General features: G+C 43.4%; 2 protein-coding genes across 3 annotated transcripts; one reads left to right on the top strand and one right to left on the bottom strand.

Annotated features, from left to right (window-relative positions):
* The first annotated feature begins 13695 nt into the window (after window positions 1-13695).
* Window positions 13696-43804, top strand: LOC127232675 (NADPH-dependent 3-keto-steroid reductase HSD3B3). The gene is made up of 4 exons (XM_051198860.1): window positions 13696-13737; window positions 34277-34483; window positions 40729-40893; window positions 42978-43804. Exons 2-4 carry the CDS (start codon window positions 34339-34341, stop codon window positions 43787-43789), a joined length of 1122 nt encoding a protein of 373 aa, XP_051054817.1. The 5' UTR covers window positions 13696-13737; window positions 34277-34338; the 3' UTR covers window positions 43790-43804.
* Window positions 43805-52122: 8318 nt separating this feature from the next.
* On the bottom strand, window positions 52123-89016 carry Znf697 (zinc finger protein 697). Of its 2 annotated transcripts, none has more exons than XM_051199099.1 (3): window positions 88806-89016; window positions 55722-55966; window positions 52123-53596 (listed from the first exon to the last, which is right to left on the bottom strand). In XM_051199099.1, the coding sequence occupies exons 1-3, from the start codon at window positions 88988-88990 to the stop codon at window positions 52164-52166; spliced, it is 1863 nt and encodes a 620-aa protein (XP_051055056.1). In that variant the 5' UTR covers window positions 88991-89016; the 3' UTR covers window positions 52123-52163. The 2 variants fall into 2 exon arrangements, with proteins under 2 accessions (XP_051055056.1, XP_051055058.1); XM_051199101.1 differs by having other exon boundaries at window positions 55722-56002; window positions 88806-88953.
* Between the last annotated feature and the right edge of the window lie 28421 nt (window positions 89017-117437).

The following is a 117437-nucleotide window of genomic DNA, read 5'->3' as shown; positions in this document are numbered from 1 at the left end:
CTTCAGTTTAGGGGCATCTAGGTTGCTTCCAGGTTCTTGCTATTACAAATAATGCTGCTATGAACATAGTTGAACAGATGTCTTTGTTGCATGGATGTGGATCATTTGGGTATATGCCTAAGAGTGGGATTGCTGGGTCCTGTGTTAGACTGATTCCCATTTTCCTGAGGAACCGCCATACTGATCTCCAAAATGGCTGAACAAGTTTGCACTGACACCAGCAGTGGAGGAGTGTTCCCCTTTCCCATATCCTCCTCAGCATAAGGTGTCATTGGTGTTTCTAATTTTAGCCATTCTGGCAGGAGTAAGATGGTATCTCAGAATTGTTGTGATTTGCATTTCCGTGATGGCTAAGGATGTTGAATACTTTCTTAAGTGTCTTTCAGCCATTTTGCATTCCTCTATTGAGAATTCTCTATTCACTATCCCACTTTTTAATTAGGTTATTTGCTGTTTTATGACTAATTTCATTGTATATTTGGGAGATCAGCCCTCTATCAGATGTGGGGTTGGTGAAGATCTTTTCCCAGTCTGTGGGCTGCCTTTTGGTCTTCTCAGCTGTGTCCTTTGCCTTACAGAAGCTTCTCAGTTTGAGGAGGTCTCATTTAATAATTGTCGATCTCAGTGTGTCTGTGCTACTGGTGTTATGTTCAAGAAGCAGTCTCCTATACCAATTTGTTCAAGGGTACCTCCTACTTTCTCTTCTAAGAGGTTCAGTGTGACTGGATGTATGTTGAGGTCTTTGATCCATTTGGACTTGAGTTTTGTGCATGGCGAGAGACATGGGTCTATCTGCAGTCTTCTACACACCATCATCCAGTTATGCCAGCACCATTTGTTGAAGATGCTTTCCTTCTTCCATTGTATGATTTTAGCTGTTTTGTCAAAAATCATGTGTTTGTAGGTGTGTGGGTTAATAACAGGATCTTTTTATTCGATTCCATTGGTCTACCTGTCTATTTTTGTGCCAATACCAACCTGTTTTCAGGAATATAGCTCTATAGTAGACTTTGAAGTCAGGGATGGTGGTGCCTCCTGAAGTTCCTTTATTGCACAGGGTGGTTGTGGCTATCCTGGATCTTTTGTTTTTCCATATAAAGTTGATTATTATCTTTTCAAGGTCAGTGAAGAATTGTGCTGGGATTTTGATGGGAATTGCATTGAATCTGTAGATTGCTTTTGGCAAGATTGCCATTTTTACTATGTTCATCCTATTTATCCAAGAGCAAGGGAGATCTTTCCATTTTCTGGTATATTTTTTAATTTCTTTCTTAAAGACTCAAAGTTCTTGTTATATAGGTCTTTCACTTTTTTGGTGTTACCACAAGACAGTTTATGTTGTTTGTGGCTATTGTAAAGGGTGATGTTTCTCTGATTTCTTTCTCAGCCCCTTTATCGTCTGTATATAGTATAGCTACTGATACTTTTGTTAATTAATCTTGTACCTGCTAACTTGCTGAAGGTGTTTATCAGCTATTTGAGTTCCCTGGTAGAGATTTTCAGGTCACTTATGTAAACTATCACATCATCTACAAATAGTGACAGTTTGACTTCTTCATTTCCAATTTGTATCTCCTGGATCTCCTTTTGTTGTCTTATTTCTTTAGCTAGAACTTTAAGTACAATATTGAAGCAATATGGAGAGAGTGGACAGCCTTGTCTTGTTCCTGATTTTATAGGAATCTCCTTAAGCTTCTCTCCATTCAGTTTGATGTTGGCTGTTGGTTTACTGTATATTGCTTTTATTATGTTTAGGTATGTTCCTGTTATCCCTGATTTCTCCAAGACCTTTATCATGAAAGTGTATTGGATTTTGTGAAAGGTGTTTTCAGCATCTAGTGAGATGATCATGTGGGTTTTCTTTTTCAGTTTGTTTATATGGTGGATCACATTGAAAGATTTTTATATGTTGAACCATCCCTGCAACCCAGGGATGAAGCCTACTTTGGTCATTGTGAATGACTTCTGTGATGTGTTCTTGGATTTGATTTGCCAGTATTTTATTGAGTATTTTAGCATTAATGTTCTTGAGGGATATTGATCTGTAGTTCTCTTTCTTAGTTGTGTCTTTGTGTGGCTTAGGTACTAAGGTAATTGTAAGAATAAGAATTACTAAGGTAATTGTAAGAATTTGGTAATGAACCTTCTGTTTCTATTGTGTGGAACAACTTGAGGAGTGATAATAGCTCTTCTTTGAAGCCATCTGGCCCTGGGATTTTTTTTTTTTTTTTTTTTTTTTTTTTTTTTTTTTTGAGAGGCTTTTGATGACTGCTTGTATTTCATTAGTAGTTATAGGTCTATTTAAGTTGCTTATCTGCTCTTGATTTAATTTTGGTAAGTGGTAGCCATCCAGAAATTTGTCCATTTTTTTTTTTTAATTTTGTGGAGTAAAAGTTTTCAAAGAATGACCTGAAAATTCTCTGGATTTCCTCAGTATCCATTTTATTTCTGATTTTGTTGATTTACATGTTCTCTCTCTGCTTTTTGGTTTGTTTGGATAAAGGTTTGTTTATCTTGTTGATTTTCTGGGAAAACCAACTCTTTGTAACATTGATTCTTTGTATTGTTTTCCCGGTTTCTACTTTATTGATTTCAGCCCTCAAATTGATTATTTCCTGGCACCTACTCTTCCAGGGTGAGTTTGCTTCTTTTTGTTATTCTACTTTATTGATTTTCAGCCCTCAAATTGATTATTTCAGTTGTGCTGTTATTCTACTTTATTGATTTCAGCCCTCAAATTGATTATTTCCTGGTACCTACTCTCCCAGAGTGAGTTTGCTTCTTTTTGTTCTAGAGCTTTCAGTTGCGCTGTTAATTCTCTAACATGACTATCCTCTGTTTTCTTCTTATGGGCACTTAGTGCAATGAACTTTCCTCGTAGCACTGCTTTCAAAGTGTCCCATAAGTTTGGGTACATTGTATCTTCATTCTCATTACATTCTAGGAAATCTAAATTTCTTTCTTTATTTCTTCCTTGACCCAGGAATGGTGCAATTGCACATTGTTCAGTTTCCATGAGTTTGTAGGGTTTCTGCAATTAGTGTTGTTGTTGAATTCCAACTTTAAAGCATGGAGGTCTGATAAGATATTCCAATTTTTTTTTAATCTGTTGAGGTTTGTTATGTTGCCTAGTATGTGGTCGATTGTAGAGAATGTTCCATATGGAGCTGAGAGGAAGGTATATTCTTTTTATTTGGATGGAATGTTCTATAAATGTCTGTTAAACCCAATTGGTACATAACTTCTGTTAGTTCTTTTGTTTCCTTGTTAAGTTTCCATCTGGTGGTCCTGTCTAGTGGTGAGAGTGAGGTCCAACCTATATATTTTTAAAATGTCTTAACTTCAAAATTTAAGTCAACAGATGTATTACTTTGGGGAAGAGGTTGTGATTTTATTTCCATAGGAGATGGGAAGCTGGTTAAAGAAAATCAGGTTCATTGGGAACTACTCCCTGCAGACATTAAATAAATAAATAAATAAACAAATAAATAAACATAAAAGAACTACCAGACACAAAACATATATTTTACCTGTTCAAACATAAAAAAAAATCATTTTCACTGACTTATGCTTACCACATAGTCCACACTTGTATGTTACCTTTAAAAGTTTATGCATTTTTAGAACAAAAGAACCAGACACCTATAAAAACTGATGGCCAATGTTATCCAGCATCCAGAACATCTCCAAGGCTGCTGACTGAGATGGTCTAGACTCATAGACTACTCCAGCTTGGACTTTATTATCCTGATTTTCTCAAGGTTCCTTCAAAAATGTCAGCACCCCCAAACAACAGGAAATAGTTTAGAGAACTATGCCCACATTCACAACAAACAGATTATGAAAGTTTAAAGTCAAAGGTCTCTCTCTGAAAGAAAAGGGGAGGATGTAGTAATGATAAGATAAAATGATAGATAATTGAATCTACTTTTAAACTAAAAGAACAACTACTAGTCATAAATATTTTACATTGGTGTGGATTTTGGTTTACTGATAACATCTAAAGTTAATTTTGTTATACTGTATGTATATTTCCACTCTTGTTTGGAATATTATGCATATACATTCAAACATATAATGTAGGCCAATCATCCCCTGCTCACTCACCAGTGACAACCTAACCCACTGTCTCTGACTGTACCTGAAAAAACAGGTGTCTGAGATCTCAGCTGGAGAGTCCTGCTCTTTAGGCCCTAGCCCCACCCCTCCGCTACCCAAGGCATCCCCGGCAACCAGGCAGCAGCACCTTCTCTGGCCAAACATCCCCCACTGCTGTTTCAGCAACCATCTGACCACAAGCCACACCTGTACCTGAGTAGACAGTGGCCACCAGAGCAAAAGGCACCCTGAGGAAGAGACACCAACTGCACCTGGATGAAGAGCAGCCACCAGAGCTTCAGGCCCCACCTGTACTGAGTGGAGGCAGAGATGGGTAGACCGCAGTGTAAGAATACATCCAACAACACAAAGATTAATATGGCACCACCTGAAAATAGTGGTCCTAAGTCAGCAAGACCTGAACAACCCAACACAGACAAAGCAGAAGGAAACAACCTTAAAAATAACTTTATTAAGATGACAGACAGTCAACAAAACCAAACGCCAGCCTACAGAAGGGGAAAAGATCTTCACCAACACCACATCTGACAGAGGGCTGATCTCCAAAATATACAAAGAACTCAGGAAACTAGTCACCAAAACACCAAAAAATCCAATGAAAAGGTGGGGTACAGAACTGAATAGAGAAGTCTCAATAAATGAATCTAAAATGTCTGAAAGTCACTTAAGAAATTAGCCATTAGGGGAATGCAACCAAAAACAACGCTGAGATACCACCTTACACCTGTCAGAATGGCTAAAATCAAAAACACCAGTGACAGTTTATGCTAAAGAGGATGTGGAGAAAGGGGAACACTCCTCCATTGCTGGTAGGAATTCAAACTTGTACTGTCACTATGGAAATCAGTATAGCAGTTCTCAGGAAAATAGGAATCAATCTACCTCAAAAACCAGCAATTCCACTCTTAGGCATATACCCAGAGGATGTACATTCATACCACAAGTATATCTATTCAACTATGTTCATAGCAGCACTGTTTGTAATAGCCAGAACCAGGAAGCAACCTAGATGCCCCACAACCAAAGAATGGATAAAGAAAATGTGGTACATTTACACAATGGAGAACTACTCAGCAAAAAACAAAACAAAAAAAATGGTATCTTGACATTCACAGACAGCTATCCTAATAACTAACAAAATAGACTTCAAACTAAAATCAATCAAAAGAAATGGAGAATGGCATTTTATATTTATCACAGAGAAAATACATCAAGATGAAGTCTCAGTTTAAACATCTATGCACCCAAAACAAGGGCACCCACATTTGTAAGAGAAGCATTACTAAAGCTTAAATCATACATCATACCCCACACACTAATAGTGGGAGACTCCAAGACCCCACTCTTACCACTAGACAGATCTGCCAGACAGAAACTTGACAGAGAAAAAAGGGACTCAAATGAACTTAACAGACATCTATAGAACATTCCACCCAAACACAAAAGAATATCCCTTCTTCTCAGTGCCGCATTGACTACATACTCTAAAATTGACTATATACTCAGTTACAAAACAAATCTCAATAGATACCAAAAAAATGGAATAACCCCTGTATCTTATTGGATCACCATGTCTTAAAGTTAGAATTCAACAACAACACTAATTGCAGAAAGACTACGAACTCATGAAAATTGAACAATGCTCGACTGAATCATCACTAGATCAAGGAAGAAGTAAGAAAGAAATTAAAGACTTCCTAGAATTCAACAAAAATGAAAGCACTACATACCCAAATTTACGGGACACTATGAAAGCAGTGCTAAAAGGAAAGTTCATAGCACTAAATGCCTACATAAAGATAGTGGAGAAATCTCCCACTAGCAATTTAACACCTGAAAGCTCTAGAACCAACAGAAGCAAACTCACCCAGGAGGAGTAGAGGACAGGAAATAATCAAACTGAGGGCTGAAATCAATAAAATAGAAACAAAGAGAACAATACAAGGAATCAATGAAGCAAAAATTTGGTTCTTTGAGAAAATCAACAAGATAGACAAACCCTTATCCAAAATAACCAAAAGACAGAGAGAATATCCAAATTATCAAAATCGGAAATGAAAGCGGAGACATCACAAAGACATTGAAGAAATCAAGAGATTCATGAGGTCATACTTCAAAAACCTGTACTCCACTGTGATGATATTTTGTTTATGATCAGAGTGCAGAGCTAAGCCACTACTTAACTATATACATAGTTAAGAGCTAATCCACTAGTTAGCCACAAACACACTACACCACTAGTTAGTCACACACCTAAGCCACTAGTTAACCATAAAGGACAGGCAATTGTGGTCATAACTTTAATACCAGCACTTGGGAGACAGAGGCCAATGGAGCTCTGCGACTTCAAGGCCATGCTGGGCTACATGAGAGTGAATCAGTCTAAAAGAGGAACAGAGCTCACACCTTTAATCCCAGCACTAGGGAGGAATATAAAGTAAACCTAGTATGCCGAATAAATTCCAGGACAGATAAGAGTTACACAATGAAACCTTTGGTTTCAACAGGAAATAAAAAGCTGTGGATTCCTTCCAGACTAATGTGGTTTGATCAAGCCAGACCCCCTGAAACAGAGTACCTGGTGATCCTACATTCAAAACAGCTTGGACAAAGCAGCCTTGAAGACTACAACCAGAATTTCTGCAACTTCTTAGGATCCCCATGACAGTGTCCCCTATCAGCAGGAAGTAGTTTGGAAAGAACGATGCCCAAATTCCCAAATATTGTTTATAAATGTTTGTTTTCATTTAAGTGGACTTGGTTACAAATGGTTAAGGATCACAACCAATATCTTTTTAAAGGTAAAAAGGGAATTATGGTATAGATATGCATAGTTTGTTTTGGAATGGATTTTCATTTATTGATACAATTTAAGGTCAATTTTGTCATATGTATATTTCTCCTCTTGTTTATATAGCTCATTTAGAAATGTAATGTATAATGTAGTACAGATTATAGATAATTACCTATGATAGTCAAAGCTTAGAGTTAAGTTAGTTAGGTTTTCAAGATACACAGAGATGTATTTGAGATAGATAGAAATTCTTCAAACCTTTCAAAGACCTACAGAATATGGCATTTAAAATGGTTTAGGGTTTTTCTTGACAATGAGACATAATTGCTCCTGGAAACACCACCTGCTTCAGAAAGGAAGATGGACATTGAAGAAACGCTTTATGAAGTTTACTTCCAATATGGCAAGACTAGCCATTTGGACAAAATACTGCTCTTGTCTGGACTGTTTGACTTTATGCTATATAAACTGGACATGCAGGACCCACAGAAAAGTGACTGTTGATTCAAGATGGACATTGCTACAGAATTCCTGCTTCATGGAAGAGTCTGCCAGACAGTTTGCAGGACACAGAGAAAAGTGACGGACAAACTGCCAATACAAGAAGACAGTTTAAAGCTTCCTGCTTTGCTAAAGAGTCTGCCAGACACAGTATGGCCTATGGGCTGAAGATGGAAGATTACAAAAGAACTTTGGGTGACCAGGCAGTGAGTTGTCTTTGTCATTTCTAGAGTATATACTATCCTTCTGTGGTCTTTGATGGAGTTGAAGACAGATAGTTATGGTTATAGTTTTCCTTAGTTAAACTTAAAGATAAGTTACATATAAGACTTTAGACTCACAAAGATAGGATAGATGATGAAATATTTTCTTAAATCTTGCTAAATGTTAATGGACTAAATATTGTTAACTATGATTCTTATTTGATAACTGTTGTGTTATATATTTTGCTATGTTAAGGTTAAAACCCTTCTTTTTTATTTTAGACAGAAAAGAGGAGATGATGGGAGATGTCATTCTGTATATGTTTCTCATACTGGTTAATGAATAAAGCACTGTTGGCCAATAGGAAAGGAAGATAGGAGGGACTAGGAGACAAGGAGGAAAAGGAAGTAGGAAGGAGGAGCGAAGATGGAGAGTCTGCAGAGAGCTGGACGCCAGCCACCTCCCCGGTAAGAGAAGGCCATGTGAAAATACATAGATCAGCAGAAATGGGTTAATACTTAAGACAGAGCTAGCCAATAAGAAACTAGTACCTGGCCAACAGTATAATATCAAATACAGAGTCTCTGTGTGTTATTTGGGGCTGGCGCGGCGGCGGGACAAGACCAGCAGCGGCAGGCGGAAAAAACGTACTCGTTACAGGACAAGACAGGACCATGAAGTCTGAGGTTTGGTGAAGAGCAGTGCAGTCTGGAGATGCAATTTATTAAGAGAATCACCCTTTTATTCTGAGAATTGGTAGAGATGAGAACTCTCTCATGTCTGGCTGCTTTGCCTGTCTGATCTTCAGGTAAGCTTTCTTAGATCATAAACAAAATATCAGCACACTCCATAAAATTGGAAAATTTAAAGAAGAGGACAATAATGTGGATAGGTAACACAATACAAAATCAAGACCAGATAAATAATTTAAACAGGCCCTAACGAAATAGAAGCAGTCATCAAAAGTCTTCCCAGGGCCCAAAAGCCCAGGGCCAGATGGTTTCAGTGCAGAATTCTGCCAGAATTATTCCACACAATAGAAACAAAAGGAACATTGCCACACTCTTTTTACAAGGGTGCAGTTATCCTGATACCCAAACCACATAAATACACAACTGAGAAAGAGAATTACAGACCAATGTCCCTCATGAATATTGACACAAAAATACTCAATAAAATAATGGCAAACTGAATCCAAGAACACATAAAAAACAAAGACAAAAACATCCACAATGACCTAGGATGAGGATTCATCCTCATCCCAGAGATGCAGAGATGGTTCAACACACGAAAATCCATCAATGTAATCAACCATATAAACAAACTGAAAGAAAAGGCACATGATCATCTCACTAGATGCTGAAAAAGTCTTCAACAAAATTCAATTCAACACCCCTTCGTGATAAAGGTCTTAGAGAGAAAAGGAATGCAAACAGAATACCTAAACATAATAAAGGCAATATACAACAAGCCAACAGCCAACATCAAATCAAATGAAGAGGAATTCAAAATGATCCCACTAAAATCAGGAGCAACATGAGACATTCCCCCCCCCCTTTTTTTTTTTTTTTTTTTTTTTTTTGCTAGAGCGGTAAGACAACAAAGGGAGATCTCAAGGGGATACACATTAGAAGAGAAGAAGTCAAACTTTTCACTATTTGCAGATAATAATATAGTATACATAAGCAACCCCAAGAATTCTACCAGAGAACTCATACGGCTGATAAACATCTTCAGTAATGTGGCAGGATACAAGATTAAATAAAGAAAATTCAATAGCCCTCCTATATAGAAATTACAAATGGACTGAGAAAGAAATCAGAGAAACATATAACCCTTTACAATAGCCACAAGTAACATAAAATATCTTGGGATAACTCTAGCCAAACAAAGGAAAGACCTGTATGCCAAGAACTTTAAGTTTTTGAGAAAAGAAATCTAAAAAGATATCAGAAAATGAAAAGATCCCTCATGCTCTTGGATCAGTAGGATTGACATAGTAAAAATGGCAATCTTACCAAGAGCAATCTACAGATTCAACACAATCCCCATCAAAATCCCAGCACAATTCTTCACAGAACTAGAAAGAACAATACTCAACTTCATATGAAAAAAAAAATCAGGATATCCAAAACAATCCTGTACAATCAATAAGGGAACTTCAGGCACATAACCATCCCTGACTTCAAGCTCTACTATAGAGCTACAGTAACAAACAAACAAATAGCTTTGTATTGGCATAAAAACAGACATGTGGATCAATCAATGGAAACCAATTAAAGACCCTGATACTAATCCACACACCTATGAACACCTGATTTTTTTGGCCAAGAAGCCAAACTTGTACAATGGAAGAAGGATATCAACATATAGAATAATACAAATAGATCCGTACCTATCCCCATGCACAAAACTCAAGTCCAAGTGAATCAAAAACCTTAACATAAATTCAGGTACACTGAACCTGATAGAAGAGAAAGTGGGAAGTACCTTTGAACACATTGGCATAAGGGACCACTTCCTAAATATAATACCAGTAGCATAGACTCTGAGAACAACAATGAATAAATGGGACCTCCTGAAACTGAGAAGTTTCTATAAAGCAAAGAACACAGCCAATAAGATGAAATGACTCCCTACACAATGGAAAAAGATCTTTACCAACCCTACACCTGACAGAAGACTGATCTCCAAATATGTTTTAAATTATGTTTCTAAAAACTCAAGAAACTAGACACAAAAATGCCAAATAATCCAATTTTTTAAAAACTGGGGTACAGATATAAACAGATAATTCTCCACAGAAGAAACTCAAATGGCAGAAAGAGATTTAAGGAATTGCTCAACATCCTTAGTCACCAGGGAAATGCAACTCAACATTACTCTGAGGTACATCTTACTCCTGTCAGAATGGCTAAGATCAAAACCACTGATGACTAGAGAGGATATGGAGTCAGGGGAATGCTCCTCCATTGCTCGTGAGAACTCAAACTTGTACAGCCACTTTGGAAATCAGCATGGTTGTCTCTCAGAAAATTGGGAATCTGTCTACCTCAAGACGCAGAAATACCACTTTTGAGCATATATCCAAAGGATGCACACTCACATCACAAGGACATTTGCTCAACTATGTTCATAGCAGCATTATTTCTAATAGCCAGAACCTGGAAACAACCTAGATGCCCCTCAACCAAAGAATGGATAAAGAAAATGTGATGCGTTTACACAATGGAGTATTACTCAGGGGAAAAAAATAACAAAAACATTCTGAAATTTGCAGGCAAATGGATTGAACTAGAATAAAACCATCTTGGATGAGGTAATCCAGACCCAGAAAGATAAGCATGGTATGTATTTACTCATAGGTGTATATAACCAGGCAGGCTACAATCCACAACCCCAGGGAAGGCAGGTAAAAAGGGGGACCCTAAGAAGGACACATATAGAGGGTCCCAGGAAGGAAAAATAGTTAAGATCTCCTGGGTATACTGGAGGAAGGGTAACAGGAAGGGCATGGAGGATGGAAAAGTGAGGGATCAAGAAGATCCAGTTGGGGGAGGGAAGGAAGTGAGCAATGGAAATGTTATCTTGATAGAGGCAGCCTTCATGGGGTTAGGGAGAAACCCAGTGCTAGGGAAATTCCCAGGAATTCACAAGGATGATCCCAGCTAAGACTCCTAGCAATAATGGAGAGGGTGCCTGAATGGGCCTTCTCCTTTAACAGATTAGTGACTGCCTTAATTGTCATCATAGAAATTACATCCACTAACTGAAGGAAGCCGAGGCACTGACCCACAGATTAGTAATTAGTAATCTATAATAGTGGTATGTCTTCAAGGCCATGCACAGATATATTTAGATAGATAAATGATCTTCAAATATTTCAAAGACCTACAGAATATGGCATTTAATATGTTTAAGAAACTAAAGTTTTTCATGAGAGTGAGACACATTTGCTCCTGACAGCAATCTACTTCAAAAGAAGATGATGGACATCAAAGAACCTCTATGTGGACTTTTTCTTCATGGCAAAAACTAACCATTTGAGCAAAAAATTGCCCTTTCTCAATTACTGACAGTATACTGTCCAAAGTAGATAGGCAAAACAAAAAAGAAAACAACTGACGAACTTTGCCAAGACAAGATAGGATAATTATTCAAAATTCCTGCTTCTCAGAAATGTCTGTCAGATATACCAGGATTGTAGGCCAGGGTTGGATGCCCCAACATTACAGAAGAACCTAGGGTGACTGTCCAGGCATCCATACATCCCTGTCATTAAATAACATTTTACCCTTCTGGGATTTTTAATGGAGTTAAAGACTAAATAGTTAAACTTATAGTTTTCCTTAGTTTTGATAAAAGGTAAATCAGCTATAAAACTTTAGAGTCAAAGAAGACAAGATAGATAGTAGAGTATTTTCTCTAATTTTGCCAAATACAAATGAACTGGAAATTTTAACTGTAATTCTTATTTGATGCTACGTTAAAGTTAAAACCTTCCTTTTTAATTAAAAAAAAGGAAAATTATGTAGAACATTCTTTGTACGCTATAAGTATGTATTGCTCTCATTATTAATAAAAAGCTGAATGGCTGATAGCAGGGCAGGAAAAGGTTGAGCAAGATAAGACTGGACAAGATGTCCTGGCACAGAAAGAATGATGGGAAGTGTAAGGGGTACGGTTTTTCCGCCTGCCGCCTCCCAGTCTGTCTTCAGCAATAAGACCTTACCATCAGCCTTGGAAATAGTTGGGTAATTTAGAGGTTACCCCTACTTTCTTATCTATACCTAACCTCTGTGGTTATATGGATCATAGCCTGCTTGTCAAAGACTTAACAGCTAACATATAAAGTGTAAACAAATGCATACCATATTTGTCTTTGGGGGTCTGGGTTACCTCACTCAGAATGATTTTTTTCTAGTTCCATCCATTTACCTGCAAACATTTTTTTTCCCTAAGTTGAGTGGGAATGAATCTGGGAGAAGTTAAGAGGAAGGAGTTGCAAGTGAAATTATATGAAATTTCAAAGAATCAATAAAATATTTTTAAAAGAGTTGAATTCAAATTGCATGTGTGACATAACATAACAAATTAAGATTATCTGCCCATAAAATTGTTAAACTGTAAGAGTTTTGCTTATTGCGATGAATCAGGCAAACTTCATTGTTGTTTGGATTTCATGAAATGTTTTCTCACACATTGATTTCTCTTAACAAAATATGAGAATTACAAGATGTCAGATTTTGAGCCAGCTAAGATAAAGGAACTCCCAAATAAACATGAACAGTGAACTCTTTTTGCAATCAGAGAAAGGCAGAAGAAAAAAACCACAGAGAGCCAAAAAGCTTCACATGTTAGCCCTTTATTAAGTTTTGAATACAAAAGGCATCTGCTCCATCTTTCTACCCATTGGAAACCGAAGGTCAGGCCTCAAAGCTTTAATCAACCCATTACATTCCCAGTTCACTTGTCAAGTTCCCAACTCAGCAATGGCCAGATATACTCTTTCTCTAACTCTTTATTTTCCCCTTTCTCTTTTTATTACCAAAATGCCTTCAAAACCATAAATATTATGTTGTTGATTTAGACCCCTACATCAATTATGCCCTGTATAGAAAAAATGGTCTATTATTCTTTAAGTATTGACCATGTGGTTTTTATTGACTATATAGCTAGCAAAAGTAAAATTACAAATAAGAAGTAGCAGGTAGAGACAAACAGCAAATAGACAAAGAAACATCATCAAATCAGGGGCTTACCCTACCCAGAAGATATGACTAGAGTAGCCCAAGTGGAAGAGAAAGCAAATGTAATCTTAAATAAGGCCCTTAAGACAGTGGTAGAAATGACTAGGAAGGCCCTGATGAAACAGTCATGCTGAAACTCCACAGTGCTAGTGGCCTTTTATGAGAATGGTTCCTTAGGCTCACATGCTTGAATCCTTGGTCCCCATTGGACAGGATTATGAGTTATGGCTTTGTTGGAGGAGGTGTCTCAGAGTGTGGACTTTGAAGCTTCCAAAGACAGCTGTTACTCTGCTTCCTGCTTCCTGTTCAAGAAAGGAGCTCTTTGCTGTGCCTGCTGCTATCCAGATATCCAACCCCTGGAAACAAAACGTAAGTCCAATAAAATGCTTTCTTTTATGAGTTGTAGTGGTAGTGATGTCTTGCAATAGCAATACAAAGTAGCTAATACAGTGCCTTACAAGAAGGTTTCAGTTACAGGACTGAGCTTCCTGTCTGTTTGCTATTCCCAAAGTAGGTATCTTTATACCATGAGAAAGACAATAACTTCTGTTGGCAATGGTTGTTCTGGAGGGCTCAACGTCTTGAATACCTTTAACTGTTTCCTGTTATCCTTTCTCCTCATCACAGGGGTGGGAGAAGGGGGAGTCTGTCTGAGGAAAGGCTCTTGTAGGAGGTTTGAGATGAAAACTTGAGTCTGAAACTGGAGGACTTGTGCTCTCAGATTTGGCTCCCAGTATGTGTAAATAGTACGTATCAATTTACGAACAGATGTAACAGATACGTCTTCTGCAAACACATTATTCTCAACTCCTTACTCACTATACAAAATTTCTCACTTCACCGCCCCCATTTATTCCATAGCATTGCACTATCACTATATATATATATATAAGTTGAGTATCAGTTCATTTCTGTGTTGAGGGGATATGTCATATTTTACCTCTGTTTCATCAGCATCTGACCAAGTAGGCAACTCTGAGTGAATAAACAAAAAAATAAGGTACAACATACACAGATGTTTATCAAATAGCTGGCTCAAGGAGGGAAGATGGAGAAAGAGGCAGAACGGTTTGAATATAAATATAAATGCAATTTAAAGTGTTGCTTAGCATGAGTGAATTGTATAATTATGAAGAGAATCAGCAAACAGAAGTCTGCAGTCAAAAATTAATCCTTATACTATATATGAGAGAAATGGGGAGAGTCAAGCATATGGGAGAATGGAAAGATGGAAACTGACTCCTTCACTGATTTTTGGGACTCTACCCCTCATACTGGGTCACCTCACCCAGCCTTAATACACAGAGGGGTGCTTAGTCTTACTGCAACTCAATATGCCACGTTTTGCTGGTGTTTCTGGGATACCTGCCTTTCCCTAAACAGAAACAGAGGCGGAGTGGATTGAGGAGGGTGGTAACAGAAGGGACTGGGGAAAGGGACAGGGAGGAGAGGAGGAAAGAGAAATTGTGGCTGGGATGTAAAATGAATAAATAAAGTTTTTTTAAAAAAGGAAAGAGCAGTAAGGGAGAGAAACACCCTTCGCCATCAACTGAAAACACAGCATCTACATCAAGGTTCCTCCGGGACTAGTCCATCTGGCAGCTCATCCCACTCTGTGTAAAGTTCTTTCTCAGCCACTTCCCTTGCCTCAGGTTATCCTTCCTGGGAAATCTCCAGTCTACCAGAGAGAGTTGCATACTGGTTCAGGGCACTTCTCACTGTTGATTGTGGTTGTGCCCCCCTGGTCTCTCTAGACCCCAGTAAAATAGCTGAGAGCCTTGCTCCAAAAACTTGCTCTAGTATCTAAATTGGGGCCAAAATTAGTATTGCATGAACTTACAGAAGAGAAGAATGAAAGAAGACAATATCCATAAAGAAAGACTCTTGGCCTCCATGTCCAGTATGTTCAACTGGCTTGGCTAGCGCTATCCCTATGGCCTTACTATTTGTGGCATCCATGCCCTCACTCTCTCCAACTGTCTCTATTTGTTGGCTGTGCGTCTCCTTTACAGGTGTTCCTGGCACCTCTAACATTGTGGGGTCTATACTGCAGCCTATGCATCATCATTATAGCCTCACCATCAGCCTCTCAGAGGCTCCCTAAAGGGAATCTAACCCTATGATGCATTACTCTGAGTTCACAGGCTTTCTTTCAAATCTAGGTAAAAAGCCTCCATGATTCCAGAACTCCTTGCATTATCTGTACCTGAAAAACTAGCCTTGTGTAAATGTTGCCAGGTTCTGTTGAAAATTGAAGCAGTAGTTGGATCCTCTTGGACTTCTCTTGTCTGACAATCAAATGCATTGCTCAATTTCCCTCAGACTTCAGAAAATTTCCTCACCTGAAAAGTGAAACTTTAGGCTCTAAGGATGGTATTCATGTTCTATCTCTCCCAGATTTGTGCAGCTCACCTTCCTGTAACACAGCCCCACATTCGAGTATTTTCTGGTGTGAAGGCACAGAATCAGTGGAATGACATGGCTTTCCAGGCCTCCAAACACCTATCTGTGATGGCCATGTGACCTCTCTAAGGACTGGAAAGCCAAGAGCTTGGGGCCAGCCCTTTCCCGTGTATCAGTGGTCTTCACTAGAGGGTGAATATTGACATCAACAGGACTGCCTGGCATTCCTGAATTGATTTCTAGGTGTTTCCCAAATGATCGTGGCTTTGAAACTCATTAGCAGTCACTGAACATCACATTGGGGACACAGACACTGGAAAAGTCAGGGCCTTGATAAAGACCACAGTCTGTTGATATAAATCTCCACCCTGCCCACTTCCTAGATACTACCTCCTCCCTCTTTGGTCCTTAGAGGTTGACAATGACACGTTTAAAGCCCTGAGCTTTCACTGATTTAAAATGGTAACCAATGGATAACATATGAAGAAAACCTTGGAACCAGCCAAGGACTTGTTTCTGGCCCCTTTTCACGCTACCCTCCCCTGGGTCAAATATCAAAAGCCAGATTCACAGCTTGTGAAATCGCTCACTGTAGAGGCTTTGGGCCAATGATTGGCAGGGAACACATCAGCCTTGACCTTCATCCTTATACAGCATTGGATCGCTGTGCCTTGCATCTGGCTACACCATATATTTATGGAGTGAGCTCTCCTCTGGGGCTAAAGGAGGCAAAGATCCACACTGTGAGATAGCTCTCTCATGGCTAGTCATCTGTTTGGGACATCATGGAATCTTGTGAAGATCTATAATCTCCCATGTTGTTCAGATAGCTTGTCCTGTGATGTGGAATGTGTTATGAATAAAGTTACAGCAGCAAACTACCTGCAATGATCTCATGGTCTCCAGTCCTAGACAGTATGTATCCTTTCACCTAGAAAATCCTGGGAATGTCTGGTGTCTTCCAGATGTGGTGGGTTTAAAGGTCTAGAGCAGTCCATACCTGAATGGACTATTACCCTAAGCATTGCTGTGTCTTGGTAAACACAGTCATCTTTGTATACACAAGGAATTCATTGCTACCCCCTCTCAACAGTGTCCAAGACAAGTAATTTCTTGCTGCTTATGACAAGCATGGCACCAGAAGTAGGCAGAGTGAGTAAACCCCACCTATATCCCCCCCCAGGGCCTCTACAAAGAGAAACACGTGGGAGTGTACTCTGAGTCAGAAGTACTGACCTTGAAAGTGCAGGCTGGCTGCAGTGAACCAAAATCTCTAAGTTCCTGGAGCCTCTGAGGAGAAAGCCACAGTGCCTGGCACTAGGCTATCCACCCTGAGATTGGCAGCCTATGAGTCTTCTGCCACCAGGGCAAAGGGAATGGAAGCATCTAGAATACCAAGGGAAGCCAAGGAGTAGTGATGCGGAGACTCTGTTCTAGGTAGTGAGCTGAGTGGGGGATAAAGGTCAGACAGGAAGGGGATGGACAGAAGGGTAGGGAAAATCAAGCCAAGTGACTGCACAGATTATACTTACGACCTCCCCATTTGGAGATCATATGTGAAAGAAAGCCCATAGTCAATGCAAGGGAAACCCTATAATGTATGTTCACTTTTCCCATTTCCCTAGGAATATATGGAGCTTAAAGTTTATATGTCATGCTCAAGAAATTAACTAACTGACCCTAAGGAATCCCTCATCCCTGTTTGCCAAAATAACTGCCCAGGCTACTTTTATAAGATTGCACATATTTGGTACAGAGCAATGGCTCAATGGGTAAAGGTGCCTGTTGTCAGGCCCGGTAACCTGAATTCTGACCCTGGGACAGGAAAGGTGGAAGGAGAGGGCAGACTCTCAGAAGTTTTCTTCTGCTCTCCGCACATACTTCATTATACACATGTATGCGCGCACGAATGCTGCACATGCTCAAGCACGTGCACACAGAGATACATTCACAACTTTAAAAAGTATAGGTACTGTGTTTCACTGCATCAAGTCAAAAGGGAATGAAAAACACATCCACAAAGACTTCTCCAAAGTTAAAAATGTGTCTGCACTCAACTAATGAAACCCAAGAATTTCAAATTCAGTTCATATGCTTCCTTTCACCTGTGTGGCAGAAGCCTATTTTATCAGCACATTTAGTCAGGGAAATTCTACAGGGTGCAGATTCCCTCCTGATTTATGTGCTTGTCTTATTGCTATGACAAAACACCTGACAAGGAGCAACTTAAGGGAGGAAGGGTGTAGTCAGGCATATAGTTCCAGAAGACACATCCCATCCTTGTAGGCAAGGCATGGCCACAAGAGGAGGAGGCCAGCTAGTCACATTACTCCTTTAGTCCGGAAGGAGAGAGTGAGCAGGGAGTAGCAATGGACTCTAACATCTCTTCCTCCATCAAAGCTTCCTAGATCTCCCACAGCTTTCACAAACAGCACAACCAGCTGTGGACCAACAGTTTAAACAAAGGCACCAACAGGGTACATTTCCTGTTCAAACCACAACAGCCTCCATCCTGCCCATGGACTGATAAGGCATCCTGTGGTTCAAGATGCATGTGTTCCTATGTCCAAAGTCCACAGTGTCAACACTAGAAACAATGTTCCAAAGTCCAGAGCTAAAATAGTCTCTTGACTGTAAACACCTTCGAGAGAGAGAGAGAGAGAGAGAAAGAGAGAGAGAGGAGAGAGAGAGAGAGAGAGGTCACTTTCTTCAAAACAAAAATAAGCATTCTCTTTGGGAAAGAAGAATGGAGCATCACCAGAGCCAAGCAAGACCAAATCCAAGCAAGGCAAGCATGGGAGTCATGCAGTTCTATATCTGACTCTAGACAGGTATGAGACTGCCTGTGCTCCAAATGGGCTCGCTTCCCTTAGGAAACACCTGCGCTCTTTTCTCAATTTAGGCTTATTTGTGAACACCAGGTTTGATTTAATGTTCTGAGAAAATGACTGCTGAGCCAATCAATACCTGGTCTTGATGATGCTTCAAGACAAAAGTCTCCAAAGGAGAACGACACTTAGGGAGTGGGATGTGGTGGTTGGAGAAGACCCCACATTCTTGGGCAATTCCATACTTGGCTGGCGACACTATTTGGAGAGCAGCATGTCACTAGAAAAGGTCTTTGAGAGTTCACAGACCATGCCATTCCCCCATCTGCTCTCTCTATTTCCTGGCTACAGCTAAAGACATGAGCTCTCAGCTGCTTCCCCTGTTGCCAGGCCTGCCAGCTGCCACACGTCCCCACCGTGATGGTGATACACCCTCATCCCTTAGGAACCATAACCTAAATAATCCCTTCCTCCTATAAATTGCCTTGGTCATTGTGTTTTATCACGGCCATAGAAAAAATAATTAATAGAGAAGTTGGAAGATTTGGAGACATCTAAGCCCTTTCATATAAGACATGGAGCTACTTATAGGACTTGGGGTTTGTACTGCGGGGTTAGGTCTGATTTAGTCCAGCATTGCCTCACTGTGCCCCTATTATTTACTCAAGCAGCTACATAGGAGAGGAGTTTCTTGGAAAGAAAAAAAAATATTGTATCATTAAGGGGATAAATTATTTCTCCTGTCTCCTTTGCATATCCTCAGGTAGAATTGTTTTCCTTGGATAGCAGATTTTTAGCCAAATGACTAACGGTCCAGCCAGACTAAGAACGAAGACAATGTTCAAATATTTGATACATATCAGAATGCCATTTCTCCACACAGGGCTGGAGGTATTCCAGTCTTTTAACTGGAGACCTAAGGAGTGCCAAAGATAACCTTTCAAGTGTTGTCAGGGATACAAGTGGTGGAGTCCAAAGTCAACTATTAGGGATGGTCCATTGTCAACGGTCTCTAAAGCTGCTAATCTTTGATTAACTGCTTAATATATTTCCCTCAAGGGACCATATAGAAACCTGCTACTAAAGAAACTTTCTAAAATATATACACATATGAAAGAAATATAGATGTAGTCGCCAAATAATGGTGGATACAATGCTCCAACTAGACACTTGCGACACCAAATGAAACCTCTAGTTCTAGGAATGGGTTATAACTAGTTGAGTTGTTGGCCAACAGAACCTGATGGGTACCCCCAAACATTTCAGGCTATAGCCAAGCCTTGTTTGTTGCTCTCCACAAACTAATGGTAAGGCCTTATTATTGAAAGCAATTGCTTACATATCTCACTGAACACAGGGGCTGAGCTGGTACCTATTTTCTGGCTCCACCAATGCTGACACTAGCATTCATGGTGCCAAAGGTACTGTGCCTGCCACCACAGAAGAAAGGTAATCATCAACCCAGCTACAAACCCTACCTATGATGGTAGCCTGCCTGTGAGACATTCTGGTGCAATAGCAGAGCCAGTGATCAAGGTGTAACCAACCACTCTCTGGTTGGATTCAAGGCTCATTTCACGAAATGGAACCCACGCCTGACCCTGTTAGTGCCACCAAGAACCTGACACTGGGTAGACCATGGGAGTAGGGGAAAATCAAACACTATTGTTCTGCTAAGGAAACATCAATAAAATGACAGCCCATGACATTCTGACCCATAGATCAGTGTCTCACTCAACATTATCAGAGAAGTGCCTTCTGCAGTAAGAAGGCGCTTACACAGAGAACCACAGCTAGGCAGTGTTCATGGAGTGAGAGACATTGGAGCACTCAGTCCTAAAGGTGATTTCTTCATCAAACCCTCCCCTCGGCGCTTGGGGAGCTATGTGGAAGAGGAGGCAGAAAGATCGTCAAAGCCAGAGGTGATGGATTCCTCCAAGGAAGTGGTTTTCTCCAGACCCAGCAGGACCAATGCACGCATAAAGTCACGTGCTGTGGCAGCACACACAAGAGCTGCACAGGTTCAAGCCAGATGGGGCTCAGCACTGAGATCGGAAGGGTTTGCACTCCTAACCAAGAAGCTATCTGCAATTGGTACCCATTTGAAAAGGAAAAATCAGTCCTCTCCAGTGTTTAAAACCACACTCCAGCTCCAGGGTATTTGACATGCTCTGCTGGCTTCTGTGGCCCTGTACACACACGATACAAAGACATACACTCAGACAAGACACTTCTTTTAAAAATTAATAGAAAGGACAGAAGGAAGGCATAGGTCATTAATAAGTGCACCTTTCTCTGTGTCTGTGAAGTTCTTTCCAGGAATCATTGACAGACCAGAAAAGACTAACAGTGCTGACCTGTGGTTGGGGTCACATAGTAAACAAAATGGAGAGAAAGGTGGACTGGATGCTAAGTGGAGCTGAGAATTCAGTAATCTGTCTGGTTAAACTTTGTCTGCAGCCGCAACTCTTCCACCCAAGAATAAATCTGTGTAGTGAGGACAAAGAGCACCTCTAAGACCCTTGGTCTCCAGGGAGGCTGTCCACATCAGGAGGGGTCACACAGAAACTTTGGAAAGTTGGAAGTATGTGGTGCAAAACTTGTTTTATTTGCCTGGAGAATAGGATTTTCCCAACTGCCTCTGTGTGTACTAACAGCATTCCCCGGGTGAGACTGCTGCTATGCCCTCCTCCACAGGCCATGGGGCACTGACTTAGGATTTGTATTGCTGTGAAGAGACACCATGACCATGGCAATTCTTGTGAAGGAAAACATTTAATTGGGGCTGGCTTACAGTTTCAAATATTCAGTCCATTATCATCATGATGAGGAGCATGACAGTGTGCTGGCAAACCTGGTGCTGGAGGTGAGAATGCTAATTCTTGCAGGCAACAGGAAGTCTACTGAGATACTGGGTGACATCCTGAGCGTAGGAAACCTCAAAGCCCTCCCCCCACAGTGACACACTTCCTATAACAAGGCTCCTAATGGTGTTATTCCCTTTGGCGGCTATTTTCTTTCAAGCCACGACAGGGACTGACTCATGATGACCAGGATATTGATGAGCACATGGCACATATTCTGTTCAGGGATACTCCATGCAACTTCACTGATACAAAAACCAAATGAAGGAGGACTTTACTGTCTTAGCTTCCTGTATGGGTCTTAACATGCAGAAAATAACATGAAATTAGAGGAGAATAAGGAGAAACAGAGGGAAAAGACACATGACTCATTCTAGGAATTTAGGGGAAAATGTAAGTATAAAGTAAAGTAGGTGAAGAACATGCTAAGGCAAGGGAAGTGAGAAAAGTTAGTAAATGGTTTCTCAGGCCATTATTTTTTAAAAAATACATACATACATACATACATACATACATACATACATACATACAGTCTGTGTGTTGGTATATGAACATGTAAGTGCAGGTACAGGCAGAGATCAGAGGTGGATAATGGGTCCCCTGAAACTGGAGTTATAAGATGTTGTAAATACCTGATGTGGGTGCTGGGAATCGAATTTGGATCCTCTTAGAGAGCAGCAAATGCTCTTACCCACTGAACCATTCCTACTATCATAGCCTGAAAGGAACAATACTAGGTCTTTGGAAATACCCCCAACTACCAGTGGCAGGAGGAAGTACCAATTTTTGAAAGTCTGATCAGAGTTAAGAACATTTATGTAAACTACAGGTAAGGAACATGCTCTAAGCTGAATACATATTAGAGTGAAAGGCGAATGCAAAATTTGGTGATATACTACTCTTTGAGAGATTGTGAAAGCCTATTGATAAAGTCTCAGGAAGCTTTAGTTGGAAAGGGGGATAATCTGGTCTTAGTACTTGTTACATTGGGGAGAGTCTGAATTGAAAGAGGTATAAGATATTTATGAAATTTTCTCCTGGGCATCTAATTTGGAAATTTCAGCAAGCACTCAGGTAGACAGTGGGTTTTCCAAGGTGTTTGGCCTTCAAGTCTCAGTTTTATTTATCTCATTCTCCTCCATCTTCTGACCTTTCTGTAAATGTATAAAATCCCATCCCTTATGACTTCTCAATGGAGACTCTAAAAATCTGAAGGTCCTGGATTGATGTTCTACAGACTCTAAGAGACCACAGATGCTAGCCTAGACTACTATATTAAAAACATTTCCACAATAGATGGGAAAAAATAAATCTGTGTAGTGTGGACAAAGAACACCTCTAAGACCCTTGGTCTCCAAGGAAGCTGCCCACATGAGGAAGGGTCACACACAGAAAATTTGGAATGTATGAAGTGTGTATCCTGTGTAAAAGTTGTTTTATTTACCTGGTGAAGAAGAACTGCCCAACTGTCCCTATGTGTGCTAATGGCATATCCCAGGAGAGACTGCTGCTATGCCATGGGGGACTGGCTTGTGTTGACCAGGACATTGACCAGCGCATAATAAATCTTCTGGTGAGGGACACCCTATGCATCTTCAATGATGTAAAAAAACCAAATGAAGAATGCAGAATTTACTGTCTTCTATTCCTGTATGGGTCCTAAAGTGTTGATAATAACATGGAATTAAGAAGAGAATAAGGAGAAACTGTTGTGGGATTTTGATCCATTTATTCATTTGGGGCACTCTTTTCTGCTACATGATAACTTATAAGGTGAGGGAGAAGGGTTGCTCGCTCTTGCTCATGTGCTGTCTTGGGTGGTCAGAGCAGAGCAGGTGGCTTGCTCTTTACCCCTGGAGAGAACAATCAGACGAAGACAACTGAAACAGCGGAGCATCTGATCTATCCTTGAGCACCTTTACCAGCCTCTGAGGGACTCATATTATAAGAAACATAGGGGGAAGTCATGTGACTCCAGGAAGTTAGGAAAAAATGTAAGGATATTAAAACATACAGTAGGTAAAGAATATGTCAAGGCAAGGGATGTGAGAAAAGTACAAAGAAAAAGTGTTTCTCAAGCCATTCATTTTAAAAATATCTAATATGTATGTATCATATGTGTCTGTGTGGGGGTATGTGAACATGTAAGTGCAGGTACAGGCAGAGATCAGAGGTGGATAGTGGGGCCCCTGGAACTGGAGTTACAAAGGGTTGTGAACCCTCTGATGTGGGTGCTGGGAATTTAACTTGGGTCCTCCTATGGAGCAGCAAATGCTCTTACCCATGAGCCATTTCTACCGTTGTAGCCTGAAAATACCCCCAAATACCAGTGGTAGGAGGAAGTACCAATTTTAAAAAGTCTGACCAGAGTTAAGAATGTAAACTACAGGTAAGGAACATGCTCTAAGCTGAATACATATTAGAGTGAAAGGCGAATGCAAAACAGGAAAATTGGTGATATGCTAGCCTTTGAGAGATTGTGAAAGCAAAACCTATTGATAAAGTTTCAAGGAAGCTTTAGTTGGAAAGGGGTTAATCTGGCCTTAGTATTTACCACTTTGGGAAGGGTCTGCATTGAAAGAAGTATAAGATATTTATGAAATTTCCTTCTGGGCTTGTAATATGGAAGTTTCAGCAAGCACTCAGGTTTATAGTGGGTTTTCCAAAGTGTTCGGCCTTCAACTCTTGGCTCTGTTTATCTCATTCTGTAAATGTATAAAATCCAATCATTTTAGTCTCTTGTCAAGAACATTGCTATGGATGGACCTAAATCCAGGAAGGAGAAAGACAGGCCTCTTCCCGCCCCCATCTCCAGTCCACCACACAGATATATCCCTCCAAACTGTGTTCCCTCAACTCATTGCTTTATCCTAGCCCCCAACTCCATCACCATGTTCTGGGTACCAGCCAGCCAAGCCTGCTGGAGAAGCATTGGGACAACAAAGCAGGTAAACCAAATTCAGATCTTCACTTTCCATCCTCTCCTCCATATCCAATCCCCCATTTCATCCCCTGCTCTTTTGCAGGTTACCTGTGTTGGCCTGTCCTCATGCTCTGCCCCCATTCTCAGGTGACTAAGCAGATCCTGACAAAAGATCCTCATTCCTACATCCTGTGGACTACCACAGCACCCAACTCATAGCTCATCCCCACTCCTAAGTGTCTGATCTCAATACCTAGGAACACATTTTACAGGGACTTTCCAGTGGCCACACCTACCAGGATCCCAGAGGAACAGGCAACACACAGCTATCACTCCTAAAAGCCAGAGAGGGCAACAGAGACTATGGAACAAAACACGCCCAACAAAGACAAGACGAGATACCAGCATATAAAATTCCAACTGCCCCAAATGCAGATATCCAGACACCAGTGCAAAAACACAATCTATAACAGCCAGGACAAAATGTCTCCACTAAAGCTCAGCAACCCTGATTATTGTGATATACCTGAAGCATAAGGAAAAAAAGAGACCTTAAAATACCCTTTATGAATATGACAGGGGTCTTTAAAGAAAAAATGAATAAACCCCTTAAAGAAGTCAATGAAAACACAAACAGTAGAAAGAAGTAGGCAAAAAAGTCCAAGAGCTGAAAATGGAAATAGAGTCAACTTTGTTTTTTTTTTTTTATATTTATTTGATATAACCAAGTCCATTTAAATGAAAACAAACATTTATAGACAATATTTGGGAATTTGGGCGTCATTCTTTCCAAACTACTTCCTGCTGGTAAGGGGCGCTGTCATGGGGGATTCTAAGAAGATGCAGAAATCCTGGCTGTAGTCTGTAAGGCTGCTTTGTCCAGCTGTTTTGAATATAGAATCACCTGGTACTCTGTTTCAGGCAGTCTGGCTTGATCAAACAACATTAGTCTGGAAGGAATCCACAGCTTTCATTTTCTGTGGAAACAAAAATAGAAATCTTTTTCCCCAGTAACTTGTCCTTGAACTTAAATTTTGGAGTCAAAGCATATTTTTTATTTAATTTATTATTTTACATGTGGATCCCAATTCCCTCTCCCTCCCGACCTTCCACCTTCCCTCCCTCCCTCCCTCCCTCCTTCCTTCCCTTTTACCCTCTCTGCCCTCTCACATGCACTCTAACCACCCTCCCCTCCCATCCCCCCACCCCAATTCCATATGTAGGGGAATTCCATCCAGTTGGGGTCATGTAGATCTGACAGGTCATTTGAAGTAGGGACTAGGGCTTCTCTCCTGTCTCTAGATTAAGGCAGTTATCCCTCCATGGGGGATGTGTTCGCAAAGTCCTTTTATGCACCAGGGATATACACCCTGGCTCCATTGTCTGAGGTCCCTTAGATTGCTCAGTCCTTCTGGCTGAGACCCATATTCAGGGGGGCCTGAGTCAGTCCCCTGCTGGCTTCCCAGCTATCAGTCTGGTGGCCCTTTAGCTCCTCCTTGTTCAGGTAAGCTGTCTCTATGTGTTTCTGCCTCCTGGTCTTGTCCTCTCCCTCTGCATCTGGATTCTACTTAGACTCAGTGTTTATGTATGGGTGTTTGCTCCTGTTTCCAACAGACATTAGTTGAGGGCTCCATGGATAAGTTAGTTGTTGATCTCACTCTCCGGGAAGGGCATTTATTTATGGTAGCCTTTCCACGGAAGCTCAAATTGTTAGTTGGCAGCAGTCTTGTAGTTCTCTAGACCTTTCTTTGTGTTCAATTTTATCTTCAAACGCTCTTGTATGTTCTCTCTCTCTCTCTCTCTCTCTCTCTCTCTCTCTCTCTCTCTCTCTCTCTCTCCTGTCTTCTATTCCTAACTGGGCTCAATCTTCCTGGTCGCACATGTTTTCCTTTCCTCCTCGTTTTCTCCTACTTCTCTCTCCATTCGCTTCCCCCCCACCACTTCCTCTGCTCTGGGGGATTTGTCCCTTCTCGGTTCTGTGAGGGACTTTATATGAATCTCTTAGAACACATCTTGTATCCTAGTTCCTCTGGTGGTGTGAATTATAGGCTGGTGATCCTTTGCTCTAGGTCTAAAATCCATATATGAATGAGTACATACTATGTTCCTCTTTTTGTGACTGGGTTACCTCTTTCAGGATGGTTTCTTCAAGTGCCATCCACTTGCCTGCGAATTTCAAGATACCATTATTTTTTTTCTGCAGAGTAGTATTCCATTGTGTAGATGTGCCACATCTTCATTAACCATTCTTCAATTGAGGGGCATCTAGGTTGCTTCCAGGTTCTTGCTATTACAAATAGTGCTGCTAAGAACATAGTTGAACAGATGTCTTTGTTGCATGGATGTGGATCATTTGGGTATATGCCTAAGAGGGGATTGCCAGGTCCTGTGGTAAACTAATTCCCATTTTCCTGAGGAACCACCATACTGATCTCCAAAATGGATGTATGAGTTTGCACTCCCACCAGCAGTGGAGGAATGTTCCCATTTCTCCACATCCTCTCCAACATGAGTCATCATTGGTGTTTCTAATTTTAGCCATTCTGGCAGGAGTAAGATGGTATCTCAAAGTTGTTTTGATTTGTATTTCCCTGATAGCTAAGGATGTGGAGCACTTTCTTAAGTGTCTTTCAGCCTTTTTGATTTCCTCTATTGAGAATTCTTTCTTCAGTCCTGTACCCCATTTTTTAATAGGGTTATTTGGTGTTTTGTTGACTAGTTTCTTGAGTTCTTTGTATAGTTTGGAGGTCAGCCCTTTGTCGGGTATAGGATTAGTGAAAATCTTTTCCCAGTCTGTGGGCTGCCGTTTGGTCTTGTCCACTGTGTCCGTTGCCTTACAGAAGCTTCTAAGTTTGAAGAGGTCCCATTTATTAATTGTTTCTCTCAGTGTCTGTGCTCCTGGAGTTATGTTCAGGAAGCGGACTCCTATACCAATTTGTTCAAGGGTACCTCCTACTTTCTCTTCTGAGAGGTTCAATGTGGCTGAATTGATGTTGAGGTCTTTGATCCATTTGGACTTGAGTTTTGTGCATGGCGAGAGACATGGGTCTATCTGCAGTCTTCTACACACCATCATCCAGTTATGCCAGCACCATTTGTTGAAGGTGCTGTCCTTGCCCCATTGTACAATTTTAGCTGTTTTGTCGAAAATCAGGTGTTCATAGGTGTGTGGGTTAATGTCAGGATTTTCAATTCGATTCCATTGGTCTACCTGTCTATTTTTGTGCCAATACCAGGCTGTTTTCAGAACTGTAGCTCTGTAGTAGAGCTTAAAGTCAGGAATGGTGATTCCTCCTGAAGTTGTTTTATTGTATAGGGTTGTTTCGGCTATCCTGGGTCTTTTGTTTTTCCATATAAAGTTGATTATTATCCTTTCAAGGTCAGTGAAGAATTGTGGTAGGATTTTAATGGGGATTGCATTGAATCTATAGATTACTTTTTGCCATTTTTAACTATGTTTATCCTGCCTATCCAAGAGCATGGGAAATCTTTCCATTTTCTGGTATCTTCTTTAATTTCTTTCTTTAGAGCTCTAAAATCAGGAACAAGACAAGGCTGCCCTCTCTCTCCATATCTCTTCAATATCGTACTAGAAGTTCTAGCTAATGCTATAAGACAACAAAAGGAGATCAAGGGGATCAAAATTGGAAAGGAAGAAGTCAAACTGTCTCTATTCGCAGATGATATGATAGTTTACATAAGCGACCCAATAAACTCTACCAGGGAACTCCTACAGCTGATAAACACCTTCAGCAAACTAGCAGGGTACAAGATAAACTCAAAAAAATAAGTAGCCCTACTTTTTTCAGACGACAAAGAGACAAAGAAGGAAATCAGAGAAACATCACCCTTTACAATAGCCACAAGCAACATAAAGTATCTTGGTGTAACACTTTCCAAACAAGTAAAAGACCTATATGATAGAGTCAACTTTGAAAAAGTAAGAATGAAAGGAAGGGAGGGAGGCAGGGAGGGAGGCAGGGAGGGAAGGAAAGAGGGGGGAGATGTGAAGGGAGAGAGGGAGGAAAGGAGGAAGGGAAGAAAGGAGGGAGGGAATGAAAAATTCAAGCTGAGGGAAATGAAAAATTTAGTAGCTCAAACAGGAACCTCAGAGGCAAGCTCCACTAACAGAATATAAGAGATGGAAAAGAGAATTTCAAAATTGAAGACAACATAGAAAAATTTAATACCTTGGTCAAAGAAAATGTTAAATCTAAAAATCACCTGACACAAAATATCCAGGAAATCTGGGACACTATGAAAAGAGCAAATCTAAGAATAATGGGAATAGATGAAGAAGAAGAAGAATCCAGATCAAAGGCATGGAAAACATTTTCAACAAAGTCACAGAAGAAAATTTTCGTAACCTAAAGAAAAAGATGCCTATGAAGATACAAGAAGTGTACAGCACACCAAATAGACTGGACCAGAAAAGAAAGTCCTATTGGCACAAAATAATCAAAACACTAAACATATAGAACAAAGAAGAAATATTAAAAGCTGTAAGGTAAAAAGACCAAGTAGCATATAAATACAAACCTATTGGATGATACCTGACTTCTAAATAAAGACTATAGAAGTGTGATGAGCCTGGAAAGATGTCCCACAGATTCTAAGAGACCATATATACTAGCCCATACTATCATAGACAGCAAAACTTTCAATCACCATAGATGGAGAAAACAAGATATTACATAATAAAACAATATTTATGCAGTATCTACTATAAATCCAGCCCTACAGGATGTGCTAGAAGGAAAACTCAAACCCAAGGTGTTTAACTATAGCCATGAAAACACAAAGATTAAATAATCTCAGACCACACACACAGAGAGAGACAGACACACACCACCACAACAAAATAATATAAATCAACAAACACTGCTCATTGATATCTCTCAATAAAGAGACAGAGACTAATACAATAGATGTGAAAACAGGATCCATTATTCTTCTGATCCAAGAAACACACCTCAACATCAAGGATAGACATTACTTCAGGATAAAAGGACAGAAAAAAATATTCCAAGAAAATGGACCTAAGAGCCAGATATTGGAGGCTCACACCTTTAGTCCCAGCACTTGAGAGGCACTCTGTGAGTTTGAGGCCAGCCTGGTCTAAAGAGCTAGTTCCAGGACAGGCTCCAAAGCAATACAAAGAAACCCTGTCTCAAAAAACTAAAAGAAAAAAAAATAAACAAAAAGAAAATGGACCTAAGAAGCAAGCTGGTATAGCCATTTTAATATCTGACAAAATAGACTTGAAACTAAAACTAATCAGAAGATATAAGGAAGAATACTACATACTCATCAAAGAAAAAATCGACCAGGAGGATATTATAATTCCTAACATCTAAGCAGATGGTCACCCAAGTTCAAAATAAACACTACTATAGCTTACATCACATATTGACTCTCACACACTGATAGGGAGACTTTAATAACCCACTCTCACCAACAGACAAATCATCCAGGCAGGAAAAAAACAAAAAAACAGAGAAATGCTCAGTAACTGATGTTATAAACCAAATGGATCTAACAGATATTTACAGAATATTTCATCCAAACACAAAAAGAGTATACATTTTCCTCAGTACCACATGGAACCTCCTTCAAAATTGTCCACCTACTTAAACAAAACCAAGTCTCGACAGATACAAAAAAAAAGAATAGAAAAAAGAAAAAAGAAAATTCTTGAACTGACACCTTGCCTCCTAGATAGGCTAGATAGACCATCACATAGTAAAACTGGATAACAACAACAGCATACAAACTCATGGAAACTAAGTAACTCTCTGCTGTATGAAAAATGGGTCAAGACAGAAATAAGAAAGAAATTAAAAACTTTTTAGAATTGAATGAAAACACAACATACCCAAACTTATGGGACACAATGAAACTATTCTAAGAAGCAAGTTCATAGCACTAACCGCCTTCATTAAAAAAAAAAAAAAACACACACACACAGATCTCATACTAGTAACTTAATAGCATACCTGAAAGCTCTAGAGCAAAAAGAAGAAATATAACTAAATTGGTAGATAGAAATAATCAAACTCAGAACTGAAATAAATAATATAGAAAAAATACAAGAATCAATGAAACAAAGAGCTAGTTCTTTGAGAAAAGCAGTAAGATATACAAATCCTTATGTAAATTAACTAAAAGGAAAAAGAAAGAATATCTAAATTAACAAAATTATACCTGAAAAGAAAACATAACAACAGACAGTAAGGAAATCCTGAGAATTAAGGGAGAATTATCCTAACTCAGCTTAAGCGGCAAAAAAAAAAAAAAACAAAAAACAAAACAAAACAAAAAAAACGCACAGCTTTTAAAACTCTGCTAATGATTCACTGGTGTATTTGAGAGCTGGCAATGGCAGTGACCACATCTCCAACCCAGCAGTATGCTGCTGGATGGCAGCGTAGACCAAGGCTATGAGCACAGCTCTCAGTGCTGGCAGTAAAATAGCCACCACCATCTTGGATAGACCGCAGCTAACACAGCTAATGACTTTCATTTTAGCAATGTTGTTGTTTACCAGATAAAAGACTTGTGGCCAGAAAAAGATAAAGATTTACAGTAAAGACAGATTCACATTAAGAAAAAGCGCTAAAGGTTTACAGTGTGTTCTAAAATATACGTAGGCTTGGGAGAGAACAAATAAAATAAAACTGTTTTAAAAAGACAGAGAACAGCTGGGTATGGTGGCACATACCTTTAATCACAGCACTCGGGAGACAGAGGCAAGCAGATCTCTGTGATTGCAAAGTAAACCTGGTATGCAGAGTAAATTCCAGAACAGATAAAAGTTACACAAAGAAACCCTGCCTCAAAAAATAAAATAAATAAATAAATAAAAGTTAAAAAAAAATAATAAAAAAGCCATGTAAAGATGGAGAGAATATGGATACTGTATGGCATTATATTGTCTTTATATCATTTGACTGCTGAAAAAACAACTGTTAAAAAAATGCTGCTGGATTAATTCAATTTATATATTTTGAAAATGCTTTGACTCAGAAATTTGAATCCAAGGACAAGTTACTGGGGAAAAGGATTTCTATTTTTGTTTCCACAGAAAATGAAAAGCTGTGGATTCCTTCCAGACTAATGTGGTTTGAGCAAACCAGACCCCCTGAAACAGAGTACCAGGTGATCCTACATTCAACACAGCTGGACAAAGCAGCCTTGCATGCAGACTACAGCCTGGATTTCTGCATCTTAGAATCCCCCATGACAGCGCCTTTTACCTGCAGGAAGTAGTTTGGAAAGAATGACACCCAAATTCGCAAATATTGTTTATAAATGTTTGTTTTCATTTAAATGGGGTTGGTTATAAATGGTTAATGATCACAACAAATATCTTTTTAAAGGTAAAAAGAGGATTATGATATAGATATGAATACTTTGTTTTGGAATGGATTTTCATTTATTGATACAATTTAAGGTCAATTTTGTAATGTGTATATTTTTCCTCTTGTTCAGGCATTGTGTTTATATAGCTCATATAAAAATAATGTATAATGTAGTACAGACTATAGATAAATACTATGATAGTCAGGTGAATTAGGTTTTCTAGATATATAGAGATATATTTGAGATGGATAGGCATTCTTCAAACCTTTCAAAGACCTACAGAACATGGCATTTAAAATGGTTTAGGGTTTTTCTTGACAGTGAGACATAACTGCTCCTGGCAACACCACCTGTGTCAGAAAGAAGGATGGACATTAAAGAAACACGTTATGGAGTTTGCCTCCAATATGGCAAGACCAGCCATTTGGACAAGATACTGCTCTTATCTGGACTGTTTGATGTTATGCTGTATAAATTGGACATGCAGGACCCACAGAAAAGTGACTGCTGATTCAAGATGGACATTGCTACAGGGTTCCTGCTTCATGAAGAGTCTGCCAGACAGTCTGCAGGACATAGAGAAAAGTGACTGAAAAACTGCCAACACAGGCAGACAGTTTAAACTTTCCTGCTTTGCTGAAGAGTCTGCCAGACACACTATGGCCTATGGGCTGAAGATGGAACATTACAGAAGAACTTCCGGTGACTGACCAGGCAATGAGTTGTCTATGTCATTTCTAGAGTTTATATATTATTCTTCTGTGGTCTTTGAGGGAATTGAAGACAAATAGTTATGGTTATGGTTTACCTTAGAATTAAAGATAAGTTACTTAGACTTTAGACACACAAAGGATAGATGATGAAATATTTTCTTCAAATCTTGCTAAATGTTAATGGACTAAATATTGTTAACTGTGATTCTTATTTTATAACTCTTGTGTCATATATTTTCTATGTTAAGGTTAAAACCATTTTTATGTAGACAGAAAAGAGGAGATGATGGGAGATATTATTCTGTAAATATGTTTCTCATACTGGTTAATGAATAAAGCACTGTTAGCCAATAGGAAAGCAAGATAGGCGGGACTAGAAGACAAGGAGCATTCTAGGAAGTAGTAAGGGGGAGTCAAGATGGAAGACAGAGAGAGCCTCTCTCTCTGGTAAGATAAGACCACGTGGAAGTACTTAGATTAATAGAAATGGGTTAATAATTAAGAGAGCTAGCTGATAAGAAACTAGTACCTGGCCAACAGCATTATATCAAATACAGAATCTCTGTGTGTTATTTGGGGCTGGCGCCTCCCGGTGGCAGGGAAAAACTACTCCTTACAGTTCATGATAAAGAACCTCATAGTGGAATAATAAAAAAAATGGGATGAGCTATTCATAATGTTCTATGTAAATTCTCAACTTTGTGTTGGGCTGCTTTCATAGATATCCTTGCCCACATAGGTCTATAGGGTATAGATTAGACAAACCTTGGAGAGTTTCTACCATAAGGTGATTTGTTCACCTACTGTTGTCAACCTAATCAAACAAACCAACAAACAAATGATCAGAAGCTGCTTATTCCAATAGGTAATGAGAGGTCTTTCAGGAGAGCATATGCATGCTCTGCAGCTAACTGCACTGCTTAGAGAAGTTGGGGCAAAGAGTTTATAAAAACAATGACAAGGATCGTTACAGCTAATGCATTGAGAGAATACTCAAATACCCTTCAGCCATGTTTGATCAGCCTTGGTTATACACAACATAACCTAGAGTCATCAGAAAACAGAAAACCTCAACCCTTGAAGAATTTCCTACATCAGATTGACCTGTGGGCCATTGTCTTGATCATTAATTTATGCAGGAGGGCCCAGCCTCATAAGCTTCTGGGTAGATGAACAGTTAGACATTCTTGGAAGTTGGTACAGACAAGATTATAGAAGCCTTGTTCCCATTTTTCATTCCTCAGCTTGTGCACCTCTTCCTCCATGTCTTTTGCAGTATCCTTTGTAGTATCCTTCATAGGAAGCTAGCCAGTGTAAGCTAACCATATGCAATGAGGGGGTTTTAGGACCCCAGTGTGTGTGTGTGTGTGTGTGTGTGTGTGTGTGTGTGTGTGTGTGTGTGTGGTTTTTTAGAAGCACAGGTAAGACAGCCTGGGGCTCGGAAGTGACATCTAATGGGAGAGGGACAACCTTGGGGCATAGCCTGACATTGTGAGATCTGACAGTGTCTGGATATTAGAGCTGACCTGAATTAGAAGCTGCACATCTGGTGTCTGCTGAAGAATTGATCATTTGCTTGTGTGTGTGTGTGTGTGTGTGTGTGTGTGTGTGTGTGTGTGTGTGTGTGTGTGTGTGTGCTTGTTTGCTTATTTGTTTGTTTTGCTTTGTTTTTTAAAGAAGACCCACACATTTTGGGGTCACAGAAGTGATGTTATGAGGGAAATGTTCAAGAAACACTCTGAGAACATTTTTTTCTACTATATCATCATAGTAGGAATTCCATTAACTCTGTACCCATTGCATTTCTTTTCCTAGCACTCCCCAGGGTGATATTACATCAAACCTGCTCCCACTGAGATCCACTTCCTGTGTTGGCCATGCCTGGGTGGAGCTGCCTGGTGACAGGAGCAGGAGGGTTTCTGGGCCAGAGGATCATCCGATTGTTGGCTCAGGAGAAAGGGCTTCAGGAGATCAGAGCCTTGTTCAGGTCCTTCACCCCAAAACACAGAGAAGAATTATCCAGTAAGTGACATAGGAACTGTTGAGCACGGACTGGGTATGGGGAGGGCTTCCTTGACACCAAATAAAAACCAGGTGGACCTGTAAAGAGGCTCAACAGGGATGATCACGGCTGGCACAGCATAAAAGGCACTGCATAGTTAGAAAAAGTAGACTGGCTTGGCCCAGAACTAGAGAGCATGGCCGTGGGTAGGCCCTGGGCATTCAGGCCTCCCTCCTATTTGGACATTGCACATAGGTTTTCTCCTTTCTGGAAGCTTTTGTGTCTTCCATTATCTGACCATGGCAATATTATGCAACACTAGCAAAATATTATTATATTAGTGACCTTAGCAGTGGGTCCCTGCCTCTTTTGAGCCTTCCAATTGGCTTTGTAGGTTCTTTTTGTTTAAGACCAGGGGAGAGTGAAGTCCATAGCAGGAAGTGATTATAATGCAAAGGTAAACTTATAAAGTGGGTAGTGAGGGGGAGTAATGAGTGATTAGAGAACATATACATGGGATAGAAACATACCCACGGACACATGGACTTCATATATGCCATGGGGGATTCCTCCAATGTCTTTCCCATCATTTCTGTCCTCTGTCCTTCACCCTCAAAGAAAGTGACTACAGATTTTGCTGGAAACTTTATCTTTTTTTCCTGCTATCTCTACCCCATCCCCAGGCCAAGTGTAAGCACTGGATTGATAGTGCAGCTTCCCAACTGTTTCATGTTCTTATCCCTGCTCCTAGTGTGAGGCCATTATAAATATATCTCTTCCTCCATACTCTCCAGAGCTTACTTATACCCATTTGCTTGGATCCCTTGCCTTTATCAGAGAGAGTCTGGATAAAATCACTTGTCATACATCCTATAGTTTGATTTTGATTGTCCTTCCTTCCCAAGATGAATCTATCCCTGGAGCTGGTCTGACATGGTCCTTTGAAGAAGGAAGGTGACTGAGGCCTATCTTTACTTATATTTCTGGAATAAGACACCATGACCAAGTAACTTAGAGAAGAAAGTGATTGCTGAAGACTTACAGTTTCAGAAGGTTAGAGCTAATGACCAACGTGGCAGAGAACAGGGCAGCCAGTAGGCAGGCATGGTGATATAGCAGTAGCTAAGGGTCCATGTCTTGACCCACAAGCCAAGAGAACTAAGTCTTTTGAAGCCTCAAAAGCCACCCCCAGTGACACACCTCCTCCAAAACAGCTACACCTCCCAACCTGTCCACTCACTGGGGACCAAGTATTCAACAATATGAACCTGTGGGGGCCACTCACATTCAAACCACAGCACTCTGTCTAGACACTTTCAGACACACTTGGGCAACCAAGAGGGTCAGAAAGAGTGGTTTTCAGACTACACTTACTTGGGATCTACTGTCAAATTTAATTTTATCTATTTTATAGAAATGAATAGCATCTCAAGACACTGGGCCAGTATTGCTGTATTAAAAGTAATAGTCCTCAGAGTTTTGACACACAACAGTTGCAAGGGTTTTGTTTTGTTGAAACCTCCAGCTGGTCACTGCAGGGTCTAAGAAGCCCCACTCCTCTCTCTCTCTCTCTCTCTCTCTCTCTCTCTCTCTCTCTCTCTCTCTCTCTCTCTGTCTCCAAACCCTGCCCACTCAGAGAATCTCCAAACAAGAAAAAAAAAGGGGGGGGGAGTGGGTACCTTCATGTGGGCCTGCCAAGGTATGCCACTAAGAGAACAACATGAGAAGTCTGCTAAAGGGTCTCTCCTGCCCTAAGGTCTGTTCTGCCTAACAAAAAGCAGTTTAGGAATGTCTGTCTTGCTTTAATATCTCATTAAACCAGCATTGTTTTAAATCTCGTCTTTCATAAGCCTTGTTTTCACCACAGGACAGGAATTATCATACAAATATACATCCTAACCCAAAATATCTTGGAGACCTGTTGTTGCCTCCTTGGTAGGCCCATTCTCTGTGGTCACCTTTAATCAAGATGGCAGTGAAGTCACGTGACCTCCCTCTTCCCCTATGCTAGCAAAGATGGCTACGAGGCTCATCAAGGCTGTACTTACTTTAGTTAAGATGGTGGCAAACCATGCGTTGTTTCCTAGAACAGCTCCAATTTAGAGTTACAAGTTTGTTTGTTTTTTTAAGATTTATGTATTTATTATGTATACAGTTTTCTGCCTGCATTTATGCCTGCACTCCAGCCTCCTAGAGTTACAATTTTTAAGTTAACTTTTTATTACAGATTTTTAACTATATCCAATTCCCTTATTGTTTTTTAGTAAAGTAGAATAGCTTTAAAATCTTTAATATCATTTATACCAAAATGACACATGAATCTCTGTTTTTACATTAGATTCAGGGGCCAGAAAGCCCAGAGGCAAATTCTGAGCCCAGGCAGCTGGTTGCAACAGTAACAGCTGAGCTATCACTAGGAGACACCAAACACAAACTCACAACGATGTTTAACCATACCCAAATCCCTTAGCTGTTTCATTTAAATAAAGTAGAGCAGTTTTAAAAGGAAAACCACACACACACACACACACACACACACACACACAAGTCCATTTGCATGGTGGTTTTGAGTTAAAAACCACATTTTTAATGCAATTCCATTTTTTCCCTAAAGAAATTAGGAAAAAATTAATTTGTTATTTTTTAAATCATGTAGTAATATTATACTAGAAAAACAACTGATAATAAATCACACATTCAAACATGTCATACTTTTGGATATCTTATACAACCTTGGAACATACACAAATGCATATTTGAAAATACAGGTCTAACACATAGATTTATTGGGCTTCCAGGACATTCCGAAATCCCAAAGTCAGTAGTAAATGGAAAACATTTCATTTTTAGTTTTAAAAATATATAAAAGGATAAAGTAGTTGGTAAAAATTACAAAACAACACAAAAAAATTACAGACACAGGAGATATCAAACTCTGTGTGGCCAACCTATACCAAAGAGATGGGGATAAGGCCATAGTTCTCTACTAAGGTCAGATGCAAAAGTCTTTCAGTTGTTTTGCTCTTCTCAGTATTGAGGATTTAACCCTAGGCCTTTTTGTTTACTGGGGGGGGGGGGATCCCCAACTTAAACATGGAGAATCAAAAGTTATTTAGGTGCCAATGTGCCTTGATCTCTGTTCATTGTCTACATACTGTTTGATCTCTGGGGCATCCGTCCCAGAAGTTGCAGGGGTCTCTTTGGCCACCAATTGTTAATAGGGTAACAATCTTTGGGAGGCAAGAAGGCAGCTCAGTACTGGTGTTGATTCAAGTTTCCAGAGTCTGACCCTGAATGGTTTAATGTTAATGTATTCAAGCACAGCACAAGTCAGCAAAACGTTGCTGCCGATAATTAACTCAATCCCTTGTGTGCAATGAAGCAAGCATAAACCTTAAGAAAAAAAGTATGCTAAGTAAGTATCAGACAGGACTTCATTGAAACTCTTTGTAAAGTACATGTGATAACCTTACATTAAGATGGGTTCTATAGATCGACTGAGTAAAAAAACAACCTTATGATAAGGGCCTGGGAGAGGGTCCAGCATGATCTTCAGACTCACAGATTGTGCAAAAGTCCCTAGACTAGAAAGCACATCCATTCCCAGCCTTCTGGGAAGACAACTTGTTATCCATTCCTTCCCTTGAAGCGTCCCCTAGTGATTATCTGTAGGCTCAAGGACCTCTGTGCCTCCTACAAAATGCCCTGTGTCTTTCTGAAATTCTTCTGTAGCTTTCTCAAACCATTCACAACTAGTCCAACTGTTTCCTCTATCCTGGGTCTTACTCTTTCCTAATTTGGAATCATCACTATCTGTAGGGAAACAAACAAACAAGAAAGAAACAACAACAACAAACCTACCTTCTGCCTTCTTCTCAATTCATTTTCCAATTTTGTAATTATCCTCATAAATCCTTATAAAACATGTCACACTTCCCTCCCATACTTAGTTGTTTATCTTTGTTAATACAACAAAATGCCAAAAGAAAATTACAAACCTCAAATTTCCACCTCATGTTTTACTATTTTAACTTCCTTAGAAATAACCTAGACACCCTGCCTCAAAACAATCAAACAAAATGAAATAAATAACTTAAAGAATGTTAGTAAGGATTACTATTGCTGTGATGAAGCACCCTGAGTACAAACAACCTGGGGAGGAAAGAGTTTATTTGGCTCAAACTTCCATATCATCTTTGTCATCCAAAGAAATCAGGCCAAGGACTTAAACAGGACAGGAATCTGGAGGCACGCGCTGATGCAGAGGTCATGAAGGAGTACAGTTACTGGTTTCTCTCATGGCTTGCTCAGCCTGCTTTCTTATAGCGCACAAGAATGGCACTACCCACGAAGGACTGGACCCTCTCACATTGATCACAATGGTGAAAATGTCCCCACAGGCTTACCTGCAGCCTGATCTTATAGGGGCTTTTTTTTTTTTTCTCAATTGAGGCTCCCTCCCCTCAGTAAGAGTAGAGAATCCTTCCAGTGCCCTGTGTCAGAGACATCTTGATGGTGGAAAATCTATATCCCAGCCCTGATGGGATCCCAAAACAAAGGGAACTTTGACTTCTGATTCCACAGACATGGAGACAACACAGATGTTTACTGATTTCCTCAGATTCCCACAGCTAAAATAAGACAAAGAAGGGTAGAGGTCCAGGAGGTCAGTGGTAGCCTCTGTCCCTTTAAAGGCTGGAGTGTGGTAGTTTCTCTCTGGATCTCCTACTGCAGATCACAGCATGATGTCAGCTCCATGATGTGGCAGTGAAGAACAATTTCCAAGTCCATGGTGTCTTGGATAAGGTGAGAGATGTGGCTCTACCACAAAGCACTCACAGTGTCCCTTCCTGGTGTCTCAGGAACCCCTCTCCAAAGAACTGATGTGCGAGTCTACTTCATCCTGTATCTGGGCTCCTCCTCCCCTCTCACAGCAACTCCTTTGTCTACAGTCAGCAGCAAACCGTACAGAAAGAGATTCACATCCGGGTACCTCCTTCCCAAAAGCATTGCCTCATCCTTCTCTACTTCAAGGCCTTCTTGGGGTTGCCTGACAGGGAAGAGGGACCTAGAGTAGACACATTCAGCAGAGGTTGTAATCTATCCCAAGAGGGATTTCTCCAGCTCAGAATTTCTACTTCTGCTTCTATCAAAGAATTCTCTGGCATTCACTCACTGCAAATTCAGTTGACTGGATTGTCTCAAAAGAGTTCATTCCAAACTCGCCTTGCTCTTCGGGTGCATAGAGAAGTACACATAGGTTTGATGTAGGCAGAAGGACAATGGGGTATTCATTGGAAAGATGTGTGTCTTTAGTCATGTCCCTGGAGCTTTCTGTACTTTCCCCAACCTGTTCCAGGGATACCAGAATCCCAACTTCCTGAGATAGCTGGGAAAGGACAGAGCAAACTGAGCAAGTTGTGTGCAAATTATGAAGCTCAAGCCAGTGTGGGACAGACTGAGTGTGGTACACTATAAATTTTCTGAGCTGACTTCAGTGACATTGTGATTGCTAGTATCATCCTATAAATTTGAGAGGAAATGGAAGAAAAGCATTGCTCGTGGTTATAATATGGTCCCTTGGAGGCCACATCATTTATAAGAAATGCTCACCTAAACCCATCACTGGGGTCCATTCTGAGTTCTCTCACAGCTTCTGGAGTTTTCTCTTGTAATTAACTGAGTGAGATCTTCATTTGTACTCAGCACAGACCCAGAAAGCACCAAGACCTATCGGGGCAGGACTGAATTTTCCGTCTTTGTGTCTCCTTCTTCTGGGTCCTCCTCACTGGAACTCTAGAAGACACGAGTATCCTGTTGCTTGCCCAGGTTACTCTCCTGTCTTCATACCTGTACATTTGCAACCCGAGACCTCTGTTACAGCTTCCCATGGAAGGACTCTGCCTCTGCTTCTCCTTCAGTCCAGACCCACAAGTGATTCCCCATTCTCCATCAATTAAATCCTAATTCTCCCTTTCTACATTTGACTTCCACAACCTCTCTGGTCACTCTAAAGGGTCTATGAGTTTCCATAACTCTACTTTCATGTACAAAGCACGAATGATATCTTGCTGCTCAGATTCATGGGGTAGAAGTGGACACTTGCTCCTTCCCTACTAATATTACATCGTGATTGCTGTGCATTTATTGTTCCTTCAGGAGAAAGGCCTCCTCCCCAGGATCTCCTCACTCTGACTGCCCTTGAAGGAAGGAAACTTCCATCCTGTGCAGAAAGCTTCCCCATGATCTGCTTTGTGTTCCTCAGAGCTGCAGACAAAGACCAAGGTGACAGTGCTGGAGGGAGACATTCTGGATGCCCAGTGCGTGAGGAGAGCCTGCCAGGGCATCTCTGTTGTCATCCACACCGCTGCTGCCATTGACGTCTTGGGTGCCATTCCCAGACAGACTGTGATAGACATCAACCTGAAAGGTACAGTAAGTAACTCAGGAAGATATGGATGAGAGGGAAAATTAGAGTGGCCAAACAGCATGAGGACGGGAAGGGAAATGCCAATCGTGGAGCACTTGCTGTGCTCTGGGTCGCCAAATACCTCTGCTTGCCAGCCCAGCTAACAGAACTCGAGGCTGTTGTTCTTGATGTTTAGAAAAAGAAACCAGACTGAGAGCGGGACACACGGACACACACACACACACACACACAAAATGTCTCCACAGGTAGTCAGAAGCATAGAAAAGATATAAAGCCACACCCATGACACTCCAGCTTCCAGGAAAGTTCTCCTGCTCCTCCAGGCCAAAAGGAGTGGACTCCATCTGCAAATGCTTGATGTCCATTCACTTGCTGCCTCTCTGGACCAAACCTTAACCTTTGCTCCACAGAGGTCTTCCTGGAAAGATGACCCAGTACTTCCTTTCTTAACAGCAATGGTTTTCCATTTTCCACACCATCTCTTCAGATCAGCATCAGTCTGCTCTTGAAGACTGGTCCTAGCCAGGGTGCAGTTTCCTTCTCAGAGTCCCAACCCTGAATGCTTCATGCCTCTGAAAGTAGATTTCCAATGTACTTTAATAAAGGACTTTCTCTGTAACATGGTTACTCTGCTCCCCACCCCAAGTCACTTCTTAGTGCCAGTGTACTCCAAGGTCCTGCCTGGCATGTATCCCCACATGACCTCCAAATTTAGTGACACAGGCTCCTTTTCCAAATCACTAATTATTTGGAGATGGCCATTACCAACTCTAAGGGGTTCCTTTTAGTCCTACATAGTTGTTTCTCTCATACCCTGCATTGCACTTTGCTGCTTTGAATACTCAGATTCTCAGTTCTGTATCTCTCTTTACTAAATGGGGAGAGGTGAGTGACAGCCTTTAATATCTAATTGTGAGTGCTTACTGCATCCCCAAATGTAGTGGTGCCTATCTATAATCCTAGCACTCGGGAGGCTGAGTCTGGAAGATCATACATTTGAGCCCAATCTGGACTACACAGTACTGACTCTATCTAAAAACAAGTAAAATAAAAACATATATTGCAACTATACTATACCTGAGTGGGCATGTTGTAATGTCTAAACTGCTTCTGAGAATATGGTATCTTGAATTTTTGGATTAAAAACTGATCTTCCTTTAATGAAATGAAATTCATGAACTGTTTGCTTTTATTGGGGGGGGGGACTCTTTTTGATGTTGTGTTGTTTCTGGAGATCAAACCTTGCACACAAGGCAAAGGCTGAACCACTGAGCAACATTCCCAAACCAAATGGTAATTAACTGATGTCTGTTTTTAGAAAACATAAAGGAATAATTTTCCAGAATAAAGATCTAGTGGAGAACTCTCCAGAATAAAGATGTTTATTTTCGATTTTTGGCTGCTTGATACATAGCAGTCACCTGAAAAGAGGGAACCTCACCTGAGGAATTGCTTAGCTCACAATGGCCTGTGGGTAAATCTGTGAGTTATTTTCTTGGTTAATGATTAATATGGGAGGGCCCCGCCCACTGTGAGCTGTCACTCCTGAGCAGGTGGTCCTGCATTATATAGGTAAGCAAGCTGAGCACGGAAAGCAAAGTAGTAAATAGCATTCCTCCATGGTTTCTGCCTTTGTTTCTGACTTTCTTAGTGATGAACTGTGATTGGAACGTATTAGCCATATAAACTCTTTCCTCCCCAACTTGCTTTGGTCATGGTTTTTATCACAGCAACAGAAAGCCAACCTGGACAGTGGCTTAGTGGACATGTATAAGACCCTAGGTTTGATCCCTAACACTGAAAAGAAAAGTAATTATATGCAAACACACAGAGAAACAGAGAAGAGGAGGAGGGAGAGGACTCTATAAACGCAGAAACTTAGAAATCACTGTTTTCCAGAATCCCCATGTCACCTCTTTTAATTTGGGGGTTATTCTGTGGCTATAGAATGGCAATTTGAGTCATTTAGATCTGAAAGAGTCCTTCCATTGGGGTTGAGATGGAGATGAACCCTATTCCACAGCCACAGTGGGGCCCTTTGGCTTACTTCCTAACTAACAGTAATGGTGAGCTTCCTTGAGCAGGTACTCAGCACCTGTTGGATGCTTGTGTGGAAGCCAGTGTTCCCATCTTCATCTACAGCAGCTCAGTGGCTGTGGCTGGACCTAACTCCTACAAGGTGATCATCCGGAATGGCTGTGAGGAAGATAATCATGAAAGCACATGGCCTGATCCATACCCATACAGCAAAAAGTTGGCAGAGAAGGCAGTGCTGGCAGCCAATGGGTCCACCCTGAAAGATGGTGGCACTTTCCACACTTGTGCCTTAAGATTCCCATTCATCTATGGGGAAAAAGACAAATTCATTGCAGCTAGTGTGGACACAGCACTCAAGAACAATGGTATAATTAACAATTTTGGCAAATTCTCTTTGACCAACCCAGTGTATGTGAGTAATGCAGCCTGGGCACACATTCTGGCTGCCAGGGGCCTACAAGATCCCAAGAAGTCACCAAACATTCAAGGACAGTTCTACTACATCACAGATGACACCCCTCACCAAAGCTATGTTGATTTATATTACAACCTGAGCAAGAACTGGGGCCTCCGCCTTGATTCCCGTTGGAGCCCTCCTCTGCCGGTGCTGTACTGGCTTGCCTTCCTATTGGAAGCTGTGAGCTTCCTGCTGCGTCCAATCTTCAATTACAGGCCTCCCTTTAACCGCCACTTGGTCACAATATTAAATAGTGTGTTCACCTTCTCCTACAAGAAAGCTCAGAGAGATCTGGACTATGAGCCCCCTGTCAGCTGGGAGGAAGCCAGGGAGAAAACTTCTGAGTGGATTGGGTCACTAGTGGAGCAGCACAAGGGGGCACCAAACACAAAAACTCAGTGACGTGATATTGGCAGGGACGTGACCCTGGGTGCAGTCAGGTCCTTCGGACCCAACTCTTCGACACACTGGCCAACTTGTCTTCAGGTCACCAGAAGCCTTGTCAGTCAACGGCCCAGCTGCAAACCTTCTGCCCTAAACACTTCTGCCCACAACACAAAGGCTGTGCCTCGGCTGCTATAACCAAAGGCTCGGTTGCTAGTGCTGAACTGCCTAGGGCCTCCCGTAACTTAGAATTTCATCGGAGCTTCCATTTTCCCTCCTGTGTGAGAAAATTTCCATTGCTTCATGGAGCTCAAAGAAAAGAACAATAAAAACTTTAATGCCTAATCTGGAAAAGGTGTCCTTTGGTCAATCTGGCTCCCAGCTTTCCTTTCTATATCCAATTAAGGCCGTAGTGAGAACAGAAACACTCTCACTCCTGCGTCGGTGGGCCCAAGCACTCCATGACTGACCTAGAGTGCCTCAGCACCAGGTCACAGGCAGCATCTTGCTCATAGTCTTAGGAAATCCAAACCCTCCTCCTCCGCTGGTGTTGCTTACTCTGGTTGTCAGTGGGTACAGCACAGCCCCGAAACATTGTGTGTTCCTCGATGGCAGAGTCTTGCCTCCCTTCATCTTCCTCCTTCTTACCAAGTGTATATGAGGCTCTCTAGAACCATGACAAGCCTTGAAAAGTACCCGGGAGGGTATGAGAACCATGAGAAATGGCCCTGGGCATCAGAGATTATCTGAGAATCTCCTTCTAATGAATTCCCCCTCCTGAGCCTATATTGTGAGAACCTACTCTCTGCCACTAAATGTAACTACCTCTCCCTCTCTTTCTTCTGTTTCTCCATCTCCCATGACCATATCCTCCTATTGCCTCAATCGCTTTCCTACTCCTCTCCTTCCCTCTCATTCCTCAGTTTCCCTAAGCATAGGAAGCCCATTAAGCAGGTTTGAGGCTTCCCAGGATAGCAGATTAAGTCTCTGACCACAGACCCCAGAGATGAAAGGGGCCCTGTCGTCTGCTCAATCGGACATTGCCAAGCTGAAGGAACTGTGGGGACACAGTATAAAGGAAAGAAACTGTCTCTTGTCATGACTGGGTATTAACTCACCCACCTTTTGGTTATCACAAACAACACTAAAGTCTCACCCAGCATCAAAACTTCTTTATCACCTCCCATTAATTAATGTTTTTAGGAAGCCATTGGTTGAGGCTAAGCACCTGTACGAGGATCAGAACACAAAACTACGCTGAAGTTCTGTACAACAAACCAAACCTAAGAGTGTTTTCCTGACCACCTTCAATCTGGAGACAGTTGCTGGTGGCCATTAGAGCTCCTGCACGCAGAAGCAATGTACTACATGCAAACCACCACAAAGGGGCAATAAAGGCACAGGAAATGGCAGCTGCCCCAGCCTGTGAGCCTCCTTCCCTTTTCCTATGGATTCAGCAGTCTTTGGTCATGGAATAAGGGAGGCACAGGGAAGGGCTCACCCACAGGTTTGAGTGTGGTGTACAAGTGATTGGAGAGAGTGGAGTAAGCAGAAGGTGTCCGGGAAACAGGTGGGACTTGGAAAGGAGAGCCAGGTGGGTCCATGCAGGGAGGACAGCCTGAGAGACGGTGCAGAGGAGGAGTGTGCAGGTGGAGGAGGAAGGGGGCCAGGTGAGTAAAGATGCTGGACACCACTTAAGCAGGGTTTGCTGAGGGACAGCGGGTGTCCTGGGTGCCAGACAGAGCTGGACACTGGACAAGCGTGGCCTCTGGGGACCCAGCAGAGTGTCCAGTGGATGGTGTGCTTAAGGCCGTCTGCAGGAGTCCTGCACTGACAACCCATACTCAACTGTTTCTCAAATCTATCCCAGAATGAGGTTGGGGGAAGTAAAGATAACTAACCGAGGGACAGGATGAACAGGGCATTGGGAAATGCCTCAGAGGTTGTTTGCTGTGATGCTCCACAGTAGACTCCGACCCCATCTAGACTGCTGACTTTGCCAGCCCTCGGCAAAGAAGAAAGTAGGAGAGGTCTTGCTTCCCAGAGGCCTCGAAGGCACTGGGTGACTGAAAGATAGTTTACGTGTTCTGGCTCCGTTTTCTGTGAAGTCCTGAATCTGTAGGGTGGTGTGAAAGCAAAGTGATGTGAGAATACTTTCCCACTTTTCCACCCCATGGGCTTTTGAACCTATTAGTAAAGTGCCATCATACTCCTCCAGGGACTATGAATGGCCTGGGGCAAGGAGGAGCTCAGGAAAGCCCATCCATCCTCTGAGGTGCTGCCTTCTAAATGGTGGCGCTGACTGCTCAGATCAGCAGGTCATGAGCTCTGGTGTTTCCCGGGTGGGATTGAAGCCCTTTGACAGTCACTGACCTGTCACTACACTGTGACATAGGAGAAAGCCAATGATGATGGTATCTGGTTATCAAACAGGCTCTCAAAAAGGCCAGAATCTTGCTCAAGACACCTGCTGCTTATTGGCAAAAATCTACCTTGCACACCCCAATTAACTGATATCCAGATTTAAATAATAAAGTCACAAAAACCTCTGCTAAAACATGTCTAGCCTCAATTCATCAAGCTTGAGCATTCCAAGGTGTGCAGAAAAAGCAACTCTAGACCATGCAGAGACTGCCCAACAACACTGGGCAGCTCTAAACAAATTTCCTGGTTTTGTTTGTTTTTGCAGTCTTCAAACTGTTATTGGCCTCAAATTCACGACCCTCCAAGACCGGTCTTCTGAGTGATGGGAGCACAATATTAAGCCACCACACAAATTGCTGGCCCTGCTGTGGGTTGGGGATGTAGTTCAGTTGGTGCAGTGCTCATTTAACCTACATGAAATCCTGGGTTCTAACACCAGCAGTGCATGAAACCTGATGTGACAGTATATAGCTGTAATCCCGGCACTTGGGAGCTGGAGGCCAGAAGCATCTGAGAAGTGTTCAGTCATCCTTTACTAGGCACACCCATGCTAAAGCTCAGGATTTGATTTCATTTTCCTCAGATGCTTGTAAGACCAGTAGCTGTCCTGGCTAATGCTTCAAACCGCTCTCTTGGCCTCCTCTTTGCCTTCCTTCCCATGGCCTGTTGAGCAGAGAAAGAACTCTGGGTCATCTACACAAGGAGGTCACTGTGAACATTAAAAGATAAGGTAATAAATTCTCACAATTCTATTTCTGCCTTCAAGCTCTCTTCCCTGGTAGCTGCTGAGTTAGTGTTTTCATCTGGCTAGACCCAGACTAGCTAAGGTGGGGGGAGGGTGGGTCTCAGCCTTCCTAATGATGCACACTTTAATACAGTTCCTCATGTTGTGGTGATCCCCAACCGAAAAACTACTTTCTTTGCTACTTCATAGCTGTAATTTTGCTACTGTTAGGGATCATAAATATCTGTGCTTACTGATGTTTGTAGATGACCCTTGTGAAAGGGTCATTCAACCGCCAATGGGGTCATGACCCACAGATTGAGAACCACTGAGCTAAGACATTTTAGCAAAAGTTCAATCTAGCTGGTGAGGTCCCTTGGGTATTATCAGCAATCATTAATTTGAATTGCTGAGAACCAAGGCAAAAGAAATTTTATCACGAGATTCAGGAACACCTATTATCATCTCTTCCCTTCTTGATAACTAATTTGTTTGAATCTCCCATCCCCACATTCTCTGGGAATGGAGAACATAGATGAACAATCTGAAAACATGCCTATTCTTCCAGAGCCACGCTAGCCTCACTGTGCTGCAAACTATTTCGACTTCAGCCATTAACCAGTTCCAGGATGATCTGAGATCCACCCAATGCTCCAGTGCAGGACTCCGCAACTTCAGCAATCGTGTATGTGCATAAGCCCAAGCTCTTTGGAGACCAGAAGACCATGAGTGAGTTCCATGCTGGTGGATTTGGGATTTGCCTTGATCTAATTCAAACTGTGCCCTGAGTCTTCCCTTTGGAATAAGAAAGCACATTCCTTTTTTATTATTATTATTTTTATTTTACAGGAGCCCACAGTTGAGAGGCTTTGGATGTTGTAAAAAGCGAAAGATTTCCAAGTGTTTGAATATCTTAAAGATGGTGGGACTTTTAAAGTTATACTGTTTTATATTATGGCATGAACAAAGATCTTGGTGACAAACAAGAGGAACAACATTGGTTTAAGAATGGTGTATCTGTGTCCAGAACAAGGGGTCAATTGTGATGGTTAGGTTATTTCAATTTGACACAAGATGAGTCATCTGGAAAGACTGATGTAACATGAATGACCAAGAGACTGATATTGGGGTTCAAGCTTCAATCTGAGTATCAGAAAAGCAAAACGGCTGGCCACCAGCTTCTTACCTCTACATCAGCCTGAAAGAGCTGATCTTAGCTCCACCAGCTCTCACCAAGCCTCAGATTGTAACCTCTCTTCAGCATGGCTTGAGAATGAATGCCTCTCTGAGACCCTGCTTCTGTCTTATATACTTCCCTAATGTTGGAACTGTAATTCTCTTTTAGATTGATTCAGTGTTATGTAGATGTGGGGCCTTGAACTCACAGAGATCTGTCTACCTGTTAATCCTGAGTCCTAGGATTAAAGGTGTGTACCACCACCTCCTAGTTTCTGACTGATGGGATTAAAGGTGTGTGCCTGGTTTCCATGGCCTGTGCAGACTTTGATTTCTGAACCCTCAGGCAAGCTTTAATAAACCATAAACAATATATCACCACAAACAGAACCTTGACTGAGAAAAATGCCTCCACAAGACTGGCCAACGGGCAAGACCGTGAAGCATTTTCCTGACGATTGATGGGGAGAGGGAACAACCCACTGTGGTTGGCATCACCCTAGGGCAGGTGATCCTGAGTTACAAAGCAATCCAGGACAAGCAGGGCAAGCCACAGGGAGCAAGCCAGTAAGCCATGCTCCTCCATGGCCTCTGCATCAACTCCTGCCTCTAGGCTCCTGCCCTGACCTCCTTTCATGAAGGACTGATTGCAAGGAGTCAGGTAAACCCTTTCCTCCCCGACTTGTTTCTGTTCATGGTGTTTTGTCACAGCCATAGAAAGCAAACTAGGACGTGTGTGTGTGTGTGTGTGTGTGTACGTATACATATTAAAAGAAAACAATTCTGAATCAGTGTCTTACTCCACAGGTCAAGTTGACCTCATACTAGAACTCACTCTGTAGCAGCCTCTTGTCCAGTACCCACTACACCCCCTCGTAAAGATACATTGGTATTTTAGGATTGTGGCCCATCTGGTTTCTGTCACAATTACTCAGTGTAGACAGTTTGCAAGCATGGCTTCATGGGGTGTAACTGCGTCCCAATAAAATTTCATTTACAAAGAGTCATGTGTGAGACACGAATAAGGAAGAATGATAAAAGACTGATAGGAATTTAATGACAAATATCACATATTTGTTGTTGAACACCAAGAAGCTGTCCAAGGAACCATCATTAAGTAAAAACAGCCTGAAAAGAAGGCTGTTCTCACATCCACAAGCACACTCACACAGAATCGGGTACTATTAGGATCGTTAACTTACTACTTTAACAAACAGATGTAAATTAGCACAACAACGAAAAGTGGCACAAACTTCAGAAACACAGTTCAGATTGTCTATAAACAGTTTTGATTTTTCAATTTTTACTTTTCACATATATATATATACAGCCTCTGGACTGTAAAGAGGACACGTGGCTTAAAGGGGGAACTGCTTATATTCCTCCATAAACCAGCTTTTGACCAAATGCCCCAGGAAATAAACAGTACAAAGGCCTCTGACATCAGTAATGAGTTGGAGAGGGATCTCTTAACATCTCGAGCATGAACCACAGTCACCAGGGTATCCTGAAGGAACAATATTATTCTAAGACGGAAGACGAGAGATAACCAACTGGGTGCATGGACTCTGGCTTACTTCGAGCAGGCATGTTCCCTGAAGATGTGAGAGAAACGGAATCACATTTTAAATACGCCACTAGAGCAGTGCATTGCTTGCTGAACAGCTTCTCCTGCTGAGGAGTTCACTGGGCGAAGGTACTAACACAGTAGCTGACTGATTCTCTGACCTGTAGCAATAGAAAGAACAGAGGTCCAAAGATGTCTACTGCCATTACTTCACACCAGCTTGCATACCCACTCCCCACTGAGCCAGCTCACTAAAGCTGCTGCTATGTAACACATTTGATAATGGCTGTGCTGTGTGTGATGCTAACGACAAAAGGCAAAAAAAGAAAAAAGAGCCCCTAAAGTGGCTAAAAATATGTATGAAGAATCAAAAGTGGGGTGAGATGTCACTGCCACACACTTGAGAGAACATAAAACAGCCAGAAGAGGTAGATGTGTATATATAAAAAAAATAACAATAATAAGCCAGTCATAGTGGCACTCATCTGTAATCCCAGCAGTTGGGGGGGTAGAGGCAAGGGGATCTCTGTGAATCCACAACTAGCCTGTGAGTTCCAGGACAGCCAGGGCTATGTAGAGAGACCCTGTCTCAAAATAGAAAAAAAAAAAAAAAAGGAATTAAAGCTTACTTACAAATTGGCTGTATTGTTTTAAATAGATCTCATAGATGTGGCATTCAGACTGCAAGAGTCGGAATAAATAGTGGGCATAGACTCTGCACATGTAACTGGAAGAGAATTACAGTTTTACAAAACTATCCCTGGTGTGAGTGTCTATTTCCATCTGTGAACAATAAACAGATTTGGTGGACAAATCAGCAGACGATATACAAGCCCGGATGTTGTTCAGATTTTTTAAGTGTTCTTAGAATGTCAAAAAAAAAAAAAAAAAAAAAAACATGCTTTCCTACAGCCCCCAAAGATCATTACTAAAATACAAATGATCAAGTATAAATCACTAGCATTCACAGAAACTTCACTAAAACCGTAAAAACAACCGTAGGTTTCCCCCCTTCAACTGTGTCCAACAGTTTCAGACTCCCATGACAGTCTAGGGTAACAAGTGTCAGCGAGGAAAACCACTGCTTGCTACAACACTAACTTCTACAGGCTAATCTAGAGGAGGGATTTGCAGTGTAACCAAAATCTACATGTCATTTGACTACGGCCCCCTACTAGAAATAGAACATAGTGAGGACACTAGAATCAGGTGACAAAGACCAGCTTTGTCAATAAGGACATCTTTGGTCCTTCTAGGCTTTATGTCTTCCATCAAGCACAAGAATGCTCAGTATTCTTATTGTATTATATAAATGAGAATGTAACTCATCCTAGCAAGCGAGCTGGAGAACACAAAAGGTCAGCCTCCAACATCCAAGGTCCTCAGCCTTCCTTCAAGAGGCTTGCCACACTTTTACTCCAGACCTATCCCCAAGACATAGCTTGTAATACTGATTTACCTCATGAGCATGTGAGAAATACTAGCAATCATTAGAAAGCATAAAACACTTTGTAATTACAAAAGTGCTATTTTAGCATCTGTGTAACTAGAAAACATTGTTTGTGCTATTTGGCAATTTTGCATTCCCACCTCCCCCTAACTGTACCCTCCATGTGTAAATCTGTGCCTCTCATGTGTGGAGGGAGAGGGGGAAACCCCTGTCTGGATTAGATCCCTCATTAATTTGTGCGGGTTCAGGATACACACATGCAAATGAAGGCATGCCATCCCGTGAGCTCAGCTTTCTTGCATCTTCCACATGAGCCAGCAAAGCTAAGCTGGCTGACTTTCAGGAACAGGTTTCTCGGGCAGCTGTCGAAGTCTTCAGTTCTCCTGAAACCTAAGGTACTCTGTACTAAAACTGGGCAAGTCCTGACTTACGATGGGCAACCCTGATCCAACATGAAGAACCAAGTGCAGGATTTTCTGAGAAACCAGGGAGTCCGTTGTTGGTGGATTTCTGAACCCAAGGTGGCCCCTTGAAGTAACTATGCAGGTTTTCTGCTCAATCTCCCCTGGGTGCCTCAAAATAGCAGCTAACTATGGCTCATAGGAAGGGAAGTGGATACCAAGCACCCTTTTCTATAGGGATGGGAAGGGTCTGACTAAAGCTAGTATGAGAGGTGTCACAAACTTATTCCTACCCGCGTCTGATTGTACCCCCATGACTCTAAACCACCTTCCTGGTTCCCAAAAGCATGGTAGCCCAGCCCCTCTCTGCCCAGTCCCAAATCCCCTTCCTTGGGGGTCCTCCAAGCTTCTGTTCATCCAAACTCCTCACTCTTTACAGTGTGTACTTAAGTAAGCCATCAACTCAAGCACCTCTCCCAAGAGTTACTTCCATGGAGGAGGTTAAGCACCTCGAAATAACATCTATCAACCGTCCTCTTGGGAGCCACCAAGCATTAAAAAGCTCCCCCAGACACTCCCGCCCCTTCCCCCACATCTACAGGATCAGTAACCAAGTCTACTTCCAGCGATGCCTCATTCGGACCCCCGCCCTAGCACAGGTGCAACTTTTGATGCTGTGCAAGGTGCGTCTTGTAGCGGAAGCCCTTGCCGCAGCCCGCGCACTTGTGGGGCTTGTTGCCGGTGTGGATGCGGCGGTGGCGGATGAGGTGGGAGCTCTGGATGAAGCTCTTGCCGCACTCGATGCACGTGTAGGGCTTCTCGCCCGTGTGCGTACGCTGGTGCTGCGTGAGCGTGGAGAAGTCGCTGAAGCGCTTGTCGCACTGGCCGCAGCGGAAGGGCTTCTCGCCCGTGTGCACGCGCAGGTGGTTGACGAGGTGCGAGTTGCGGCCGAAGCCCTTGCCGCACTCGCGGCACACGTAGGGCCGCTCGCCCGAGTGCGTGCGCTTGTGCGTGAAGAGGTGCGAGCTCACGCTGAAGGTCTCGCCGCACTCGGAGCACATGTAGGGCTTCTCGCCGGTGTGCACGCGCTGGTGCTTCACCAGGTCCGAGCGCCAGCTGAAACGCTTGCCGCACTCGGCGCAGCCGTGCGGCTTCTCGCCCGTGTGGATGCGCTGGTGGTTGGCCAGGTGCGAGCGGCGCACGAACCCCTTGCCGCACTCCCCGCACGCGAAAGGCCGCAGCGCCGCCGAGCCCGCCCCGCTGGCCGCCGCGTGCGCGCGCCGGTGACTGAGCAAGTGCGAGCTGAGGCTGAAAGCTTCGCCGCACTCCGGGCACGGGTAGGGCTTCTCGCCCGTGTGCAAGCGCTGGTGCTTGAGCAGGTCGGCGCGCCAGCTGAAGCTCTTGCCGCAGTCCGCGCACAGGTTGGGCCGCTCGCCCGTGTGCAGCCGCAGGTGGTTGGTCAGGTAGGTGTTGCGGCTGAAGCCTTTGCCGCACTCCCCGCAGCGGAAGGGCTTTTCGCGAGGGGGGCGGGCCAGCGCGGGCCCCGCCCCAAAGCCGCCGGCCACGCCCATGCCCATCATCCCCACCACCCCTCCGCACTCGGTCGCCAAACCAAAGGGCTCTAGGCTGGCCACCGCGGCGGCCTCAGCCAGGCGGTGGATGCGCTGGTGCTGCAGGAAGGCAGCGCCCGGGCTGAAGCTCTCCCCGCAGTCCGGGCAGATGGTGGGCGCGTCCATGATGCTGGCCATCAGGCTGTCGAGTTCCCCGAGGTCCATGGCCATGGGGTGATGGAGCCGGTGGAAGCGGCGGTGGGCGGGTTTGTCACCGCGGTGTGCACCTCCCAGAGAGAGGTGACGCCTCCAGGGAAGCACCGGGGGAGGTAACTGCTCTTCCTCCTCCATCAGCCGGTTCTCCCCAGCACTTTCCTCTTCTTCCTCTTCCTCCTCCTCTTCCTCTCCCCGGGGACTCCGGGATATACTGTCAGATTCTGACAGGCCTGGGAACAGTACCATGTCAGCCACACCAGACTGGTCATCCTCTTCCTCACGAAGGACAGTCCCTTCTTCCTCACTCAGAAGACCTTCTGCAACAGACAAGTTGGCAATGGGAGTCAATTAGACCTGGTATACAAAGGTATTCTAGGAGAACTGCTCTTCAAAGATTGTTGAGTCAAAGGAGTAATAGCCCTCCCAAGTACTCCCAAACACCACTCCACCCCAGTTCCCCAGCCTCCTTATTATACTCTAGCCTCTTTCCCACTAGTTTCCTCCAGGTAAGACCCAAAGGACAGTGCATTCTGTCCCATTGCTAACCAGGCTTTTGGCAGACCCCATCTACTATATACCCCAAGCTCCTAACCGAACCACTAGAAGTCCGCAGATGGCCAGTTTTGTACCAGACAGGGACTCAGGAGATGGACTTGTCTCCAGAAAAGGAAGGAGATGGAGTTGTCTCCAGAAAAGGAAGGGAACAAATGTTATTTGCTCAACCTTACTCTGTAAAACTGGAGCCTCAAAGCACAAGTCAAGCTGATCATGAAAAGTAAAAGAGACCACTTAGAGGCATCGGGTCCAGAACTGATTTTAAAACAAAAACAAAACCATTGGATCAATCTGGAATAGCTTGAGAGCATATCCAACCTTTGACATTGCAACACCGTGTTACGGTCTACAAAAATCTGTGCCCAAGAAGCAGTCAAGTCTTAAACGGGAAAAACTCAGGAGAGATAATTTATCTCTAAACAGCTGTGCAAGCATGAGGACCTGATTTTGATAGCCCACTCCCAAAAGCCAAGTGGGATGCTTGCAATTCTAGTGGGAAGGCAGATACAGGCAGATCTCCCTGGGGCTTGCTGGCCAACCAGCCTAGCCTATCTTAGTGAGCTCTAGGCCAAAAAGACCCCCATCTCAAAATTCAAGTCAGATGGCTCCTAAGGAAACAATGCCTGAGGTGAACCTCTGGCTGACACATGTAACAACCCACAAATGTGTGTGTGCACACGCACGCGCGCACACACACACACACACACACACACACACACACACTCCTGGAATTTTAATTACATTTACAATGTTGTGTTGGGCATTCACAGCTGTCCTCAGCAACAGGTTTGTCATGTCTATTAGCAAACTGAGCTCAGAACTGGGAGATGGGTAAGGGATGACAGACAGCCAAGAATTGCTAAGACCAAGTTATAAACTGGTAGAGAATATATACCTGTCTTTCTCTGGCTATTTCCTCCTCAAGCAAAGAGCTCTCAAGGAAGTTACTGGAATGTGAAGGCCACATGCTTATATGCACTGTGGAGGAGGGCAGTGGAGCATCTGGGACTTTGTCATAGGGAAAGGAATGTAACCACAGTCCTGGCCATAGAGTGGTTCAGCTTTCAGTCCCTGCTGTTTACCCTAAACAGCACAAAGCAACCAATGTCCAAAGACAGAAACAAGGAAGTGGCTAGAAACCTAGGATTTGCTTTCAGGTCAGAAATAGCTGACCTGAAGGGGTGGTAACCAGGAACTTAGGCACTTGGGTAGCCAGCCTCATGAACACAGGTGGATCACTTAACCACTGCATTTGCTTATCTAGAGAAGGAAATGATGGCTTACCTAGAAATATCAATACACTTTGCCCAGCACTATGCTGTCACTTTTTGAAAAATTTTAAAAAACATATATTCATCTATTATGTGTATATGTGAGTGTGTATGTACAACATTCATGCAGGAGCCTGCAGAGACCAGAAGAGGACCCTGGATCCCCTGGAGCTGATTCCAGGTGCTTGTGAGCTGATTAATATGGATGCTAAAACCAAACTCAGGTGCTCTTAGCCACTGAGCCGTCTCTCTAGGCTCCTTGTCACTCTTTAAATCCAACAGGTAATGTCATTCCCCCAACACCTGTGAGTTAGGCCCCAGTATTGCCAGTGATTCCACTGTAGTGTTGTCACAAGTAGTCATCCATAGCAAAGGCAAGACCCATGAGTGGCCCTTTACTCATACTTACCAGCGTGGCCTCAATGGCAGATGGCATTAAAGAAAAAGGTGGTTAGAGGGCCAACATTAGGAGAGCCAAGTCGCTTGAGAACCCTGCTCAGTGGTCTCTAGAGTGCCCGCCCTATTGGCCCCCAAGATGCCGGCCCTGGCTGTATGCCAGAGGGACCAAATGCAAACGTGAATGGGGTAACTTCCATGGATGCTCGGCTCCGCTTACCTGGACACACAGTGGACACTATCTGCCTCTCTTGTGAGTTCACTCTTAGATGGTCATCCTGGGGGTCAGAGTCCATCTCCTGCTCCAGGTGGCCCCTCTCCTGCATGTCCTGTGGATTGGAGCCCATTCCTCTTTCTTCTGGGTCCCCTTCTCTGTCCTCGGAGTTGTCAAAGTCAGAACCCATATCTCTGTCTGCAGGATCCTGGTGTCCACTCACACCCTGATTATCTTTCTGTTCCATCCAGCTTTAAGAAAAGGGCAAAGGAAGTAACCAAGGATCCCTGCTCAGACAAAACATGGAGAAAAAAAGGTTACATCAGCCTGGATCCAACCCTTCACTACATGGGGTCTTGATTTCCCCCATCCAGTGAAACAGCTTAGTGCTACAAGCCCCAATAACAAATCTACTAACTTCCCACCATACATACGCTTAGGATAAACAGCTGGGGGGGCATTTGGGTGGAGGAGGAACAGGGCCACATCCTGAGACCACATGCCAACACTCATGGGGCCAAAACTAGATCAGGTCAGTCTTTGAAGTGTCTTTGAAGTATGTGTGTGGGTGTAAGTTGATAACATTGAAGTAAGCACTGCTCTCCCCCCCCCACTTTTACTTTATTTATTTCTGCAGTGCAGGGGATTGTATCTGGGATGGAAAGCACTCTACCACTGGGCTATATCTCTGGCTACTTAGTTGTTATTTTGGAACAAGGTCTTGCTAAGTTACCCAGGCTGGCCTTGAACTGATTCTATAACCTCGGTAGGTCTTGAACTTTCCATCGTCTGCATCAGTCTCCTGAGTGGCTGGGATTCTAGAACTGTGACATTTCTCTTTTCATTGTTTAAAAGCCTTTCATGTTTATCTTGCTTCCTGACTGTATGCTCATGCCTTCACCACAATCTCACCACAAGGAAAGCAATCTTGATCCACTGCTGGCACATTTGGCACACATGGAATCACCACAGGTCCTGTCCACTTAAGCAAACACTGAGTGTTTTTGCAACCTCCTTGGTACAAAGGTAAGCAATTCTTTTGTCACGGGTTTGGGGTAGAAAAGGCTATGATGGCATATTAAACTCTAGACCACTCTGGGTTGATGAGGGATATCCTTCTGTATGCTGTGAATGTGTGTTTCTCTTATTGGTTGATGGATAAAGTTGTTTCAGCCAATGGACAGGCAGGGTATAGGCAGGTAGGAAGTACAGGCAGGGCTATCAGTCTAGGAGAATTCTGGGAAGAAGAACACAGAATGAAGAAGCAAGAGACTCAGACATCACTGGTAAGCCAAGACCTTGAGGAGATATGTAGATTAATAGAAATAGGTTAATAAGAGAGAGCTAGCCAGTAAGAAGCCTGAGCCATAGGCCAAACAGTTTATGATTAATATACATCTCTGTGTGTTTATTTGGGACTGAAGGGCTGCAGAACGGGGGTGGGGGTGGGGGAGATGGGGGATTGGTAGGGTGAGGAGACAGAAACATCTGTCCACAGTGGATACTTCTAAGCACTGTCCCCAGAGAAGGAGGAGGAAACAAAAACAAAAATAACAACAACAAAAAGTACTTTTACAGCTGAAAAAAAATGTAAAGCTAAAAAGAAAAGCCTTAGTAACAATTCTCCCTAGTCTATGAAAACTCTAGTATAGACAGGAAGCCAATTTTGCTGTCTCAAACTCCTGTGTTTTCCTCCCTTTCGTGAAGCCTGCCCTACACAACCCTGTAACATTCTCACAAGTATTTAGCTAATTATTGGAGGGCCTTTATGGAGCCAGAAGGAAAATACACTCAGTCCACAAGACTAACAAACATCAATATGGCAACTTCTTATCTAAGACTGTGTCTCCAAAGGCACACTCAGCCTGGCTTTGTGGACAGGAGCTGCTATACCTCTAAAAGAAGTAAGCCAAGATGAGTCAGACCTGTGGCAAGTTTGTTGGAAGCAAGAGGAAGAGATGCTAGGGCCTGCTGTGTTAGAGACCATCTCCACAGTCTTAACTAAATACATTGCAATGTGTCAGTTATAGACCAACTTTAAAAGAAATGTGTATCAGTGACAACTTGGCAGAATTTCTACCAACAAACCCAACACATGAATTACAGTGAGAAAACATTAGATTTTGAAGCCCTCTGTGAATGTCAGGTTTGCATCTCAAACACAAAGGGCCCCTGTCAGGACTGGGCACTTGAGCCAATAATAATTTCTTTCTGCTATCCATCATGCTTGCAGCTTAATTCAAGGAAGCAAAGCCACATCCAGGTCACGGATCCAGGTCTGTGATTTGAAGGACACCACTTCAGGCACTGTCTCAGCAATCCTAAACAGGACACAGAAACAAAGCTGCTAGACTGGATTCCTTGCATCGGAAGAAGGTGGGTGGGAAGTAGTGGCTGGAGATGGGACGCATACAGTTTATGGAGTCCCAGGCACATAAACCCAGACATGTCCATGTGTCACTGTGATGCCAGGACCCAGGAGGTGGAGGCAGGAAGGAGGATCAGAAGTTCATACAGTGAGTCAGAGGGCAGCTGGGCTACATGAGAGACCCTGTCTCATAAAAAAAAAAGGGGGGGAATAAAATATAAAGAGGAAAATAAAAGGTATTGGGTATGGCGAGCAAGGATATTCCATCCTTTCCTCCTTAATCAAGGCCCTCCCTGAGGCAGCCCTGGTTTTGGTATGAAAAGCAGGAGTGATGGGTCGAGGAAATCCTTCCACTATGTCAGGCAGGCCCAAGGCAAGTCAATTAACCTCTCATGATTTCAGAGTCACCACTGGAAAGAGGGAATTGCTACTTAACCTTTCTCACAGGGAGGGTGTCCCAAGGAAACTAATTAAAAAGCACTTTGGAAAACACTGGAGAGAGCCATTGTGCTATGAGCTTCAGTGCTGCTCTGCATCTCAGCACACCTCTCAAGGACACAGCAGCTGCTGCAGGGAAATGCATGCATTATTCCTCTGCATCTCAGCACACCTCTCAAGGACACAGCAGCTGCTGCAGGGAAATGCATGCATTATTCCTCTGCATCTCAGCACACCTCTCAAGGACACAGCAGCTGCTGCAGGGAAATGCATGCATTATTCCTCTGCATTTCAGCACACCTCTCAAGGACACAGCAACTGCTGCAGGGAAATACATGCATTATTCTCTGCATCTCAGCACACCTCTCAAGCATGCAGCTGCTGCAGGGAAATATATGCATTGTTCCTCTGCATCTCAGCACACCTCTCAAGCATGCAGCTGCTGCAGGGAAATACATGCATTGTTCCTCTGTGTGTAAGCATACCTCCAAAGCCACAGCGGCTGCTCTATAATTTTGGTAGACACAGCACCCCTACAGGATCTTAGATCTTCCTCAATAATGATGAGAGTGTAAAGACTGAGCACCTTCCCTCAAATATCTTGAGGAAGCTACTGTGTCTGAACTCAGTCAACAGTATCCTCAGGACAGGTGTGTTCCTTCAGAAGGTCAAGCAAGCTGTCAAGTCTCAAACTGATGGTTTATGATAGGAAGAAAGGGATATTACTACAGCCATGAAGCTTCTCAGAAGCATATTTCATATGGGATTTCAGTCCCAGGTCACACTGTACAGCACTCTTTACCCTCTGACAGTTGGACTGAATGGACAAGTAAATCCCTAGAATCTGCACATACAATGTACCTGAAGGTGTGGAGTGGAGAGACAAGAGGAGGTTTGCAAATGTGGCTTACTGGTTTGCTAGTAGGGGAGGGGCTTAAACAGAGAAGGATCAATGTTTTCTAACAGTCTGAATGCAGCAAGAAAAAAAAAATGTGTCAGCAAGTGCATCACCAGAGACTCCCAAACTAAAGGCCAATGACTACAGCCCACCTCCCTGAAGGTGGAGCATGGCAGTCCAGCCTGGGAAGCAAGGGTGCAGCTCTATCTCTGAACCCTTTAAATGGCAGGTTCTTGGAAGGCCAGAATCAGAGGAGCTCTGATTGGTGACTTTCTGTGCACCCAGAGATCAGATCAAACACAGTGGTTTCTCTAACTTTAAAGGGAAACAGGATCTAGTTTCCCCCACTGAGTGCTGGCATCTAAATTCATGCACAACCACAGGGAATCAAGCCAGGCTTTAAGCTCCTAAAGGAACCCTTCCTGATCCTTATCATACAGGGAGTGAGGGTTAGGAATGCCCCGGAAAGGAGGAGAGTCCATATCACCCAAAGGGACAATATTTCACATACTTGTTTTTTGTTTGTTTGTTCTTGTTTTTCTAGACAGGGTTTCTCTATGGAACAGTCCTGGCTGGCTGGCCTGTAACTTGCTCTGTAGCTCAAACTGACCTCAAACTCACAGAGATCCGCCTGCCTCTGCCTCCTGAGTGCTGAGACTAAAGGCATGTGCCACCACTGCCCGGTTATCACATGCTTGTTTTAAAATGTCTATGTTAACGAGAGACTAGAAGTGTGTGCCTGTTGCGCCTCCACCTCACACACACACATCTGCAACAACACAGATTCAATCCCAGGTATGCTTGCTCATCCTAGATTGTAGGCAGCTGTCAGGCAATGGTGGAAGTTATTTAGAGATAAGGATAGGCGATCAAGATACATCAATTGACAAAAACACACAGCTGGTTTTAAAATGTCTTTTCATTAATATAGTCACAGTAGCATACACCTTAACACATGCACACACGGCTCAGAAAGGAAGGCCAGGAGATCATTATTAAAATGCCAACTATCTCTGGGTCATTTCTTGGAACCTTCTGGCTATTAACTCTTATCTTACCAAAATCCAATGGTGTAAAGCTATTTCCAACTTCACAGACCAGAAATAAGAGCAGAAGTGAATAGACCAAGGTCCTGCACTCAGTGAACTACAGCACAGGGCTGGCCCTTCTCAGACAGCTTCTGGTGCTTTGGAACATCTTGGCCGTTTTTATATGCATCAGCAGTTCTGACAGTAAACGTGTTCTTTTCTTTACCAAGGAAAACAACTACCCTTATTTTCAGTATGAGCAAACATGTTAAAGAAAAACCTGTAATTATTCTAGAAGCAACAGAAAGACAGGCAGGGAAGTCATGATTCTGTCATCCTAAAGACTAGATTTTCAGATGGGCTATCTACTGGCTCTAGCACAACTGAAGTGTCTATTCAGGCACATCTTGTCCCAACACCTTTCCTACTCAGTCTCAAAAACTAGGAACATTTTTTGAAAGCTCAGCCAGGGTTGGTTGGATAATGAGTAGGCAGCTTGGCAGAGTGATGGCTTTGTAGCCAGGCTGACCCGTGCTTGGATTGTCTGCTCTCAACCAGCTATTTGACTTTATGTGAGTCACGTGACCTTGTAGGAGCTCTAATTCTGCATCCATGAAAACAAGGATACTGCACCCACATGCAGGGTCATTCTGAGAGCTTGTGAAATTACATATGTTAACACCGATGACACATTCAGTGCAAAGAGAATAGAATTTATAGTTACTTTATTATGAAGTTCCAGGTCAGCATCTTGACTTAATCAACTGCACTGTGAACTAAGGTCACCATCCATCCACAGCTACATTCCCTGGGAACAGCCCTTTTTAGCTTCCAGCAGAACTTCCCTCAGCTGTGCTGCTGTTAATGAACAACTCACCGTGTGAAGACAAGAATCTAGGAGAGGGTGGTTGCTTGAGGGAGCTGGATGCAGAGTGAAAAGCTGGTAGTTGCTAAAAACCCATCGTAAGCATAGGACATGGGTCTAAACTTAATGGGAGGAGTGAGTGCGTGGCTTCGCAAACCCCAGTCACACCATGTCTAACAGAGCCTACTCCCCCAGTAAGAACAGACAGAAGTTTAATAAGGGAAAAGAATAGAGTAAAGGGAGTGGCCCAAAAGGAAGAATTAATTCCACATTTAGTTCTAGCGGCTCACAGAGGCAAAGGAGCAGCGAGGGCTGATGGCGCGGAGCCAGGGTACAGCCAGCGCCACCACTGTGCTGTGTGTCCCCTCCAGGCTTCTTCTCCATTAGAGTTTGAATGTGCGGGGAGGGGGTGAAGGGGAGGTAGGAAGATGGCTCAGAGATTAAGAACACTGGATGCTCTTCTAGAGGAACCAGGTTCAGTTCCCAGCATCCACACTGCAGCTCTCAACTGTCTGTAACTCAAATTCCAGGGGTTCCGACACCCTCACACAGACATGCGACATGCATGCAGTAAAAGTAAATCCTTCTTAAAAGAGAAAGTTTGAATGTGCCTGAGTTGTTGACAAACAAGTGAGCTGATAGAGAGGGGCACTAAGTCAGTTCTGCTAGACAATTTCAGTTCCACCCTGTCAACTCACACAGCCCCAAACATGTCCCTACCGCCGCCACCACCTTCATATGACCTTTCCCTTAAAGACCCCAGAGGGACCGGGCACCTCCCTAACATTCCCCCCTAAGATTCAAGTTTCCAGAATTTATATATGTTCATGTCCTTTCCTCCTCCACCATGGAATGTTGATATCCTTAAAGTAATTAGAAAAAAAATGCCTGAGAGCTTCTAGACAAACCCGCTTCATCTAAAAGATGTCTGAAATGTCCAGTCAGTACACCTGGAAGACGCTGCCACAGAATGGAGAAGGGGGGTTGGGGGGTTATTGGTTAACAACACAGTCTTGAGCCTGGGCTGGTTTTGAACTTTCCACATAGCCAAACATAATCCTGAATTTATGACCTATCATGCCAGGCTTATTCGGCTGAGAACCAAACCCAGGAGCTCAAGCATGCTTTGCAATCACTCAGCCATCTGGGGTTCAAAGTATTCCTAAATGAGGAGGAGGAGAGGGCTGGAGCAAAGAGGTGAGGAAGCCAGGGGCAAGGCCGAAACCAGACTCTGACCTGGGTTTACTATTAGAACTGGGTTTACTGTTAGAACTATCTGCAAAGTATTCCTTTTGGTCAGCCCCCTCCCTTTTTCTTTTAGATCAGCTCTAACTTCCCACGGATGGGCAGTCAAGCCCATACCACCCTCCCACCTTCCTGGATTTTACAGAGAAATCAAGGCCAAAAATAGCACCAAGTGACAAAGCACTAGCAACTCCCACCCTCCAGTGGCATCCAGAGCCCTATACTCCCTGCCACCCGTGGGACAGCATGGGCTTGGTTGAGATCAAAGACCAGCTGTGATCGTCACAGGCAGGGAGGCGGTGTCCTACCATTTGAATGGACCTGTGCAACTTACCGTACAGTGGTCCAGGCCCCTCCATTGACTCTAGCCACTATCAGGAAAGTGGGTGACTCATTTTGTGTGTCAGGAACACTGAGCGTGTGGTCCATCACCTAGATAGAGTTGGGACTCATCTGTCTTGTGGCAAATGGAGGCAACTGGCAAGAAAGCTGTATGACTCAGAAGAGGCAGGCTAAACCTGGAACCTCCTGCCCACTCCCTCAGACCTTGGGTGGACAGGAGTCATGTGCTGAGGCCACTGCCAGGTGGCAGGCAGCCAGGCCAGCAGAGAGGTCTTGTCGGGGAAAGGAAGTGACTGCTGGGCCGTGGGCCAGCAGTGGTTCCATTCAGCAGCCTGCAGACCCAAAGCGCCTTTCCTGTCTCCTTGTCTGTCATCAGGGCCCCTTCCTTACCTCCTTAGGGGTAAGCCAGGGAGCCAGCAGCAGCAGCTAGAACCTTCCTGCTGTTTCCCCACCGCTCTGGCCCTCTAGCTTCTCCGGAGGAATAGTTTCCATACCAGAGTCCAGGCAAAGAAGCTGGTATAGCAACTCCGGCTGGAGGTTCAAAAGGCTGAATGTGGGACAATCAGCAAGACCCAACTAGGGACTGCAGGGGTTAATCATTTGTCCATCCTCAGCAGAACCAAGTAAAAGAGTAAACAGTCAAACTGCCTGGGGGAGGGGGAGGGGGATCTCAGAGCCCTGCATCCATACTGGCCAGGTCACAGTGAGGACTCAGGGCAGAGAGTCATCTCACCGGACTGGGGATGTCTCTGGTGAGCAAAAGGCAGCAGCTTCATCACCCTCTTCCTATGTATCACATCCAAAGAGGCCACCTGACCCTCCTCTTGGCTGGCTTACACAGACACGGACCACACACTCCCCAGTGCCAGACTGCTGTGCAAGATGAACCTGAGTTCCAGACAGAGAATAGCAAAGGATGCCTGCAACTAAGTGATGACCACTCTCCAGACAGGAGCCAGAATAATAAGGTTTCTGCTCTCTCTGTGGTTACTGCATTTTCATCTGGAGAGGGAAGCCCAAAGAACACAGCTAGTAGGAGGCCCTGAGTTCAGGCTCTAGACACACACACACACACACACACACACACACATACACACACACACACACACACACACACACACATACAGAGAGAGAGAGAGACAGACAGAGACAGACAGAGGTACAGAGACAAAAACAACAACAAGGAGAAACAATGTCCTTAGGATCTATTGTCTAGGGCAGGGCCCCTCAGTTTGTACCATTTGTCACACCAGTCAAGCTCTCCCCCATGTAACCATTACCTAATACATTGTAGACAAAATAAGAATTAGTATGATACAAAGACCAAGCCTAAGTGGAAATTAGGTTTTTTGCCTTCAAATGAGATGCCACAGGCTGGACACACACAACTTAATTCCAGCATTGGGAAGGCTGAGGCAGGAGGCCAGTCTGGACTACACAGTGAGACACTGACTCAATATTAAGCAGCCATAAAAGTTCAAGATGTTCATGCAGATGTGTGTGTGTGTGTGTGTGTGTGTGTGTGTGTGTGTGTGTGTGTGTGTATTCTGTTTTACTGATTAGCATACCCTGCCTGCTATGCAGGGATACATAGTGTTTGTAATTTTTCTCCCTGGTGATTGGCATTTTACCATCTGCTGTTTGGTTTTTTTCATTTCTTATTTAGTAACAGAAACCTTGGGCTGTCCTCAGCAGATTGGTCTTCTCATACCCACTCAGCAGCTGGCTTTTATCCGAGATATTTCATGGGCTCATGGACCTTGGAAATCTCTTGAACTTTTATGAAAACAAACCGAGGCCAAGAAAAAGAAAAAGCCTGGATTAGAGACCAGCAAGCAGATGGTTAGTTGTGTCCCAAATCTCGGTTTCCTGATGGTCCCTCCACCAATCTTTACAACCCTTTAATATAAAACATCACTTTAAAACAGACAGCTGGGGCCAGGTGTGGCAGCACACTCCTATGCTCTTGTTGTGGAGAGGCTGAGGCAGTAGGATTGAGATTTGAAGGCCAGCCTATATAGCAAGACACCTCCATCTCCCAAAAAAAGGGAGAGCTGAGATAAATCTGTGGCATGCTCTATGCCTCCTAAATCCCACGCTATGTTAGTCAGGGTTTTCCAGAGGAAAACAGAACCAGTGTGATGTATGTATATTTAGAAAGAGATTTATAATAAAAAATTAGTTTATGCAGCTCTGGAAACTGACAGCTCCAAAATCTGCCCCGGAGAGCAGACACCAAAAACAATTGGGCTGGAAATATCCTCCTTGCTAAAGAAGGTCAGACTTTTGATCCTCTCAGGCCTTTAACTGAGAGGCCCAACCTCAGAGTAGATGCTAGTCTACTTTACCCAAAATCCACTGTCTTAAATGTTAACTTCATCTAAAACTGCCTTCAAGGAGCAATTGCAAGCAAAGTATAATGGCATATATGTATGAAGATGTCATGAAGAAACTTCATAGGCTAACCTAAAAAATAAATAAAAGTTATAAATTGCATGTATTTGTTCATTCTCTCTCTCTCTCTCTCTCTCTCTGTCTGTGTGTGTGTGTGTGTGTGTGTGTGTGTGTGTGTGTCTCACACACGTGAGGTCAGGGGAGCACTTGTGAGATTGTGGGAGTGGGTTTTCTGTCCCTTCCAGCATGAGAAAAGAACTCAGGTCATCCAGCTAGACAGCAAGCACCCACTGAGCCATCTCAACAGCCCTTAAAAAAAAACTACCTCCACAGAAATATCCATAAAAATGTTTGATTAATGTATCGTAACATGCTGTAACCCAGACAAACTGACACACACCCTAGCTAAAGAGTAATCTGAAACAATCCCTTCACACTTCCAATCTCCCTATGAAAGCACTGTTGTCATGAAAACCACAGTATATACTTGGATATAGTTTGTGTATTATGTGTTGAAGAGAGTCAGGGGGTGGGGACATTCGAGATCAATTTTAAAATCCTCAAGCAGTGAGGTCTGGGAGCATCCTGTGGCCTTGTTTGTGTCCAGGGGGCCATGCTGCCACCAGATCCACCCAGATCTGAGTGCCCCAAGCTACCACTGAGAACAAGAATGTCCACCAGCTCGAGCTGCTGCCTGAGGCCATGACTGGGCCCATGGCCCAGCTGCAACTGGGATCTGTGTTGAACTCTGTTGCAGAAATTACCACAAGGGTCCATACAGAGGCCCCAGATCTGGGCCAGAGCCTGTGGCTTGCTTGGAGTCAGGGGGGGGCCACACCACAGCAGGGGGCGTACAGACATGGGTGGCCTGTGTTAGTACCCAGGACCAGGATACCATCCCAGCCCAGGCTGCCGCTCTGGGCCATGTCTGGGTCCCTGGCCCTGTAGCAGCCAGGGTCAGGATTGGCATACATGGCTCCAGTTGTCACCGAGTGCCATGAAGAAGTGGGAGTCAAACCAGCAACCTGAGACCCGGCTGGTGACCGAGGACCAGGATGCATCTATATCTGAGTGACCTGTACTGCTACTCAATGATCTGGCAACTCTGAGCCTGAGCTGCAGCTGAGAACCAGGTCAGGGCCCATGACCCCACTGTGGCTAGGGTCTGTGCTGACGTCCGATGCTACTGCTACCATTAAAGGTTGTGCAGACACCCAAGATCAAGAGCCAAGTTAGTGTCCCAGGGCCACAGTGCTGCCGGGGGCAGTGGTGACATCCAGACCCAGCTGCTGCTAAGGCCCATGTTGGGGTCCATGGTATTACCATAGCTGGGGGTCAAACCTGAAGTCCAGGTCCTGCATTGCCACTAACGGTGACATAGGGGCCCAGAGTTGAGGCCTTGGTGGTGTCCGGTGACAACATGGCTGCCAGAATCAATCCCACCCTAGTGGCCATTACCTCCACCCAGAGCCAAGATGACATCTGGGCCTAAGCTGCTGCCAATAGCAATGTATGTATCCATGGGTTCAGCCACAGCTGGGGTCTGTGTTGATGTCTGTGGCCAGTGGCACCTCAGGAGGCCTTAGGAATCATGCAAGATGAAATCAGAGGGCTATACTGCCCTTTGCTGCCCTGGGAAGGCTGCCCTTACCTCTCACTGACCACAGCAGCAAGACAGCTGGCTCCACACCACAGGCAGGATGAGTACCCTGAAGGCATGCGCTTAGGGGATCTTACTCCACCACTGCATTGTGGGGCCAGTGGCTCGATCTGACCTGACTAATACTCAGGCCCACAACTGGGCCACCCTAACATCTACCCAGTCTAGGTCCTGATAGAGTTTGTGAAGGGACTGGTCTTGCAGAACGATGCCAGCAAGATCTCCAAGACATGGGATACCCCAGAAGAGCACAACTGAAGATCCAGGGAGGATGGTGTACCAAACACCAGAGGCCTTGAACCAGACCAACGACTCATTGCAATGAACATTTGCAGTCAAGCTAACAGGACAAAGGGGTGTACTATGTGACATACCAAAGCCTCCAGTGTCATCAGGACAGATGAAGAGGTGACAGAGAGGCAGGAGAGAAGCAGAGATTTTCCTGTTTTGTGTGGGGGGTTTTGGTTTGTTTGTTGTTTTGGTTTAATGTGTTTTTCTTTTCTTTTTTCTTTTTTCTTTTTTTTTTTTTTCTTTTTTTTTTTTTTTTTTTGTTCTTGCTTTTGTTTGTTTGTTTGCTTGCTTTGTCTTCTTTGGGGAGGGGTGACAGGGATGAGGGGAGAATAAGAGGAGACCAGAGGGTAAACAGAATTGGGGTGCATGGTGCGAAAACTTCAAAGATTCAATAAAGAAATAAAAGAGCCTCAGGCAAGTCTGTTAGTACAGACCTGTAAGCCCAACATGAGAGAAGCTGAGGTAAGAGAATATGGCCAGCTTGAGCTACATAGGAAGAGCCAGGCTAGTCAAGACCATAAAGCAAGAACTCTGTTGCAAAACTAACAAAAATCCTCAAAGTAGGAGAGAGCTTCCTAGCCACATGCATGGTGTCCATAGCAGAAAGAGGCACAGTTTAATAACTAACTTTGCTTAAGGAAGAACAGGCTCGGAATGCAGGAGGGGTATGTCTGCTGAGACTTGCTCATCAACAGCCTCATTCTGGAAGCCCTGATGCTGGGGTTCCATGTTACAGTTTCTGGGTGGGGTCAGGTGATTCCCCAATCCAGATGACTCTGTGGTCCTGTTTCCCATGGAAGGACCTGAGAAAAGTATTCTTCATAGCAAAGGGTGTGTGGGGGGGTAGCCATTCTGTCACCCGGCTTCCCATGCAGATTCACAGGAAAAACTGCCATTCCACTCCACTGCCCAAAATAACTGTGTGGTGTCGCTGATAAGGAATGGCTGGCATGCTCCGGCTGGTGCCTTTCAGCTGGGTCAGTGACACCTCTGTGTATAATCAGCCAGGGTAGTGTCCAACCAATGGGGGACAAAGAGGAAACACAAAACTACCTGATGCCTAAATGACCCTGCCTCATCGAGTCTTAAAAGTCTACAGCTGGACTGTTTTAAACTCAGAGTAAAAACACTTGAATACACTGGAAAAGAAGTTTGAAAACATTACTCACTCTTATTTCCTTAAAATTATCAGAGTACACAAGGCCCAGATAGTAAGAAACTTAGCAAGACACATGATCCTGTTTCTTTTCCAAGGCAACAGTGACAAAAATGGCAAGATACTAAAAAGCTGAAAGGAGGGAGATCCAAAGGTCAAAAACTTAAGTAATATATCAACCAGCCTCAACATACATTCCCTACAGAATCCCAACTCAAATTATCAAATGGGGCACTAAAAATGCAAGGGTAGCCGGGCAATGGTAGCACAGGCCTTTAATCCCAGCACTTAGTAGGCAGAGGCAGGTGGATCTCTGTGAGTTTGAGGCCAGGCTGGTCTACAGAGAGTGTTCCAGGACAGCCAGGGCAGTTACACAGAGAAACCCTGTCTTGGGGAAAAAAAAAAAAAATCAAAGCCATCGTGAGCCCCACAGGGACACACTCTCAAAAACCAAAACCAAAACAAATGATGAAGCAACTAAGCAATTGTGCAACTGTGAATGCTGATTAGGTATTTGATAGCAAGAACTGTTCATTTTTTATGATGCTGATATTTGGATATGTTTACAGAGTTGTTTATCTTCAATATATGAAATATTTACAGATGAGATGATACATCTGGAATTTGCTTCAACACAATTCCAAGGCAAAGAGGATTAGGCAGGGGTGCAGATGAAACAGGAGAGGCCATGTATCAGCCACTGCTAAATGCTATCTAAGTTCATTAAACTATTCTACCCACCTTTGTATTTGTAGACAGAAATCCTGTTTATATCCATGGGTCAGTGCTGTAGACCCTGGCCAGGGAAGCTTCTCTCTGCAGTGGTCAGCAGTTAATGCAGACTCATAACAGATCACAGTGCTGAGCATGTGTCTACTGAGTGTCTGCCCTAAATAGATTACCTATATCAAGCCCCGCCCATCAAGGCCAAGGGAACACTGCAGAAGGGTGGAAACTAAGAGGATGTGGGTGAGTGCTGTGAAATTCTGTCTCAGGACATGACATGGCCTTTGCCCTTATGAACCCACTGCAGCTACGGTTACTTGTACAAGATCAAGTTAACAAGTCAGCATCCCCAATGTGGAAGCACTAAATGGACTCAGTGGGCCATTAGCCAACAAGAATGGGAGAGGCTCATATGTTAGGAGAGGAGTTGGGGGTTCCTGGAGGAGTGGAAGGGAAAGTTTGGGGTGCATATGATCAAGGTGCATATTTTTACACGTGTGCAATTGTCAAAAAAATAAATAAAAGATACTCTATCGTAATAGGAAACAGGCCATTTTTCTGACATTGAGATAGAGTTATGGTCATCCAAATTAAGAGCCAAACATAATAAAACATCAGAGATTTCCATAAAAGGAATGGCTTGTTTCTAAGAATTATAACCAATCAATAGTGATCACTGTGCTTACTACCAAACAGAGCTCCTGGGAACCAAGGCATGGAGACAGTGAAGTAAAGAAAGCGGGAGGGAAAACGTGTGGTAGTTTTTGATTTTTTTATTTTTTCATGAGATATAAAAATTGATGTTATTGGGAGAGAGAGACGGTTCAGAGGTTATTAGTACTTTGTCCTCTTCAGAGGACTCTATTCAGTCCTTATTGGGCCGCTCTCAGCCATCTATAACTTCAGTACTAGAGGAACCAGCAACCACTTCTGGCCTCTGCAGGTATCCAGACACACAGCATACATCCACAAGGCGTACACATAGATACACAAATAAAACTTTAAAAAAGCTAAAAGAATCTTAATAGCTATTGTGTACAAAAAAGAATTGGGATCCTGTCCTACTTCCAGCTACACTTACATCATCTAAGAACCCAGAGAAAGACGCTGTCAGCCCGGGGCTTACTACTTCTACCACGAACTCAGCAACTCTACACTCAGAACCAACAGGAATAAACTGGGCTGTGTGTAAGTACAGCTGACAGTTCCGCAAGGGGTTGCTTTAACCCTGGGACTGTGGAACTGAAGATCTGGTGTGAGTGTTCAACAGAGGAAGTCCACCAGGAGAAGTACACAGGAGAAAAGAAAGATTACTGAAGCAGTTTGTGAAGACAGGGTCTCCATGAGATTTACTTACTAGCCAAACCTGCAAGTGTTATCAGTCTTGTTTCTGAGACTCAGGCTCACTATGTAGCCCAGGCTGGCTTCAAACTTTTGACTCCCCTGCCTCCACCTCACAGGTGCTGGAACTAGAGGTGTACACCACCATGCTTGACTCCTGGGAACTTTTAAATGTAGATTGTGCCCTCCCTGGGGACACTTAGGAGCTATGAACCAGATTTATTCAACCTGTGTCACAAACAAAGCAGCTAGAAAATATGTCCCCACTTTAGACAGAGAAAGCTCATAGTTTCTGATACAAAAATGTGCTCCCAGGATTCGGCTTGCCTCCAGGAAGTGATGCATCTGTCTTGGAAGTATTCGGGGCTCATTCACAACTTAAACACCAGTTACTAATTCATTCGGCAGTCTCTGTCTGCTTGGGTTCCGCATGTTCCTGCTACTCCCAGCTCTTCCTATTCCAGAAAGGAGCAACAGTACTACACACAAGCCTGGTAAGTGCAATAATGGCTTTTTTTGTTTTTTCTTAAGCATTGCTTAGAAACCCAGAGTTCATGAGTTCCCTGTAGGTATTTTCATCTAGTGAAAAGGCCCACAGCTTTTCCTGGGACTCTGAAACGATGCATGGAGCAAAGCAAAATAAAACCCTATTATAAGCCATCACCACTACTACAAAAGCCTCCTGATACATTTCTTATCTTTAAAATATTTCAGAAATGGGCAAGAGTGGTTTGGAGAAGGGGGAGGAAATAATTTCACCATTATGTTCAGCAAGATGCTTGGTTGGGCTAGTGGAGAATAGAAAATAATAGTAGCTATTCCAAATCCAGGCAGAAACAGACTAAAACACCAGCAGATTCAAACAGGATAGAGAAAGAAGGTTCAAGGAAGTATGAACTGCCTGAGCACTCCTAGCAACTTTAATGAGCAGCCTGTGCTGTCTCAGTCAGACAATGGAGACCAAGAGCCTAAATGAATTGGCCATGAACACACAACCTACTGGCAGGCAAAAGCCGAAATCCCCAGCATGTCAACTTTTGCTCCCATCATCCATTATACTCCACCCAACATAACCAGTGTTCCTTGGCTAATGGCACTGGTGAAGTGGGCCTTCCTACACCACCAACATGCCTGCTTTTCAACTCCTAATCACTTCTGTTGTGTAACAGGTGCCCTCAAAGAACGCTGCTCCCCAAGTCTCTACCACCACCTCTCTGAGATATACTGAATTTCCACGTGTAGCCCTGGAATATGTAGCTTCTGTTAGCTGCTTATAGTGAGTCAAATAACATTAGCCAACTCATTGTCTACCCAGAACATAGATGATTTGTTAGGTAATCTCTGTCCTTGTCATAGGAAAAAGAATTAAAGTCTTGCTAACATCACCAACTCATTCCTCACAAATCATCTTACTTGCATAGGACATCCCAGTATACCTGGTCAAGAGGGAGATTATTTTTTAATACTTATTGTTTTTAGTCTTGAATTATATGCATACATGTGTCTATGGGGGAGTATGTACAGGTGCCCAAGGAATCTAGAAGAAGAAGGTGGGTGTCCTAAAGCTGGAGTTACAGGCAGTTGTGAGCCACCCAATGAGGGTGCTGGGAACCCAACTCAGGATTTCTGCAAGAACTGTAAGAACTCTTAACCACTGAACAATCTCTCCCGCCCCTAGAGGGTAGCTCTAAGAACTCCACAGAGCCCTTCAAGAGAGTGAGACCATAAACTAGAAAACGCACCTAGATCAAGAATCCAGTTCGTCCAATCTGCAGTAAAGATTCATGGCATCCTTTTGCTTCTGTTTTAATAGCATTCTCCTCTCTATCTGGGAGGGTCCAGAGAAGTAAGCCAGTTGGCAGGGGCAGGTGACCATAAACTAAATTTTGCTGGAGAGACTATACTCGTTGATAATTAGAAAGTCTGCCGCATTTTATAAAGAGAAAAAAATAATTCCCCGGGGAAGAAAAAAGAGGCCCAATAAATATATGTTCTTTGTTTGAACACGCAAAGGTAGGTAGTAAGTTGGTGGAGTACCACCCAGAGTCACCTAGCTCTTTTAAAAACAATCTCTTCTGCATCAGATTCTCTCCTGATGCCCTCTGTCGTCTTCATGGTTTGGTACTCTAGCTGCAGTAACCACGTTTTGTGAACACCAGTTTCCTTCTTTCTATTTTCATGTTCTCTTCCAGACTTCTGCCAACTTCTATTTTTATGGTCTTATTATAATTATGATTAACTTTCTACTTACTGAAATAGAAAATAATCTTAAATGTTTCATTTGACCCTCTAAAATGGTCTCTGACAAACCAGGTTTTGGATTATCTATAGTTAACACTAGAGAAACAGGCCTTGTTGACTTTTAAGTTGTTTGAATTGACATTGACTTAAAGAAGTCCTTCATGTAATGTGGGAAAGAAAAGCTAGGGTTGGAATACAACCACAGAGAGAACAGATATGTAGACAGTGCTGGCTATGCCGTTTAAACCATCTTTCCCTCTTGGATGCTGGTGATTGAATCCAGGGTTTCATCCATGCTAGTCAAGTGCCCCCACACTGAACTACACACACAGCCGCATCCGAAAGAACTGTTAGGCCATTCTTCCATTCTAACTATGAACTTTTCTCATTAGAAGGGGCCGGGATGCCCTGTAGTATCATTTGCCTAAAGCCAGTCATCAAACCTTACTGCACAATAAAGCATCATTTGTTTTCTTTACAAAAACAAAGCCTGCAGACTACTTCCTGGGAGATGAAGAAGCATTACCAAGACACCTGGTGACAGCTAATATCCTACCTCACACCCAGAAGGAGCCTGGGTATTCAGGTGTGAGCTAGCTTGGCACATGGCAGCAATTGCTAGCATTGAGTGGGCAGGCTCACAGCAATAGCAACTTTGTTCTTTTGTCTTCCAGGTGGAGTGGTTTTTTTTTTCCCCCTTCCATCTCAGCAGCAACACTAAATACTTGCCTTGTAATCAGAACTCAATAGGCAGCCTCTGGGTCCCTGCTGAATTCCATCTGGAAATCCTTCCTTTGTGGCATTCATGAACCTGCACTGCCCTCATTGTTCTCATACCTCACTCTCCACCCTGTCTGCTCTTCTTAATTCCTAAAATGCCAGAGCAACTTTTGATGGGCTTTCCTATATCTTCTGCAGTCACTCAGCCCAGTTATTTCATTTCTTCCCCTAGTTTGAAACCAGAGATGGCACAGGTATGGGCCTTTCCCTCCAAACTCTGTCCTGCCCTACACAGCCATGTCCTGTGTTATAGCAGAGGGACCCAAAGCTCCTTCCAGGCCAGAAGAGCCGCTCAAGATGCCCACGTGTAGGAGAAATCAACAGGTTCACACTGTAAGCCCTGGGACAGTGGGACAGTATTTCATGCCTTTAAGACTCGTCACTCCTTCTACACAATGTGCAAAAAAGAATTTAAGTGGAGTCACCATATAATGGGGGAGAGAATAAAAACCCCAGCTTCAGGGATTAGTTATATCTTGTTGAGTTGTTGGCAAAGGGGTCTCATAAACCTAATAAACAAACCAAATAAAGCTATTACCAATGTCATTGGTTACCTGGGACCCTAATACTGCAGGCACCACTTACTTAAGTCCATCAAACATGAAGAAATTGAGTTGGTGCCAGATTAGAAGCTTCACCCCTACTGACTAGCGTTCCTAGTGCTAGAAGGTACTGTACATATTACCAAAGGAGAGAAATACTCATCAAACTCATCCAGCTCTATGAATCTCATGATTTACAATAGGGACTTGTCTGCAAGATATATTGTGTAATAGTGGCACAAATGATATGGAAGTCACCAACCACTTTTTTAAAAATTGAATTGAAGGCCCACTCTATGAGATGCAACACATATCTGAGTCTGTTAATAAACTCTGACTTTTGGCCTGTGGAGGCCAAGAACCTGAGACTAGACAGGTCATGGGCCCTAGGGGAAAACAGATTACTATTATTATGCTATAGGAACATAGCAATAACATGACTCTTAATGACATATTGCAATACACATTGATCGATGTGTCCCATAGTGCTTCTTAAAGAGGCTTCTCCTTGCAGCAGATGGGCATTACCACAGAAACCCACAATTGAACAGTGTTCAAAGAGTGAGCACTCTACTCTAAATGAGATGTCTTTACCAAATGCCTCCCCTCAAGGCTCAGGGATCCATTGGGAAGCAGAGTTACAGTGTATGAGCCAGGGGTGGTGGATTACTCCAATGATACTGTGTCTCTGGATATAATAACAGCGCCAATATAACGTCACTGAGACTGTGATGGAATGCACAAGGCCTGCACAGGTGAAAACAGACAGAGTCCCAGCACTGAGAAGGGAAAGTGGTACAAACTCCCATCCCTAACCAGGAAGCCATTTGCAGTTGATACCTACTGGGAAAGGGAAGATCCGTTTTCTCCAATGGAGTGACAATGGATATATCAACCATGCTCTAAGGCAGACCCCGCTGCCCAGAAGTAGATAACCAACACAAAACAGACTGTGTTTCCCTGTGTGCTTTTGTTTTTTTCCTTTGTGTGTGAGACTGTGTGCTTTAGTTTTTTATTTCGTGTATGCATGTACATGTATGTGGTTGATAGAGTTTGCTGGGGTTTTTGCTTGCTTTCTTGGTTTGATGGTTTTTGTTTTCCTCTTGAGGGAGCAGTAAAAATGAAGTTAAGAGAATAGGGAGATGGGAAGCAGCTGGGAAGACTTGGGGGAAGGGAAAAATATGATAAAATATATTGTATAATTTTTTAATGTAAAACAGTCACCTTGAAAAGTGGTTGTAAAGACTAAATTAATTTCCATTTTGTAATTCGAATATCTGGGCTGGGCCATATCAGAAAGCAAGTATAATTCACTTCCCGAAGCTTTGTTAGCCAGCTCCTCCTGACACAGCTGATTCTGTTAAAGCTGCCTTTGATTTCACTGGGCAGCCTCAAAACCTGGAGCCAATTCTCACTACCCCTAACACCTTTCAATAAAACCAGTTGCCATTTCCTTTCTTTATTTGTCTCTTCATTTTGGTGCCACTGTCTCTGCAGTGGACACTCACACTAGGTACACACACAGACAAGTCTGTACACTCAATCCTAAACATACTTGCCAATGTTCGTCCTCCTGCTCAAAATCCCCTAAATGGCTCTAGCAGAGGAGCAACGATTCTACTCTTCACTGGTGCTCAGAATCCCACAGAAGGTACTCACTGTGTGCTGGCTCATGCTGTCCTTTCCAGGAAACACCAAGATGCTTCTCACTTTCTTCCAAGCAGACAGAACTGGGCCTCTGGAGCCAGACTGTGCCTCTAATGCTAGCCTTAGGCAGGTTGGAAGGCAGGTGCTCTACCACTGAGCCACACACCCAGCCACTCTGCTGGAACTCTCTGAGCCTGTTTGTTTCATTTATAAAACAGGGAAAACACATTTAACTTACCTGTATAGGATTACGGTTAATGGTTCCAACAGAACTATTTCACTTATTTTTATTTCACCATGACAGACTTCTGTTTTATTTAGGGAGTACTTGATTCGTTTACTTCTGTAACCAAACCCACATAGATAAGACTTTGCATATTTAATAAGGTGTTGCCACTGTACATATAGAAAACAATGCTTAATGTTTCTAGATCAACATGGCTGCTAATTTCTGTAGAATGCTAACTTCAGAGAGTAGACCCTGCCTCTTTGAGGTACCTTTCCTCATCTTATTCTGCCTAACATTTGTTCTTAATTATGGTCATATTTATAATTGAGAAGGGATGTGGTTTAGTGGTAGAATAGTTGTCTAGCAGGCAAGGGGCACTGGGGATTGACACTCTATTACTACAAAACAAAGCAATTATATGTGAATGTGACTCATATCTATCTGCTGGCTCTCCCTTTCCCTACCACCTTTCAACTAGCTGTAAGTTCTTTGGGTAAACAGTTGGGTTTTATTCACTTTGGTGATTCCTCCACATGAGTTCTCAAATGTTTCTCGAAACACAAAATTTGGTTTATTTCATGATCTCTGTCTCAAAAGGAAGAAGGAGGAGGAGAAGAAGAAGAAACTAGGAAATCCACTGACTTGGCCAAGATCACAAGTAAATTAGAATCATGAAAACAACTGGGTTTGTTTTTGTTTTTGTTTTGCTTTGTTTGTTTTTCCTTAACTCTTTTTGTTTGTTTACTGAGACAGAGTCTCACTATGCAGCTCTGGCTGTGCTAAAACTCACTGTATAGACCAGGCTGGCTTCAAACTCACAGAAATGTGATCCACCTGCCTTTGCCTCCCAAGTGCTGAAATTAAAGGTGTGGGCCATTACCCTGGTTAACTTGGCACTCTTAACCAGATCCAATAACCTGTTAGCGCCAGGAGCCAAACATGCCAAATTATCTCACCACATAGGCAGTCAGTCACTACAGAGACTGATAGTTAACTTCAAAACCCAACAGAATTGTCTGTAAAAGGAATTCTGCATAATTTGGTCCAGTATCATCACCTCTTGTTTATATCAAATGGCCCAGCACAGATACTTCCTCCATTCTAGATGTGCAGAAATAAAGAGAAAAAGGAAGGGAGGGAGGGAAGGAAGAATGGAGGGAAGGAGGGAGGGAGAAAGGAGCGAAGGAAGAAAGGAAAGCAAGGAAAGGAAGGAAGGAAGGAAATGGAAGAGGTCCAGTGTGTTCATGTTTATCATAGAAAGCACCCAATACTCCCAGCCCTGACAACTCAGCTGCTTCCCTCTCACCAACAGACAGGACAAGCAACAGCAGAAATCACATGATGAATGGGAAAAAAAAGATCAATATACAACCACTCCAGAATGAGAGTAAAGAAGTCTTTGGACAAGGATGAGAAGGCACCATGCAAACACCAAGAGGCGCCTGTGTTTGAGGTTAAGAGTGTCTGTGTGAAGGGAAGGAATTCTCTGACAGTTCTATTTTGCTTGTCTTACTATAATCAGAAAGGTGTAGATGTCCTAATTTCTCACATTCCTATGTCCAGTTGTCAACCAAGAAAATCCTTTTCCCAAGGGTCCAGACTTGAGCTCTAATATCAGAGGTGCCTGTGGTGATGCAGATGTTGTGAATCTCACTGATGCTGATGTTAACAGTGATCAGCATAGAAACCAAAAGCTCTCAAAGAATGAGAAAAGATTATATGTCATATAGGAAGTGTCAACCAGAAACAGCCATCAAACCAGGCACTCAATCAATAAACCCAAGGGCCTCTTAGGAAGTAGGGGAATGGAAACAAAGGGTTCCTATGGTAAATACCAGCTGGTTACCATCCATTGACATTGTTCTTTTTAATCTTATTTTAAGTGTCTGAGAATTTTGCTCGCATGTATATGTGTATCATGTGCTTGCATGGTGCCCTGAGAGGTGATAAGAGGTTACTGGATCTCCCAGAACTGAATTTGGGTCCTCTGCTCTTAATTGCTGAGCCATCCTTCCAGACCCTCATTAAAAATCCAAAAATGAGTAAGAAGCAGATATTTCTTCAAGTTTAGCTCATAGTTTTGTCTCCTGTTTTTAGAATAAAGTAGGTTTTGTATCTGGCACACCCACACCCCTAAAAAAGAAAAAGATGAGAAATGTTCAAATATAAATATAGATGCAGGCACAGATGTATCAAAACAAAAAGAATATAAGCCGTATACATGGAGAGAATATTTGCAAAGATGTATCTGGTAAAGGACCACCACCCAAAATATACAGCGTAATCTGAGTATGCAACAGTAGATCTGAAGAGATGGTTCAATCAGTAATATCCTTGCTCCACAAACTCTGGGACCTGTGTTTAGCACCCAGCACAATATAAGGAAGCCAGGGGAAGGCTCCCATAACTACACTGTGGAGGCAGAGACCTGGATGGTTTCCTGCTGAAAAACTACAATCCCCAGCTTCCCTGTGGACTACAAAAGCCATTTCCACCCCATAAGGGACTGTACCCCTTCTTTCTCTATGCACATTTTGGCCATCTACACGTGTGGGTGACAAAGAGGCCTTCTTGCTGTGAATAAACATAGTCCAGGCTAAGGTCAAACCAAGCCTCTTTTCTTTCCCCTTGTGTCTCTCTACAGCTGCCTTTCAATATGGTGCAGTACATTGTAAAGGGATTGGGATCTCAAAGTCTGCACCCACATCCAAAGTGTCTTCAGCAACAGAGAAGCAAAGAACAATCACTCTGCCCTCAATGTCTCCTGAACCGACAAACGAGGATGCTGTGAACAGGAGAACTTTGTACCTAAGCCTGCCATCTGACAAGTACAGGATCTGGATGCTAGTTCAACCAGCCATGCCCTTTATTAATCTAGCATTTAATTCTTCCCCTAAGCAAAGGCTCATCCCAGCGTCTACACCCTAACCACTCATGTTCCATTAAAGGAGGCTTCCAGACACTCTGTTATCAAACTCACAGCTTTGGAAATTTATTCAGAATATCCTAGTGGTTTGACAGTTGGTTTTATATCTGTAGAGTCAACAAACGATTCTATTCAATGATATTCCAAGCCTTTAGATACTTTGGAAGGAGGTGACTTAGATGAGGCGATTCTCTCCAACTAGGGCTCACCTGTGGTGCTTTGAGACTATAATCTAGCATCTTCAAAGGTAGAGAGCTCCGGGGCCAATGCCTGCAACTTGAAGTTTGCAAAGAGTACACAGGCTTTGTTTGACAGTAAAAACCTGTGGATATTTTCTAATAAATTCCCAAAGTCATTATCTCCTAAAGCTCATTTAATTTGGTTATCTTGCTTCATAAACAACCGATGTATCTTTTAAATAGAATCATATTAAGGAAAAGGCTTACTGCTTGCTGCTCACTCAGTGTGTGGTGATCTGGAGATGTGTCCATCAGCAGAAAGAGCAAAGGGAGGTTTTAGCCTTTGTTGTTAATTCAGTCTATGATGTAAATTATTTCTCACAGACTTGGCGTGGCTGACTGCTTTCATTGCTCATGGTGTATGGAATGAGAACATAGTTTTTAAACAGTTCTGTTAATGGGGTTAATTTTAGAAAACCTTGTAAATTATTTACTGACAGGGAAGTCACTGACTTGGGTGGTAACTTGGGGTGTTCTAGAACAGTGGTTCTCAACCTGTGGATCCCGACCCCTTTGGGAGTTACAGATCAAATATTTACATTAAGATCCAAAATAGTAACAAATATACAGTTACAAAGTAGCAACAAAATAATTTCATGGTCCAGGAGTTGCCACAAGATGAAGAACTGTACTAAGGGGTCACAGCATTAGAAATGTTGAGAACTGCTATTCTAGAATGTTCTAAAGAAGTGCCTGTTGAGGATAAAGCAAGGTAGTCACTATCTATGGAAGTACATTTACATGGGAAAATAAAAGTCATTCCTTCTTGGGAAATACAAATTACAATTCAATTGTCTCTTAGAATATAGGTATAATAATCTGATGCTAACAAAAATATGTATTATCATGGTTTCAAATACTAGCTATTCTCATTTAAGGTAATAGCCCTGATTTTTAAAAATTTTACCTTACCAAATTGCTTCTAACCAAAACGTTTGTTTACTTGAGATACTATTTTTGTTCATTAAATAATAGCTGATGTTATTTCAATTAATATTGAAAAACAAATACACGAAGTTCATCATGTGTAAAAGCAAGGAATATCTCTTAGACAATCTGTTCAGATTCATCTTTGCATGCCGACTTTAACTGACTTCTTTTACACAGCCTCTGGGTGCTTGTTGTTTAGGCAGAAGTGTGATGTAACAAACATCTGATTACAGTCACTTTGTCCTTCTACAGAACTCTGGTAGGTGGCCCAGCCAGTTGTACAACTGCCTTTTGACCCCTATTAATCTTGATGCAAAGTTTTCCTCGTGCAACTTTGTCTTTAAATGCTCTGCACAAAGTTGTACAGTTATTCCCTCCTACCTTATGGTCCCGACTTTTGTCAACTGTAAGTTTTATCACAGCCCTTGGATGGACCATCTTCTGAGACACTCCAGCTGCTGCTCTCCTCACTGCCCAGCTCCTGTCAGCCTTGAAGCAGCTACCAAGAGACCAACACCCTCAAATCCCTAAAAGCAGTTCAGGTGACCTCTAAAAAGGGACTAATGGGCCATGAGCCACCCATTGTTTTGGGGACTCAGAATTAAAGCAGCTAGATTGAAGGCTCCTTTTTTTGTTTGTTTGTTTTTGTTTGGGTTTTTTGTCTGTCTGTTTGTTTTGTTAACTAGCCTCAGATCAGTTTACCACCCTTCAGGACCACCTGACTTCGTGCCACTGGAATGAGATTTGTGCCATCTCCACAAAAGACGTTGCTTCCACACAGACAAATCCTAACTAGTTTGAGATGGAGCCTAGAAGCAGGCACAGGAGAAATTCAACCATAAGCCTCCTCCTATGTATGGGTTTCTGGTTCTCTCCCACTCTGGCTCCTCCCCTGGATACTTCTTCCCCTCTCAATACCCCCACACTTATGTTTTTACACTGTATTTTAAATGTTTTACATATGAAACTTCACCTTCTACCCAACCAAAATTTCCACGTCAGCTCTCACCCTACGATAGCTCCATTTGTTCCCAATACATCAGAAAAAAAAAAAAAACCTTTTAGATGCTGTGGAGCTGTGGAGAGGCTCTGGCTAAAAGGGACCTTCATCCCTCTCGCCCAAGGCCAGATAAAATGTGTTACATTATCCTTCTATTTCCATCTGTTCCCTTCTTTTCCTGCTCTGTAGCTCCCTGCTACTTCTGTTAGCTCATTGGTGACAATGGGATCAGTCAATGTCCCCCTGAATCAACTCTACACCCACTTCCTCTCACTGGCCCACTAGGTCTTCCCCACCTCTACTCCTCCCTGTGCCTTAACCTTCCCAGAAAATCTGTTTTACTCTGTAACCAAATCATCTGTGTACAGCCCTCTAATGATTATTTTCCAAGTCTCTACAGGCATGCAGGACAACAACAGCATGGTCCATTGCAGCTGATTAAGTTAAGACTCTCCCCTGCTATGTGACCAGAGGATCCCCTCTCAATGGACCCAGAACTACCCCCTCCAACAAAGACCCTCCTCAGCAGAACACAGCTGTAATAATCCTGTATTTTGTTTACACCTTCTCAGAGCCAGGAATAGCAGTTTCCTGCTGAAGGACTACACATTCCCAACTCCCCTTGTGGACTACTTAAGTTTTTCTGCCCCTCTAAGAGGCTATATCCCATCTTCCTATGTGGCCATTTGGCCTTCTTCACGCATGGATGATGAAGATGCCCCATTGCCATAAGTAAACACAGTCCTGCCTAAGGTCAGACCAAGCCTCCCTTTCTGCCTCTGTCTCTCTATAGCACAATGATCTTTCAACCTAATCTTTTAAATAGTCTAACAGACAGGAAGGAGTATCTCTTGGACTTTGGCCAGCCACTCTAACCAGATCAGTGAGCTCCAAGCTCAGTGAGAGACCTTGTCTCAAAAATTAAGGTGGAAGAGACTAGAGAGATGGCACAATGGTCAATAACACTGATTGCTCTTCCAATGAACCAAGGTTCTATTCCCAACCCCAACACAGTGGCTCACAATCATCTGTAATTCCAGTCCTAGGGCCTCAGAGTGAACCAGGAACACACATGGTATACAGACATACACACAAAATATCCACACACATAGGACAAATAAATAATTTAAAGCCACCATTGGCATCTGTTTAAAAAACTAAAATCATATGGAGAACAATTAAGGAAGATGCCCAGCATCAACCTCTGGCCTCAGCACCCCCCCCCCACACACACACACAATCATTAACACGAACTAAAAATGGACAAAAGGTCTGAATAGGCATCTACTAAAGAAACCATGCAGACGGCAGATGCACATATAAAAGCTGTTGGACATCATGGGCTCTGGGTAATGGGAACCCAGCTGTAAGACACTGTTCCCACCTTCAGGAATGTTCAAACCTAAAACTCCCAAGCCCTGGTGCTGATGTAAACAGAGGAGCAGAGACTGCATTGTCTGGTGGGAAAACACAACACATTCTTTACAAAACTAAACATGTACATGCCTTGGTATTCATCCAAGGGAGATGAAAGCCTGTCCAAAAAAAAAAGCAAACAGCAACAAAAAAAAATGTACATAAATCTCTTACAGCAGCTTTTGATCTTAAACTTGGAAACAACTAAAGCATCTTTCAAGAATCAAATGGATAAACTGTGACATTGCAATGAAATGTTACACGTACATGCAAGTACACAGGAACACATACACACCCACCCTCCTACACACTCACACAAACACACCTACCAACCTATAAGAAGGTGTGTGTTGCTGAAAGAAGCCAATACGAAAATGACTACACACCTCACTTCCATCTCAATGGCTCTGGAAAAGGCAAAACTGTGGAGAGAGTTGGGGAAAGCAAACAAATAAACAAGCAAAAACCAAAAGCCAATGGTTGCCAAAGACTTCGAGGGAGTGATGGGCAAAAGAGTAGAGGGCTGATGATGTCGGGAGTGTCACACTGTTCTGTACACTATTACAGTGGTATGTAGGTCGCTATACACGTCAGTTCATAGAGTACACGCCACCAAGAGGAAGCCAGGAGTAAACAAGAGACTTCAGGTGATGAGCAGTCACAGTGGCTTCCCAAGTGTGACAAATGTACCATGCTGGTATGGGTTGTTGAGAGTGGGGGAGGCTGTGAATGGGTGGAGGCAGGAGGCACATGGAGATTGAGTACCTTCTGCTCAACTCTCCTATGAACCTACAAACTGCTCTAAAAATGTCCATTTTTTAATTATGTATGGTTGCATATGTAGTTATTTTCTAGCTCAGTTAATAAGCATTTGTTGTTTCCCACATTTCTTTGTAAAATATTGGTAGTACTATCATACTAGGCAAGAAGAAAAAATGAAATATTTAAAAATATAATGTGTGTTTAATAAACATACAATCAATAAATATGTATTAAATGTGCCATAAGCTATCACTCATCTAGGTTCTGTGTTGCTAGAGATTATGTCTAATGGATTTATATTTAAGTCCAGTCTTTAAAACCACCTACCACTGTCATAAATCTTTATTAATATCTGCTGAGGGGTTACCAAAAAGGACCAAGGAGGAAATGTAATTCCTTATCAAGGTTCCCAAGTATGATAGAAAAGCAAAACAATCAACAAGTGAAAATAAGAGGCTTTTTGGTGATGCCCTTCATTCAGCATCAAGCAAAATGTGCTAACCATATGACGATGAACGGCAGTGAATCCACAGGGGGACACTTTGTAAAAATAAAACCCAAAAAGATTGTTTGCTGCCACGTAATTTGCAGCCGGGTCCTAACAAAAGTCTCAGAAGACCTCATGTAATACACCTCCTTGAAGAAAGGCCAAGTCTAGCCTGCAAATGCCCAGAACATGGCCTGCTGTGTAGAGAGACACAGCTATCCCATGAACTGCCTGTGGGAAGACAGGTTCAGTCTCATGACTGACAGCTGACAGCACTGTCCCCTGGAGGAGAGGCTGCTCCATCACACTTGCTGAAGAAAGGCCCAAATCCCTCCTCACTCCCTCAGAGGTGTTATCAGAGATGCTTCCTCACCCCGGGCTTTCTCTTTTTTATTTCCCTCCCTGCTAGCACTCAGAAAGCCTACGGTTTTCTTGGATGTGCAGTAAAAAGGCTTTCCCTAGCTCCGGTGAGAGTAGACAGACCTCCAAGGACATGACTGAAGCAGGGGCCCCACCCACGCAACCTGAAATCATTAACTTCCACCACCATTTAGAATGACGTTAGCAGGAGCACAGGAAAGCACAGGCTGCCCTGCAGGCTTCCACCTGGAGCTTAGCAGTCAGTCCCACTGAAAAGTGTGAATGACACCTAGGAAAATCTGTTTCTTTGTCTTCCTTCTACAGTAGAAGCCAACTGTTAACATTAAAATGCTTCATGCCTCCATTTCTGTATTTACCCATGACTACTGATTCATCGTGAAGAGTTCTGAAAGTCCACCACATGACATGCTGTGCTGTGTCCCTACCACGTGCTCGGTTGAGTTCTTATGAAGAAATCAACAAAACCCAGGCATTTTAGGCAATGCCAGAGACTGAAGGAGAGGCTAAGGATGGCCTGGAATGACCAAGCCAACCTACCCAGAAGAGAAGAGACTTAGCCTGGAGAGGACAGAAAAGAATTCAGAGAGGCTAGAAGAAAACAAAAAGGAAGAATAACAGTAATTCTGCGCAAAGTTCTGTGCCCAAAGGCCTTATGGATTCTAAATTTGGTCTTTCCAACTGATGGCCGTAGAAAATTAAAGGCATGAAAAATGCAGTTTATTACAGTTGTTATTTGGTTTGTAAAGAAAGAACTTTGCTTCTCAGAATGAAAGCCAGAGGATGACTTTGGAGCCCAACAATGTTTGTGGCATGAAACCTGCAAATGTGGAGGCTCTAGAGGAAGAAAGGCTGGAGATCCAGTCCCTCCCACAGAAAGCAGTTCTGAAAGTTGTGATCAACACACCTACATTCCAATGCAGTGCCAGTTCTGAATCTTGGGCTCCAGGCAAGATTCTTGTCGTCTCTCTGGTCGCTGGTTTCCTCACTTTTAGAATGGAAATAAGGTCAGTTATCAGATGAAATAAGGCAACACATGTAAGCTGTCTGGTTTATTCTGTGTGCGTGTGGAGGTGCGTACACAGGTACACATGCCTACACATGAATATGGAGGCCACAGGACAGCCTTGGGTGACATTGCTCAGGTGCTGCCCATCTTTTTAGGAGCCAGGTCACTCAGTAAGCTGGAACTCACCAAGTATGTAGGCTGGCTGGCTTCAGGGATCCTCCTGTCTCTGTCTCCCCAGTGCCAGGATTACATTACATGCACATGCCACCATGCCTGGCTTTTTTTTTTTTTTTTTTTTTTTTTTTAACATGGGGTCCGGGGATCAAATTCATGTCGTTGTACCTGCAAAGCAAGCAATGTACCACCTAATGCATGCATATCCCTAGCCTGATGTCTTAGTGTAATCATTGATGTTTTCTATAATGTATTCAGTAAGTGGTAATGGCTATAAATCCCATGACAAGAAAGCAAGAAAAATACTCAATTGTTTACCAGTGGGGAATAAACTATATTGGAAGGAAGCAAAGTTTGAGGAGATAATCTGCCCTATGCTTCTGTGTGCTATATTTTGGCCCTGATAGACAGCTTAATCTGTAAGAAGAAAGTGGCACGTTAGATGCCTGACTCAGTTGCAAAGTGTAGAAGAGTCCTCGGAGTCTTGCCATCTCATAAACACTTTAATGCTGAGAAGAAAATCACCTTCCTCAGTGTAGACATGTAAATATGACTATGCACATGCATTAATCTATTCCATATGTTGCTAGAGTATAAAATCCACATTGTCAAAGAAGCTCAATAGCATGGTTCTCATGAACATCCTCTACTAGACACCACGACAAATGCTTTTGGAGTCTTTTAAACCAGGAGAAAGGAAAGACTGCAGTGTGCCATGAACTAGAGGTTTTTATTTTCCATCACAATGAGTCCTCCCAAGTCTATGAGAAAGATTCTGTGGCTTTACTATAGAAACCAAGTAAGAGATAAAATAAGCTGTACGTAGGCTGGGGATGTAGCTCAGTTGGTAAAGTGCTTGCCAAGTTTGCACCGAGTCCTGGGTTGGATCCCTAGTGCAGCATAAAATAAGGTGACCTGAAACATACCTCTAGTCTCAGCATTCAGGAGATAGAGGCAAGAAGGATGGGAACCGTGGAGCTGTTCGGTCACCCTTAGCTACACAGCCTGGGCTACATAAGACCTGATCTATAAATAAATACAAGATGTGTGTATTCTTTCATTGCTTTCATTTATTTATGAACTTCAAAGAAAACATCCTTGTGCATCTTTTATAACGCATCAGGCAGAAAAAAAATCACTGTCCTCGAGGTGTTTACAATTTAAAGGGAGAACAAGATGAACAGCTCTCATAACAGACTAGGAGAGATGTCACCAAAATACAAAGTACCATGAGGAGAAGATTAATACCAACCAGGAATTCTCGAAAGGCTCCTGTGAGGGAGTTATGGATTGGGACAAAAATAATGAAAGGCAGTGCAGGAATTGCTACAGGCACGTGGTTTGTCCTGAGGGACCAAGGCTCAAGAACGTGTGCTGCATCTTGGGATGAAAGCTGTTTGTTGCAATAGGGAAATGGGTGGACACTGGATATATCAAGAACTCTGAACGCCAAATTTAGTTATTTGCCTTTGTCAATTACATTAACACTAAATAGCATGTGGTATACTCAGAAACCTGCCAAGAGGGGAAGAAGGGAGGAGGAGCAATGCCTTAACAACCGCGTCTCAAACGGCACTCAAGCCCACACGGGGCTGCGATCTGGACCTCTTCAACCTACTGAGGCTTTCTGTGTTCTCGATTTGGAAGCAGACAAGCTCTTTCTTGTCTTACTTTACCCTTTTTAGTAACTAACTTTTATACTTTCTCCTTCCTTCCCCAGAACACTAAAAAAATTAGGTAGACAAGCAGATTCTGGAGAAACCCAAACAGCTTTTGGCAGGAGGAAAAGGAAATGTTATGCAAAGCCATCGGCCTCAGACATGCAGCCTCCAGTGAGGTCACCCTGGTCCCTTCAATCTAGCTGCATGCTCTGAGTTTCCTGATGTCTTGTCACTCGCTGCTTCATTCCAGCAGTTTTTGAATGCCATTGTGTGTGTGTCCTGCATGACCTAGAGTCAGCCTGACTTCCATTTGGTTCAGTCTCGGGCTTTCTCATTCTCTCTTGGGCCGTCAACCTTCCTCCAAGGATTCTACCTCCAACACACACAGCCAGTGTGAGCAGCTAGAGACTTTTTTTTAGTGCAGAGTTTCTTCCTTCATTTCATCCCAACACTGACTGCCTGGACACTACAGTTATTTCACTCCAACTTAGTTTACATGTTTCATCTAACTAGCAATGCCCGTGGAAAACCGTCTTCCCTCCTCAAGCCAGAGTCTAGAGCATCCTTCCTCCTAGGACCTTTAGGTAATCTCTCCTGCCTACTCAAGAGATTCATTTGGCTTTAAAGTGTCCTGCACATTAAGCAATAACCACACACTTCCTTAAAGGAGGAATATACACTTGGATATACGTGGAAGAACAGAAAGGCCACAGAGGCAGGTGAATTCCCTTATGGGGTCGCACTCCAGCCGTGTTCAACCCTGCCCACTTGTCCACCGCAGCTCTCAAAGACCACGAGCTTGCTAGCCAGCCGTTGCCTCACCGCCTTTACCACAGCAGTCTTGTGGGAAGAGACCCACTGTATGGGAATGTTGACAGCCAAGTGTGCCTGACTCAACAGGCAGGATTACAGCACCACCAAATTAAAGTATGCCTCGTACTTTGTGTGGAGGGGCAGCTGATTCATTGGGGACGGGGGGGGGGGGTTGGGGCAGAGGGACCGGGGGTTGGGGGGGGGGGTCGTTAAGAAAATGGGAAATCACGGAAAGTCCCAGAGGAAGTCGTAAAATCCCATTCTAGAGGCCTGCTATTGTGCAGTCTGGATGTAAGATACACCCAGGTCGCCTGTGTCACTGCCCCTCTTCACCCTCCCTCATCCCAACATATGCCTCTCCCCAGGCCACCTGAGCCTCAATAAGCCCTCTGGCTGCGAGCTCCAGCTCTGTCCACCACCTGCCTAGAACCAGCCAACGTGGACATTTGTGACTGGTAATCCTAGCAACGCCAGACCACGACCCCTAGCCCCTGCTTTCCATCCACGGGTCCTTATTGTGCCTTTTGCCCAGTTTGATCACACAGCCCCTAAACGGTAATCCGAGTCGGGCAGGCAGATGGGAGAAGGGGACAGACACATTTGACAGGGACCCAAATTAACCTGCCGCCCCTCTCAAAGTCCCCACCCTCACTACCTTTCCTCACATTGGACTGGGGGCGCTGACTGAGCAAGCAATGGGAGCTCAGTCTAAGCCGGTGTACTGCTGCACACAAAGCCCTTCACCTTCTGCTCGCCTTGCAAGCTCCTCCCTGGGCTTGGTCTCCCGGGGTCTCTGATGCCCCCTTCGGTGGTCTGTGGGACGGTCCGACTCGTTCTAGCAGCGCAGTCTCAGCCTCTTCCTCCCCGCCCCTCACCACTGAGCCCAAAGGGAGCTTCGCTCAGCTTTAGGGACGCGAGGGCTCCCCATGCGTCCACGGTTCCTGAGCCCGCGGGATGGCAGACCACGGTCCAGTGTGCCGGACACAGCTTCACGCAGCAGCTCAGCCACCGCATACACCCCAACCCCGAGATGGTCAGTCCCAGTGCCCAGCTCCACATCCCCATCCACTAAGCGGGCGCGCCCAGTCGCAGCGGCGCTCCTACCTGCGATGCGCCGGGCGGCTCAGAGCGCAATGCCGGAGCCCGGCGCCCGCGCGTCTGCCGGGTGCGGCGGCGGTGTGGCCGCAGGCTGGCACTCGGGCTAGCAGCCCGCTGCCTCCTCGCTGGGGTTTCCTGTGGGGCTGGACAAAGGACATTTCCTGGGAGGAGCGGGGGAATGTTCCCAGCATGCCTCGATTTGTAGTTCGCGGAGACTTCCTGCCACCGCCGCAGTAGCAGGGGCCCCTACTCGGACCCCAGGACTGGAGGAGGGGCGCTCCCTGAATCCCTGGACACTGCGGGGCTGGAGTGGCACGTGGCTGGTGGTTGACTCATCATGCATCACTGGCAGGTCTGCGGTCCTGCAGATGAGTGCTGCACGCACCCGCTCGTTGCCCGCTCCGCGCAGTGCGAGCGGCCTTTTCTTTAGAAATGAAGTTTGTGATGGGTTCTCTTTAAGTAGGCTTTCCCTCCTCTAATAGATAGTCTTCCGTGAGGAAAGATTGAGATGAGGACACATTCTGACACCCAGCCTGGCCTGAAACTCACCTGGACAACTCACCGCGATTCTCCTTCCTCGGCTTCAGGCGTGTTTTATCTGTTTCTCTTGTGTGGAGGCTCTGCCTTAAAGCCCTCTGCTTGCTAGGCAAGAGGTCTGTTTATCTATCTACCCACTGTTTCACCTCTGACTTTCTCTAACTCAGAGGTTCTCAACCTATGTATGGGTTGCAACCCCTTTGGGGTCAAAGGACCCCTTCACAGGGCCCACCTAAGACCATCGGAATACACGGATATTTTTATACCTTAGCAAAATTACGGTTATGAAGAAGTAACGAAAATAATTTCATGGCTGTGGGGCCAGCACAACATGAAACTGTATTAAGGTTTCACAGCTTTAGGAAGGTCGAAAACCATTGTACTACCCAGTCTGGATTCAGCTACTGCGCCCTAAAGAAAACAACTTGACTGCTCTCCTGGAATCCAAATCCTTAAGGTCTTGGCACTTTGTTCCTAAAACCATAAGGAGCTGATCATTCTCAGATCTTGGCCCAGAGGCATCCCTTTCCTCCACTGTTGGCCTCCATCCATGCTTCTTTTCAAGAAAATTAATTGAACTGAGAGAAAATAAATTTCACGAATTAGATATGTGAAAGTCGGTATGACCTTGAATTAGGAATGTTCTGGACTGTCTGTCTTAACCTCATTCACCTTTAGGATTCTGTTTTCTCATCCCAGTGACACGTCCCATGGGATGTGTGATTGGGTGGGAAAGGATCCTGGCTGCCAGAAAGGGACTCCACTTCCAGCCTAACAAAGACTATGAGTCTCCTATCAGTTTGTGAGGCTCAGGATCCCTGTGGGAAAGTCAAAGTAGGGCAACATAAAACTAAATGACTAAAAGCTGCACTCTCCAAAGGAGGGAAGCGAAGGGTACCATAAAGCAGTCCAGAAAAGGACAAGTTCTAAGAGTTGTCCTCAGACAACTTGAAAAACAATCTAGCAATAACCCCATATAGTGACATTTCCCAGGAGACTGGGGCAGGAGGGTGTGGAGTTCAAAGCCAATGTGGATACCTAGCAAGACTCTGTCTATAGGTACTAGGTAATACATGCATACAGACATAATCCAGAAGTCACAATTATCTGCCATTTCCATTTGTCCTCACACATCTTGAATCTGCATTAATAGGGACATTTGAGCGAGGGCTTTAGTCTGTGTAAAGAGCAGATTATCTTCTAAGAATGTTGTAATCATTCACGTGGCTAGGATGAATAGTTTAATTCAAGTGTAGAACTGATGTCAAGCAAGCCAATGGGATTGTTTACTTTCCAGAAGTCCTTGTTGATCTGTTGACTATCCTTCTAAATTATTTGCACAGAATGTTGCCCCTTCACATTTGTAGCTGTGGAAATCCCCCCCAAAAAAAAAATCTCCCCACTCTTCCCTTAGGGAAGAATGGAAAGTCATTTGTCATAGCATGTAGCCTTGCGGCACTCAGTCCAAGAAGGCAGTGGGCTTGCTGGTGGCACTGAACACTGTCTCCTCTGTTCCCCATCCTCTCAGGCCTCTCTCTCCTACATTTCTTACTTTGTTGATGATGCTTGAATTGGACTCATTACTTCCACCATGCCATATCAAACCTGCCCCTTCCCTTTTTGTTTCCAATATGGTTAGTTCATTACTTTGGGAAAGATTTTTTTTTTTAATTTTTAAATATACCCACGCCTTTATAATTTTCAGCAGTGATTTCACTAAGTCCTGTGAAACCTGCAGTGGTCACTGTATGTGGAGTGTGTGTTGTTGGGGATGCAGGAAGGATACTAGCATAAGAGTGGAGCTTTGCTTCCAGGCTAACAAGGGTCTGTGTGGTCTTCTGCAGTGTATCCGATGAGCAATTAAAGGTGTGAGTTAGCTTCAAGAGCCTACACACCAGTTGGCAAGATATAGCCCACACAATCACTACACTACACCACCAAGTCCAGTGGTGCTCAAAGTTCTGTATAGGAATTCATGTTCTTAGAAGATGCTTGTCTTCCCTTAAGTCCTTCTGTCCCCCTGAGACAGTGGTTCTTAACCTTCCTAATACTGCCACCCTTTGATACAGTTCCTCATGTTGTGGTGACCCCCCAACCATAAAATTACTGTTGTTCCTACTTCATAACTATAATGTTGCTACTATTACGAATCGTAATGTAAATATCTGTGTTTTCTGACACACGGGTCTTAAGTAACCCCTGTGAAAGGGTGGTTTGACCCACAGGGGTGGGAATGGAAATGAGAAAGGAGGAAACAGACAAGGGTGAACTTTGTTTCTGAAGGATGCTGACATCAAGGAGAATGGACTCAAAGCTAAATGCTGTTCATGGAATTTTCTTTGTTTGACTTTCAAGATGCACAGATCCTTGGGGATATTCAGATTTTGGCTGGGGGAAATGGCGGATGGTAAAGACAGAGGGAGAGAGGAAGGATGAGGGATTAGCATCCAAAAAATAAAAAAATACTTATTGAACTAATAAATTGCTGCAACGTAGCATGATTGGTGATGTTGACATTGAAATGAACAAAGTGCGCATTCCCACTGAGACATACAGAGTCTGAGACCAGACAGAAATGGCATTCCTTTCTCCCTGGTCATACTCTATCCCCTGCCCTTCGCATCCCCAGGGGAAAATGATGAATGAGGGAAAGGAGAGACTCCAGCCTCCCTGGTGCTAGAGGATAAGCTTTCTCTGAGTTAGGGATAGATTTAAAAATACTCGGAGACTTCAGAACAGTCGAAGCTTCCAGGGTTTTTATTTTACTTATATTTAAATAATTATTTTACCCTACTACTGCCTTTTATTTTTCTTTCTGATTGTGGGCATCACAAAGAGCCTCTTGGATCCTAGGAACATACTCTGTAGCTGAGTTCCAACTAGTACACTCTCTTTCCTTTCTATTTCAAGGCTGTGTCTCACACTAAGTTGCGCAGGGTGGCCTTGAACATTTATACTCCTCCTGCTTCAGCCTCTGAGAATCAGGGATAAGCAGCCTGTGCTGCCAGACCCTGCTCATGTTGTTACTTCACTATCTTGAAGTACAATAAATAGCTATTCTCATCCTCACCTTCCAAAGAGGGGAGTTAGGCTTAGAAAGATTGGTCAGCAGCATATTTAGATCAAATAGCTCTTGTGTTTTGTATTACTATCATTATTATTTTAGTTATTTTAGGTGAACAGGAAGTAGGATTTACTGGTGGTGAGGGTTGTAAAAGATAGGGCTGCTGTTAGATGCCCTATCAAACACAGGTCCTAACACTTGTTCAAGGGATGACAAAGGGGACCATATTTAATCCTGTAGCCATTGAGAATAAGCCATCTGTCATCCACCATATTATCAACTTTATCTTCATTAAATTCAGTAAATCCCATTTCTTTGAAATGTGGACCTTCTGGTGGTCAGAGACACTGAATATCACCAAGGCATAGGGCTTTGTCATATGCTGTTTGTTTTGCACCCTAGTGATGACAGTCACAATAACATAGGAAATGTGAACTTTGGCCATTGTGCCCTAGGGCTTTCCTGTCTGGCACCTAGACTGGGAACAGCCTGAGATGAGGCATGCACATCTTCTTACAGGGTGGTCTCGAGGTCCTCTAGGGCAGCCATACACATCCCAGCAACAGATGGTATACATGGATGACGAGGCTGATTCTGTAGTCATTGCACAAAGAACACCCAGTAAAGAGCAGAGGAGCCAGGATGCAGACACATTAGAAGCTTTCATGCATAAGGGACACCTTTTGTTTTTCTTAACCTAGTAAGTAATCATCTCCCCTTAACTGGAAAACAGCACCTTTGAGAAACAACCCCCTTCTTACCCCAAGTCCTTGCAGTTTAGAGAGAGACAGATGTTGCCCAGTTCCATTTCAATGGGAAGATGAGACCAAGATGCCCCAGATCCAATGCTATATGAGGGACGGGATAATTAGAAGGAGGAGGAGCACAACTGAGGAAAGGGAGAAAGACCCAAAAAAGTCTTTACAATACTGTTGGGTTGCGCCTGAAGCTTACATCCCCACAGGCTTTTTTGTTTCCTGAGCCAGAGCATGGGGCTCCAGCTAATTCGAGTTAAGTTCTGTGCCTTGAAGTTAAAAGTTCTATGTGGCTGGACATGGAGGTTGTAGTGTAGCAATTGTGTGAGCTGTGGGTGGGTGAGATATAGGAAGGGTCCCTCTGTGGCAGAGCCAGGAATTGGATCCTTGTGTTGTGATGGTCCAGGAACTGAATGAAGATTGTCATGTCAGGGTTTGAAAGCTGAGTCTGAGACATCTCGACAGACAGGTGCTGGAACTTTGAAGGAACTGATCACTGATTGTTTCACAGAGAACCTAAAGAAAGGGGCGTGTGAGGCTGGCTGACTCAGAAGCAGACAGGGAGGAATGACAGCCTGGCTCCAAGGTGCCCTGTCTTCCTGCTACCAGAAAACCCAAGTGATAAACTATCAAATGCATTGATCCAATTCAGGCCACAAAGCATTCTCCACCCCTGGATGATGACAGGAGAGATAGGAGAATAAAACTGATCCTGGGAATACTGACTTCTGGGTCTAGAGCAGTGGTTCTCAACATTCCTAATGCTGCGACCCTTTAATACAGTTCCTTGTGTTGTGGTGACCCTCAACCATAAGATTATTTTTTATTGTTGCTTCTTAACTGTAATTTTGATACTGCCATGAATCGTAATGTAAATATTTGATATTGTAGGACATCTGATATGTAGGACACTTGTCTAGATCTACTTCCTCCTTCTGTGCCATCCATGCCTGAGGAAAGGAAGGGTAGACCCCTTTTAAGTAGGGTGACCATGTAGTTTGTCATGGAATTGAGGCACCTCTCAAGGGGATGCTATTAATAATTAGACCTCGCTGATATCACTAAAACAGGTCACCCTAAATAAAAGAGCTGTCTCTAGGACATGGTCTCACATAAAAGAGCCCACCCCTCAGTCCTCCTCACCACCAAACAATTATTTCTGGTCACCCCTGATAGAGGCAAGACGGTGGCTGATTCGATGAGGACTGGAGAACAAACCAACCCTGAGCCTTCCATGAGAGACAGTGCCAGGGCTAAGGGTTGGAGCACAGATGAGCTCTGCACTCTGAAATGCAATGGCCAATGGTGGCTGAAATCATGCATCCCCAAAACGGGGCTCTCTGAAGTTCCCACCACAGTCCAGTCAAAGAATGTATCAAGATTGCCTCTGGAGGTAAACTGGAAATGGGCCAGAAACTGCTCTCTTTGGGGTAGGTAATTTTTGCTTGGATGGGGTGGGGATTTGAACCCAGTGTCTTGCATATGCTAGGCAAGCACTCTACCAAGCTACCCCCTTTTGCTATGTTTTATTTTGAAGCAGCATCTCATTATATTTCCCAGACTTGAACTTGTAATCCGCCCGCCTCACTGTCCCTAGCAGACAGAATTATAGGTAAGTCACCAGGCTTTCTGTTAGTTTTCTTGTGTCACATTTTGTTTTGTGTGGATTTTACTATTATTTTAATATGTATTTGTTTTGCCTTTTTGTGTTTATGTGTGTGCATATGTCTGAGTGTACATTTGACCCACATGCGTACAGGAGCCTGTGAAGGTCAGAAGAGGGTGTTAGATCACCTGAAACGAGTTACAAATGTTTGTGAGCCTCTCCATGTGGGTGCTAGGAACTGAACCCTGGTCCTCTGTAAGAGCAAGAAGTGTTCCTACCCACATAGCTTTCCCTCCAGTCCGGTGTGTGTGTGTGTGTGTGTGTGTGTGTGTGTGTGTGTAGCAAGTACACTACATAGTCCAGGCTGGCCTTGAGTTCAGGAGTCTACTGCTTTTGCTTCCCAAATATAAAAACCACAGCCCTTCGGCACTACACCTGGCAACTTTTACTGTTTCTTCTTAGTGGCCTGAAAAACTTCATGTGGGAGAATGTGTGCTGGCGTTGGCCGACTTCTTCATCTCCATCAAGAGTTCTTTTGACAGAAATGCTGATGGCTCTTGACCAAAAGAAAACAACACCTGACTCTGTCCCATGTGTGCTTACCATTGTTCCAAAGAGCTGTAGCATGTGGAAGGTTATCTAGTGTTGGTGGGGGAAAACAAAACAGGTTTCCTCTACTGACTGTGTGCAGAGTGATTGCGGTTGTAGTCTAGCCATAGGATTCAGGGAACTAGACACCAAGACAAGACAGGACAGGTCCTTTTCAAGTATGGGTTGAATGCACACGTTGAGTGACAGCTTGCTGTCCCCTGCAGACATATTTAAAGCTACATGTACACTGGAAGGGAAGTCAAGGAGTGGACCACACTTGGATGATACTGTTTTCTGAAGGACCAACATTCAGTTCTCCTTTTCCTGTTAACAGTGGGCTTGCTTTTCCTCTATAAAGAATCACTTCTCTTCAACTTGAAGCCTTCCCAGAGGGGTGTCCCTAGACACACACACTAACTCACACCATCAAGTTCTAGCCCTGACTGCACTCATCAGTGATTGGGTCAGGGGTAGTCAAATGACCAGGAAGCCAAGTCAAAGAAAACTCTCTTTCTCTCTCCCTCCCTCCCTCCCTCTCTTCCTCCCTCTCTTTCTCTCTCTGTATATGTGGGGGCTATGTTGGATATGCTAATCAAAACTATAGCACAAAGGGCTGGAAAGGTGAATCAGTGGTTAAGAACACTGGCTGCTCTTCCGGAGACCTCAAGTTCAGTTTCCAACATCTACATAGTGGTTTACAACTACCTATAACTCCAGTTCCAGGGACTCTAACTTGTTCCTCTGCAAGCAACAGGCACACACATGGTATACATGCTTAAATATAGGCACAGCATCCATACACATAAAGTAAATCTTTTTTTTCAAAAAGGAGTACTTGTAGTCTTATTTTTTTTTTAAAGAAAAATTAAGATAACATATAGCTGAGCGTGCTGGAAGGTCTAGCATGTGTGTAGAGTCAAGAATGGAAGAGCAAGAGTTTCTTGGAGTTCAACACATCTGTCCTGTCTGCCTCCCCCTTCTGAGTCATGTGAATCAATCAGTCCTCCTCCCCGACCACTTTGTTTCTATCTTATGTCACCAGAAACTGTTCCAAGTGACCTCAGAGAGTTTGTGTGTGTGTGTGTGTGTGTGTGTGTGTGTGTGTGTGTGTGTGTGTGTGTGTGTGTGTGAATATTCCTCAGAATAGAGGGAGAGAAGAACAAGACAACACAGAAGGTTGCGTTTACCTAAACAGCAGCCACCAACTGGGAACTTTTCCTTGAGGGACACACTGTTCTCCCATAATCAGCCTTGGATGGTCCAGCTGTGCGTGGTGAGCCAGTCGCTGGCCACCATGAAGTACTGAAATGATATGGGATCCAACAGTCGGTCCTCACTGCTGGGTGAGTTCAGCCATGTTTTCCCTTGTCTATTGGCTCATTTGCTTAAAGAAAGTCTGTTTTGAACACAGGGTCTTGAGTATGCTAAACATTCCACCAACTTAGCTGTATCTCCAGCCCCTGGAAAAGGATGTTTAAGCCTTAAAATTCCCCTTAGCTTGGCTGGCTTGTTGATGGATAATATGCACCTTAGGTTTTGCTCATTTCCTGGAGGCATTGAGCAGTTCTCTTTTAAGTCCCAAGAGTTGCAAACATTCTGGGACACACTGGGACACCATTACCCCTAAACCCCCTCACCTGCCTTCTGTCTGGTGTCAGCATTCCAACTGCAGGCCAGGCTTTCTGTGGGCAGCTCCTGCTCATCCTACCCAAATGTCCAGACTGAGTGTGTAGCTCAGTTGTGGGGGGAGTGACTAAGCTCAGTGTCACCTTTGAGATCTCTATGTTAGCCCTTTGTTTTCTTCATATTTGAAATTACTTAAACTTGATCAGTTATTCTGATGAAATGAGATTAGTGACTATGTCCTACTCATGGTTCTGACCAAGGTCTTAAGAGAAATATAAAACTAAGAACACTGATTGACTCTATCTAAGGACGACTTTATCAGCAGCTTTGAGGAACATTGCTGCTCATCTCTGGACAATTTGCTCATGCTTTTCCTAAGTGAGATCTTTATTGAAGTACACAGTATGAAGATGGGTATTTCATTAACATGTTGATATTTTAAAGCCTATCTTGATCCCCGGAGACTTTGGGGAAATGGAAAGTGAAAGAATTTCCTGCATGGTCAAAGGAATTGGGTGGGGGTGTCGGTGAGGAATGTTATCACTGGGATGTGCCTGGCTGGTTAAAGGCTATCCCTAAAATAGCCTCCTGCCTGCATTGTTTTCCCATAGCAAATGCCCAAGACTGGGTGGGCTTCATCTTGGCTGGGATGTCAGATCTGCAAGACTAGGAAGAGGAGGAGACCATGAGTCACAGGAAAAGCCAGACTCAGAGATTCCGCTCACCTCAACACCCCAAAGACTACATGTATTTCGATTCCTGAGTTTTAGAATCAAGCCTGTGTCTGACTTGATGGAGGAACTCAAGGTACACTGCCACCAAGAGTCGACTTGGGATAAGAATGCCTGGTGTGTGCCACAGCTTTTAAGCTTGGTGTTGGATATCAACGCCACCCCAACAAGAGGAGAAACTAAGATACTAAGATTAGAAGTGAAGAGCTCCAGCTGTTGTTTGCAGAAGCCGTGATCATCTGCATGGGATTCACCATGAGTCAAACATCCTCTGACTTATTTAATCTTTACAAAACAATCTTGAGGCTTTGTTATGTTTTTGGTTTTTTTGTTTTTGTTTTTTGTTTTGTTTTGTTTTGGTTTTTGTTTTTTAAGAATAAGGAGACATGGGCTCTGAGAAGCTGAGTTTACCTAAGGTTGCTCGTCAGTAGGCTCTGGGGACTGACCTAAAGCACAAGACAAGAATTTTCAACTGTATAGGCCACAACCCCTTGGGAACTGAATGACCCTTTTACAGGAGTCACATATCAGATAGCCTGCATATCAGATATTTACATTACAATTCATAACAATAGCAAAATTACAGATGTGAAGTAGTGACAAATATAATTTTATGGTTGGGGGTCACCACAACGTGAGGAACTGTATCAAAGGGTCACAGCATTGGGAGGTGGAGGAGCACTGGTATAGGATCACTCAGAATGGGAGTGTGCAGGGGAGGTCCAGGAAGCCCCACCCACCCTGTCAATCATCCATTCCACAACCTGACACTTGATGTATTAGTGTGTGTCTGCTCTCTTTTCTGTGAAGTGCTGTATTCCAGGAGTCCCACTGTGGAACACAGGGGCCTGGGAGCAAGTGTCACCCAAGAACAACAACCCCATGAGCACGCAATGCTGTTGTTAAGTTTGTAGGGCAGGCAATGGAGCACAGATGTTAGGAGATTTCAGAGTTGCTTTCTCCCATGGTGACATTGAGCTACCGGGTGGAACTAGGCTTTCTGGACATTTCAAAGTGAGCAAAACCCTGAGATACTGTAATGCAGGGTGGAGAGGCAGGGTGATTGTACATACATGATGGCAGAGCTTGAGACCAGTGAAGTGTAAACTCAGACTGATGTTTCATGTTAAGGAAAGAAATGTAAATAATGGACATAGCAGTGATGCAATGAGACCCTGACTGGAAAAGAAAAAAAAACCTATTCTAGCCGGCTAGCCAGGCAGTGGTGGCACACACCTTTAATCCCATCACTCAGGAGGCAGAGGCAGGCAGATCTCTATGAGTTCAAGGCCAGCCTGGTCTACAGTGTGAGTGCTAGGACAGGCTCCAAAGCTACACAGCGAAACCCTGTCTCAAAAAACAAAATACCAAACAAACAAAAGCTTTGATGACAGGCTAAAAGGTAAAGGACTCAGACCCCGTAGGTTGAATGGGGTGGTAAAGATTCATTGTTTTCTCTTTCTTTTGTGGTGTCTACACTTAGTGGTGTCAGTTATCACTGTTTCAACAGGCCAGCTTTCTATAGTTTAAGCCAGCCTGCCCACAGCTTTCTCTTGGTTGTCGCTAAAACTTATCCTATTCTGAATAAAACTGCATTAGGATCCAGTTGCATTGGCTAAGTCTCTCCCCCCACCCTCGGCCATTCATCTCTTTGAGCATGGTTACTTTATCACTCACTATAGCTTTCACAAAGAAGAAACGACAAACCAATTCATTCACTAAATATTTATACGCATCTGTAGTGTAAGAATAACATGCCAGCAAACAAACCATGGATCCTGTTCTCAAAGAGCGTGTGGGCTCAAGTTGACCACAGTGCTTAACACTAGCAGAAGTCATAAATATTTGATGGTAACTGCAAGTGCTAGGACATATGAACCCTTCAGTTATTTACTGTCTCCAGTCACTCTATGTTATATGGCTTGAACACTTAGTACTATAATCTCAATATGGCCTTAACAAGAGTCCACTATGATGAATGACCTGACACAGACACTTTCCATAGAGCAATATCCAAGGTAGGAGCCAGGAAGTACATTCTGAGAAAGTTTTTAACTGAGCCTGGAAGGCTGTTAGCTAGGCACAGAGAAAGTGAGTGAGGCGATTCTGGCTCAGAGGAATCTGATGAGCAATGATCCTGAGCCCAGAAGCATGTTGACTTACAGGATGACTACAAGGCATCATGGAACCCAAAAGATGAGCTCAAGATGCTGGGGCGAGGTGAGGAGGGAGCAGCCCAAAAGTAAAAATGAGTGGGTTTTTTTGTCTTTCTGTCTTTGTCTCATTGTTATTGGGTGTTTTGTTGTCTTTTTGAGATATGGTGTTGCTATGGAACAAAAACTCACCATCTTCCCAAGGAATGAGCACTTGTGGTCAGCCTAGGATAAATAGCAAGAATCCATCTTAAAAACAAACAGCTTTTCTAAGACCTATCTAAATTAACTCATATGTTTAACAAGTGACTACTAAGTCGTTTTTGATGTATTTATTTCCATTTTTATGTGCATAAGCGAGTGCTTGGCCTGCAAACATGCCTGTTGTATCACGTGGACACTGGTATCTGTGGAGGTCAGAAGACACTGTTGGATTCCCTGGAACTGGAGTTACAGACTATTGAAAATAGCCAGATGTAGGTGCTAGAAACTGAACCCCCATCCTCCACAAGAGCAGTAAATGTTCTTAACCACTCAGCTACATCTCCAGACTCTGAATTCAGTTTTAAGGAAAATTTTTACCATAAAGGAAAGATATCTAATATTTGAATTCAGGATTTTCAGGAATTTAGCTCCATTTATTGCTTAGTTTAATTTCTTCTGTTTTTCAAGTGCAAATATCTTAAGATATAAAATGGCCATTTTTGTTTTATTGTATTTTATTGTGTTCTGTTTAGTTTGAGATTGACATCTTATATAGCACAGACTAGCCTAGAGTTCAGTGGTAGCCAAGACTGGCCTTGAACTCCTGTCCTTCCTGTTTCCACTTCCCAAGCATTTGGCTAGAGTTTGCTGGGTATGGTGGTGCCTGCCTATAATCCCAGCACTCAGGAAAGTAAGGCAGAAGGATCATGAACTTGAGGCCAACTTGGCTACAAAGCAATATTCTACCTCAAAATACTAATGATGGATGGAAGGGTAGATAGATAGATAGATAGATAGATAGATAGATAGATAGATATGATATGATATGATAATTACAAAAATGGTATGTGTAGCAATCCTTGCTATTGAAGAATTACATATAAAAAAGGATGTGGAATAAATGCTAGAAGCCAGTTATCTTAGTTGTTTTTCTACTATTGTGATGAAGCATCATGACTAAGGCAACTTACAAAATAAAACGCTTAATTAATTGATAGCTTCAGACATATAAATGAATGTGGACCACCCCGTTCAAGCTACTCACCAGTCTTCACAGCACTAGTCTGCCTGTTCTTCTGCTGACTTACAAAAGGCTTTTTAATTTTTTTTATATTTTTTTAATTTCAATTTGAAACAAGTTTTACATATCAATCCCAGTTCCCTCACCCTTCCATCCTCCCCTTTCTGTTCCCTAGGAAGGATAAGACCTTCCATTGGGGAATCTTCAAAGTCTGTCATATTATTTGGAACAGGGCCTAGGCCCTCCCCGATGGGTCTAGGCTGAGAGAGTATCCCTCTATGTGGAATGGGCTCCCAAAGTCCATTTGTACACTAGGGATAAATACCGATCCATTACCAGAGGCCCCATAGACTGCCCAGGCCTCCTAACTGACACCCACATTCAGGGGGTCTGGGTCAGTCCTATGCTGGTTTCCCAGCTATCAGTCTGGGGTCCATGAGCTCCCCCCTTGTTCAGGTCAGCTGATTCTGTGGGTTTCTCCAGCCTGGTCTCGACTCCTTTGCTCATCACTCCTCCCTCTCTGCAATTGGATTCCAGGAGTTTGGCTCAGTGTTTAGCTGTGGGTGTCTGCTTCTGCTTCCATCAGCTCCTAAATGAGGGCTCTAGGCTGACATATAAGGTAGTCATCAATCTCATTATCCACTATTGCTTAGATTGTTAGTTGGGGTCCTCCTTGTAGATCTTTGGACATCTCCCTAGTGCCAAATACAGAAGGCCTTGAACAAGACTATGTAACTGTGTACAGATAGGTGAATGTGAGTGACTCATGCCTTCCAGCTACAAGTGCTGGAGAAACTGAAACAAAAAACAATCCCAAAGAAGTAAGATTCTGGGCTCTACTTAGGTATGTGCAAAGCCAGTATGCGAGCATAAAGGGGACTTGGTTTTTGATGAGGGAAACAAGCACAGGTAGCCCCATCCCTTTGTGCTTAAGGATACTGATTTGAAGAGTCATTCACTCAGCCAGGGCCTAGCTTATGAGACATCTGTCAGTGGCTGAGTCTCTATTCTTTTACTATGTGGAGGCTTCATGTTTTCTCCCCGCTATTCTTCCATGCTGATTTACATAGCTCAAACCCCTGTGGATGCCTATAGTTCACAAAGTCTATGCCATATAACACTATGTTTTATTTTATCCTCTTTTCATTGGTTTATGAGATGCTTTGTGCAATTTGTTGCTTTTATCTCCACAACTGGACCCAAAGCTCTCTTACACAGGGACTTTTATTTTACTCCTGATTGACATATCATAATTATACATGTTTACAGGCCATAGTGTAACAATTCAACACATGTACAAGATGTCTGATGAACAAATCAAGGTAATTGTCATTTTCATCTCCAACATCTACTCTTCCTTTGTATTTGAAGACTTCAAAAAACTGTCTCTTCTAATTCTTTACATTATAATATATAATAAATTGTTGAAAGGTCAGACATGTGTGTGAAGCCTTCAAACTCCCTTCTTTTAGCTCCTTATAGAATACATACTAAAACTGTTGTGACGTCAGATATGTAACCTCAGTACTTGGGAGAGAGAGGCAAGAAGTCGGGAGCTCATGGTCATCCTCAGCTATATAGCAAGTTTGAGACCAGCCTGTGATACATGAGACCCTGCTCACCACCATCTCACTGCTCAAATAAAAGAGTAAACAAACAAACAAATGGGTGACACAATCCATTATTGCCTTGCTAAGCCACAGAACTCATCCTTGCTATTGGAGTGTACTTTGGGACCCATTATCCCACCTCCTTCTCTCTGCTTTCAGTCACAACCGCTTTGGGGGTTGCATGGTCCTTTCACAGGGGTCATATATCCTTCATATCAGACATTTACATTATGATTAATAACAGTAGCAATATTAGAGTTATGAAGTAGCAACAAAAATAATTGCATGGTTGGGGATCACCACAACATGAGGAGCTGTCTTTAAAGGTCACAGCATTAGGAAGGTTGAGAACCACTGTCTAGGGACAACTATTCACTCTTCTAGAAGCTCAACTGTTTTTGCTTCCCTGTGACTGGGAATGTGTGGTAAGGGATTTTGCCTCAGGCTTGTCCTCTGCCTGCCTTTTTCACTCTGCGTGGTAATAGAGTAGTTTCCAAGACCCTAGAAGAATGTGTTCCTGGACCAGTGAGATGGCCCAGTGGATAAAGGCACTTGCTGCCAAACCTGATAAGTATAACTTAGTTCCCAGGCCCCACGTGGTGGTGGAAAGAGAAAACACGCTTGTAAGTTGTTCTCTGACTTCCACAAGTGTACACACACAAACAAATATAAATACAAAAATAAAAAGAATTAGAACAAGGACTGTGTCCCTCCCCTTTCTTGTCTGTGAAACTCAGAACCTTTGGCGCTTGGCCTCTGGGAACATCCCTCCCCTCAACTTCAGCAAACCTCTTCCTGGCCCCCATCTCCCATCCTCCTATCAGCATCCCAGCTGCCCTCAGTTCCCAACCATTCTAGACCAGAAATCCTTTCTTATCCACGGCTCTAACAACATCAACTCTCTTACTTCATAAGCCATGCTTGCCTTCCCTAGTCCAGGGATCAGACCACTCTATGAATTCATTTCGGTAGGCGGCTTCCAGACATGTTAACCATTGCCAATGTGCTCTTTAGCAGTGGTTTTCATTACTAGCACGACTGTTACATGGTTACTGAGGCCAGCCCGACCTGTGCAGTGGGCACTCCTGTCCCAGGAGTCATGTCAGTTCCTGGGTCACAACAGGATGCTTCCTATAGACATTTCTTTTTTGGTGTGAGATTTTATTTGTGTTCATTGTTTAATAAACCAGTTTAACAACTTCAAAAGGTCAAATGAAAACAAAGAAACTGGCTTACCTGTATTATTCTTTATATATAAATAAAAGTTATTGTTTCTATGGAGGAGATTTTTGGTTTTTTGATTTTGTTTTGTTTTTAATGAGAAAGAGCTATAGGGTGAATCAAGAGGCAGGTAGTTACAATTCTGCCATTAGCCATATCTATATATTTAGGTCTCTTTCATGTGAAGAGTCTAGACATTAGAAAAATATTTATTCCAAGCTGGGATCTTTGTAATCACAGGATGAGAACACTACAAAGAATGAAGTTTCCATACAGCCACTTTGGAAATAAATATGGTGGTTTCTCAGAAAACTGAGGATCAATTTACCTCAAGACCCAGCAATACTCCTCTTAGGCATTTACCTAAAGGATGCTCAATCATACCACAAGGACACTTGCTCAACTATGTTCATGGCAGCTTCGTTCATAATAGTCAGAACCTGGAAACAACATAGATGTCCCTCAACTGAAGAATGGATAAAGAAAATACATTTACACAATGCAATATTACTGTGTTAAAAACAATGACATCTTGAAGTTTGCAGGTAAATGGTTTGGAACTAGGAAAAAAAATCATCCTGAGTGAGGTAACCCAGACCCAGAAAGACAAACATGGGATGTACTCACTCATAATTGGATACTAGATGTAAAGTAAAGGATAACCACACTACAATCCACAGATCCAGAGAGACTAAGAGACAAGGAGGACCCAAGGTGGGATGTGTGAATTTCCTGGGAAGGTGAATAGAAGAGATTTAGTGGGTGGACTGGAAGCAGATGGAGATGGGATGTGAGGGATCAGGTTGGGAGGCGGATGGATGGGAAGAGAACTGAAAGAGATGACTGGAAAGGAGGGACATTTCAGGGTTAGTGAGGAACCTGACACAAGGGAATCTTCCAGGAATCTACAAGGATGGCCCAAGCTAAGACTCCTAGCAATCAATGGTAGATGCATAGTCTAAATTGGCCATCTCCTGTGACCAGACAGGACTTCCAGTAGAGGGATTAGGACACTGGCCCAGGCACACAACCTCTGAGCTACCTACAGTCTGTCCTGCCTATGGGATGTGAGGGGAGGACATAAGGGTGGTACAGAAATTGAGGGAGTGGCCAACCAGTGACTGGTGCAGCCTCAGACTCATACCAGGAGAGTGAGCCCACCCCTGACACTGCCAGGAGTGCCAGGATCCAGAGACTGGATGGCCCAGAGACCTAGGATAGGACCAAACAAGACTGGAGAGAAAAAAAAAATCAATGTAATGATGCCTAACAATATTCTGCTATACTCATACATTGGTAACTACCCCAGTTGTTATCAGAAAGGCTTCATCCAGCAACTGATAGAAAAAGATGCCTAGACCCACAGCCAAGCATTGGGCAGAGCTCAAGAATCCTGCTGAAAAGAAGGAGGTAAGATTATATGAGGAAGGGTGGGAGGAGACAAGGACATCACAAACTATCCCACAGAAATGACTAATCTTGGCTGATGGGAGCTCATAGAGCCTGGACTGATGATGATGATGACAAATGAAGTTTCAGATGGGCTTCTTGAAGGTTGGCTGACCAAGCACGATGGATCGAGATGAAAGCTGGAATTCTTCTAATTAGGTTTGATTCAACACCTGTGGTCAATTCCCTCCCATAGCTCCTCTAGCTGCACACTGTTGCATCAGCCCTCATTCATCATCCCAAACTGTTCTTAGTTTCCAGCCTGAAGTTCGCTCATATGTATCCCTGGCTATAGGAGTTGTGATGATGGAGATGTATCCTGACCACCAACATTTATTGAATCACGGTGATGAACAGAGGAACTGGAGGCAACAACCTTTTCTGTTGAGGGCCAGATATTAGATATCTTAGACTTTGTAGCTCTGTGATCTTTGCCAGCTTCTTCACCCTGAAGCTGTAGGGCAGAAGTAGAGAGACAATAAGAAAGTGACTCAACATGATAAAGCTTTATTTGCAAAAGCAGTTGGTCAGGACCAGGACCCTAACACCACAGTTTACTGGGCCCGGGATTAAACAGTTGAATGTACTTGGATTTCAATGCTTTGCTTAGCTGTGTCTAAGTGCTATACTTTAACTCTCGCTTTTAAAACAGATCATGTTTTAAAATGTGTGCTAAATTTGTATTTGTTTGTTTGTTTTTTAAATACATGATGCCTCCAAGAAACTAGCAGTACTGGACTGGGTACAAGGTGGCAGTTTGGAGGAATGTGTTGTCAGTTGAGCTGACTCAAGAAGCCCTGGAGCACTTCAGTAACAGACCAGGCTGGGTGATATTTCTTAACTCTGTCTCCAGCTTGGAATCCCATGTCTGCCATAAGTAGTATTTGGAAAGAGGGGGAGGAGGTGGAATGCCTGGCTGTGTGCTTCCCACGTCTCCAATGAAGTGCAGGTGCTTGGGTAGGGCAGTCATCATCGACTTCCCCGGGAAGCCCTGAGCTCCCGGTGGGCCTCTTTGTAGTCATGTTGTCTGATGACACAGCCAGGCAAAAGGGCTAATGTACAACCGTATCTAGGCAGGGTCCACATACACCTTCCCCTAATGTCTAGTCCCGGTGTCTGTCTAGGGACAGGGCCTCAGGAAAATGATGTCTAGTAACTATGAAGGGCTTCGTATCTTCCAGAGACTCAGCTAAAAGTTAAAGTTGAATAAATTGATCCAGCATCCCAGAGGCAAAGGCAGATGAATATCTGTGACTTCAAGGCCAGCCTGGTCTATATAGTGAGCCCCAGGCCTGGTAGGATTGCATAGTGAAACTGTGTCTCAAAAAAAAAAATTAAGTAGCATTACAACAGTTTAATGCTCTCATTAACATATATAATTATATACAAGACAGGTTTCATTATGTCATTTTCATTTATGCTTATATTTTTTATCATATTCACCCCATTGCGAAGTCCTTTGTTCTCCTACTAGTCTGCTTCCTAACTTATCCTCACCATCATCGGATCCAGTAGTTCCTGCTATCTCTTCTGTGTGGACAGTGGAAGCCAGAGAGGTCTGACTCTACATCACTGGATGTTGTGTTGGGAAAGACACCATCAGCTCACACGGTGGAAAAGAAAGGAAACTCTGGCACTGTTAAAACCTGCAGGCTAAGCAGTCAAAGTAGAAGCATAATGCCGATTCCCTTGGGTCATGCTTTTCACACCGCATCCAGACCTGAACACTGCACTCCGATCCTGAGCAATCAGGGAGGGATAGCCATCAGTTTCATTAACTTGCTGTGACTGGGCCCAGTGCAGATCTAAACCCTGCCAGTGTACAGCATGGGTGTGTATGGTCCTCACTGGCAGGGGATTCACAGCTAAATTTAGAAAAGAAGGCATGCATAGTAGAAGATGAACCAAAGCAACATGCAATTGACTGTGCTTGAAAGAATGCTGGGAGCCCCAGGATCATTGTGGAGAAGCAAGGTCCTGCTCTGGAGGAGGTATTTACTAGTGAGTAGTGGGACCATGGTATGGGAGTTTGGAGATAAAGCACTGGGTTGAATATAACTAGGCTGGTGAGGTGAGTTAGGAAAGGCAAGCCAAGATCAGACAGTGCAAATCTTAAACACAATGCATGGCCATTGATTTCACTACAATAAATAAGAACCACAGTGCCTACCGCCGCCCCCCCCCAGGCCTGTGTAGGGCCTTGACACCTCTAGAGGCTATTGTGCAACCCAAGCACAAAAACCAAGAGCTTTGGAAAGAAGGGGGACTTCAAACCAAATCCCAGCTCTGCCATTTACCAGCAATATGACCGTAGGCTACTTGTTTAATTTCTGTTTCGGTTTATTCAAGCGTGACATGTGAGCAGTTCCCATCACACATGGTTCTGGAACCCGAATGTGCCAGCTTTGTTTCGATGGACCAGATGGCAGATATTTTCTTTCCTGCAGGCCACGGTTGTCTGGCAGTACATGGGGAAGCCACATCAGTAATACGTAAACAAGTGAGGATAGCTGATTTCCAATAACACTTTATTTGCTGAATAGGATCAGCTAGCTGAACTTTGTCTTTGAATCACAGTTTATCAACCCCTGCTATAAAAGATTAAGTGAGATAATGTCAAAAAAAAAAAAAAAGCAGTTAGTACAAAACAGAATTGAAGCTGGGCCTAGAGATGCATGTCTTTAATTCCAGCGTCCCAGAGGCAGAGACAGATGAACCTCTGACTTTGAGGCCAGCTTGGTCTATCTAGTAAGCTCCAGGCATGGCAAGGTTACATAGTGAAACCCTGTCTCAAAAACTAAAATAAAATAAAAGCAATGTTGTCAACATATAGAATTACACATAAAAATGGGCATTTTATTTTCATATGTGCATATACTTTTATCTCTTTCACTTCCTATCATCTACTGCCTCCCACTCCCACTAATCTTGTCTCCTTTCCCTCCAGGCTCCCTTCTACTTCCATGCTGGGGGTATGACCCAGGGAGTTTGATGAGTTTAATCAGGATTGTTTACAGGAGCATGACTGAGAGATGTGCTGGAACCTGGCTACACCACGGAAGAAAATCTCTCTCCTTCTCCCAGTAGCCATTAACCATCCATACATCCGCAGGGAGAGCCTGGTCCTAGTGAGACCCTCCCCACTCCACAACAGATGTTGGTGGGCCCAGTCCACATCCTGGACAGTTACTCAAAGCCACTGTGAGCCTGGAAGACGCCGTTCCTCACCATCCCTCCTCTTCCACTCACTTTTACTCTCTTTGTGCCCCTTCTTGCTGCTCCCTGCGCCTTGGAAAGGGTGACATGGGTGTCCCTTTCAGGCCTGAACATTCAAGAGCCTCTCATTCTCAGCACTGTGACCAGCTAAACGTCTCTGCAGTAACCACTGCCCTCTGCAAATGGGAGCTCTTCTCTGACCAAAGCTGAGAGCAGTGCTAACATGGGGATAAACAGAGCTATTCAGAAGGCAGTTTGATGGGCGCATCATGTCTATTCAGCATACCTTCACCATCAAGGCCTATGATGTCTGCAGCCTCAGGATTGTGACCAGGTTTACACTGCTGAGTTCCAACTTTTACTGACCCCCTTTGGCCTCTGAATGGCTTGTGTGCCATCACCACCCTGCTGTAACTGATACTGATGTGTATGGGCTTCACACCCCGTTTTTCTGTTGTGTTGCCCATAGCATTATACATTCAGGATGAACTTCAGAGAGTGTGGGCAGTTCTTAAGGGCAATATTTACTAGTAATAAAAGGAAAATAAACATTGCTTGGATACAGTCACAAATGAGAAGCACATACAGTTCTGGGTTGAGAAGATAGGAAGCAATACCAGCCATCCAGTCTCTTTCCCCTTGGAGGGGGTGGTTATTTGTTTATTCTTACATTTCCAGGTCACAGTTCATCACTGATGGAAGCCAGAGCAGACACTCAAGGCAGAAACTGGAACAGAGACCATGGAGAAATGTTTTATATTGGCTTGCTGTTTAGTTCTCTATTTAGCTGACTTTTTTTTTCATCTTTCAACAGAAACCTTAATATCCTACAGCAAGAAAAAAATAAGAAGTTGAATCAATAATATAAATATAAGACTTAGAAAGCACACAAACAGTTTTGAAAGATCATTGGTTAAAAAAAAAATAAGTTCCCTGGGTGTCACCATGAATGGAAAGTGGCAGAACAAAGGTACAACTCTTTAAGTATTTGAATTATAACAAGAAGAAAGCTCATGGCTCACTGAGTTCCAATATAACTTTTAAAATTCCATACATCTCCTGGTGGTGGTGGCACACGCCTTTAGTCCCAGCACTTGGGAGGCAAAAGCAGGTTGATTGCTATGAGTTTGGGATCAACCTGATTTACATAGGGAGAGCGGGCTTCAAAAATTAAAAACAACAAAATTCATATAAGTTGTATTTTCCTTCAAGTTGAACTTTAACATCCATAGTCATAGCCATATACAGACGATGTTTTTCTACATTTTTTCTAGTAATAAATGTTAATGATGCAGAAGTTTATAAGAGAAATATTTTCCTGTAGTACTTATAAAGTTACAAAGCCTGATAAAGTTTTGCAAATAATGTCAACATCATTTAGTGCTCTATTTTAGGTCTATTTTTTCCCATTTATTTATTTTTATTTTTACATAGTGATCCCAGTTCCCTCTCCCTCCCTTCCTCCCTCCTTCTTTCTCTCTCTCCCCCCTCACATGCAACCCTCCCACCCTCCCCTCCCATCCAACCCCACCACCACTCCACATGTAGGGTGATGCCATCCAGGAGGGGGTCATCTAAATCTGTCAAGTCATTTGAAGTAAGGACTAGGACTTCTCTCCTGCCTCTAGGTTAAGGGAGTATCCCTCCATGGGGGATGTGCCCACAAGGTCCTTTTCTGTACCAGGAATACACCATGGTTCCACTGTCTGAAGTCCCTTAGACTGCTCATTCCTTCTGGCTGAGACCCATGTTCAGGGGGTCTGAATCAATCCCATGCTGGATTCCCAGCTATCAGTCTGGGGGCCTGTTAGTTCCTCCTTGTCCAGGGCAGCTGTCTCTATGTGTTTCTGCAACCTGGTCTTGTCCCCTCTCTCTCTCTGCATCTAGATTCTAGTTCGACTCAGTGTTTAGTTATGGGTGTTTGCTTCTGTTTCCAACAGGTACTAGATGAGGGCTCTGTGATGGTGGATAAGTTATTATCAGGGAAGGGCATTTATGGGAGCCTTTCCACTGGTGCTCAAATTGTTAGTTGGAGTCAGTCTTGTAGGTCTCTAGACATTTTTTTGGTTCAGTTTTCTCTTCAAACCTATGATGGCCCCCTCTTTTATGTTCTCTCTCTCTCTCTCTCTCTTCTGTCTTCAATTCCTCCCCTGACTCAATCTTCCTAGTTGCAAGTGCTTTCCTCTCCTCCCCTTATCTTTCTCCTAGTTCCCTCTCCCCTCACTGCCCCCCCACTCCCCATGTGCTCTGGAGAACTTGTCCCTTCCCTCTTCTGTGAGGACTTTATATGAATCTCTTAGAATCCACCTTGTATCCTAGTTCCTCTGGTGGTGTGAATTATAGGCTGGTGATCCCTTGCTCTAGGTCTAAAATCCATATATGAGCAAGTATATACCATGTTCCTCTTTTTGTGACTGGGTTACCTCATTCAGGATGGTTTCTTCAAGTTCCATCCATTTGCTTGCAAATTTCAAGATTCCATTATTTTTTTTTCCTGCAGAGTAGTATTCCATTGTGTAGATGTGCCACATCTTTATCCATTCTTCAGTTGAGGGGCATCTAGGTTGCTTCCAGGTTCTTGCTATTACAAATAATGCTGCTAAGAACATAGTTGAGCACATGTCTTTGTTGCATGGATGTGGATCATTTGGGTATATGCCTAAGAGGGGGATTGCCGGGTCCTGTGGTAAACTAATTCCCATTTTCCTGAGGAACTGCCATACTGATCTCCAAAATGGCTGTATGAGTTTGCACTCCCACCAGCAGTGGAGGAGTGTTCCCTTTTCTCCACATCCTCTCCAACATGAGTCATCATTGGTGTTTCTAATTTTAGCCATTCTGACAGGAGTAAGATGGTATTTCAAAATTGTTTTGATTTGCATTTCCCTGATAGCTAAGGATGTTGAGCACTTTCTTAAGTGTCTTTCAGCCTTTTTGATTTCCTCTATTGAGAATTCTGTGTTCAGTTCTGTACCCCATTTTTTATGAGGGTTATTTGGTGTTTTGTTGACTAGTTTCTTGAGTTCTTTGTATAGTTTGGAGATCAGCCCTTTGTCAGATGAAGGGTTGGTGAAATTATTTTCCCAGTCTGTGGACTGCCATTTGGTCTTGTCAACTGTGTCTTTTGTCTTACAGAAGCGTCTAAGTTTGAGAAGGTCCCATTTACTAATTGTCAATCTCAGTGTCTGTGTTCAGGAGGCAGTCTCCTATACCAATTTGTTCAAGAGTACCTCCTACTTTCTCTTCTAAGAGGTTCAGTGTGGCTGGATTTATGTTCAGGTCTTTCATCCATTTGGACTTGAGTTTTGTGCATGGCGATATACATGGGTCTAGCTGCAGTCTTCTACACACCATCATCCAGTTGTGCTAGCACCATTTGTTAAAGATGCTTTTCTCATTGTATACTTTTAGCTGTTTTGTCAAAAATCAGTTGTTCGTAGGTGTGTGGATTAATATTAGGATTTTCAATTAGATTCCATTGGTCTACTTGTCTATTTTTGTGCCAATACCAGGCTATTTTCAGGATTATAGCTCTGTAGTAGAGGAGGTGGTGCCTCCTGAAGTTCTTTTATTGTACAGGGCCGTTTTGGCTATCCTGGGTCTTTTGTTTTTCCATATAAAGTTGATTATTATCCTGTCAAGGTCCGTGAAGAACTGTGCTGGGATTTTGATGGGGATTGCATCGAATCTGTAGATTACTTTTGACAAGATTGCCATTTTTATCCTACCTATCCAAAAGCATGGAAGTTCTTTCCATTTTCTGGTATCTTCTTTAATTTCTTTCTTTAAAGCCTGATCTTTGACTCCCATTACCTGGCCCCTGCCTGAGGAGAGACCTCCTAGAGAGCTTGGACCACTCAAAGCTATAGTCTCTTTCCCTTTAAGGCTCAGAAAAAAGACAGGGAGGGAGAGAAGGAGGGGGAGGAGGGAGAAAGGAAGAGAGAGAGGGGGGGAGGGAGGGAGGGAGGGAGGGAAGAGAGAAAGAAGGGGAGAAAGAGAGAGAGATAAAAAGAAGGGAGGGAGGAAGGGAAGAAGGAGAGAGGAAGGAAGGAAGGAAGAAAGAAAGAAAGAAAGAAAGAAAGAAAGAAAGAAAGAAAGAAAGAAAGGGAGGGAGGGAGGGAAGAGAGAAAGAAGGGGAGAAAGAGAGAGAGATAAAAAGAAGGGAGGGAGGAAGGGAAAAAGGGAGGAAGGGAGGAAGGAAGAAAGAAAGAAAGAAAGGGAGGGAGGGAAGGAGGGAGGGAGGGGGAAGGAGGGAGAAAGGAAGGAAAAAAGCAAGAAAGAAAGCTAGCTCCTGAGTCCCCCTGCTGGATCTGGTAAGGACCTGTGTAAAAGAATTGTAGTGACAGGGCGCCCCCTACCAGTGATAGAAGGGAATTCTCAGTTCTGTCCTAGCTATCATTGGGATATTGTATAGAGAAATCTAGATTCAGCTGCATATGATTGGGGGGGGGGGGAGCTATGGAAGAATTAAAGTCCAGCCTGGTTCACACAGAAAGACTCTATATCAAAAGCAAACACGGGTTTCAGCACTGAAGCTTGTTTGAGAACATTTAATGCAGTAATATTTTAGTCGATTCTTTCATGCCATCCCCCCTCCCTCCTTTTCTAGGCTTTGCTTGTTGAGACAGGGTCTCACTATGTAATTCAGGTCGACCTTGAACTTGTGACCTTCTGGCATTAGCTTTCTAACTCCTGGGACATAGGCATGCACCACCACACATAGCTTTTCGTTTTATCTTATCCTTGGTGAAAACAAATTCACTTCAGACTGTTATTCATCTGAATCCATCTAAGGACCGATTCCTCACATTAGTGCAGTTGTCAGTGTATAAATAACCCTTGTGAGACCAATGGACTGACCAGTCCATTTCATTATTCTTTAGCTTTGCTTAGGTGACAAACCTCCCAGACAACTGTGTTTTATCAGCCCAAGCTTTTATGCATTTCATCATCGGGGACATAGAATAAGAACTTTCTCTCCTTATGTGACCTTACTCTAAAAGCACTGAGCCTTCCATTTGACCTGGCAGCCGGTCCTGATAAATAAATACCCATGACCCTCAGGCTGCAGCCATCAGTGTCCACTTCCCACTTTGATAACCATCTGAGAGTGACCTTTATTACACAGCTGACTTCCTCCAGAGCCTAATTTTTATGCTGCATGAGCTGATCAGGAAAGCCAGTGGGTAAGAATTTGTGGGATGTGTTAGGCGCATTGCTAGATGCCCTTGCCAAAAAGGACTATAAGGACTGTGCCTGCCAGATTTAGTTCATTGAAAAGTGTGGGCCTATGTTTGCTTCTTTGTTTTGAGGCAAGGGCTTGCAATATAGCCCTTTCTGGGCTAGTGCTGGGTATGAAGCTCATGCTGGTCCCGAACTGGCAGCAATCCTCCTGTCTCAGTCTCTTGAACACTATAAATTACCACTGTGTCTGGTAATGTTTATTTATTTTGAGTTCTCAACTTCTCAGTGTTCCTGCCAATGTCCAGCCAGTGGGCCTGCATGTGGACATAACCAATGTTATCCTCGACGGCTCTGTATATGCTGTGGGCGTACTAGCCTTACTGCCATGGAAGATTTGGGGGAGCTAAACAAATGCTTGGCTATCTCAAATGGGATCTATCCTGAGCCCAAAAAGCTAGGTGGGTAGACTGACAAATCTTTCTGATTTTCCCAAGACTGAGAAGATCTGGAGGGATGAAACCTCGGTACCAAAGTCGGTAACATCTCGAGGAAACTAAGAGGAGTTGGCAGCTTTGTTGGTTGGAAAGGATAAAGCCTTGTTTGTAATCAGGGGTTCAGGAGCATATAGAATCATCTCATGGAGAAGCCTGACACAGGCAGGATGACAGGAACTCTTAATTTGTCTCTTCAGCAATGGCCAAGAATAAAGAACTTAGCCTTCCGTAGTATTGACTGAGCAATCAGGTCTGGAGCTCAAAGGGCCAGTGACCTCTCCCCTGGGTCTAGTGGTTAGGATTTGGCACTGTCAGAGGATCAGGGGTTCCAGTACAATGTCCAGCACTTATTCTTCCTCTTTGTATGGTTCTCAGGGCATTCATGGGCCTTAGAAGAGTGAGGGCATGGGAAAGCTCCAAATTGTGTCTAAAGGCTCATATGGCACATCTGCCAGCACCATGGCCAAGGCTCACGGGAGATAAAGCAAGAGTTCAGAGAAGGACAACAGGAGCCAGCCAATAACTAAAGAGGATAAATGTGTCAGTGGTGGTGGGCAGAGAATGGGAGAGGTAACAACATCTCTGGTTAGCTATGAAGATCTGACCCAACATTCAGGACTCTCAGAGGAAAACTTCCTGGAGAACTGGTGTTTCCACCAAAGTAATACCTTTCTGGAAATTTCTAGAAATACTTAGAGAAGTAAGCACTAAGGAAAAATAACAAAAGCCTACTACCTAGCAGTTGTGGGTGGAAAAGCTAGAGGTGGGGATTATTATTATAAACATAACCTTCAGCTATCATTATGCAAAACTGTCTAGCAAATCTTGAGAGTTACAGATCATAATTACACTAAGCTATTTTAAAAATACAAAAACAAAACCAAAAACTTTCTATCAAGTACTCATAGAAAAGCAGCCTGATCATGAGGTATGGCTCAGTGAGTTTTCCAAGAAAACATCTGGGTAACCCCAATCCGAATTCAAAATACAACTTCAACATTATCCCAGGTGGCCACCCCTGGACATGGCTCTCCCCCATCTTCACATAGATGGTGTTGCCTGTTCTTGACCTTTAGATAAGTGGCAACACACATAATTCTCAGTTTTACTTCTTTGACTCAACATTATGCATAAGACTCATCCACAACATGACATCAGACTGTGGCTTATACTTTAGTACTGAGTGGGATCCCATTAGAACGATGCAGAATTTACTCATCCATTCTACTTCCGGTGGTCATTTGCGTTGTTTTCAATTTTGTCTTCCTGGGCAAGGTGCTGTCATGTACTTTCTACTACACGTATTGCTATAAAATTGGGTGTGTTTCTGCTGTGTGTGCAGGTCTGCATGTGTCACAGCACCTGTGTCGAGGTCAGAGAACACTTTGTGGGACTCTGTTCTTTGCTTTTGCCATGTGGGGCCTGGGGGTTGAACTGATTCAGGCTTGGGCAGCACACCCTTAACCTGCCGAGCTTCCTCAGCATCCCCCCAATGCTAATTAAGTTTCCTTCTCAAACAGAGCAGACTTTTGGATCCTAACTATTAATATTTTTTAAATGTCACCAACTGGAGTCCTCAAGATGAAGATTCAAATGCTATTACAACTTGCGTCTTAAATATCCATAAAGTGATCATGTGTTGAAAGCTTTGTCCACAGTTGGTTGCACTACTGGGAAATGGTGAAAACTCCAGGAGATGGAACCTAACTGTAGAAAAGGAGTCATTGAGGTGTGCTCTTGAAGAGAATAATGGGATCCTGCCATGCCTCCCACCCCCATCCCAATAGAGTAAGTGTGTTCCCCAGCACAGTCGCCAATTTCTCTACAGAAACACAGGCGCCAAGTGACTGTGGACCGAAAGGAGAAGCTAAAGTCAGTCCTTCCCCCTTCCAGTCCAGTGTCTTAGGGTTTTTGTCACAGGTACAGAAGGTTGACTGACAAAATTGCCTTCTCTCTTTCTAAGGAATTTGAATGTGTCTTAAGAGATCTGGCTTATAGATAATTCATTTCCATTGAGTATGATGGGCAGGTGCCTGCAATTCCAGCACTTGGGAGACTAAGCAAGGAAAACTGCTGAGTTTGAGGCCTAACTTGGCTATGTGGTGAATGCCAGGACAGCCTGGGCTATACAGCAAGACCTAGAGAGAGGGGGAGGGAGGAGAGGAAAGCTAACTATATGGCAGATAGTTCAGGGAGCAAAAGTACTTGCCACAAAACCTGTCTTCCTGAATTCAATCCCTTTGATCCAAGAGAAGATGGACGGAGAGAACTGACTGATTCCCCAGAGTTGTCCTCTGACTTCCACATACATGCTACTAATGGGGGAGGTCCTTCTGCATGCTGGGAATATGTTTCTTTTATTGGTTGATGAATAAAACCGTTTCAGCCAATGGACAGGCAGGGTGCAAGCCAGGCAGGAAGTATAGGTAGGGCTACCAGACTAGGAGAATACTGGGAAGAGGATGCAGAGAGTCACCAGGGAGATGCCATGAGCATTATGGGTAAGCCACACCCTCGTGGCAATACATAGTTTAATAGAAATGAGCTAATAATTAAGAGAGATCTAGCCCATAAGAAGCCTTAGCCATTGGCCAAACAGTCTATATTAATGTAAGCCTCTGTGTGTTTATTTGGGACCGAAGGGTGGCGGAACCAGGCAGAACAGAAAGAAACTCTATCAACAGCATACACAAACAGTAAGAATGATAAATAAAATAGCTTTAAAGAAATTTAAAAACAGAAAAGAATAACGCATTTCTTATGAGAGCATTTCCTAAGCCGAGCATGGTGGGCACAGCCCTTGGGAGGTGGAAGCAGGAGGAACCAGAGTTCAAGGTCATCCTCCTCTACAGAATGAGTTCAAGTCCAATCCGGGCAACATGTTGTCTAGGTGAGCCCAATAAATGTTCTGTCTCACCAGGCAGTGGTAGCACACGCCTTTAATCCCAGCTCTCAGGAGGCAGAGGCATGCAGGTGAATGTGAGTTCCAGGCCAGCCTGGCCTACAGAGTGACTTCCAGGACAGACTCCAAAGCTCCAGAGAAATGCTGCTGGGAAATAGAAATTTTAAACTGTACTGTCTCATCAGGTTGCACTTGGCTGCAATTGAGTCTCGGTTTGTCCTTGGTGCCCTATCTAGTGTTTGTTTACATCTCCCAGGGAAATGCAATACTGCAC

The sequence above is a fragment of the Phodopus roborovskii genome, unplaced genomic scaffold, assembly GCF_943737965.1.
Source record: "Phodopus roborovskii unplaced genomic scaffold, PHOROB, whole genome shotgun sequence".
In the NCBI taxonomy this organism is placed as follows: Eukaryota; Metazoa; Chordata; class Mammalia; order Rodentia; family Cricetidae; genus Phodopus; species Phodopus roborovskii.
This window is presented reverse-complemented; position numbering and strand designations above follow the sequence as displayed.

What these genes read in the sequence shown, in the direction of transcription:
- Znf697 (XM_051199099.1), bottom strand. Translation starts at nt 88,990, where the DNA reads ATGCTGGGAACATTCCCCCGCTCCTCCCAGGAAATGTCCTTTGTCCAG. An exon ending in AGCCGCCCGGCGCATCGCAG is followed by an intron (nt 55,967 to 88,805) that starts GTAGGAGCGCCG and finishes CTTTTCTTAAAG; the next exon opens with CTGGATGGAACAGAAAGATA. An exon ending in AGTGTCCACTGTGTGTCCAG is followed by an intron (nt 53,597 to 55,721) that starts GTAAGCGGAGCC and finishes TGTCTGTTGCAG; the next exon opens with AAGGTCTTCTGAGTGAGGAA.
- LOC127232675 (XM_051198860.1), top strand. Translation starts at nt 34,339, where the DNA reads ATGCCTGGGTGGAGCTGCCTGGTGACAGGAGCAGGAGGGTTTCTGGGC. An exon ending in ACACAGAGAAGAATTATCCA is followed by an intron (nt 34,484 to 40,728) that starts GTAAGTGACATA and finishes TGTGTTCCTCAG; the next exon opens with AGCTGCAGACAAAGACCAAG. An exon ending in GATAGACATCAACCTGAAAG is followed by an intron (nt 40,894 to 42,977) that starts GTACAGTAAGTA and finishes TTCCTTGAGCAG; the next exon opens with GTACTCAGCACCTGTTGGAT.